General features: G+C 43.2%; 1 protein-coding gene across 3 annotated transcripts; it reads right to left on the bottom strand.

Moving 5' to 3' along the window:
• Positions 1–38,980: 38,980 nt before the first annotated feature.
• Positions 38,981–112,767, bottom strand: LOC311046373 (uncharacterized protein). 3 transcript variants are annotated; one of them, XM_084058632.1, is made up of 4 exons: positions 112,478–112,767; positions 106,182–106,361; positions 99,746–101,764; positions 38,981–40,227 (listed from the first exon to the last, which is right to left on the bottom strand). In XM_084058632.1, exons 1-4 carry the CDS (start codon positions 112,761–112,763, stop codon positions 39,926–39,928), a joined length of 2,787 nt encoding a protein of 928 aa, XP_083914758.1. In that variant the 5' UTR covers positions 112,764–112,767; the 3' UTR covers positions 38,981–39,925. The 3 variants fall into 3 exon arrangements, with proteins under 3 accessions (XP_083914758.1, XP_083914759.1, XP_083914757.1); XM_084058633.1 differs by lacking the exon at positions 38,981–40,227 and having other exon boundaries at positions 99,058–100,828; positions 101,276–101,764; XM_084058631.1 differs by lacking the exon at positions 38,981–40,227 and having other exon boundaries at positions 99,058–101,764.
• Positions 112,768–128,865: the final 16,098 nt, after the last annotated feature.

The following is a 128,865-nucleotide window of genomic DNA, read 5'->3' as shown; positions in this document are numbered from 1 at the left end:
TACCGGAGTAATTATAATGCCCGTTAGCAGGGTCTTGTTTCCTCGCTGAGGACTGACTTCTTCCCTCTATGGTCTGAGCCACGGCTATCTCTTGGCTATATGGTTTCGCTAGGTAGGGGACAGTGGGAATATCGTTCGTTTGGCCTTGGGCGCCCCCACGGCATACAGATCACCTCGCCGAAGGCGAGGCCGACCGCGGGTGGGCCCTCGGGCGGTCCGTTGCAAGACAGTGGGAATCTCGTTCGATTGACCCGGGCGCAGCCACTGCTGAGTTGCGGGACAGCCGGGGCGCTGGGCACGACCCACATAGATACGTAGCTGCTCGCAGGTTCATGTCAAGTTCCCCCACCCCCAACCCCAGCAAGGTAACTTGCCTTGCGGGCGTACTATCGGGAACTCTGGTTTACCCAACTCCTGCGTGCGCCACCTATGTGTTCTACACCCATAGAAGGTACTGTCCCGGCGTGGGTACTTGGCAGTGCCTGCACGCCCAACTCAGACAGGTCTGCAGCGCCTCCTGTTCCGCCGCGCCCAGCTGATGCAGCGCGCCGTGGGGTTGCCGGTCCGCGGAGTAGTCTCCGCCCGAGGCCCCCCGCGAGAGGGGCGGGCGGTTGTCTCCCGGAGGCGTGCACTGCGACGGTCATCGCGGTCCTCCTTTACCACCCAGCCGGTCGAAAGCATGTTACGGTGGATCGGTGGTCCGCGGCCCGGTACGCAGCTGTTTGGTCGGTCGCCGGAGTACGCGACGTGGGCAGGGTTTGAGAAACGGAGTCTCCGGAGCGCGCCTTCGCGCCCCCGCTGCATACGGATCTCCTCGCCGAGCCCCCGGTGATGGGGCTCGAGGCCAGGCCGACAGCGGGGGCCCTCGGGCAGTCCGTGGCAGGACAACTAGGGCAGACGGGGCGTCTCGGTCTCGCTAGGACGGGGTCGGCCGCGGAGGAGTGTGGAGGACAGGCCACCGGGGCCTCTCCGCACGTGGTCCCTCCATGCCTGGTCGGGCCCGCAGGCTGCAAGCAGCGTCCGCCGAAGCACACGAGGTGCCGGCGGGGCCCTTGCAAGAGGCGGGCTTCGTTTGCCATTCGGTCAGTGGGTTCCAGGATCCACCTGGTTCCCGGTGGGGGGGTCACAGTGCAGCGACTAGCGTCCGCCCGACAGGCCCGCCGAGCGGGGTGGCCTGCCTGCGTTCCGTCCCCAGCGTCCGCACGCTGGTTCATAAATTCGTTCTGGGAAAAGTTGCCGAGACTACCGGGAGGGAATTTCAAAGGCGGGGGCCATGGCGGAGGCCAGTTCCTCCTCGGCTCGAGGGACCTCCAGGGCGCCCGCGCCAAGGGCCGCGCCCGACCCGAGGCCTCTCTCTCGGCCGCCGTCGGCCCCAGCCTCGGCGTCCGCACGCCGGTTCCACACATCCGAGATGGCACGAGTTGCCGGTCCGTCCGGGAGAGAATTTCAAAGGAGGGGGCCACGGAAAAGCCCAGGTTCTCCCAGGCCCGCGGAGGAGCTCCAGGGCGCACGGCGCCCCGGCCGTGCCCGACCGGAGGCCTCTCTCTTCCCATACACCCGATGGCCACTGTGGCCTCCAATTTCCTGGTTCTTTCCCCCTTATCGGGAAGGGGGGAAAGGGACCCATGGCCACCACCACCGGCGCCCGGCTCGGCCCGCCCGGGCGGCCCCGAGACGGAGCCTCGTGCCGGGCTTTGCCGCGGCCGAGCTCCATAGGGACGCTCTGGAGCGAGTGGCCGTCTCTACCGAGAGACTTTTTCAAAGGAGGGAGGCAAGGGCGAGCCGGGCGCCTCCAGGGCCCCGGGGTGGGGACGGGGAGGTACGACGCGGAGATCCAGGGGAAGGCGGCCCGCGCCGCCGTCCCCAGACGGAGCCTCGCGTTGGGCACGGCCACGGCCGAGCTCCCCTAGTACCGTGCTGGAGCCAGTGGGCGTCTCTACCGAGAGACTTTTTCAAAGGAGGGAGGCAGGCGCGAGCCGGGCGCCTCCTGGGCAAGGGGCAGGTGACGGGGAGGTACGACACGGAGATCCAGGACAAAGGGGCGCCACGCGGCGCCGAGACTGCCCCGGGACCATGCCCCGGTCTCGGGCATGGTCCCTATAGCTACCCTCTGGCACAAGTGGCCGAGGCTACCGGGAGAGAATTTCAAAGGAGGGGGCCATGGCGGGGCCCAGAGCTCGTTGGGAGCTCTGGACTCTGAAGAAATCCCAGCTTTTTTCCGAAAGCTCCAGGATTCGGGGCATCTCGCCGCCCCGCCGCCACCCCAGGAGGGTGCCTCTTCGTTGGGCATGGTCCCTAGCTATCCTCTGGCACAAGTGGCCGAGGCTACAGGGAGAGAATTTCAAAGGAGGGGGCCATGGCGGGGCCCAGAGCTCCTTGGGAGCTTTGGAGAGTGCGATTTCCGCCTTTTTTGCCGGGTTTTTCGGCCGCCGTTTGCCCCGACGGCCACGCCGGGGGCCGGGGGGGGGGGGGGGGGGGGGGGGGGGGGGGGGGGGGGGGGGGCACCGACGCAAGTCTCCATGGGGTGACTAATCCATTGAAACAAAGTTTTTTTTGGGTGAAGTGTCCCTTTAAGGCTGTTGGAGTGAATAATATGGCTTTGTGTGCATTTTAACAGTTACAGTGTGTTGTGCTAGAGTCTGTGTGCACTCTTTTGGTGGCGGTTTTAGAGCATTTTAGATTTCCCCTCACATCCCGCACTATATCTATAACGATAACTATAACTATATTTTCACCATTGTATGTTTTTTTTATAGTTGGTGTTGGTGACTCTGCCATCCACTTGCCTAAGAACAAAATACATTTAAAACTCATTATTTATAGTTAGTTATAGTGCTCAGTGTGAACGGTCCACAACATGGGTCGGTGACCAGCTTTTCCTGATCATTTTGTCTGAGTTAAAGCAGCATCAACTTCATATGAGCTCCCACTGTTACCATAGCTGTGCTTAGCTACACTGTTCTTCTCAATACTTTAATTTGACCAGCTGATCCAAGCACGTTTTAGTCCTCAGTACTCAGATTTATTTATTTTGTTTTTGTTTCTATCTTTTTTTACTTAAATGATGACGTCACAGGGAACCCTGTAAAAACCCCAAAGGGTCTATTGATAAGGTATCTTATTTTGAAGGACTCTGTAAGCTTTCCTTTCATCAGGTTCCGTTTTCTTTATGGTCATGCTTTTATTTTGAAGCCATGGAAGGAAGTGAATGTGACATATAAGGGGTGACTTGCCTGGCTCGAATTCAGACGGAAGGAAAAGACAACAATGATGTTGCTCTGACATAAGGTTCAATGATGTACGGCTCATTTAGCACCCAGCTAGAACAGGAACAAGGTCATGTGTTTATTGTGTTCTCATGATTCTGTGTAGTTACTTTGGATGTGTTCATATTAACAAAGAGAAGGTGTTTGAAACTATTGCTGTCATGTAAACATTAAGGTTTGAATGAAAGGCTGTAATGGGATGGTAATGATGGATTTCTGGGTTTCATATTGGGATGGCCAAGGTTATATTGTTATGTCAGAAACATTTGATAGTAATGCATTTGCACATGTATGGTAGATAGGCTAACTGAGGCATGTGTTTGTGTGTGTTGTACCGTCCCATTTTGTATGTTATGTTTATATGACCTAATTTTTATGGTTTGTGTTGTAAGAGCTGATTTTATGTAATGTATCTGTCGTATAGTTCTTATGGTGTCTGTCCAGAAAATAAGGTGTTTCTACAACTGAAGGAAAGGAAAACAACTTTATGTTCAAACAAGGTCTAAGGCTGAGCATAAATAAAAACTTCTGGAAACATCAGTACGCTTCACCATTCTCTGGCTTGGGTTCGCTACACATCCCCTGGCCTAGCAGTCCAAGCACACACCACATATAGGCTCTAATGCAGCCTGGTTCGAATTAATAATAACTAGAGGTTTGGGCCTAAATAATAGCCAGAGCTCTGATCAACAGTCTGTGAGAGGTCTTGGAGGCATGTGGAGTGATCATGTGCTTGGGAATCCCGAACGAACTTCGGAGCTTTTGTCAATTACAGTAGTATATATATAAGATAAGATAATAATAATAATAAGAAGAAATAGCATTTTTATCTTTTTTTTGTATCTTCATGACTGAATATCCACCCATATCAATTTCAGAGTCATTAACAGTCATCTAGTTTACTTTCAGAATGATAAAAACTAAATTCAGCACTTATGCAGGAAACCAGGTTCAACTCGGGCTTAGAAGATGACAGTTACATAGTGCAGCTTTAATCAGCAAACATATTTAGTAAATTATAGTTTATTAATTTGCTAGTTTTAACTAAACCTGCACAGGGACTAGCATGACACAGGTGATCACATGACTGACTATAGGCAGTGATGGAAGACATACTCAGCGTTCTTGCTTAACTTTATTTAACAATAATAAAGGTAATAACAATAACATCAATAATGATATCCTTTGCAGATTTTTTGTCACAATACATTTTGCACAAACATGAAATATGTCCTCTTACCCATCCAAACAATTAGTAGCATGATGGTGCAATTAAAAATTTACCCATCTTAACTATTAGGTACTGCATGTTTCATTAAAACATTGTTACATACACTGCTCTTAATGGTTATGATGAGCCACTACAGTGGGTTCCATTGATACAGAGCCCGGGGAGCAGTGTGGGGTTAAATCTCTTTCTCAGAGACACTTCAACACATAAAATTCCTCTGCTTTAGTATCAAGTACTTGTCATTGTCATCCTGGATTAGATTGAATCATCATAAATGTAGCCTACCTGTCTGTGATATCTAAACTCAAATGACTACTTTGGGGGGAAAAAGAGTTGTTCATCTATCAGCTTCTCCCGTTAACACATGCCAGTATGGGGTAAGCCTAACTGTTCAGCCTGATTTATATAAACCTGACACTAAAGATTGTTTCACCCTCTATGAGTCCTCATGTGTCTATTTAGACTACTTAACACCAAAGCCTTTGCCACAAACAAATTCCTGTTTATTTAGATTACCCTTTTCACCAAAGCTTTTGCCACAAACTGTACATTTGAAGGGTTTTTCTCCTGTATGTTTCCTCATGTGTTTATTGAAGGCACTACTATAAATAATGCCTGTACAAAAATCTGTAAAAACTAAGGGGTTTTCCCCTGTATGAGTCATCATGTGTGTTTTGAGATTACTCTTTCCACCAAATCCTTTGCTACGACAATAGAAGAAAAGTTATTAAGATCACTTCTTTGACGAAACCATTTTCCACAAACTGAACAAAGGGCTTTTCCCGTGTATGCGATCTCATGTGTAAGTTCAAAGCACCCTTTTGTTTATTTAAAGCCTTTGCCACAAACTGCACAAGTAAAGGCCTTTCCCCTGTTTGAGTAGTCATGTGTAATGTTAGATGACTCTTTTGAATAATGCCACACACAGCACAGGTAAATGTTGTTTCTTCTCTACGAGTCCTCATGTATGCTTAAACATATCCCTTGGAACTAAAGCTTATCGTTTATTGGCATCAATTTGAAAATACAATTTACCACAAACTGTACAAGAAAGGTTTTTTTTCCACTGTATGAGTCCTCATGTGTTTCTTCAGATTACCTGTTTCAGTTTTTCTCCTATATGTGTCCTCATGTGTCGTTTAAGGGCACCACTATGATTAAAGCCTGTACCACACATTGTACAAACAAAGGGCTTCTCCCCTCATGTCTTTTCAACACGCCCCTATGAATAAAGCCTTTGCCACAAACCTTACGAGTAAAGAGTTTTTCTCCTGTATGTGTCACCATGTGTAGTTTAAGGGAGCCACTTTGATTAAAGCCTGTACCACAAACTGAGCAAAGAAAGGGCTTTTCACCTGTATGAATCCTCAAGTGTTATTTCGACACGCTCCTTTGAATAAAGCCTTTTTCACAAACTTTACAACTAAAGGCCTTTTTCCCCTGTATGAGTCCTCATGCTCGCGTTCAACACACCCCTGTGAATACGGCCTTTTCTCCCGTATGGGTAGTCATGTGTGATTTTAGACGACTCTTTGCATTAAAGACTTTTCCGCAAACTGCACAAGTGAATGATTTTAATTCTTTGTGAGTCCTCAAGTGTACTTTTAACACACTATTGTACCTAAAGCCTGTACCACAAACTGAACAAAGAAAAGGCTTTTCACCTGTATGAGTCCTCATGTGTACGTTTAACGCAGCTCTTTTAATAAAGCCTTTACCACACATTTTACAAGTAAAGGGCTTTTCCCCTGTATGAGTCCTCTTGTGTACATTCAAGTCACCGCTGTGAAAAAAGCATTTGCCACAATCTTTGCAAGTAAGGGGCTTTTCCCCTGTATGAGTCCTAATGTGTACGTTCAAGTCACCGTTGTGAAAAAAGCCTTTGCCACAAACTTCACAAGTAAAGGGCTTTTCCCTTGTATGAGTTCTCATGTGTTCTTTCAACGCACCCTTTTGCATATAGCCCTTTTCACAAACTGTACAAGTAAAGGGCTTTTCCCCTGTATGAGTCCTCATGTGTACTATCAATGCAACCTTTTGAATAAAGCCTTTTTCACAAACTTTACAAGTAAAGGGCTTTTCCCCTGTGTGAGTCCTCATGTGTACTTTCAACGAACCACTTTGAATAAAGCCTTTTCCACAAAATGTACAAGTAAAGGGCTTTTCCCCTGTATGAGTCATCGTGTGGTTTTTCAACGTACCGCTGTGAAAAAAGCATTTGCCACAATCTTTGCAAGTAAGGGGCTTTTCCCCTGTATGAGTCCTAATGTGTACGTTCAAGTCACCGTTGTGAAAAAAGCCTTTGCCACAAACTTCACAAGTAAAGGGCTTTTCCCCTGTATGAGTTCTCATGTGTTCTTTCAATGCACCCTTTTGCATATAGCCCTTTTCACAAACTGTACAAGTAAAGGGCTTTTCCCCTGTATGAGTCCTCATGTGTACTATCAATGCAACCTTTTGAATAAAGCCTTTTTCACAAACTTTACAAGTAAAGGGCTTTTCCCCTGTGTGAGTCCTCATGTGTACTTTCAACGAACCACTTTGAATAAAGCCTTTTCCACAAACTTCACAAGTAAAGGGCTTTCGCCCTGTATGAGTCATCACGTGTTGGTTCAACGCACTCCTGTGAATAAGGCCTTTGCCACAAACTTTACAAGTAAAGGGCTTTTCCCCTGTATGAGACCTCAAGTGTACTTTCAATGCACCCTTTTGAATAAAGCCCTTTTCACAAACTCTACAAGTAAAGGGCTTTTCCCCTGTATGAGTCCTCATGCGTACTTTCAACGCAACCTTTTGAATTATGCCCCTTCCACAAACTCCAGAAGTAAAGGGCTTTTCCCCTGTATGAGTTGTTTTGTGCCTCTCCAGAGTTTGCTTTTCAGTAAACATTTTGCCACACTCTGTACAACTAAACATTTTCTGACTCTTTATGGAGTGAGCTTGTTTTGATGACTTGAGGTCCTGGGACCGCTTCTTGCTCAAAGACAAGCTTTGTCCATCCACATTTTGTGTCTTGTGTGATTTCAGGGTGTTTAAAGCAAACTGGCCTTCCCTGGTCTCCTCCCAGTCATCACTGTCTTCAGTGTCAGATTCAGAACAGTGTGAAGAGTCACTGTCTTCAATGTCAGATTCAGAACAGTGTGAAGAGGGGAGCTGGTCATCACTAGTTGGTTGTGATGCTACACAGTTCTCTACATCAGCTTGTGTTTTCATGTGTACAGTTGAGGTGCTGGCTACAGGCTCTGTCACTCTGATTTCATCATCTTCACTTGTCACTGCTAGTAATGTCAACGTTGACCCATCAGCCTCTTCTGGTCTTTGAAATTGCTGATCCTCTTCCACTCTAATCTGTGGAGGTTCTGGTCCCTCCTGGACCAGACTGGAGCTCCCCTCCTCCTGTTCCTCTTTAATCTGTGGAGGTTCTGGTCCCTCCTGGATCAGACTGGATCTCCCCTCCTCCAGTTCCTCTTTAATTTGTGGAGGTTCTGGTCCCTCCTGGGCCAGACTGGAGCTCCCCTCCTCCTGTTCCTCTTTAATTTGTGGAGGTTGTGGTTCCTCCTGGACCAGATTGCAGGTCCTCTCTTGTTGATAGGCGGAAACCTCCTCTTTATACACAGGGAGGTAAAGGAAGTCTGGGGAAAAGATAAAACAAGAAAAAAAACAATGTTTGAACGTAAGATTTTTTTAATGCCGTGTTTGCTGTTTTATAGCTTCGGTAGTTGCAGGAACTTCAGTTGTAAATAAATTCTCCATTTCCAAATGAGTCTATCCTCATTATCAAAGACCGGGGCTTGACATCAACTTTTTAAGGCAATTATTTAAATGATTGATTGGGTTATTGCACTTATTTAGCAATTACCTTATAATTTAGATTTTAGGTTGTTTTAGGCATGTTCTATCTAACAATCAAGACAATACAGACGAAAAATTAATAAAAAAGTACACGTTATACAATTTTGCTCAACTGCTGATTAGGCTACTACACATAAAATACATACATGCATATCAAAATAAATAAAAGCCACCTATGGCACCTTTTCTCTCCTTCTGACTGCTTGATTTGATTAAAAAAACAACAACATATTTCTAGCTAAACGGTAATAGTCAAGCCATATTTTTTGTTGATCATATGTCCTGCATGGGATACAGGATAGGTGGGCACTAGGGACATCTGGGAAGTAATGTTAAGTTGATGTGAACATGCATGGTACATCATTATCAGACTTAATTTTATCCTTCAACTTCTTGTTTATGCCCCAAAATGACTGTATAAACAGGTTTTGTAGCAATTTGTAGTAATTGTAGAAATATTAGACCTTAATTGTGGAATGGTTTAAGCATGCTCTAATCATGTATACTTTAAAACATTTCCCTTTTTTTTTAATACATTTTGGGAAAAAATGCCAATTTTACATCGAGGTGGACACCAGATTTCCCTACTGAGCACCTATCCTTTTACCTTGCAACCTTGCAGACTCTACACTAGTTTAATGGGTGTCTATTTACCGACGTCAGTGCGGTGGGGAGCTTAGATCCGGTGTACCGGTGGATCATGTTTCCGCTTCGGTTCTGACCGCTAGGGAGCTACCAAGCTAACGATGCCACAACGAGGCGATCTACTGCATAATGCAACGTGCCTGCTCTTGAAATGCTCCCGCAACACATTGTCAAGTCAAGTCAAGTCAATTTCATTTATAGAGCACATTTAAAAACAACCAAAGGCTGACCAAAGTGCTGTACAACAGGGTTAAAATACACACAAAAAAGCATCAAATACATACACAAGCAACTGCAAGCAAAAAATACACAAGACAAAATCAAAACAGGAAGAACAACAATATATACAAAAAAGCAATAATACAAAAATCATAGCAAAAAGGCTAGTAGCATAAAAGAGAAAAAGTGGGAGCACGTGGACAGGTGTCCAACAATTTCTACTATTTACTAATTTACTATTTAAAAGGCCTGGGAGAACAGGTGCGTTTTTAGTCTGTTTTTAAAAATGTCCAAAGAGGGTGCAGCCCTAATGGATGGTGGTAGATTGTTCCATAATCTTGGGGCAGCAGCCGAAAAGGCACGGTCCCCTTTTGATCTCAGGCGGGTGTGTGGGACTTTGAGGAGCCCTTGATCCGCTGATCTTAGTGTTCTAGTGTTGTCGGGGGGAGGAAGCATCTTGGAAATGTAGGGAGGAGCCAATCCATGGTGGGCTTTATAGGCAAATAATGGAATTTTAAAATCTACTCTAAATTTGACTGGAAGCCAGTGAAGGGACGCCAAAATGGGGGTGATGTGGTCCCACCTTCTAGTGCCAGTCAGGAGCCTTGCAGCCGCGTTTTGGACGAGCTGCAGTCTGGAAACGGAGGTATTAGAGACACCTGCATACAGTGAGTTGCAGTAATCTAGGCGGGAGGAGATGAGGGCATGAATTACTTTTTCCAGGTCGGGGTTGATAAGAAGGTTTTTATTTTGCTGATTTGTCTGAGTTGAAAGAAGGCACCTTTAATAACGGCATTGATTTGTTTGTCGAATTTGAGGTCAGAGTCCAGGATTACACCTAAGTTTTTGACATGTGGTTTGCAAGTCAGTGGGCCAAGGGAGGTGGTGATGATGTTTGTTTTGTGAGGGGAGCCAAAGAGAATGATTTCAGTTTTATTGTCGTTGAGCATGAGGAAATTGTCTGACATCCAGGATTTTATGTCTGTGAGGCAGTCTAGCAGGGGATCCAGTGAGTGTGTGTCATTTGGTTTGAGGGGGACATATAACTGTGTGTCATCGGCATAGAGGTGGAAGGAGATGCCGTGTTTCCTCATAATGGAGCCCAGAGGGAGCATATACAATGAAAAGAGGATGGGACCCAGGATTGATCCCTGGGGGACCCCGCAGGAGAGGGGGGCGGAGGAGGATGAGGTGTTGCCAAGCTCAACTATGAAGGACCTTTCTGCCATGTATGATTTGAACCAGTTAAGGGCAGTTCCCTGGATGCCAACCTCGTGTTCGAGGCGCAGGGTTAAAATGTTGTGGTCGACAGTGTCAAATGCGGCGCTCAGGTCGAGCAGCACCAGGATGGCACAGTCGCCTGAGTCTATCGCCCGGAAAAGGTCATTTGTGACCTTTAGTAGTGCAGACTCGGTGCTGTGAAGTGATCGAAACCCAGACTGGAAGACCTCGAAGGATGCGTTGTTATCCAGGTAGGTTTGCAGTTGGGAGAGAACGGCCTTCTCGAGGACCTTGGACAGGAATGGTAGTTTTGAAATGGGTCTAAAGTTGGCTGGGATGGTGGGGTCAAGGCTTGGTTTCTTTATTATGGGTTGGAAAATGGCGTGTTTGAAATAAGACGGGACAATTCCCAAACTGAGGGAGCTGTTAATGATGGACAGGACACTAGGACCCAGGCTGTCGAAAGCCTCTTTAAGGAGGCGAGAGGGAAGAATATCAGATGAGCAGGTTGTGGGTTTCATTTTGGAGACGATGATTGACAGACATGGGAGAGACAGTGGCGTGAACTGACATAAGGTGGCAGTCGGAATGGGAGGGGTGTAGTGGTCAACAGTGGATGGTGAGATGCTGGAGCGAATAGTAGCTACCTTGTCAATAAAAGACTGAAGAAAGTGTTCACAGGTGGATTGGGAAGTATCCGGGTTAGCATTTACTTTTGGGTTGATTATGGTGTTTATTGTATCGAAGAGAACTTTTGGCCTGTGACAGTTTTGTGTGATGAGGTTTGAGTAATAGTTTGCTCTCTAGTCCAGTCATTCTAGGGTTGAGGTTGGACCAAATTGTATTATTTTGTTTCTCAACTGATTTTGACTGGAAATTAGGTCTACTAGCCAGGATAAAAAATCTACCCTGATCTGCTCACTGCTAATACCCTAAATCCAAGATGGCCGCCGTTGTGAGTATTTAATTCCAAAAATTGGCATATCTTCCAAACTAATAGAGCTATGAATGGAAACAAAGTGTCTAATCCTATGTTTTTGAGGTCAGGGAATTGATTAGAAGCATTTTTAATAAGACTGAGATTTTTTTGGTAACTTAACTTACATTTTATTGCCATTTACAGGTGAAATTAAAAAAACTAAATGCAGTAAGTAAAACATAAAGAAAATAAAAGGCACATTGAAAGGCACAGGTGTTTTCAAAGCTTGACTGTCACCTCCTGATTGCATTACACATAACTTAAATCATCTAGAAAACATCTAGAGACATGTAGAGAGATATGTAGAACCTTCACTGCATCATTGGTGCAGGTGATTTCAACACCCAGACAGTCTAATCATCTAGAAGCTCTTCACTGTTCACTTCAACATTGGTGCAGGTGATTCTCTTAAACTGACCACAAGCCAGGGTGCACAGCAGTCCATTCTTGCGACAGGAACAGGTGTTCTTGTCACACTTGCCGTGGCAGTTGCATTTGACTAGCTTCAGCAAGGCTGCTGGAGCAGCATCCCTCTGCATCCTCACTGGCTTGAGATTCTCCACATGTTGGCCTTTGTGGAGCAACCATCCCCACTTGGTTGGATCAAGAATATTGCCTAGCCAGGTTTGTACCTGGTGGTACACTCGGTAACTATGGTACTTGGCTGCATCGCAAGTAGGTGGGAGAGATTCAGGAGGCAGATAGACCAACCTGGACGTCACCTTGCTACTGAACCTGGCTGCTCTTTCAAAGTCAAGGCTATTCCCAGGCTTAGAGTTGTACAGGACTTGGCCTGGCCATGCTTGTTGACATCATCGTGGCTTTGATTTGGCTTCATGAATAAGCTGGCGGGGTCCTTGAGCTGATGGCATTTGCTCATTGCCATGACATTCCCTATGCTGTATTGTAGGGATGTCCGATATTATCGGCCTCCCGATATTATCGGCCGATATTAGCATAAAAATTGATATCGGGAAAATATCGGTATCGGTTTTTGAGAAAAACATTTTTTTTTTTTTTTTTTTGCTTTATAAATAAGTTACAGGAGTTCTTACTGTATATGGTGTGTGTGATATGAAATTTGAGCTTACCCTAATCACAATAATCCCCGCATATATCGGTATCGGTTGATATCGGTATCGGTAATTAAGAGTTGGACAATATCGGTATATCGGTTATCGGTAAAAAAGCCAATATCGGACAACCCTACTGTATTGTCTTGACGTCGTATCACACCCTGTGATGGCATGTAGGAAGAGCAATGATGCAGTAAGGTTAGGGGCTAGATTATCTTGTAGGATCCAGATGTTGAGGATCTTGCTGGCTGTCTGTAGGAAGATGACATGATGGCTGGGACTGAGATGGTGCAGCAGCAGGACCAGCAGGTCGGTGTCGTCCCCAACCACTGCCACTGATCTCCTCTTGGCCATGGTACATGCTGTTGACACAATGTCGTAGTCAGCATCACCAGCACTGTGGTAGAGTTCAACTCCAGCTTTCTCCAGCTCACTGCCAATGAAGTACAGGAACTTCTGCTTATTCCTGGGGTTTGCGAGGAATGCCTTCTTCTTCATGGTCAGCTGCATTTCTGGCTGGTCAACTTCTGCTCCGATGTTGTTTGACCTGGAACGTCTCTGGTGTGCTTCATCCTTTGTAGAGGGACCACTTCCATAACCATCAAATACGACAACAGCATGTCTGTAGTGGCGATGTACATACTGCACATACAAACTGGATAGATTGGCATATGTTGTCTGGTTGGGCCATGGCAGCCGTTGCAAGAGTGCACCACCATCAAGGACGTACACGACATCATCTGGACATTGACTTACTACACAGGATGGTACCTTCTTCACCAGGCCTGTCTGGAGACTGGCCTTGTCTGGCGGACGCATCAGGAGACTGTTGTCAAACAGAGCTGTGGGGTAAGCTGACAACTTGTATGTGAACAAGGTTCTTGTGTCAACAGTCCCTGTTCCTGCCACAACAAGACGCTGGAACAATTGTTTCGGGTCGATCTCCAGGCGTTCTCCTTCAATGGCAATGTAAGTTGAGGCAGCAAGTGTGGTGACCTGATCTCTCTTGCGGAACGTGTGCTCTGCTACCGATTTGCCCTGCATAGATTTCAGTATGGCATGACCAACTGACTCTGCTCTTTCTACATTCACAGACTTGTCAGCTACGACTCCAGATGACAGACTATGCAGTTCCCTCAAATCCCGGGAGAAAGGTTTTCGTTCAGAGAAGTAGTTCAGGATCATCTGCACATCCTTGGCATCTCTGGTCATCCCTGCAGCTGCCCTGTCCTTGTGGACCACTGCTTCCTTGATGTCTTGTAGGCCGGTCACTTCTCTCATGGCCCTGTTGACTTCTCCACAACATGCTGGGGTGGACATCAACCATATCAGACTTGTCGACTGTTCAAACCCCCGACCTCTTGTCAGACCACCAACCGCCTTAATGTTCCTCATGAAGCTTATTCATGAAGCCAAATCAAAGCCACGATGATGTCAACAAGCATGGCCAGGCCGCTCTAGAAGTCCTGTACAACTCTAAGCCTGGGAATAGCCTTGACTTTGAAAGAGCAGCCAGGTTCAGTAGCAAGATGGCGTCCAGGTTGGTCTATCTGCCTCCTGAATCTCTCCCACCTATTTGCGATGCAGCCAAGTACCATAGTTACCGAGTGTACCACCAGGCAGGTGGAGAAATTAAATTACCTTGCTTTCTGATTGCATTGTTAAGTGTGATGCTGCATAAGATGGTACATAGAACTGACTTTGCTTAACTGCACTGATTGAAAATTTAGTTTGCGCATATTACAGTTCTACTTGTACAGTTCTACTAAATTGCTACTGATACTTGTAATAAACCTGCATTAATATTCAATGTATAAGCAAAGTGGCATTTAATATAATGTGTTCACTTCAAGTGTGTTTTCATTGTGTTTGTTTTACTATGAACAAAATAATATCCTTATTGAAAATATGTCACATACCCTTATTGTGTGTGTTTTATGATGGAATTTATGATGGAAAACAGCTATGGGTCTGTGTCATCAGCTAGTTACAGTGCTTTCTTGGTTGCACACATTTCAAAGTTTCACCAAAGCAATTCATATAATTCAAATACAATTAGCTATAAATAAAAGGCCTCAGGTTGGAAGTTCAATCTGGGCTGTCTTTCTCCCTCAGTCCTTCAATAGTTAGGTTCTTGCCTTTCACCAAGGTTGAGGTTCTTGCCTTTCACCAAGGTTGAGGTCTCGGATCTAAAGAATAAAGAGTAAGTGTTCACCTGCTTTCAGCCTGCTGAATTACTAGCTAGTGTTTTACTGTTATAGGGGGAAACCCAGGGAAACAATGTAACGTGATCTACTTTGCTTCATTTTTTACCTGAGAGAGTGTTGCATCTCATCTTCTTATGTAATGATGTCCACCATGTTGACACATCAGCCTCCTCCTCCTGTTCTTCTTTAATCTGTGGAGGTTGTGGTTCCTCCTGGACCAGACTGGGGCTCCTCTCCTCATGTTGTGGAGGTTGTGGTTCCCCCTGGACCAGAATGGGGCTCCTCTCCTCCTCATGTTCAGGGGAAAACTCTTTACACAGAAAGGAAAAAGGGAAGAGGTAGCATCAGCAACTCATAATAAAGTCTTCAATTACATCACATACACTGGCAGTGGCAGAATTGTAGTCCCACATGCACCAGACGTGCAAGCGTAAGCGCAAGGACGTCGCTTCACTTTCACGCTCATGTTAATGAATGCAGTAGTGATGGTCCACTCATGCATGTGAAACACATTAACAAAAATACATACAGTCTCCGCACACAAATTTTCTTCGAAATACATTATGCACTAGAGATGCGCGGATGGCCTCTCACGTCACCCGAATCCGCATGTACAAATTAATTATCCGCCCGTTATCCAACCGCAATAATTATATCATCCAATTTAAATATCCGCACCAACCGTTTTTCCCGTATGTCAAAATATTATTTTCTTGTATTCCCTGTTAGTTTTAGTATTAGTTGTGTGATGCGATCACTAAATGCATTAGTTTAGCCTATGGAATGTCGTGCGTCTTTTTTCTTTTTTTTAAACCGGAGCTGCGCTGAACATACAGAGCGCACTGCTCTGCTGCGCTGAACATACAGACTCTGTGCGGCATCCAACATACATGCAGCATCCAACATACAGAGTGCACTGCTCTGCTGCCAGCGCAGCAGCGGTTTAGAAAAAAGACGAACCGACATTCCATAGTAGTCCGTAGGATAGAGACGATATTTTAGGTGAATCGTTCACTTTTTCATAAAAGCATGAAACTTGGTACACTTCTACAGTTTGGGGCCCTGAACATTTTCAGATATGGAGCCATCGCGAAAACGCCCCCTGGTGGCCATGTTGGCCATTTTACTTTCCGCCATTACCAAATAATGTATTTTGCATCATATCTCCTAAACCAAACATGATAATACAGAATAGGTGATGTCTACACCCATGTTTTGATGGTTAAGGATTACAGTGATACCATAAAACAGAGCTTCTCAAACTGTGGGTTAGGACCCCAAATTGAGTCATAGGAAGGTGGCAGTGGCTACATTAACTGAATCAGATAAAATGTGAATCCTTCCAATTAAGTCTGTTTGTGTTTTTGAAAAGCATAAAACTATTATAATGGTTCTGGCAACGGATATAGGCTATATACTATACTGTATTCTTCCATTTACAAATATGTAAATATTTGTATCATTATCACCGCAATACCTGTTGATGTAATGATAATTAATTTATCTGTATAGCGCTTTTCCAAATCAGGCTACAAAGTGCTTTAAAGAGTAAGATAATAAAAAATCTGCATGATGATCATATCAGATAAAATCAGTATATAAAATGTAATTTAATATCATTTATAAACGCTGAAATTACAATGGAATAACACAGCATTTAATAAGTTGTGATCTATAAGTTCACAATGCATCTTGATGTGACCTGTGAGCTTGCAGATCGGCTGTTTTCACTACAATGACAATTTCCCCAGGATGGGGAACAATTATTTTAGCACTTAGTGACTGCACCTTTCAACAGAATAGATTAGAACAGGGGTGGCAAATTGGTGTTTCGCGGGCCAATTCCGGCCCGCGACGTCGTCAAATCCGGCCCGCGAGGTGATTTGAAAAAACTGCATTTAATACTACCTCTAATCAGGGTTGAGCTCTAGGGGGTACGGGCGGGTACGGCGTACCCTTAGTTCTGAGACTGTGGGGGCTGGGGGCTCGCGCGTGCTCCACATGCACTCACCGTCAGCAATACAATCAAACAATAGCCTCTGAAGGTTCGCGCCATCAGTGGCGAGACATTCTCAATAGCGTCTACCTGGCTGCTTTGCATAACATTAGGCTACTGGAGAAAAGCCATGGACTTGAATTGAATGTGCACTGCAGAGTGTGAGGGGGATTGCTTAGCAGAGCACCCAGTTCTCTGAGACAAGACAAAGACAAGGTGTCTGATTATTTTAACTGCTTATGTGTGGGTGAGTCTATGTAAAGGGATTTTATATAAAACTAAAAGGAAAATAAAATAATTGATTAATTGAAACAAAAATAAAAACAACAAATTAACAATGCAACAAAATAATAAGAAATATAAATACATTAATAATCACATGTTGAATACAGTATTAGTAAGTGGCTATGTGCACATGCCTGCGCACGTGCGCGCGCACGTGACGTCATAAAATACAGTACCCTTAGTTCAAAAATCCACAGCTCACCACTGCCTCTAATGGAAAAAAAACGAGAGAGAAAAAAAAAAAGGCAGAAGAAACGCCAGCGCCCGCCAGTTCCTTACTGAGGCTGCCTGGGGGTTGAATACTGGACAAACTTGTTATGTGAGAACAATGGCCAAGCCGTGAAGCCACAGCCAAGGTCATTAACATACAGAAGACCATCACCATTCAACTCTACCTGAGAGAACGCATCACAAAAGTAGAGAGAGGGCTGCATTCCTCCCCGCACCCCCACCTCCCCCTACTTTGTAACCAGTGTTGCTGTTCTAATCTTGAAAACTAGAATTCACTTGTCAGAGGGTGTGACATTAGTAGGATAACCAGCGATAGTTAAGAGCTTGCGAACGCTTGACTGTGTGTGTGTGTGTGTGTGTGTGTGTGTGTGTGTGTGTGTGTGTGTGTGTGTGTGTGTGTGTGTGTGTGTGTGACAGTTTTAGTCCGTTTTTTGGTGCACAACACAGCCCTGTTTAAGTGAATTGCTTTCACCTGCGGTTGCTGTGCGGAGAGTGCGCAACAGGGCATATCTCCGTCAAGCCAGGGTGACTAACAGGCCCATGAAATTCATATGCAGGCATAGTAGCCAATTAAAATGAAATCTGCAAAAACTGACTCATATATACAGAACCATATATTGGCTATATATTATCGTTGGAAATCTTGTATGTTCTTTTTTTTATTATTATTTAAAACAACTACAAACTACTACTACTAATAATAATAATAACAATAACAGGAGTATTATTAAGTAGTATTACAAATTGAATTGTTTGATTTCAATGTAAATAATTAAAGAAGCTAATCTTCATAAAACATTTTTAAAGTGATATACTGTTATATGTCATAGCAGTGACTGAGATGTAGTGGAATAGAAGTAAAAGTACTGGAAATTGGAAATACTCTAGTAAAGTAAAAATACGTCAAATCTTTACTTAGGGTACAGTACTTGAGTAAATGTAATTAGTTACTTTACACCACTGTTGTTCTATGAATCTAATTATTTAACCACCCACTTCAAATTGAATTGTTCTACTTAAAATGGTTTATTATTATTATTATTACAAATTGCATTGTTTGTTTTTAATGTCAATAATTAAAGTAGCTATTCTTCTTAATACATTTATTTTAAAAAAGTGATATGCATAGTTAGTAGCAGTGTCTGAGTGCGTGAGAGCGCGCATGTGCGCCCGCAACTGGTTCCGGCCCCCATCAAGTCACCATTTGACCAATCCGGCCCTCACCCCAAAATGAGTTTGCCACCCCTGGATTAGAACATGATAAACATCTATGTAAGCACACAAAACAAGTATTATTTTAACATGGACTTGGGACACCCAGCTTAAACCTGGGGCCAGTAAGCAAATTGGTGATGACAATGATGGCTGCCTTGAAAAATAAGGGACCAGTTGTGTCATGCATGCTCTGGGCCCTATCTTTCCTTACCCCTTATCCCTAAATGTATTAGCCAAATTGTACCATTTTGAAAAATATTCACAAAATAGTTCACAAAATAGATCAAATAGCCAATCTACATCGTTGTGAGCTTCTATTTGATCTGCCGGTATTTAAAAATGTTTTTCAAAATAGTAAAAAAGGGGGGAACCTCTAGACCCATCTACTGTACCTTACTAACCTCCATACAGTACCTCCACCTCCCACTCACACATCCCTGCTCCTGGGGTACCAATGCTATCCCCCACCAATCCCTGGGCTCTGTCCGGGGTCAGAGCTTCCCCTCTATGATATACAGTAGCGCACCAGATAATGTATGTTAGCAAGCACATGTAATTTGAAACAAATTATGTCCAAACCTAATTGTACATAATATTAACTTTAATCTCAGAAAATAAGAAAGGATGTTTGAATGTTTGGGAATGTTCCAGGAACATAGCACGCAGTTGCACAGGGCCCTTGGAGAAAGAGTACCCAACAACTGTAATGTTTGGTACAATTTGAACCTTTATTGTGAAGGTCACTATTGCCACTGCTGGAAGCAGGATGCTTTTATGTTGACAAGCACTAGACCGGAAGCCAGATAATGCCGGTACTGTAACCGAGACGGTAATAATAAACAAGAGCTCCCGTGCTAAACTATAACTAGAAGTGTACCTGTGTCCATTATTATACGGATTAGGCTATAGTACATATTGTATATAGTCAACCACAACATGGTGTCAGAGTAAAGAGTAGTTAGTTAGACTACGGACCCGCGTGAAACTTAAAAAAAATAATAAAAAAAAAAAGGCGAGGGAAAATCGAAAATGGAGGCGTTCGGTGTCCCTACCCCGAAGATGGACTGGGATTCATCTAATCTTCCAGATGCCTGGTGGAGATTCAAGCAACATGCTGAACTCATGTTCACAGGCCCGCTCAAAAAGAGAGCAGAAGAGGAGAAATGCAGTTTCCTCTTGTTGTGGATCGGGGACAAAGGACGGGACATCAGCAACACATGGACGCTATCGGAGGCTGAAGCTAAGTTGCTAAAGACATTCTACGATAAATTCTCAGAATACCTCACTCCGAAAGCAAACCCCATATTTGCAAGGTACAAATTCCACGAGAAGACACAGGGAAGCGGTGAGACATTCGAGCACTTTGTGACAGAGCTCAAGCTATTAGTCAAAGACTGTAACTACACTAACAGTGATGAGATGGTCAGGGACCGTATTGTTTTCGCTACCAACTCACCCAGAGTGCGCGAAAAATTACTCAGCCAGGGGCCGGAGCTCACGCTAGAAAAAGCGATCGACATAGCCCGCTCCTATGAGATATCACAAGTGCAGCTAAAGGCTATGGCTAGCGACAGCCATGAAGTGCATGCAATCCACCATCGCAAACCTGGAAAGCCAAGCTTCATGAGAGGTGCTAGCAAGCACTATGAAAGCCCAAAGATGCAGGACAATGCCTGTAGTAAGTGTGGAGGACACCACAATAAATCAGCAGAGTGCCCAGCAAAAGGTAAACAATGTCTGAAGTGCCGAAAATTCAATCACTATGCAAAAGTGTGTAAAACTAAGTCCCACACCCCAGGTAGAGCAGTGCACAGAGATATCCACACAGTTGGAGAAGATTATGAAGATGATAACTCTGAGCTGTTTGTGGACACTGTTACTACAGGGAGGGATGATGAGGAAAGTGCATATGCAGACATAGGATTGGGGCCACAGAACAGAAAGTTGACTTTCAAATTAGATACTGGGGCACAAGCAAGTGTAATACCTGCCAAAGATTTTAATGCGCTAATGTCCAGCACACAATTAATGGCTGCTGACCGTAAGTTAACTGGCTACGGTGGACATGCGTTGGAAGTAAATGGCTACTGCAAAATAGCAGGCAGATACAAAGCCAAGTCAACCACAGAAAAGTTCTACATAGTGAACTGCAAAGGCCCACCCATCTTAGGCTACAAAGCATGCAAAGCCCTGGGACTCATCAAAGTGGTGTATGCAGTCAACAGTGACAAAGAGAGCAGCACCCAGTCAAACCACATACAAAGTGAGTACTCAGATGTTTTCAAAGGCATCGGCACATTCCCAGGCGAGTGCAGTTTCAGAATAGACCCCAGTGTAGCACCAGTTGTCTGCCCACCACGGAGGGTACCATTCGCCCTTAGAGATCGTCTAAAGACAGAATTGGACAACATGGAAAGGGACAGCATAATATGCAAAGTGACTGAGCCTACCCAGTGGGTTAATGCCCTAGTAGTGTGTGAAAAGCCAAAGACACACAAACTTAGAGTATGCCTAGACCCAAGACCCTTAAACAAGGCAATTCTGAGGCCATACTACCCCCTACCCACACTGGAAGATGTGACATCCAAGTTAGCTGGGGCAAAGTACTTTAGCATCCTGGATGCAAGATCAGGGTATTGGGCAATCAAGTTAAGTGAGGAGTCCTCACTGCTCACTACATTCAACACCACATTTGGAAGATATCGTTTCCTCAGGCTGCCCTTTGGCATCGTGTCTGCCCAGGATGAATTCCAGAGGAGGGTGGATGAGACATACGAAGGCCTAAAAGGAGTGGCTGGTATTGTGGACGATATTGTCGTGTTCGGGAAAACAAGGGAGGAACACGACAGCAACCTCCGAGCCATGCTCGACAGAACCAGAAAGCGAGGGATACGACTAAACCCAGAGAAGTGTCGCATCTGTGTTCCTGAGGTGAGCTACTTCGGTCATAAACTCACAGCCAACGGTTTGAAACCAGACCCGCTTAAGGTGAAAGCCATCAGAGACATGCCACCGCCAACAAGTGAGGCAGAGCTTGAAACCGTGTTAGGCATGGTAAATTACCTGGCAAGATTCGCACCCAATCTGGCCGAGGTGTGTGCACCACTCAGACTTCTGCTAAGGCAGGACACAGAGTTCAAATGGGACACAACACATGAGAGTGCGTTTCAGCAGATGAAGGAGATCATCACAGCAGAGCCAGGGCCAGTGTTAGCCTACTTTGATCCTGAAAAGGAAGTGACACTGCAAGTAGATGCGTCAAAAAATGGCCTGGGTGCAACCATCATGCAGGAAGGCAGGCCAGTAGCATATGCATCCAAGCTGCTTAACAGCACAGAGCAAAACTATGCCCAAATTGAGAAGGAGCTATATGCAGTCCTCTATGGGTGTAAGAGGTTCCACGAGTACCTCTATGGGCGAAACATAACTGTGGAATCAGACCACAAACCGCTAGAGACTATTCTCCGCAAACCCTTAGCCCTTGCTCCACCGCGCCTACAGCGCATGATGCTCGCACTGCAAAAATATACCATAACTCTCATCCACAGACCAGGCAAAGAGATCCCGGTGGCCGACACACTGTCAAGAAAATCCCTGGATGAAGAGGACAAGTCTCTATCAGAGGCCATGGAGACACAAGTGCACACTGTCATCAGCACAGCTCCAGTGAGTGTAAACAGGCTAGATGACATTAACAAAGCTACTGCTCAGGATGAGCAGCTCACCGCTCTAAAGCAAGTCATTCGGTCAGGCTGGCCGGAGACAAGAAAACAGTGTCACCCACTCATCAGCGAGTACTGGAACCACCGTGACGAGATCACAGAGGCTGATGGGATCCTTCTGAAGGGTGAGAAAATAATCATTCCACACAAGCTCAGACCCTACATGCTAAAATGCATACACACAGGACATTTTGGAGTAGAAAAGAGCAAACACAGGGCAAGGGACGTAATGTTTTGGCCAGGCATGAGTCAACAGATAGAGGAAACAGTCCTAAAGTGTGACATATGCCAAACACACCGTAGTGCCAACACTAAAGAACCCATGCTCTCACATGACATCCCAGAGACCCCGTGGGAGACTGTAGCAACAGATCTATTCACATGGAACTCTGAGAACTACATTGTCATATGTGACTACCTCAGCAGGTACTTTGAAATAGAACGCCTGCACAACATCACTACAGCCGCTGTCATTCACAAGATGAAGGCAGTGTTTTCAAGACAAGGAATTGCACGTAAAGTCATTTCTGACAACGGGCCATGCTATAACTCACATGAGTTCAAGCTGTTTGCAGAGTCATGGGGCTTCCAGCATGTCACTTCGAGCCCGCATTACCCGCAGTGCAACGGCCTTGCCGAAAAGACTGTTCAAACTGCAAAGCGGATCCTCACCAAGGCCAAAGAGGACAAGAAAGATCCATACCTCAGCCTTCTGGAGTATAGGAACACGCCAGTCGCCAGCCCAGATCCTGATGAGCCGCAGACTGCGTTCCATCCTGCCCACGACAACTCAACAACTTCGACCTCAGGTGACCCCCCAGGCCACTGTACGTGCAAGGAGAGAGAACTGCCAGCAGCGCCAGAAACAACACTACAACAGATCTACCAGACCTCTGTCAACGCTGCACGCCGGAGCGCCCATCCGTTTCCAGCAGGGAGATGGCACATGGAAACCAGCGACAGTCATCCGACCAGCTGAGACCCCACGGAGCTACCACATCCAGACCGGTGATGGACAGTCATACAGGCGCAACCGACGGCATCTGCTAGACAACCACGCACCCATCACACAGCAACCAGAGATCAGCGAGGACGACCCGGTCACTGCACAAGAAGACCCGCCTCACCCTGGTTCTGTCAGTGTACCTGCTCACACTGACCCTTGTCAACGCACAAGGTATGGACGTGTCGTTAAGCCGAGGCAAGTCCTTGACTTATGATTGATTGTAAAGGGTGTAGGCGGATCTCTGCCCTGAAATACATTTAAAAAAAAAAAAAAAAAAAAAAAGAGAGAAAAGTAAAAGAATTGTACAACATACTGTGATTTAATGTGTTTATAAGAAAATAAATAACTGATTTTTGATACTGTACTGTATTCGGATACTTACCTGTCATGAGATGTTCACCAGTTTAATACTGTCATTACAGTGTGATTCCCTGAAGTTGCTGCTAACATTTCACAGGAGTATTTCAGGATTTGTTCATCTGTTGGAAATACTTGTTCGCTAGTATTATTGTTGTTCCAGAAGAAGCACACTTAAATACTGCAGCACTTTCAGTATACTGAAGTTATATTTCTGCACTGAAGTTATTTGCACTGCCAAGGATTTTACAGTATACTGTGACTTGAATATTGTGTAGTTTGTGTGCCTTATTTTTCTGCATGTCATTGATGCACTGCACATCTTATTTCTTGTTAAAGGGAGATGTAATGTTTGGTACAATTTGAACCTTTATTGTGAAGGTCACTATTGCCACTGCTGGAAGCAGGATGCTTTTATGTTGACAAGCACTAGACCGGAAGCCAGATAATGCCGGTACTGTAACCGAGACGGTAATAATAAACAAGAGCTCCCGTGCTAAACTATAACTAGAAGTGTACCTGTGTCCATTATTATACGGATTAGGCTATAGTACATATTGTATATAGTCAACCACAACAACAACCTTTTAAAAAGTTTACTCTATGTGTGTGTTAGAATAGAAAGCCGTGGAACATACAGCAGGACTCTGGGAACATAGGAATGACCCTTTTCAGATATTGTGATTTCCTTTTTTCAACGTCACTGAAAAAGTAAGAGTGGCTTATCATCGGTATTGGCTGAGAATGAGGGTGTCTAGGTCCCTGGATTGCTGAGGTGGAGCAACACCTACCATCATCTCTCAGTACTTAATGCACGTCTTAGTTACCCAAGCCATGCTACTCATACACCGAGGTTCTTTGGGATCTAACCCAGAACCTTGTGATCCAAAGGCGAGTGCTCTACTATATGAGCTACCTGGACACAAACAACGTGATTAAATTGACCATTACCTATTCACCTGAACAGTTTATGATGTTGTACATGATATTATTGTAATCATTGACCATCAAAACATACATGTAGACATCACCTATTCTTTATTATCATGTTTGGTTCAAGAGTTATAATGCAAAATAAATAATTTGGTTATGGCGGAAAGTAAAATGGCCTCCATGGCCACCAGGGGGCGTTTTGCGATGGCTCCATATCTGAAAATGTTCAGGGGCCCAAACTGTACAAGTGTACCAAGTTTCATGCTTTTATGAAAAAGTGAACGATTTTCGTCTCTATCCTCCGGACTATAGGCTAAATCAATGCATTTTGTGATCGCAAAAGAATGCTTAATTATGATTAATGTATTTGTATCACTGTATCCTGGTAGCCTTTAAGATCTGGCAAGTGGGCATTTGAGTGGGCCGCATGACATGATATCTCTTTTAGAACCTGGACCTTTACATAATTGACGGCATACAACCCTACTGTAACACAAATTTGCCAGGTTTGAATCCCGGGTGTTACACATGTATGTGGGGTCTCTTTGTCAGATGTAAGGGAGGATCCAAGGAAAACAGGTTGAGAACCACTGGTATACAACACACGAATGCACCGCCAACGCAAATGCCGTTTCACCGAAATGCAGAAAAAGTAATTAAGTATCAGTGTTTTCGTCTTGGTCGTGACCAATGAGAAGCAGAGTGTATTGTCTGCAAAGCTGGCACTTATGTTAAGGTTCTTATCTATAGACCTGCAAGCCCATATCAACACTGCAAAGTACAAGACAGCTGTTCGAGGTGAGAGCTCTTCTGCACATTAAATTGACCAAATATTTTGTACAACCTGGCCAAGCAGAAGATATGGTTGTTTGAAGAATGGGCCACCTCTCTTTTTCTAAGATACGCTTGTATTTTGTTAAATAGTCAAACAGACGTCAAGAGGCATACTTTAAATCAGTGGTTCTCAAATGTTCAAGGACCCCATAACTCTTGAGAGTAGGGTCTATTTGGTTCCATTTGTACACTCTCAAAGTTACAGACCTTTAAAGGGTCCATTCGGAACCCCCTCAAGGAACCCTGAGGGTCCCTGGATCGAACTTTTAGTCGTCTGGCATCTGACATTTTGTTTTAAAATACAAAATGACATCCTTTTTGGTCATGGGTGGTGTGGCTGACTTGGATTGCAATGATCTTCTCAATCATGAACACCACCTGGACTGATGAGAGGAACCGTGTGGGACTGGTAAGTCTAAAAGCGCTAGTGATTACTAATAGGCCTGTCACAATGATTACATGATCGCCTAATCGCAATTATTTAATATTCAAAAATAGTGGAAATAGCAGCTCTACAAGCTCACAACGTGCCACAATGTGACTTGTGGTGAGCTTATAGATCGGCTATTACCAAAATGAATGTATTCTTAAAAGTTTAAAGTTATTAAATATGTCAGACATTTCTTTGTATATGGGTTATTTTCCATATCTACCCTGTGCAACTTCAAAGCCTGTACTTTGTATTCATATTATGCTCCGGTGTTCAACGACAAAAACACAATTAAATCGTTAATCGCATAGTGACTTTTAATAATATATATGTGCTTATTAAGTGGCTGAGCTACTAGCCTAGTAGTAGCTAAGCCACTAAATAGTCTAGTAACTTGTAGTAGCTATAGATAAGCTATAAGTACCTAGCTACTTTTATTTAACTCGTATTAAAGGTAGTTTAAACCAACCTGCTCTGTGTAGTTTGATGTGTGGCTGTAGCATCACGTCCAGCAGTTTGTTTCGTCTCTCCAGCAGAGTTTCTAGAGTCTCTATCTCTCTCTGAAAGAGGTTGCACATGAACTCTGCAGCCGCACTGAGGCGCTCCAACACACACACTCTTACGCTAATGTGTGTTTGTGTTGTTTTTGTTGTTGTTTTTGTTGTTGTGTGTTTCTCCAAAACACACACTATCTCCTCTCCCACCGACGTCATATGTTCATTTATCTTCAGCCGTACAGACTCCATCTGACGCATTTTTACCTCCTTCCTTAAACTATTGAGACTTGTAGTTTCACAACGATTTTTGTTGCTCACCGCATGTTATGTTTGTATATGTGTAGCTAAACAAAGCCATGTACTTTCTGGTCGGGGGTCAACGTGCTTGACGCATGCGCACTAAACGACCCAGGCACCGTTCTCTTAAAGGGATAGTTCACCCCCAAAATGACTTTCTTTCTATCGTTTAGTATGATCGATCCCCTGATCGTTGCCAAACACAGAGGGTTTCTCTGTATTCCCGCCACATTTTTCATTTTTATTTCGACCGTCCATTCTCTAGTTATTGGCCATTGAATGATTGATTGATTGATTGATTGATTGATTGATTGATTGATTGATTGATGTACTTTATTTAGTAAGACATGAGAACAGTACATGACAGTACATAACAGTACATGGAAGTACAAATTCGCAATACAAGGTCTACTAAACTGGATAGCTCATTAAGCACTTAGCTTGTTTAAGATGAGATCCCCATGCACACAAATCATGATGACATATAAGAGACAGACAGATATACACACTACTGTGCAGAATGTCGTACAATCAGTTTACAGGTTACTGGTATGCAGAGTGAAAAATATGTACAAAATAAGAAAGAGAGAGGGGGGGGGGTAGGGGGTAGGTTAGGACTTGGACAGGGGCCATTTTTGAATTGCAGCCTCCTGAAGGTGTATCTTTAGGGCAGTTTTGAAAGTGAGTAGGGTCTTACACTCCTTTACTCCTTTTGGTAGGGCATTCCACATTTTTGATGAATAGCATGTGAACGAGTTCATTCCCTTTGTTGTGCCAAATCTGGGTTGAACATGATTTGTGGAGCTGCCTCTGGTGTTATGATCATGGACTTGATTAACATTTTGGAAGTATTTTGACAAATACAGGGGGATCCCAATGTTGTGGTGTATCTTGAAGACCAGGCCCATAGCAAGTTGCTGATTGAGGCCAAGAAGTAGCCTTACACGTTTGTTTTGGGATGTTTGGAGCCTTGTTTTTAAGGCCTTGGAGGTGTTGTGATACCATGAAGTGCATGCATAATCATAATGACCTTGTATGAGGGCCCCTACAAGAATCTTCAGAGTATTCTTACTGACTAGACGATCAATCCTCCACAAATAGCGTGTTATTTTGTGGACCTTTTTGATCGTTTTTTTGAGAGGTTTGCCTCCAAGATGGAACCCAGGTAGGTAATTTCCTCCTTTCTTGTGATAACATTTTCACCACTTTGATCATGAAACTCTCAGCCTTGCTAAGGTTAGGGTTGGACCCAAAGAGGATGGATTCAGTTTTACCCAGGTGTAATGAGAGTTTGTTGTCGGAGAGCCAGATGCAGATCTTGTTGAGTTCAGTGCTGAGAGTTTTCTCAACCTGCAGCCTGTCCCTGTCCGAGACCAGCAGAGCCGAGTCATCTGCGAACAGGAACAGTTTGCAGTCGCAAGCTGAAGACATCAGGAACGGTAGAGGTCCTAGTATACTTCCTTGAGGAACACTTTATGTATGTAGCATACACTTTATGTATATATTTATGTATATAGCATGAATATAGCATGTCTCGCCCAAAATGCAGACAAGAACAAGGAAGGCACGATACAGCCATTTCCCCAACTTAGCTAACCAGGAAGTGAATGGTGGAGGAGATCTTGCGACCTCCTGGATCTGTGTGTGACTGAGAATGAAATGGTCACTCATATCTTAGCGAAGAGTGCATCCAGTGTAAACACTAAAAACACAAAAGGGACATCAAAAGACGTCGTTGGGGTCTGGGCTTTGGATTTACAGACGTCAACGTACATCTTTGGCTAGGGTCAGAAAAAGTAATAGAAAAAACTCAAACAAAAAGTATAGCATGACATCACGGGTCCTCTCAAATGTTGGGTGACTGGGTCCCTCACTAGAGGTTTTTGCTTGTTTATGTTAGGGGAAAAGTAGGGATTTTTATTTTAGGGAAAGATTCGGGATAAAATGTGTTAATTTTCCCTATTATGGCGATCAATAGTCTGACGAATGTTCTGGGCCAGTGGTTATAATGGTGTAAAATCCACACATTTCCTTAAATGTGTATTCTGTAATGAACCTAATAATGTAATATGTCTCTCTGAAACCTATCAAATATGTGCTATCATTTGAGTCTAAATTAGAAAAAGAGATCCTTGGAGCACAGGTCTCTGCCAGGTCAGGTAGGTTATTGTGGCCTCCTGGTGGCGCTATAATAGGCCAATGTGAAAAGGGTGCCATTTTGTCTTAGGCTTTTCAGGCAATCAGACACTGCATTCATGATGTAAGGCATTTTTTTCCAAAAAAATGTTTTGCTAAATTAGACCTGCTGGTGGCGCCATAACAGGCCAATGTGAAAAGGGTGGCATTTCTTCCTCGGCCTAGTGGGAATGTGCCGTGCAGAATTTCACGGAAATTGCACGAGTCGTTCCTGATTTGAGGCATTTTGTTCCAAACAGACCTCTCGAGCAAACTTTTGGAAGCAAATGTTAGCTAATTAGGATGGAATATTAAATGTCGAACACATCCGTCTTGATCACATAACTATAGAGATAGTTTTATCGATGTGCGTGATTTTGGGACATAATCTGTAGGAGTAATATCAAAACATTTGTTTTGCACAAGTTGGCCTCCTGGTGGTGCACGAAAAGGAAGATGTGAAAAATGCAGGGCAAAGCTTTTTCTTGGCCTCTAGGGAGTGTGCCGACAAAGTTTCACGCAGTTATACGTAAAAACACAAAACAGCCTGTTATAGCGCCACCATGAGGCTGATTTTATCATTTTCAAGTGGAATTTCTTCCTCGGCCTAGTGGGAATGTGTGTGCAAAATTTCACGTAAAGTGCATGATGCGTTCATGATTTGAGGCATTTTTTTCAAAACGAACCAATCCTGCAAACTTCTGAAGCCAATTTTAGGCAATCAGGACGGATTAGGCCTATGGGAAATCAGACAGATCCGTGTTTGATCACATGATGACTATTATATTTAGAGATACTGTGTACCGATGTGCGTGATTTTGGGACAGAATCTGTAGGAATAATATCAAAACATTTGTTTTGCACAAATCGGCCTCCTGGTGGCGCTATAACAGGCCGATCTGAAAAAGATGGGCCAGACGTTCGGCTTTGACATCCAGGGAGTGTGCGTGCGCAGTTTCGCAGCGACCGGGCAAATGGTGCCGGAGATTAGCTGTTCACAGACAGACGGACGGACAGGGTGCAAAACATAGTCTCTGCCACACCTTTCGGCCTGGTGGAGACAAGAACAATGTTCCTCAGGAAAAAAAGAGGCATATTTGCCCAGGACCCCCCAAAAATGTGTCCGCGACCCACAAATGGGTCCCGACCCATAGTTTGGGAAACAGTGGCCTAGAGGGTTTAATTGGTTAAGAACCTGTATCATAGTCATATCAATGATGTGTGACATCAATTGGTTCCCAAAAAGAAGTAACAAAGTGAGTATCAGCCTTTCATTTAATTTCAAACATTTATTGTAATGGTATGTCATTGTACTTGGTGTAGATGTGGTGTAGACTGTTTCCCAAACAGGGGGTCTCAAGTAAAAATCCCTTTTTTTTGTTTCCTACATAAAAAGAATAAATATATATATATTATTTCAAAGATTTTAATAAGTTGAAACAAATCAAATCTCAACTTTTCATCAATTAAGAACAATGCCAACATTGAATATAAATAACATTTAAATAAAATCAAATACATTTCCAAAAAAAAACAAAATCATTAAAGGACGACTTCACCCATTTTCAACCTATCTTCATAAAATTGGTCCTCACTAATACTCATGATAAAATTATACCATTTTTTTCAACGCAGTCTGTGTGGAGGGTGTGGACAGTCCAGAAACCCGTCTACCAGTGACATCATCGTTAGGCAGATTTTTATTTTATTTCGATTTTTATTAACACGAGAACAATGGCTTCTATTATTGCATTGCAACTTTCCAGGAATACAAAGCCTGCAGTTTCTATTAGCTTGGATTACCCATCGATGATGTCACTGGTAGACAGGTTTCTGAACTGTCCACATACTGTTAGACTGAGAGAACGAGAGCAATCCATGGTCTCGAAGGGCGGATCCAAACCCAGGCGCCCGGAGCAGGCGCGTCCTCCGATTGCTTCACCAATCTATGTCCCCGCCTCCCCCCCCCCTCCCCCCTCCCCCCCCCCCCCGGTCTGTGCACGGAGCAGGCTGACGTCACCAAATTTAGAGCGACGCCCCTCTGCACTCTGAATGGTTAGGAGATAACAAGCTTCAAAGACCATCGTTCCTGCATCGTTCCCCCAGACTTTTTTCTTTTGTAACAAAAAAAATGGCTGGGTTTCCGAGGCTACATACTGTAGACCGGTGGGATTTCTGAAATATGTGATTGTTAGAGGCATTTGGGGGTAAAAGTCGGGAACAAGGCCATTTTACATAATTCAAGGGTGCTGAATCAGAAAAACACTGTTCCCAAGCAAAATTCTTAGTGCTTAACCTCCTAATTTGCATATAAAAATGGCTGCCGATTTTGAAGTATTTCTTAAACAACTCTATAACAAAGCAAGCAAATCTGACAAATAAAGTGTATATATTTATGTTCTGAGGGTCATACAATGTGTGGAAGATATTTGTAATGTAATAAATGTAAATAAATATGCAAATTAGAGGCCACCATTACATAAAATGATGTACCGTAGTACAAACGGTGCAAAAGGTGCATCCCCCTTATTTTGTTCCTAATTATCTGTATTTTTGCCATCCTTAGGACATCTAAAATACATACTTTTTCCCCATGCTAAATGTTTAGTTTTTGACCTTCTAATCTGCATATCTGAATGGCTGCCAAATTGGCAAATTCGCACCTTTATCTTCAATAACTCTGTGGCCAGGCAAGCAAAATTGACAAATGAAGTGTCTACAGTTTCTACAATGTGAGTAAAGAATTTGTAAGTAATATAATATGATAATACAATATAATATAATAATCAGCCTACTCCGAAATATGCAAAATAGCGGCCCCCATAACAGATAACGGTTTAGTACTCTAAAGATACTGTATTGGCCATTGTTGAACGAAAGTCTAGACACTAGACCACATTCATACAAGGAGGTTGATCATCACTCCGTTGCTGACATGCACACATGGCTGTGCATTGTAACCCAGATTTCCGGCATTTGCAACGACGTGTTGTGCATTGCTTATGGCATGCACATGAAATCATTTCTATAGGCTATACTAGCATGGAACAGGTTGGACTAGGCTAGAGTAGGTTGTACTAGGTTGTACTAGACTCTAATACTCTCTATTAGGCTTTACTAGTCCCTTGTCAGCCCTGTAGATACTCAGACCATAGGGACTAACCACTGTGTACACAGGCCATAGCTTGTGTGTGTGCACGAGCAATAGTTTTGCATGAACCTTTGTAGACCATAGTACAGATCTGCCTTGTACAGCCTAATATAGCCTAGTACAGCCTAGCAAAGCCTACTAGAGATTAAAAATCACACCCTGTGTGAAGGTAACGGCGCCTTTGATATGTGTTTATAATGTGTTTATAGCCATGTGTCGCGTGAAGCTTGACCAATCACTTTGTTGACGCACCTGACCAATCAGAACGTTGACGCACACGGACAAAGTCAGGTATAGAGCTGCTAGAGCCGCTAAAAAGCCTATTAGAGACCAGTAGAGTCTAGTACTGTACAGCCTAGTACATCCAAGACTAGTCCAGCCTTTTGGGAGAAGAACAGACTAGGGGAGGGTGGTATAGGCTATACTAGCATGGAACAGGCCGGACTAGGCTAGACTAGGTTGTAATAGGCTGTACTAGACTCTAATAGGCTCTATTAGGCTGTACTAGGCTCTTGTCCGCCCTGTAGATCCTCAACCCATAGAGACTAACCACTGTGTACACGGGCAATAGCTTGTGTGTGCACGAGAAATAGTTTTGCATGAACATTTGTAGGCCAAAGTAAAGTACTGCCTTCTATAGCCTAATAGAGCCCAGTAAAGCCTAGCAAAGGCTGCTAGAGCTGAAAGCAGACCATTAGAGCCCAGCAGAGACTAGTACAGTAAAACCTAGTACACCCAGGTCTAGCCTAGTCCAGCCTGGTGGAAGAACATAATAGGGGAGGGGTACCAGGCTATGCTAGGACTGATAAGGCTGGACTAGGATAGATGAGGCTGTACTAGGCTGTACTAGACTCTAATAGGCTATATTAGGCTGTACTATGCTCTTGTCAGCCCTGTAGATCCTCAACCCATAGGAACTAACCACTGTGTACACGGGCAATAGCTTGTGTGTGCACGAGCAATAGTTTTGCATGAACCTTTGTAGACCATAGTACAGACCTGCCTTGCACAGCCTAATAGAGCCTAGTACAGCCTAGCACAGCCTACAGAGCTTAAAACAGCCTATTATAGACCAGTAGAGTCTAGTATAGTACAACCTAGTACACCCATGACTAGTCCAGCCTTTTGGGAGAACAGAATAGGGGAGGGGGTACAAGGCTATGCTAGGACTGATAAGGCTGGACTAGGATAGATTAGGCTGTACTAGGCTGTACTAGACTATACTAGGCTCTATTAGGATGTGCTAGGCTCTTGTCAGCCCTGTAGATACTCAGACCATTGGGACTAACCACTGTGAACACGGGCAATAGCTTGTGTGTGCACGAGCAATAGTTTTGCATGAACCTTTGTAGACCATAGTACAGATCTGCCTTTTACATCCTAATATAGCATTGTACAGACCAGCACAGCCTATTGGAATTTATAACAGTCTATTAGAGACCAGTAGAGACTACAACATCAAAGCCTAGTACACCCAGGTCTAGCCTAGTCCAGCCTTTTGATGGAACAGACTAGGGGACGGCGATATAGGCTATACTAGCATGGAACAGACTGGACTAGTTAAGACTAGGTTGTACTAGGCTCTATTAGGTTGTACTAGGCTGTGCTAGTCCCTTGCCAGCCCTGTAGATACTCAGACCATTGGGATTAACCACTGTGTACACGGGCAATAGGTTGTGTGTGCACCACCAATAGTTTTGCATGAACATTTGTAGGCCAAAGTAAAGTACTGCCTTCTATAGCCTAATAAAGCCAAGTACAGCCTAGCAGTAATAGGCTGGACTAGGCTGTACTAGGCAGGGCCCATCGGGGTGGGGGGGGGGGACACAAGCCTGTATGGCAATCAACTGAAAAGTTAGGCTACATAGCTTAAACAATTTCAGCCTTTCCCTGTTGGCCGTCTAAGCGCATCTAGGAAGTTTCATATGTTTTCGATGCTGGGAATTGGAGTTATGGCTGTTTAAAGCCCAGCCAATAGGAACACAGAGGGGCGGGGCTTAATACATTTCAGCTAGTCCCTGTTGGCCGTCTAAGTGTACCTATAGCCATCCCCATCCCACTCTATATAGTTGTGTTGAAAGTAGTTTGTGTTCAGTTATCAGTACCAGTTCTGTGGCTCTAACTCATTCTGGGGGTGAGTTATACATGGGGGCAATTTATTTTTTGGTCATCAGGGGCCAAATGTACCAGGATTTTTCCATGATCTAAATATGTATTTTAGATGTCTTAAGGATGGTAAAAATACAGATAAGTAGAAATAAAATAAAATAAGGGGGATGCGGATGGATCACTTTAAGTACGAAACCGTTTTCTGTAATAGTGGCCTCTAATTTGCATATTTATTTACATTATTTACATTTATTTACATATATTACATTATAAATACCTTCCACACATTGTCTGACCCTCAGAATATAAATATATACAATTTATTTGTCAGCCATTTTGATATGCAAATTAGGAGGTTAAGCACTAAGAATTTTGCTTGGGAACAGTGTTTTTCTGATTCAGCACCCTTGAATTATGTAAAATGGCCTTGTTCTGACCTTTTACCCCCAAATGCCTCTAACCTCCTTATAGAAGGCCTTTTTTTCTGAAATCCCACCGGTATAACAGCCCTCCTTTGAGACACAAAGTGAGTAGAAAAAAATGGTACCATTTTATCATAAGCATTAGTGAGGACCAATTATACTGTATGAAGATAGGTTGTCCTTTAAGAAGTAGTGAAAATAGCAGATCTACAAGCTCAAAGGTAACAATTTCAATTATCACACTCCCTGCTCGGCTTCCCTACCCCGGACACGGGCCAATTGTGTTCGTGTAGACGCTCGACAAAGCCGGATGCACCACGGTGGCAGGCATTTTTTAGCCTGGTAAACCCCTCCCTCCGGAAATCTCATTTGTATTTGATTTCAGTAGTGAGTCTGGCATGCAGGCCTGTTTGCCTTTTTTTCTGTGGCCCGGAGCTGGGCGGGATTAGTACCGTTGACTGACAACACCTTCAGCCAATCAGCAGTTTATTTCCCTTCAGCCAATCAACAGTTTGTTCCTCCACCACCAGAGCAACGTGACACAAGGGGACTTTTGAAAGGGCCATGCCGAAAATAGGTTGCTTTGTTCGGATACATGCATATCACTGCCCGCCTCTGCCGGTTCTCTGAATTTTTATTTTTAAATATGCTCTGTCATGATTAATTGACCACATATATGAAGTTAAACAACTAAATGCTATCCGCTATATTTCTTAAAAGTAAATTATGTGCCACAAAAAAGTTTGAGAGCGTTTTGAAGTTTTAAAACAGCGGAGAAAACAGCGGACAGAGTTTTAATGGCGGCGTAACATTTTGGTGGGCTGCACTCGGCTCCATTCGGGTTCACCACCTGATTGGCCAACCTCCGCTGACTCAGGGCCGCTTCTCCCTACACGCACACTACGCAGGTTGCGTGGGGCCCCGCCTACACGCCGATCAAAGAGGCCCCCTCTCCCCCCCCTCCCTTCAGCAGAAAATAACGTGCATTACTGTGTTCACATCAGCGCAGGCTGCGCAGCACACTAAAACCGAAATAAAGTAACAAAAAAATGTACTTTATCCGCGGGAAACCCGAAAACCCCTGTGGATCCCCGATCCAGCAGATAATGATTAGCTTCTTCAGTTTGCATAATAAGAGTTAGTTTCACTGTGTCATTAACTGTGATCTCAGTTTGTACTGGAATGTACTGTTCTTGATTAATCCTGTCTAAGATATTTATATTACATATTGTGATGACACCAGTGTGTCTACATAATGTATTGCTCCGCCATTTCTCAGCCATTTCGTGATTATTCCTGTCTTACCTCACTTTGAAAGAGGCTAAGGGGTATTCAACTAGATTAGGCAGGTGTAAGATAATTTTTCGGGTCTAATTCGGGTCTAATTCGGTTCTATTTGACCAATATAAATCAACCTTTTTTCGGGTCTAATTCGGTCTAATTCAGTTCTGTTTAACGTTCTAAGTTAAGTTCCAATGAAAGATGGCCTTTCAAGAACTAATGAAGGATAAATCATTTGTACTGTTTTAACTTTGATAACATAAAAACGAACATATATTTACATAATTTAACATAAAAACGAACATATATTTACATAATTTATATATATATATATTTTTTTTTTGGAATATGGCCAGGGGCCACAAGGAAGCTCCTCGCAGGCCGCACGTGGCCCGCGGGCCGCCAGTTGAATATCTATGGGCTAAGACTCTTTCAAAGTGACACATGTATTTATAGGCCGTTATACGTCACTAGCCAATCAGATCACACTATTTCACCGTATTGTCACGTGTCACGTGAGGCTTGACCAATGTTAGCTTGGCCGAGGGGGGGGGGGCGGAAAGTGAAAACAAAGTCTCCTGGCGGAGACAATAATATAGAAGAAAAAAAATCACACCCTGTGTGAAGAGAGTGGTGCCTTTGATGAGCCCCGTATTGATGTTGTCATCAATGTTTGTTTATGGACATACATACACCCGGACACACAGACAAAGTCAGATATAGGAGTGGTTGGCACCACTCAAAAAACCCTTCCTAACGACGATGTCACTGGTAGACGGGTTTCTGAAGTGTCCACAGCCCTCCTATGAGACACAGACCGAGTAAAAAAAAGTACACAATTTTATCAGGAGCATTAAGGCCTTTGCACACAGGGTGCGATTAGTCAATCAGTTTTTACCGCATGCGAAAAGACGCACAAATCGAACTGCGATCGATTGAAGAAAAAAAAACGCATCACCGCACGGTAAATTTGGAGCCGGTGTGCATGAGGTCATTGAGAACCATGTGTTAAAAAAAATTGATATTGTCCGTTTTTTCCGTGCGGGAAAATCGCACCCAGGCCTTAAGTGAGGATCAATTATATGAAGATATATGAAGAGAAAATGGGTCAAGTTGTCCTTTAATTTCATGTTGACTAATCTCTCAAATATTTATTGAAGCCTTTTTTTAATGAGAGTCAAACCCTTTAGAGTGTTCCAATGTGCAATGCCAAAATCATTATTAAAATCCCTAATTGCAATTATTTGTTATCATGATCGTGACGATCCTACAGATAAAAACAAGCACGGCCCCCTCACACATTAAGACAATACACACATAGCCACAGGTCTCGAATATATCCCCTCCAAATTTCTAAAAGAGTCACCCGCCTCCATTGCTCCAATCATTACTCACATAATAAACCTCTCCATCAAACTAATGACTTCAAAAAAGCAAGCGTAACCCCTCTGTACAAAAAAGGAAACCAATTAGACCCTGGCAACTACCACCCCATTTCTATTCTTAGCTCCATCTCTAAAGTTAAATTGTCTATGAACAGGTCGATAAGTATCTTGCAGAGAAAAATCTAATTTACAAATTCCAATCTGGTTTCAGGAAAAAACTCTCACTGACACATGCCTTCTCTATTTGAACGACTTTATCAGACGAGAGGTCGACAATGGCAAATTTTGCGGCATGGTCATGCTGGACCTACAGAAGGCCTTTGACACCGTTAATTGCCCAATTATGATCGATAAGCTCAAAGCAATAGGTTTCGATGATACATCGGTGAGCTGGATGAGATCCTAACTGGAAGAGAGGGAACAGGTGGTGGATGTAAACGGCACCCAGTCCCCCCCCCTCCCTCCCAGTGACTTGTGGTGTTCCGCAAGGAAGTATACTAGGACCTTTACCGTTCCTGATATATGTGAACGATATGTTTTCAGGTTGTAACTGCAAACTGTTCCTGTTCGCAGATGACACGGCTCTGCTGGTCTCGGACAGGGACAGGCTGCAGGTTGAGAAAACTCAGCTCTGAACTCGACACAATCCGTATCTGGCTCTCCGACAACAAACTATCATTACACCTTGGTAAAACTGAATCCATCCTCTTTGTGTCCAGTACTAACCTTAGCAAGGCTGAGAGTTTCCCGATCAAAGTGGGTGATGATGTTATCACAAGAAAGGAGGAAATTACCTACCTGGGTTCCATCTTGCGGAGGCAAACCTCTCCGGTGATAAAACGGCCGAAAGAGTGATCAAAAAGGTCAACCAAAGAACACGCTTTTTGTATAGGATTAGCCGTCTAGTCAGTAAGAATACTCTGAAGATTCTTGCAGGGGCCCCCATACAAGGTTATTACGATTATGCATACTCCTCATGGTATTACACCACCACAAAGGCCTTAAAAACAAGGCTCTAAACATCCCAAAACAAACTAGTAAGGCTACTTCTTGGCCTCAATCACAAAACCCATCTAACCCCTGCTCATTTTGCTAGGATTGGATGGCTTAGGGTTGAGAACAGAGTACAGCAACTTACAATGGGCCTGGTCTTCAAGATACACCACAACATTGGGATTCCCCTGTATTTGTCAAAATATTTCCAAACCTTAATGAAGTCCACGATCATAACACCAGAGGCAGCTCCACGAATCATGTTCAACCCAGATTTGGCTCAACAAAGGGAATGAACTCGTACCAAAGGAGTAAAGGAGTGTAAAACCCTACTCACTTTCAAAACTGCCCTGAAGATACACCTTCAGGAGGCTGCAATTCGAACATGGCCCCTGTCAAAGTCTTAACCTACACCCCCCCCCAACCCTCCCTCCTTGAACTATTCTTCTCTTGTACATATGTTTAACTTTTCATATCAGTAACCTGTAAGCTGATTGTAGTGTATGATGTTCTGTATAGTAGCGTGTATATCTGTCTCCTATGTCATCAAGATTTGTTTGCATGGGGATCTCATTTTAAACACGCTTAGTGCTTAATGAGTCTTCCAGTTTAGTAGACCTTGCATTGTGAATTTGTACTTCCATGTACTGTTATTCTTATGTGCTACTAAATAAAGTACATCAATCAAAGTACATCAATCCATGTCCATTGACCACAACCAAGGTCATGTATTCACTACAATTTATTGTAATGTTATTTTCAGAGTTTAAGCTGTAAGACATTACATCATTTTCCTTGTTGACCCCCCCAGGGACACCAACCACGCGACGCGACAAAATCAAATACACAAAAACATAAGTGGAGAATAAAATAAAATAAAAGGGAAATGTGTTTTCAATTAATTTGTAGTCACTATGGTATAGGAAGGGGGTGAGTAATAATAATAAGAATACATTATATTTTTATGCACTTTTCTAATATCTCAAAATCACTTTACAATTACAAAATAAAAACACATTCAATAGGGAAGATGAGTTGAAAGGTTAAAAACTATAGATACAAAGTAGAACAAGGGGATTAGAATTAGGTAGGAAATTAGTCTGAAAAGGTGGATTTTTAGTGTGGTTTTAAACATGGCGAGGGTGAGGGCAGCTTTGATGTGAGCTGGGAATGAGAATCTATATGTGATATCATGTATCAACTAATGTTAGTACTTTTCAAAGATATAACAAATATTGTTAACTCACTGAGTGCCATTAACGTGTTTTTACCGCTATGGCGCTGGGTGCCATTAACGTGTTTGACGTGCTTTTAAATTATTATTTTTTTTTTTTGAAAAACATGTTCAGAACCCAAGATATCACCATCTGAAGATGTGCAGCTCCATCCACTCCTTGTTTAACTTAGTAACTGAAAAAGGCTGTATCTCGCTTCCTAAGCACTTTTTGTGTTCTGTGAAAAAAACTGGCACTTTTCAGAATCAATTCTGAAATAATTCTGGCAATCCTAGCACTCAGTGAGTTAAATTGTCAGCTGTATGAATCTTCATATCCTCAGATGTGCATTTTGACCAAATAATTTGCCACAAACTGAAAGTAACAGGTTGTACCTCCCTCTGTATGAGTCATCATGTGTGGTTTAAGGTGTTGCTTGTCACCAAATGTACCACAAACTGTACAAGTAAAGGGCTTTTTCTCCTGTGTGAGTTCTCATGTATTCTTTCAGAATACCCATTCTACCACAAACTGTACATGTAAAGGGCTTTTCTCCTGTGTGAGTTCTCATGTGTTCTTTCAGAATACCCATTCTACCACAAACTGTACATGTAAAGGGCTTTTCTCCTGTGAGAGTTCTGTTCTTTCAGATGACCCCTTACAACTTTACCACAAACTACAAGTAAAGGGCTTTTCTCATGTATGAGTTATCATGTGTTGTTTCAGAGTACCAATTGTAGAAAAGCCTTTGCCACAAACTTTACAAGTACAGGGTTTTTCTCCTGTATGAGTTATCATGTGTTGTTTCAGATGTCCCTTTCGACCAAAGCCTTTACCACACACCATACAAATACACACCTTTTCGCCAGTATGAACACGAATGTGTTTGTTTAGATTACCCCGGCAACTGAAGCCTTTTCCACAAACTTCACAAGTAAAGGGCCTCTCTCCTGTATGAGTTCTCATGTGTGCTTTCAGACAACTCATTGTACTACAGCCTTTTTCACAAACTGTACAAGTAAAGGGTTTTTCTCCTGTATGAGTCATCATGTGTCTTTTTAGATGACCCCCATCCACACAGCCTATACCACAAACTGTACAAGTACACGGTTTTTCACCAGTGTGAATCCTCATGTGATTTTTTAGATTACTCCTGCTAGTAGAGCCTTTTCCACAAACTTCACAGGTAAAGGGCTTTTCTCCTGTATGAGTTGTCATGTGACCTTTCAGAAGATCCATTGTACCACAGTCTTTGCCACAAACTCTACACAGATGGGGTCTTTCCACTGTATGAGTCACCATATGTAATTTCAGTCCTCCCGTGGAATTTAATACTTTACCACACACTGTACACATAAAGGGCTTTTCTCCTGTATGAATCCTTGTGTGTCTGTTTAAAGTTCTCCTGCCACCAAATCTTTTCCCACAAACTTTACAAGTAAAGGGCATTTCTCCTGTATGAGTTCTCTCATGTTGTTTTAGAGAATCATGGTGACCAAATCTTTTCCCACAAACTTTACAAGTAAAGGGCTTTTCTCCTGTATGAGTTCTCATGTGTGTTTTCAGAGTACCAATTGCAGAAAAGCCTTTGCCACAAACTTCACAAGTACAGGGCTTTTCTCCTGTATGAGTTCTCATGTGTTGTTTCAGATGTCCCTTTCGACCAAAGCCTTTACCACACACCGTACAAATACACAACTTTTCGCCAGTATGAACGCGCATGTGTTTGTTTAGATTACCCCTCCAACTGAAGCCTTTTCCACAAACTTCACAAGTAAAGGGCCTCTCTCCTGTATGAGTTCTCATGTGTTCTTTCAGACAACTCATTGTAATACAGCCTTGTTCACAAACTGTACAAGTAAAGGGTTTTTCTCCTGTATGAATCATCATGTGTCTTTTTAGATGACCCCCATCCACACAGCCTTTGCCACAAACTGTGCACCTAAAACGTATATTCCCTGTGTTCCTTCTTATGGAGTGAGTTTGTTTTGATGTCAGGTCCTGGGACATATTGTTGCTTAAAGACAATCTTTGCCCTTTCACCTTTTGTGTCTTGAGTGATTTCAGTGTGGTTAAAGCTGACTGACCTTCCCTAGTTTCCTCCCAATCATCATCACTGTCTTCAGTGTCAGATTCAGAACAGTGTGAAGAGAGAAGCTTGTCATCACTAGTTGGTTGTGATGTTCCAATGTCCTCTATATCAGCTTGTGTTTTCATGTGTTCAGTTGAGGTGCTGGCTACAGCTTCTGTCTCTCTGTTTTCACCATCATTGTCATCTTGACTTTTCACTCTTAGTAACGTCAACGTTGACCCAGCAGCCTCCTCTGGTCTTTGAAGTAGCTCCTCTTTAATCTGTGGAGGCTCTGGTTTCTCCTGGACCAGACTGTGACTCCTCTCCTGCTGTTCAGTGGAAAACTCCTCTTTACACACAAGGAGGGGCAGGAAGTCTAGGCAAAAGATGAAATGAGAGTAAAGCAACTTTCCAAGTTGTTTGCCTTCCATTGTGTTGCCACTGACTTAACCAGCTGTGAAGTCATTATTTTGCGTCAGGCAGTATCTGGTATTTAAGTCATAGCACGAGCATGCAATCGGCAAATACTATTTCGCGAATCACGATGAACCGATTTAGCTTGTGAATGTTGGGTAACATAAAAACATAATTTGGCATTTATATCTCCGGGACCCCAATTTCTGTTGTAAAATCAATGTTGATTTAACTCAGAGAGTGTACAAATGTGTACACTCTCTAAGTTACAAACCCATGGTCAATTTGGTTCGGAACCAATGGTTCCTAACTATCTATCATTTAGCTGGGGACCTCCTGGAACTCCCTCAAGGACCAATGAGATAGACAGTATAGAGACTATTATGTGCCGGATGGGATCTGTTTTGATGCTGCCTGATCGGAATCGGATCGCAAAAACCTTGATCACAGCACCTCTACCAGATTCCTCAGAGACGCAGCAGTCTCTATTGCCGCCTAGTAGCCCACATTACAAATCTATCCATTAGCCAGTGTCACGTCCCACAAGAACTCAAATTGGCGAGAGTAATCCCTCTGCATAACAAAGGAAGCAAATACCTGACAGGTGAAAGCATGGCTACAAAGGTGGTCAAAAGAGTAAACCAGAGAACCAGATGTATGGGCAGTTTCTCCTCTTTTGTCAACCCTCAGGCCCCTCTCAGGGCTTTCAGACCCTTTTTGACTATGCTTGCACCTCTTGGTACTCCAACACCTCAGTGTCTTTGAAGACTAAGCTTCAAACCTCCCAAAACAAACTGATCCGGCTACTCCTTTTTTTTATCCAAAATGAGTTAATAGCTAAGTTAGACTCTTCACATACTAGAGTATGTCTGACAGAGCTTAAATCGACATGTAAATATGAAATAAATGCATAAACCTGTAGTAAAGTATGAGGTTAGACCTAGCATTTGTTAGCATTGCTAACCAAATCCTCTTTTTCCATCCAAACATCGCGAAATCGCGGTAAAATCCGCTATTTCTATCCGATCGTTTTGAAAGGTATCACTAGTCTGTTTGCTTGTGTCTAATGTAAACCTCAAAGAATTATGTATTAACAATCATATTTTGTTAAAACTGTTGTCTAAATGTGTTTATGTTAGTCATCCTGGTGCACTAGTTCCAGCAGGGGGCAGTGGCGAGCGCTTGCCACTTCCAGCCATACTGATGTTGCCAGATAGTGCCAGATAGGAACAAGCAACCAGGTCACCACCAACCAAGCGTTTTTTGTTTCTTCATTTTTTTCACACAAACAAACATGTGTACACTATTGTGTGTTTCACCTACCTAGTCAAGCTATATACCATTTTAAAGGTACAGGCCTTGTGATTAAAATGATGCAAATCAACGCCAAAGTCCGACATACACAAACACAAGACATGAAAATAGCAGATCTACAAGCTCACAACACGTCGCTCTCCAACGCCTTGTGAGCTTGTAGATCGGCTATTTAGTATTTCTGCACAGTGTAACATTACTGTCCTGTTTAAAAATGAATGAATAAACAAGGTTACTGTAGCAACATTAATGAAACCAAATGGACCCATTTGGGTATTGTTTTCATTTTTAATAGGTACAGTAAGCCAGTAGTGGTAAAATATTTAGGTACTAGCCTATAGCTTGTAGATTTGCTTTTTGGCAAGTTTTGCCACATTGATGTTGTTCAATAATCATTTAGATTCTAAATGATCTGGTTGAGATTCCATTTTTTTTAAATATCACAGACAACTGGTGTCTAAAACCATATTGACAGGAAAATAGCATGGCAAAAACTGTGAAATCAGGCCACGCACCATTTTAAGATGAAGCATGAATCAGGCTTTATGAAACGCAGGAATGGCCTAACAAGTAGGAGCACAAGCTCAAGTTTACAGTATAGTCATATACTGTACGTGTCATCATGCAAAGGGAAATGGGAGTTTGTCTACAATTTAAGCAAGTGCCTTCATGTTTATAATATTATGTTATCTAGTGCACTGATGATGAAGATAATTAACTGTTACATGTCTAGCTCTGTGACTGGCTAGTCCATTGCTAGGCCAACCTGGCGACCAAAATGAATTCTATTCTCAAAATATTCTCTCAGTTTGTGATGTTGCCGCCCCCTCTCACTTTTTGTATTAATAAAGTATAATAAAATAAATGCCACCAACAAAGCATATTTATTTGATAATAACTTTGAACATATGAGTCTGCCTGTTAGCATGGACATCGCTTTGCAGTAGTCACCAGTAAATAAAACAGTACATACCCATCCTGTACAGCTTCAGTACAGGTTGCATTCTTGCATCAGACAGTCCACGTCCCTGGTCCATCTCTCTGTGTTCCTCTGACAACTTTGAGTATCTTTTGGAGGCCATCTCTCTAGATACTGCAGACCTCTCCCTGTGTTGCTCTGTGGAAATCACCAGTAGAAATAACTTTTGGTTATCCTTCAGCAAACCTTAGTTACATACATACAATATAATGAACACGTGCCAGCCAACAATAGTAGTAAGCCTTGCAGAGCCATTTGTCCCATAGGGAAGGAGCCTATCTCCTGTTTCTGTAGTAGATCCCCTACCCCAATGCTCAAGTACACTCCCTGGATATGACCCAGGTACTCAGCATCAAGATTTGGATTGAGGGTAACCCCAATCCAAATCTTGATGCCGAGTGCAAACCAGGAAGGCATTGGGTCACATTTGTATTGTCTTTGGTACAACCCGGCCGGGGATCAAACTACAGTACAACCTTAATCTAAGGGCGGACACTCTAGCCACAAAACCACTGAGCTGGACAACCATCAATTGTGTGTAGCTTTTCTCTTTGGCTGGGAAATTAGGTTGACTAGTTAAAAATGCTGTAGTGTTGCGCGCACATCCTTCCCAGTGCTGGTGCCAGGTTCAAGTAAGATTACTGTAGATATTAAGGGGGACCGCACACAGCCATTTGCTCCATCAGTGCACTTATTTATTAATTAAAACAAGCACATGGATCCACGACACAACGTTTCGGCCATCATTTGGCCATCATCAGGGGAAATTAGGTTGACTAACCAGCAACTCTGCCATGTGAAATAATTAGGAGCCAACTCCTGCTTTAACTCAGATGCCAGATATTAACTGACGCATGGATTCTCAAAAACGGTCCGGACCGTTTATGGCACTCAATGTGTACACATTGAGTGCCAATAGCGTAGTTCTACGCAAACCTAAAGAATTGCGCAGCGTGCCAGTTGTTCGTGGTGTGTGCCCTTCTCCTGTTTGTTTGCAAGTTTGTTCCCTGCTAACATACCAACCATGTAATCAAATCAAACTATTGCAGAGTGCTTTTATCATTATCCAATAATCGATATTTCCCATCCCTAATTGAGACGTATAAAGCTGCAGTCTGCAAAATTTATGTACAACAAGTATCAGTCATGAGTTTGTCCGGTTTTAGAAAACAACTCGCCTCAAATGTTTTTTTGTTGTTGTTTTTTTTACCTGCTAGAGTGTCACATCTCATCTTCCTATGTAGTAATGTCAATGTTGATGTACAAGCCTCTTCGTCCTGTTCCACTTTAATCTGTGGAGGTGGTGGTTCCTCCTGGACCAGACTGGGGCTCCACTCCTCATGTTGTGCTTCCTCCTGGAGGCTCCTTTCCTCATGTTCAGGGGAAACCTCTTTACACACAGACAGAAGGAGGAGAGAAAAGACAGCGTCAACACAACACCTTAAAGTGCTTTTCTCACTGAATGAGATTTATTCTCCTATCTGTTGTTTTGTCACAATCACCAATGTTTGTATATTGTGTCTTTTGTATGACATGCTTCTGGAAGGGGCAAGCCGCCTAGAAGAGGTTGTGTGTGTGCATGCGCGAGGGGCTAATCTCACAAATCAATGTGTGTGCGTGCTCCTAAAGGCACCTAGATGGGTTTTCACATGCGCCAGGGGTGAGGACGGCCGTACACTCGTTATTACACCTAGCACAGTCCAATACGTTTATAAGAGAACGTATAGGCCTATATACCTATTCATTCACTAGATGGCAGTTGCGAGAGTATATAGCACGGGACAGTGTTTCCATGTCCGCTGATTATAAGCGGTTTGTTTTTCTGGAAAGTTGCTTGTAAATATTGGTAGTTGCGGGCTGTGTTTTTTTTTTGGGCTTGTTCATTTGGCCTAGTCGCTTCTTTTGGGCTTGTTTTCATAGCTCCTCGTTTACTTCCTGTTTACATTGAGTGTAATTATGGATTATGGATACCACCCATTGGTAATTTTCGACATAATCGGCCACAGACGGGATTAAAACAATGGACTATTACATTGCACAACTACTCTGTAGGGCGAGTTAACATTTGGGGCACACGGGTAAGCACCGTATAGTTTGCATTTGTGTTACAGGTGACAATCCAGTGGAAAAGTGGGGTGGGGGGGAGCTAAGACTCTCGTAGATTGAAAATGTCAGAATCGATAAAATACATACGAGAGTCTTAATCTAAGGCTAGTCTGGCTAATGAAAACGATGCCAAACTGTGGAAAAGCAAAGACACAGTGAATCTACACACAAGCTACAGGGCAATGTAGTTCAGTTCAGCTAGTAGCTTAGCTACTTGTAGCTATGAAGCTAAGCGAAGTGTAGCTCGTGTTCAACACAATGTAACAATGTGTTTACCAACCTACAGTGGCAACATCAATGTCCAGAGTCCAGAGTTTCTAGTGTCTCTATCTCTCTCTGGAAGAGGTTGCACATGAACTCTGCAGCCACACTGAGGCGCTCAAACACAAACACTCTGACATTAAGCTTCACACAATAAGCATCAGCACCACGCTACTGTTTGTCTAAAACACACAATATCTCATCTCCCACCTTTGTCATGTGTTCATTTATCTACCGCCAAACAGACTCTATTTGACTAATTTCACTTCCTGGTTAACTTATTACTTAAAAATCCTGTATCTCGGCTCCTGTGTACTTTTAATAATGTGTCCCCTGTTTAAACAACAACTTATCTTGTGTTTGACATTATTATAGTATCTTTAATATCACAATCCAAATCAAATCCATAACGTTAACTACTCTTTATGGAGCACAGCAATGTTTTGGTGAACGCCACAGATATCCTGTGATCTGAGGAGGATGACTAGTGCTGTAGGCAGTGACTTTTATGAATCATTATATAAACATGACATGTTCCATGTGTCTCGTGCAGTCGTCTGGTCTCGTCCTCCCAGTGGGGTCATCCCTATGTTTCCCGGGTTCTACGTTCCCCCACTAAAGTTAGGGTTAGGTTAGGGAGTTTGACGTCCCCAGGACGTCAAACTCCCTTAGTCTCGAGCCCTGACTGGCTCGCCTTCTTCATTTACTTAAAATACAAAATATCACCAGATTTCTACAATTTGGGGGGCGTTACACGAGTGTTGCACACGGCGATCCTCATAGAATCTCAAAACCAGATAGGAAAATTGACCGCTACTTCGGTTTTTACACGTTATTTCAAGCTGGCTGAGCTCCACTATGCACTGCTCCGCACTGTGTAACACAGAGTTAGCACTGTGGCTAACAGCTGTTTCCTGATAGCCTACGTCACTAGCACAATTTCACATCTATCGTTGTTCTTAAAGAGACAGATCCTTATTCACCAGATTGATTGATTGATTGATTGATGTACTTTATTTAGTAAGACATGAGAACAACAGTACATGGAAGTACAAATTCACAATACAAGGTCTACTAAACTGGAAGACTCATAAAAGCACAGAGCTTGTTTCAAATGAGTTCCCCATGCACACAAATCATGATGACATATAAGAGACAGACAGATATACACAACTACTATAGAATGTCATACAATCAGTTTACAGGTTACTGGTATGAAGAGTGAGAAATATGTACAAAGGGAGAAGGAGAGAGGGGGGGGGGGGGTAGGGGGGTAGGTTAGGTTAGGACTTAGACAGGGGCCATCAGATCACAGCCATTTGCGGTAAAACAAATAACAAAATAAATCACGCTACCCTGCCACCCATGTGCTCTCTTCTTTTTCGCTCTCTCTCCTTTCCGCATGCACTCTACCCAACGGTAACCAGACATTTCGCCCTAAATCCATTTCGCCCGTGTTTTTGAGCGGACATTTCGCCCACCCCCAGACATTTCGCCCAGACATTTCGCCCACCCCCAGACGTTTTTCCCAGACATTTCGCCCAGACATTTCGCCCGACATTCATTATAAATATATAATCAATCAGTTGTGCGAGATTCATTATAAATGGCTTTATTTAAGAGGGGAATTTTCAGTCGTCCGCGGACTACTTTTTTCGCCGATAAAGTATAGTTTTGGACCATGACGGAGGCGCGCCGACTCAGCAGACCTTGAGGCTGAGGAGTTGCGCCCGAGCACCTCCAGGCGCGAGTGCCCGCAACGACCAGCCGATGGTCTGCAAGTCGACTACGCGCCGTCCGAGTTATGTACCGATAGGGACAGAATCGTAAATATGTTTCGTGGGGACTGCGTTTGCCCCACTGACTGCGTCACACACACACACACACACACACACACACAGCTTTTATCTAACCCTAACCCTCTCTCATTCTCGCACACACACACACACACACACACACACACACACACACACACAGCTTTTATCTAACCCTAACCCTCTCTCATTCTCGCACACAAACGGCCAGCTAGCTTCACTATTATGGGCGAAATGTCTGGGCGAAATGTCCGCGAAAATGGGCGAAATGTATGGGCGAAATGTCCGACTTTTTGGGCGAACTGCGGAAATGGCGAAACGACTGGTATTCTACCCAACAGGTCGAAGTTCAAGCAAAAAGCTTAGAGCCGTGCATTGCGAAACGCGTCAACAGGTTTTGACGTGTGCACTTGATGCCTACAGTGTGGCTGCAGCCGTTGTGAACAATGGGTGCGTTTGATTTCACGGTCGTCTAACGTTTTGCATCTGTCAGGGCATTTAGTCGCGTTATAAAGTGAAAATTATTTTTTACCTGACTCCTCTTTAATCTGTGGAGGTTGTGGTCTCTCCTGGACCAGACTGAGGCTCCTCTCCTCATGTTGTGGAGGTTGTGGTTCCTCCTGGATCAGACCGGGGCTCCTCTCCTCATGTTCAGGGCAAAACTCTTCACACACAAACAGAAGGAGCACATAAGATGTAGCATCAGCACAACAACTGAAAGTGCTTTCTTCGTTGGTCCTACTTATTGATTTGTTTTGACACAATCGCCAGTGTTTTATAGTCTATCTATTCTGGCAGCCTGGCAGGTGGTAAATGGATAGAATTCATAAAAGGACGGTACATGAATTGAATGTATAAATGGAAATTATCCAATAAAAAGGCAAACAAAATCTTTAAACAAACAATATATAATTTTTTTTTTTGCAGATCTACAAGCTCATAGTGCTGCACTCGGTGCCGCGCTATGAGCTATTATCTGCTATTTTTGAATAGCCAAAAAAAAAAAAAAAGACATTCCCGGTTTAAATGGGTTAACTAACTAAAGGAATTACTCAATTATATTTAAAAAAGATAATGTAATAAGACAATCTATTAGTAGCCTAATCCTATTTTGGCCAGGTCATTCTAGACGGAATATTTCAAAGCAATTCAACTTTCAGAACTAGTGACAATAGCAGATCTACAAGCTTGTGTTGCGGCGAGTTGTGAGCTTAAATGGTTAATTGATTTGTTGACATGATTAATCAATTTTGTTTGTTTACATTATATATATAAAAATGTAGTGGTGTGGCTTTTGTCAAGCTACCAGCTACATGGTGGAAGAAATCACTTAGATACATCTACAAAATGATGAAAGTAGTCAAGCTACTCACAAGCTAGTAGCTTAGCTCAGTGGTTCGGGGACCCCGAGGGGTCCTGAGGGGGATGGGTGTTCCAGGGGGTCCCCAGCAAAATGAGGAACAGTTTAACCACCATACGCACTATTTCAAAAATAACTTAAGTGCTTGTCGCTGCACAATGCGTTGTGAGCTTGTATATGGCTATTAAAAATAAGAGCGTTATCTGAAATAATTGCGATTATCTCAAATAATTGCGATTAGACGATTATGTAATAATTGTGACAGGCCTATCTGTGCCATCTGCACAAATGCATGTGCACACCTGCATGTTGAGGTCATTACAATAGCGTCCCCCCCAGTTAAAAAAATATATATATAAATCACACCAGTGTTGCCATGTCTGCTTATTATAAGCAGCTTTAGGCTTGTTTTTCTATAAAGTTGCTTGTAAATGTTGGTAGTTTGCGGGTTGCTTATTTTGGGCTTGCTTCCTAATGTTGTTTAAACCAGTGGTTTTCAAACATTTTCAAGTCGAGGACCCCCAAAATAATATGCATTTGATTTGTCTGCAGGCTGAAACATATTTTGTGCCAGGGACCTGCAGATTTGTGTCGTTAAAATATTCCAATTTTGGGGTCCTTGTTGTTTGAACAACCTAATACCAGTGGTGGAAAGTAACTAAGTACATTTACTCAAGTGCTGTACTTCAGTTCAATTATGAGGTATTCGTACTTTACTTGAGTATTTCCAATTTCCAATACTTTTACTTCTACTCCACTACAATACATCTCAGAGGGAAATATTGTACTTTAACTCCACTACAATTATTTGAAAACTTTAGTCACTAGTTACTTTGCAGATACATTAATGAATTAATTAATTCATATATTATAAAACATACATTAACCACTTTAGTCCCATTGTATACCGAGGCTAATTGAAAACAGCCGATCTACAAGCTCACAACGCGTTGTGAGCTTGTAGATCTGCTATTTGTGAGCTCTGCTATTTTCAAACATTTCAGTAGGCTACTTTTATTTACTTCTCCTACTTAAGTATATTTTGACGCCAATACTTTCGTACTTTTACTCAAATAACATTTTGAACCCAGGCTTTTTACGTGAAATAGAGTATTTTTATATTGTGGTATTGCTACTTTTACTTAAGTCAAATATCCGAGTATTGAGTAACATATTAGTATGTATTACAAACAAACCGTCCATCATGTTGTAGTGTTCGTTGCTCCTCCAGAGCTTCTAGTTTTTCAAGAGACGTTTTTCTCCGTGGCTGCTGCTCTTTGTTCCATCATCTTGCTTCCGTTTCCGGTCGGGGGTCAACGTGCTTGACGCATGCGCACTAAACGACCCAGGCGCCGTTCCCTTAAAGGGATAGTTCACCATAGATATATAAAGGCTAGATGACTCAAGGGGGCGGCGCAAGCGTAGCTCAACCGCGGCCATCTTGCGACAGCCATTCATAACATTATGTCTACGGTGTATGTACTATTGAAATGACCATAGCGTGCTCAATTTTCATCCAATTTTCAAACGGTTTGGTGTGTTGTAAACACCAAAGATGTAGTTATGATACTGCATACTTATAATTATAGGCTAATCATGGATTTTATATGAAAATAACATTAAGTATGCAGTATCATAACTACATCTTTGGTGACACCAAATCGTTTGAAAATCGGATGAAAATTAAGCACGCTATGGTTATTTCAATAGTACATGTAGCCTACCATAGACATAATGTTATGAATGAGCGAGCTGACTGTCGCAAGATGGCCGATGATGTGGCAACGTCGTACTCCATTGGCCAGCAGTGCAGGTGAGTCATCTAGTGTTTATATATATCTATGTAGTTCACCCCCAAAAATACTTTTTTTCTACAGAGACACACAGGAAATACAAATTTCATGCCCACTTTTGAGACAGCGCCTCCACTCGAGGTCCGTTAGAACGATGTACTGCAGCTGCCAATCCATTCCCTATGAGAGGATATGAGAGTTAGCCAACTTTTAAAATGATCCTACATTAACTGGAGACGATATTGATTTAAATAAAAATATGTTTCCAAATGTATGGGGTGTCTTTGTCAACATATCTTCTTGTTTTCTCAATAGATGGTGTGTTTCACATTTAATTTGCCAGTCGGATGGATTACCCATATGTTAACTGAGTGGAGCGGAGCTGACAGACAGACAACCTGTCGCTCTTCCGTGACGTGACTGACGTTACAAGCGGCGCCGGTTTTGAATAGACAATATAGGCTCTATGCACAGCAGCCATATTGGGAATGAATTGGGCCCCTTCCTTATTTCCTTCACAGGTGTTACCAATGATACTAATTAAGGCTCTGTTCCATTTAGTGTGGCATGGTTGTCTTATTTTCAAGGACCCCCATAACTCTGAGAGTGTACAATTGGAACCAAATGGACCCGTAAGGGTCATTAGTAACACCTGAAGGAAGTGAAGGAAGTAAGAATTAAGCCCAATTTCTTTCCAATATGGCTGCTGTGCATAGAGCCTATTCTCTGCGTATATGGTGTGAACATGCTGGCGTATATAAATTCTCTACCTGGCGCGGAGCTCCGACGGTACAAAGAAAATGTAAAACTAGTTGTTTTAGCGTGTTGTCCATACAACTTGCCTAAATGGAGCTGGGGAAATGACCCAACTAAATGGCCAGAAGTGACATCCAGACATCGTCAACTATCTAGTGGATTCTCCAGGTCTGTAGTAATAGCCTATTGGAAGACTGCCATAGATCAAATATAATAAGTGCTGACCTTGCCACGGATGTTCACTCACCATTCGGAACCTGTGAGCCCTGTATTAGTCCGTACTTCTCAATTAATAAGTGTTTTAATCCAGTCTGTGCCTGAACCCTGTTGAAATTCCTTGTATGCATTGAGTGTAATACCGGCTTTCACCTGATGCGCTCCGCTAGTACACTCATTACGGAATACAGGGGACTTCTGACACAGACGGGATTAAAACACATATGTATTGAGAAATACGGATTAATACAGTGCACATAGGTTCCGAATGGTGAGTGAACATCCGTGGCTACAAGGTTGGAACTTTATATTTTGCATTTGTCCATGTGCGGAGAAGTACAGGCTTTAGAGGCGGATTTTCAGTGTATTAGGGAGATTGAGACCAATACTGTCATGTGATGAATGTATTTTAGTAGAAAAAGATACATACTAGGCACTGTGCATGTATATTCACATATCATGTTCCACCCCTTGTGGAGTTCACAAACCTCTTCTGAATGGTTTCAGGGGTCTATATGACCCACACAATGAAGAACCACAGATCCCTGGAAGCTCACATCTTCTTCACTAGTGGATGGGTGCAGCCAATCCTTCATTTCCAACCAGAGGGATTGAAACCATAATTTTTAAGGCCACGGCTAAGCCTTCCTGGAGGGTATCTGAGGCATATCATAATGCCTGGGTTGCTGTCAGCATGGATGGACCCCTGTGAACCCCTATGCCCAAGGACTTTGTAGCCACAAAACAAAACCTCAGGAAAGGTGTATGTTTCTCACAAATGCCAAGGCCATTCCAATCTGAGAGTGGCGAAAGCAAGCTTTCACATTTGTCAAACACAACCCTACCTAGGTGTGTATGTTTCTGAGGATGTTAAAGGTCATTCCAATCTCAGAGTGGAGAAAGCAGGTTTTCACATTTGTCAATAACAACCTTACCTAGGTGTGTCCTGTGATGCCTATGTCCACTGTAACTGTTGCGGGAAAGGTGTGCTGGAGGTGAAATGCCTGTACAACTGGGGACATGACACAAAGCTGACACTAAATGACTGGGTACTAGATCAAAAGGGACATCTGTCTAGTCCATTGTCTTTGAAGGCCAAGCATTCCTTTTATACACAGGTAAAAGCTGCTTTAATAGTGTCCATGGTCAGTGGTGATTTATTGGTTTTACAAATGAATCATACAAATAGTAAATGTAGCCTACAGTATGTGTTTATGTAAACACTGTCATCAGAAGGACAACTAATAATGCATTTGAATTATTTTCTTTTCACACAAAGACCCAGATGCAGATGTTTGTCTGTCAGACAAAATATTGTGATTTTGTCACCTGGACTCCATATATGGCTGTGATATTCCGTATTAAGAAAGATGATGTGTTCCTTACAATGGTGTTGAGCAGATTCCCATTTTGGGAAACACATCTACCATGAGCTTAGGACAAGATCCCGGGAGACACAGGTGAAGGAAAAAGGTATCACCAACTAGAATTAATTTAACGTGTAATCTAATTTTGAAAAACACTGCTAAATATGACTTTTCCACCAACAAGTGATAAATGTAAAAACCAACACGCATGCACTTCAAAGGAAACCTTTATTATTGAGCAGAATGTTTCCCAAATTTCAGTTTAGCTGTGTGTGTTTGGTGTGTAAGAGATAATAAATAAATAATCTGCTACATATTTTCTTCATAGGAGAAAGCACTCAGGCAGTGAAGCTGACACAGGTATTTAGATGTCTTACATCATTTAGTAACCTGGTAGTAGCAACGGAAATATGTAAACCTCAACTCAAACTACTTTGACCTTCTCCTTAAAGGCATTGTAGGGAACATTAAGCCTAAATTTAAAAAATATGTATATATATATTTTTTGCATTTTCTCCCCTCTATCAGCCACTATATAATGATGCTGGGGTGTTTTCCTTCATTGAAACACAGTCCTCTGTCTGAAATCCGTATTTTCCCTTCTGTTTATGTTCATGTTGTTTATGTCCGGGTCGTAAATTAACGCACGCATGTGCGTGTCCGTGCGCGTCCGTGCCCGTATCAACTTTTTACTTTCGGTTTTAAAACGCTCTCAAACTTCTTTTTTGAGGCACATAATTTACTTTTAAAAAATCGTTTGGATAGAATTTAGTTGTTTAGCTTCATATATGTGGTCAATTTATCATGAAAGAGCCTATTTAAAAATATAAATTCAGAGAACCGTAGGGTCGGGCATTTCCGCGAATTGTATCCGCATAAGGCAACCTATTTTGGGCATGACTCATTTAAAAAGTCCCCCCTGCGTCACCCCCTGGTGGTCGGGGAAAAGAACTGCTGGAGGGGCGGTGTTTGACAACAGTTTTTTTCTTTGATTATGTCTGAACTCCCTACAATGCCTTTAACATGAATACACCACACTCTCAATCATGTGTTCACTAGAGCCGCATAAACATGGACAATCGTATCAAGCATGGTGACTTGTCCCTCCTTCTCCTCTTTCAGGGTCTTCACAAGGCAAAGTGAAAGGGGGCCATCAAGGATCCTGAACCGGCCTTTCAGGACACCAATCACCCATTCTGTTGAGATGAGAGATGAGAGAGAAGATGCCCACATTATTATAATTTAAGTACAGCAAAAGACTGTTTTTTTCCCCCCAGACGGGATCAGAGAAGATGCCCACATTATTATGATTTAAGTACAACAAAATACTTTTTCCCCCCCGACGGGATCAGAGATGCCCACATTATTATAATTTAAGTACAGCAACCGACGGGATCACCACCTTATCGTGGTGGGGTGCGCGTCTCCATGACCCCTAGAGCTATGGCGGCAGGAGTATTGTACTCCTGGCAGGGTCACCCACGCCGAACAGGTCGAAGGGTAGAGACCAGACAAAGAGTGATCCCACTAGCCCTCCAGGTTGGGGGTTGGGCTGTGGGCTGATAACCCGCTCCTGGAAAAAAACACATTATTACAGAAACCAGAAGCAGAGCAAAGTCACGGTAGTGGGGTAGGTAGTGGGTAGGTAAAAGACTTTTACGTTATTGCATTTTTCAGTTTCTTTAAAAGTTCTGCCGACAAACAATTTTTCCTTTGAATAACGTTTGGAGCATATAGGCCTTTTACCTACCAATGTGGATCCTGACATTTGACTTGACTCTTGACTCTTCCACTTCTTTGCCAGGTCGTTGCTTAGGGCCCTGAGTGAAGGAAGGGGTTAGCAGATGTGCTCCCAGCACAGCAAAGTCATCAAGCAGCAGGAAGCCTCTGTCAGCCAAGATCTGGGGGGGAGACGAGCAATGGTTCATAGGCTTTGTGCATAACTGTAGCCCCACGGCTCTTGAAGGTGGCATACTAGTTTTCTATTCAGGGTCATTTTCCACATGGCTTATTCGATTGGCTCGATAGCAGATTTGAACTTGAAACACATGGAACCTTCATGTGTTTCCAGTTCAGATTGCCGGGATTCCAATAATATATATTGACACATATATTACAGTTATGCACAGAGACAATATAGCATTCCAGATTCCAGATGATATGACTCTACCTGATCCCCATGGTGATGATAGTTGGAGGAAAGAAAGCCACACTCTCTCACAATGTTCACATCTGAACCGCTGGACTGCACGCAATGAAATACTTTACCGTTGTGCTCGTTTTATAGCTTGAGTAGAATTGGGCTCTGTTAAAGTAAAATTGTTAGATTACCTCAATTAGTTTCTAGAACAAGTAATACAATCATGCTAACACTTTACATAAAGGTTGGGTCTATAATGCATCATAATTAAATTATAAAGCATTAGAATGCATTTATAAGGCTGAAGCCGTATAACTGCATTATAATACATTATAAATACGTCTTATAAGTGCATTATGATGCATTGACCTGACCTTTATGTAAAGTGTTACCAAAATCATATTTAATATCCAACAGATCAATATTGAGTGAATGAATCCCACTCAGTTGTAGCCTGGGACCAGACGAATCTGGGAGTGCAAAAAAAATTGCACTCTGCGATTTAGGTCTGGCACCGCTCCATAGAGAATCCATTTCCTGCTCCAGAAGGCATGGGTGACCAATCAGGGCCCGGTATTCGAATATGGGAGACTGTAATTGGTAGTTGGTTGTAGGTCTAACCAATTGCGTCGAGGGCCATTGTTTTGATCCCGCCCCTTGGGGGAAAAAAACGTCCTCATGGAAGCACCAGACTCATATCCACGCAGTGATATAATCTGGCTACGCGAGGCTAACTCAGTTGGGACACAAACACTAGCTTCTATTATGTCCCACACACCCTAACTAGTACAACTACCTACCCAGTTTTAAGATTTGTGGGTGATTCAATGCGGATTTCAAAGCAGTCCACAATACAGGAGAGCTTTGGAAACAGAGCTTTCAATAGCTGGGGGTGTTGTGCTGTGAATACACTCCCTGTCTGGCCAGGGTATTAGAAACCTGATTTTGGAATACAGCAGGTTGATCCATCTAGTAAACATGTCTCGAATGGTTGTCCTCCCCATGTTCAGTACATGGCTGAGCAGCGATGTGGACGGATGTAGTCTCAGTTTAAGAGGGACAATGAAGAGCTGGTCCTCTTGGGGAAGTTTACTCTTGCTGGCCTCAACAAACGGCATCAGAAAGGAACTCAGCGACTGAAAACGACTCCAGCTCAGTTCTGTTAGTTTTCTGCAGCGTACATCGTCTCCCTCCACACTCTCTGCCTTTAAATGACATTTTTTAGAGAAAAAAAATGAAAAAAAATGCCTTTCTCTAAATTTTTAGTGCATTGACCTGAATACAGCTTTCAAGTGAATTCCCAGAACACAAATTAGTCTAGATGTAAAGAGGAGTCCACGCGCATAGGATGGACCCTTGCGCACACAATCCTTATGTATTTGTGTGTATATTTGAAGATTCTGCCAGTTAACAGGCTGAAATAATGTCCCATGGAGTTAATTTGTAACCCTTTCTTACACATATCCTGACCCCAAACCTGACATTCAAAACAATGAAATGAAATACTTAAGCCTAACTGCTGAGCCTAAAAAACACACACACACACACACACACACACACACACACACACACACACACACACACACGCATGCGCGCACTCACTCACACACACACACACACACACACACACACACACACACACACACACACACACACACACACACACACACACACACACACAGAGAGAGAGACACGACTACATCCGTGATTTGTATTATGTCATATGACGGTCACTCACTGAAAATAGCTGATCTACAGTCACATTACACCGTCGCACAGCAGAGTAAAGTTAATCCCAGGAAGTGCAACAGAATCTCATCAGGAAGTTTTAAAGCATCTTTTAGTCCAGGGGCCAAGCCATATTTTGGTACCACCTAAGGTGACCGTAAAGTTTTTGTATTTTTGTCTTCCTACATGTCTCTAGTTTATATTTTGGTATGATAACCCTTCCAATCTTGTAGCTTAATGGCAGTTATCACTTCGGTCTAGGGTGGTCATAGCTGAATGGGTAGAGAGTCCCCCTGGAAATTGCACACCCCATGAAGCCTTGAATACATGGATATATTTAGTTTTTTGTCGCAATAATCTGATGCCCGGGGTAGGAGACACAAAGATTCTACTTTGTGTCTCCTACCGGATACATTAGCCGGTAGGTAGTGATAACTGCCATTAAGCTACAAGATTGGAAGGGTTATCATACCAAAATATATACTAAAGACATGTAGGAAGACAAAAATACAAAAACTTTACGGTCACCTTAGGTGGTACCAATTTGTGAAAATATCAGTGTTGGCCCCTGGACTATTTGGTGTATACAGTACTGTTGTGTTGACCAGTTATTGATGGATATGTGTGGATACTCCCACACAACAGACATGGACAAGCCAATTGCTTCTATTTCAGTTTCCTAGTTTGACACTGTAGTATCTTGAATATTATTCAGTGTATTCAAATTTCAAGACCATTAATAAAGGCACACACCAACATCTCGTTCTGTGTCTCTCTCCGTTCCTGAGATATGACCAGTGGTGTGTTCTACACTGTTCAGTATACACTGTATAAACCTACATTTCTAACCACAATAATTCATTCTGTGACTGCACGCGTATGTGTGTGTGTGCATGTGCGCGAGCGGATAATATGGTATACCGTGAAAAAACCTAGACTACAGCACTGGATATGACCGATGTAATATTGAATGTGACCATGATTGTGACCTTGAGCCATTTTTCTAGGGCAGCACAGAGATAATTTCCGCCATGTTCCATGCAAATCTTCTACTCTGTTCTGGAGTTTTTCTCTTCTCAATCTGGGAACCCATCGCCAAATAAAAAAGGAAAAACAGCAGCCTCTGCTGTTTTTTTTTTTTCACTTAGCTCTGGGGGGAGCAAAATGGAGCACCCGTGTGCAAGGAAACCGGGGTTTTGGTCTGCCTTCAGCCTTTCACATCCGGTGGTGTGACTATGTTTTCATTCCCACTAACAATATTTCTACACAGAACACTAACACCACTTCTCCCAGAGAACATGGATCGTTTTGGTTATAAGCCCACTTGTTTCTATGATGAAAGAGCAAGTTGTTGGATGTAGTCACAGTCTAAATGGTCACAACATACATGTTTGTCTGCTAAATACTTTGGACGTCCGTAGACATCAGAAGCCAGTTGTGAAAGTCAAGAAAGTAATCCATGCAAGTTTAACGTCAGCAAACTAGATTGCAGGTTTCTGTTACTACAGGATATTGCTATTTTCCTTACCTCAGTATAAAAAAATAAGAGAACGCATGTTGTAGGCTACTCTTTCTCTTTTCTAATTGAGCAAACAGAGATTGAACCCCTCAAGCCACTCAGTGCCATAGTACGATACAGCCCGAACAAAAAAAAATACAAGTTTGATTTCCCAGGAGGCTTAACTGCACTACAATACTTACACCATAATTGCAACAACCACCGATCTTGTGAAATATGAAAACAGGTCCACCAAATATTGTAAACTTTCCGCCAATAATCATATTATTTGAGACACATCCGAGTTTTTGCCGATTCAAACAAGGAATCACGTGACGTTGATCCCCTTCCCCTATTCGCTCATACTAGGACATGACGTATGTGTAGGCAGAAGGGTCAATATATAATTGCGGGACTTTTGAAGTCCATGGGCTATAACTTGCATGCATTTTTATTAAAAGTAAAAAAAAAAAGCTTTTTATGTTCATTATAATCATGTCTTTACAAATACCATCATTATTCACTATGGAAACAGTCACTTATTAATACAAAATGGCTGGATATGACTAAAATGTCAACTAAATAACCGTCCCAATTTAATAACAACCACCTTCTAATTAGTTAAACAACACTAAAATGAGCTTAATCAAAAAATGTTTTGATCATTTTATCTTTATAAAGCTAAGATAATCATGGCAGATTTTTTTTCTTTCTAAATATATCAATTATTGTATGGAAAATAACACATTTTATCTGTGTCCGAGAAATCACTGTCAACTAAGTTACCCATTACAAAAACACCTCTCAAGGAGGTGTGTCAGTTCCAAATCACATGACCTGCTCCACATGACCTCATTAACTCCTGAGAAACAAGACTGGCAAGACTCCAAGGTATGTTCTTTCTCCTCTTTATACTTATTTAACATTATGTAGTGTGTGAGTCAAGTGTGGATTTATCGCATGTCAACAGTGTTACTACATTATTGTTATAAATAACTTTCAATTTCAATTTAACTCAATTGTATATCTAATATTTAGAAGAATCTTTCTGTAAAAATGCCATGTGGTGCTGGGTGAAAGGCTGCCATGTTGATTTTAGACCTGAAAACAGCTAATATGTCAACTATGTTACCTGTCAACTATGTTACCCTGTAAAGGTAACTTAGTGGACTAAGAGTAACATAGTTGACAACATTGTTGATTCTTATAGTTTTCCGGAGTTAATTTACTATTCTAACTGTACAGTAAATAAAAACACTGTTTCCCATGAATATTAAAAGATAAACTTGTTTTTTCAGAAAAAAATGCCACGATTATCAGCGGCAGAAAAGCAGCGTCGGTACCGCGAACGGCGAGATGCCGACCCTGCAAAAAGGGAGGCATATCTTAAAAAAGGCAGGCAGAATTGGAAGAGAATGAAAACAGAAGGAAAAGTGAAGACTGTGAGTGATATGAGTGAGAGAGAGAAGAGACTTAAGAGAAAGTTCTGGAGGAGAGCCCAGCAGGAAAGCAGAGGCAAAAAAAAACGGGCCTCTGTTATCGCCAACATCACCCCACCCATGAGTCCTGATGATGAACAACCACCTGTTCCACAACCAGGAACATCAAGGTTAGAAGGCTATGTAGAAAGTACCTGAAACAGAACAATGACTCATGAAACATTAATTAGATTAAAATACAAAATTACATGGTGACAATTCATTATTTTAAACAGGAAATGTGAAAGCTGCAATATTGCAATATTAAAAGTATTTAAATAATGTGTTTATTTCATTTCAGACAGAGGCTTCAAGGAAGAAGGGCGAAAGGGAGGCGATATCAAAAAATGTACATTGAGAATGAGAAACTGAAGGAAAAGCTTAAAGCTCAAAGAAAAACTTCAGAAAAATACAGGAAGCGATACGAGCGGTTGCTGTGCAGTGTCGACTCTCCTAAAAAAAACACAAGAAGGATGCTTGGAAGAAGTCCTGTCAGTACGGAAGTGCGGAGAACTCTTGTGTATCACCACGCACTGCTGAAAAGCCTCAAACAAAAATTCCATGGTACTACACAAGAGAAGACCAAGCAACTCATATCCAAAATTGTATCTGGAAAAATACTAGAAAAGTACAAGCTCCAGAAAACTATTCAAGAGACGCTGGGTGTCTCAGCCAAACGATTCCGCAAGAATCTGAAGTCCAATCTGGAAGTAACCTGTTTTGCCAGGAAGAAATACAACGCCACACATTCCAAACTGCATGACAGTGCTGTTGCCTTTTTCATCAGAGATGATGTAAGCCGTTCAACAGCAGGCAAAAAACAGACCATAACAAGGGGAAAGTGCAAAAAGCAGAAGCGTTTCATGAATGACACAATGAAAAATCTCCATCGGAAATTTCTGCTGGAAAATCCTTCTAGCAAACTATCGTACACGCTCTTCTGCCGGATGCGCCCATACTGGGTAATCCATCCAACCATTGCAGACAGAGAAACATGTCTCTGCAAAGTGCATGAAAATTTGGCATTTACTGTAGAGAAACTTCACACACTTAAACTCCTGAAGACTACAGAGTTGGAGACTCTAGCAGCGGAAACCTGTTGTGATCCAACATTAAAGCCTTGCATGTATGCAGAGTGCAAGAACTGCAAAGAACAAGACTATCAGATTCAGCCTGACTATGACAGTCAAACACAAGTTTCTTGTGTGCAGTGGACAACAGACACTGTACTCAGAGAGAGGAAAAGTGAAGAGAGCAAGGAAAAGGTGCCGGTGAAAATTGTGGTGAAGAAGGAGATGGAGAGTTCTCTGGAGGTTCTGATTGAATCCTTTCAGGTGCAATTAAAAAATTTCAAAAGGCATTTGTTCAATATAAACACACAGTACAACTACAACCGGGAAATGAAAAGGAACATGACCAGTAATGAATGTCTCATCCACATTGATTTCTCCGAGAACTATTCCTGTAAATTTCACAAAGAGATCCAAGCTGTCCATTTTGCCTCTTCACACCAACAAGCAACCCTACACACAGGGGTTCTGTATGTTGGTGGAAGTGAAGAAGAGCACTTGTGTTTCACCACAGTTTCGCCATGCAAAGAAAAGGGTCCACCTGCCATTTGGGCACACCTCTCCCCAGTCCTGGACCACCTTAAGGAAAAGTACCCATCTGTATCGGTTATTCACTTCTTCAGTGATGGGCCATGCTCACAATACAGACAGAAGGGCAACTTTTACATGCTGAGTACAGAACTGTACAAGCAAGGATTCACTGCTGGCACTTGGAACTTTTTTGAGGCCAGTCACGGAAAGGGTGCCCCTGATGGTGTAGGTGCTGTTCTGAAGAGAACAGCTGATAGATTGGTCTGCCAAGGTGAAGACATATCCACCGCTAAGCACCTATTCAATGCATTGGTAAATGCCAATACAGCTGTCAAGCTGTTCTACGTCGAAGAGGCTGCAGTGGAGAAAGCCATAAAGGAAATGCCAGAAGGACTCCCTGCTGTACCCGGCACTATGCGCATTCACCAAGTAATAACACAAACACCAGGGAAACTGACATACCGTGATGTGAGCTGCCTGTGCTCCACCAAGCAGATTCTGCAATGTCAGTGTTACCAACCTCAGACCTTCGACTTCAAAGTAAACTCTGCTACTCCTGCATTGCACCAAGAACAACCAGACCTTGAAATACAATGGGACAGAGATGACCTTGTTGGTCAGTGGTGTATCACCAGATATGACAATCATGTTTACCCCGGAACCATTCTTGAATTGAATGAGACACATGTGCATGTCAAGTGCATGCACAGAGTGGGACAGAATCGTTACTTTTGGCCATTGCGAGATGATGTACTGTGGTATCCGTTTGAGGATGTGCTCAGGTTAATTCCTGCCCCCCAGCATGTGACAGCACGTCATGTTGAAATAAAAAGAGAGGTATGGGAAGATATCTCAAAAACATATCTTAGTGGCTAAGGAGGGGAGAAGAGAAAGAGAAAGACACACACACACACACACACACACACACACACACACACACACACACACACACACACACACACACACACACACACACACACTTCTCAGGTGGATAAAGGGACTTCATCAACAAGCACAATTGCCCATGTTCCTGGGTGGGAAGTCAGTTAGTTTGTTTTCAAATGTGTGCTGAGGATGCAATTGTTTGCACTTATTAATTGTAATGCACTTTTGTTGCACTCACTATTTTAGTTTGTTTTCGACACACACACACACACACACACACACACACACACACACACACACACACACACACACACACACACACACACACACACACACACACACACACACACACACACACACACACACACTTCTCAGGTGGATAAAGGGACTTCATCAACAAGCACAATTGCCCATGTTCCTGGGTGGGAAGTCAGTTAGTTTGTTTTCAAATGTGTGCTGAGGATGCAATTGTTTGCACTTATTAATTGTAATGCACTTTTGTTGCACTCACTATTTTAGTTTGTTTTCGACACACACACACACACACACACACACACACACACACACACACACACACACACACACACACACACACACACACACACACACACACACACACACTTCCATGGATAAAGGGACTTCATCAACAAACACAATTGCCCATGTTCCTGGGTGGGAAGTCACTTAGTTTGTTTTCAAATGTGTGCTGAGGATGCAATTGTTCGCACTTATTAATTGTAATGCACTTTTGTTGCACTCACTATTTTAGTTTGTTTTCGACACACACACACACACACACACACACACACACACACACACACACACACACACACACACACACACACACACACACACACACACACACACACACACACTTCCATGGATAAAGGGACTTCATCAACAAACACAATTGCCCATGTTCCTGGGTGGGAAGTCATTTAGTTTGTTTTCAAATGTGTGCTGAGGATGCAATTGTTTGCACTTATTAATTGTAATGCACTTTTGTTGCACTCACTATTTTAGTTTGTTTTCAAAATGCTGATCCATTGCATCACGCTTATTTTGTTTTTTACTCAATGTTGTTGTTGTTTTTTTCAGGTTAGGATCACTGTTTAATTTTACAATGTGTGTTCTGTTTTAATCTGTTGTAATAAACTTGCAAGTGATCCATGTTAACTCGTCTGTATCATTTAATTATGTCACAATTATATCAAATGGTCTTAATTAAATACGCTAAGAGGTGGAATATGCAGTTTGCTAACATAAAATAATAATTAAGAATTAATTTTGTTCATGATTCATTATACTTTTTCATGTCCAGTCAACTCTGTTACTTTTGTCAACTATGATACCTTGCTGTCAACTAAGTTACCGTTAGGTTTTGTTTTTAAATATATATTTAATTGTTCCCTAAACTCTAAGTAAATAACTTAGAAACTTAGTAGCAGTGATATATATAGCTCAGTATAATTTAATCTAAAAAATTACCATGAATTTCAGGAGTTTTGGAAGAAAACATCTAGACCGTTGACTACATTCTGTGAAATTAAGGGGTTTAATTCAAAAAAAGGTACATTTTCTTTATTAATTGGGAATTATAATTGAAAATGTAGGTAAGCGGACACATATTCTTCCAAGAACAATGATTTGTTTAAATATCTGACATTTATCCAAAGTTAAAACTTTACAGTTTTTGTCCGTAACATAGTTGACCAAATAATGAGTTAACATCTCTGTTTTTTAAATAAATATCTTAAATCAGTTATGCCTGAGCTGGGCAATTACTGAAAACATAATCTCTCAGTAATACTCTGTAAGGAAAAATAATAATATATTGGAAAAACATATATATTTTTTCAGAAATTTTAAAACTCAAAAAGTCCCGCAATTATATATTGACCCAGAAGACTATTCCGGGTGGGCCATAGTCCTATAGGTGCTTGGTTCCACGTGGGGGAGTAGGCTTGTCTCTGGAGTTTTGCATGTATATGTTTGCTGTGCCTGCATGCTCAAGGCTGTTTGAGTGAATAATATGGTCTTGTGTGCATTTTAACAGTTACAGTGTGCTGTGCTAGATTGAGTGTGTGTGCTCTTTTGGTGGTGGTGAAACCCTTTTAGATTTCCCCTCACATCCCGCATATAACGATAACTACTGTATAACTATATCTTCACCATTGTATTTTTCTATAGTTTGTGTGAACTCTGCCATCCACTTGACTAAGAACAATTTTTAAAACTCATTCTTTATAGTGCTCTGAGTGAACGGCCCAAAACATGGGTCGCTGACCAGCTTTTCCTGAACGTTTTGTCTGAGTAAATGCAGCATCAACTTTATATGAGCTCCCACTGTTACCAAAGCTGTGCTTAGCTACACTGTTCTTCTCAATACTTGAATTTGACCAGCTGATCAAAGCACGTTTTAGTCCTCGTTACCAGATTTCTCTGTTCTTTTCTTTTTCTCTTTACTTAAAGGATGACGTCACAGGCTAGTGCACCCGCTGGCCCAGCGGTCCAATCACATACCACATATAAGCTCTAATGCAGCCTGGTTCGAATTCCGATCCTGACAACCATTGCGGCGTGTTACTCCCTGTCTCTCTGTCCCTGTTTCCTGTCTATCTCCACTGTATCAATAAAGGGATAAAAGCCCCCAAAATATCCTCAAAAAATAAAAAAAGTTCATATGATTGGCCCTCATTAATGCTCATGATAATATGGGACCATTTTTGTCTACTCGGTCTGTGTCTCAGAGGAGGGCTGTGGGCAGTTTAAAAACGTGCCTACCAGTGACATCATCAATGGGGAATACAAGCTAATAGGAACGGCAGGCTTTCTATTCCTAGAAAGTTAGCATGCTATAACGGAAGCCAATGTTCTGGCATCTTGATTGAAAAAGAAGGGTGAAAAAAAACATGCCTGACGCTGATGTCACTGGTAGGCAGTTTTCTGAACTGTCCAAAGAGTCCTGAATAAGAGGAGATTTGTCATAGTCACCAAACTAAATTAATTCCGAGCTGCCTTTGTCTGTCACATAATCCTACATTAAGTAAAGAAATACATTTTGGTCTGGGGGTCTGTAGATGGCACCAATTATCAGAGGTTTAGCTTTGGGATAAATTACCTTTATCCAAATAGATTCAGTGGAGTTGTTGCCTATGTCTGAGAGTAAATCTAAGTTAATGTTGGATCGCACATAGATACACACCCCTTCTCCATGCCTATGTCATATCTTTCTTGATGACTGAATATCCAACCATATCAATTTCAGAGTCATAAACAGAATCATCACGTTCACTTTCAGAATGGTAAAAAACAAAAAAATCAGCACTTGCAGGAAACCAGGTTCAACTCCGAGGTAGAAGATGACAGTTACATAGTGCAGCGTTAATCAGCAAATATATTTAGTAAATTATAGTTTATTAATGTTCTAGTTTTAACTAAACCTGCACAGGGACTAGCATGACACAGGTGATCACATGACTGACTATAGGCAGTGATGGAAGACGTACTCAGCTTTCTTACTTAACTTTATTTAATATTATAAAGGTAATAACAATAACATCACTAATAATAATGGTCCCCAGTCCTTTGCTGATTTTTTACAATACATTTGCAAATACATGAAATATGTCCTCTTACCCATCCAAACAATTGGTAGCATGAGGGTGCCATTAATACATTTACCCATCCTAACTATTAGGAACAGCGGGTGTTATGATGAGCCAGGGGAGTAGTTTGGGGTTAAATATCTTTCTCAGAGACACTTCAACACATAAGATTACTCTGCTTTAGTATCAAGGACTTGTCATTTTCATCCTGGACTACTTTGAATCATCATAAATGTAGCCTACTGTGATATCTCAACTCAGATGGCTTCTTTGAAATTAAAATAAATTGTTCATCTATCAGCTTCTCACATGCCAGTATGGGGTAAGCCTAAATGTTAAGCCTGATTTAAATAAACCTGAAACTAAGGATTATTTCACCCTGTGTGAGTCCTCATGTGTTTGTTTAGGCTATACTTAACACCAAACTCTTTGCCACAAATTTCACAAGCAATGGGGTTTTCCCCTGTTTGAGTCCTCCTATGTTTATTTAGAACACCCTTTCCACCAAAGCCTTTTTCACAGACTAGACAAGAAAAGTTTTAATTTGTTTTATTTTTTCTGTGATTTTGTAACCCTTTTTTTTCACCCGGTGCCAATTTTCTAAGTGATCCTGGGCACTACACTCCCCCCACCAGCCTAGGGAGCCCAGGGCCGAGCTCATGCCTCCTTCAATGCTTGAGAGCCAACTGACCTTCTTGTCAACTGACAGGGGAGAGTTTCCCTGGTTGGATGTAGCGCGTGGAAGGAACATGTTATTCCAACCAGTTCCCTTCCCCTCCATCAGGCGTCCCGGCTGACCAGGGGGAGGCAGTATAGTGACCAGGATTACTACATTTATCTTTTGTGAGTGTATTAACCATAGACATATACATCCTCTCGCTCTGAGGCGTCTGTATGGCGGGTGCGCTTCCGCTTCCGGGGGGGCAAGCTGGAAACTTCCGCGTGCGTCATAGAAGGGGCCGTTTGGTAGGCCAATCAGAGGCAGGTGGGGAAGGGACTAGATTCTGACAAGTCCTGGAAAAGACGTGCTGTGATTGGCCAGTAGTCAACACGCTGTGATTGGCCAGTGCCCGTGCCCCCCGGAAATATGGCGGCCACCATACGAAACAGGTCGCTCCAACGAACTGCAGAGTCCAATGAGGTATCTAGGTTTCTATATGTATGGTATTAACTACCCAAGAAGACACGGGGAGAACATGCAAACTCCACACAGAGTAGGCCTTTTCACCAACCACACCTAGGGTATGGGGCGCTGATGACGCGGAGGAGAAGACACGCCCCCCAGCGCCCACAGCGGGAATCAAAACCCTTCGACAGCTGTGCCGAAATAAACATTTTATGGTCTTGTATACACCCTCATGTTTATTTTAAGAACATTGTTTACACTAAAGACTTTTTCACACACTGCACACGTGAAGTGTTTTTTCCCCAGTATAAGCCCTCATGTGCATATTAACTCTTTCACTGCCAGACTTATTTCTGGCTGTGTTTGACCACTGCCAGCGATGTTTCAATTTTCCAACCTTTTGAAGTCGTCACAGAATATTTCTCTCCAGTATGATCGATCCCCTGATGGTTGCTGATCAAAGAGGGTTTCACTGTGCTTCCGCAGGGAAAAAAATAAATCATTGCAACCTCCCGTTTGCTTTTATACGCCTTTGAAAATAACATGTCTCGGACAAAAATGCATAGTAAAAAAAAGTACTCAGGAACAGAGATACAGGATTTATAAGATCACCCTTTTGACAAATCCGTTTTCCACAAAATGAACAAAAAGGGCTTTTCCTCCATATGAGACCTCATGTGTACGTTCAAAACACCTCTTTGATTAAAGCCTTTGCCACAAACTGCACAGGTAAAGGCCTTTACGCCTATATGAGTAGTGATGTGTAGTTTAATGACTCTTGAATAAAGCCTTTTCCACAAACTGTACAGGTAAATGTCTTTTCTTCTTTATGAGTCCTCATGTGTACTTTCACATATCCCTTGGAACCAAAGCTTCTGCCACAAATTACAAGTATTATTTTGTTCTACTGAATGTTTCATCACGTATCGTTTAAGAGCACCACTTTGAACATAGCATTTATCACATACTGTACTCCACTAGCCTCACGTATGAGCCCTCATGTGTGTATTTAGACCACTTGATGTCCAAAACATTTGCCACAAACTTTACAGACAAAGGGTTTTTACCCTGTATGAGTCCTCATGTGTTTGTTCATCGAACCCCTTTGAATAAAGCCTTTGCCACAAACCTTACAAGTAAAGGGCTTTTCCTCTGTATGAGTAGTGATGTGTACTGTTAGTTGACTCTTTTGAATAAAGCCTCTGTCACAAACTTCACAGACAAAGGGTTTTTCCCCCGTATGAATCCTCATGTGTTTCTTCAGATTACCCGTTTCACAAAATCCTTTGCCACAAACTGTACATGTGAAGGGTTTTTCTCCTGTATGTGTCATCATGTGTCGTTTAAGGGAACCACTGTGCTTAAAGCCTGTACCACACACTGTACAAACTAAAGGCTTTCCCCCCATATGTGTAATCATGTGTGATTTTAGAAGTGCGTTTACACTAAAGCCTTTACCACAAATTGAACAAAGAAAGGGCTTTTCACCTGTATGAGAACTCGTATGTCTGTTCAAAACACCCCTTTGAATGAAGCCTTTGCCACAAACTTTACAGGTAAAGGGCTTTTCCCCTGCATGAGTCCCCATGTGACTGTTCAACGTACTCCTATGAATAAAGCCTCTGCCACAAACTTTACAGACAAAAGATTTTTCCCCCGTATGATTCTTCATGTGTTTCTTCAGATTGCCTGTTTCACGAAAGCCTTTGCCACAAACTGTACATGTGAAGGGTTTTTCTCCGGTATGTGTCATCATGTGTCGTTTAAGGGAACCACTGCGCTTAAAGCCTGTACCACAAACTGTACAAACTAAATGCTTTCCCCCCGTATGTGTAATCATGTGTGATTTTAGAAGTGCGTTTTCACTAAAGCCTTTACCACAAATTGAACAAAGAAAGGGCTTTTCACCTGTATGAGAACTCGTATGTCTGTTCAAAACACCCCTTTGATAAAAGCCTTTGCCACAAACTGCACAGGTAAAGGATTTTTCTCTTGTATGGGTAGACATGTGTGATTTTAGGAGACATTTTGCATTAAAGACTTTTCCACAAACTGCACAAGTGAATGGTTTAACTTCTTTGTGAGTCCTCATGTGTACTTCCACGCACCTCTTTGAACTACAGTTTTTATCACAAACTTTGCGGACAAGGGGTTTTTCCCTAGTATGAGTCTGCATGTGTTTCTTCAGACTATCTGTTCTACCAAAGCTTTTGCCACAAACTGTACACGTGAAGGGTGTTTCTCCTGTATGCGTACTCGTGTGTGTGTTCAATATACTCTTTTGAGAAAAGCCTCTGCCACAAACTTCACATACAAAGGGTTTTTCCCCCGTATGAGTCCTCATGTGTTTCTTCAGATTACCCGTTTCACCAAAGCCTTTGCCACAAACTGTACATGTGAAAGGTTTTTCTTCAGTATGTGTCTTCATGTGTCGTTTGAGGGGAACAGTATGATTAAAGCATTTGCCACACACTTTACACGTAAAGGGCTTTTCTCCTGTATGAGCCCTCATGTGCGTATTTAGACCATCCGTTCGTCCAAAACATTTGCCACAAACTTTACAGACAAAGGGTTTTTCCCCCGTATGTGTCCTCATGTGGTTGTTCATCGTACCCCTTTGAATAAATCCTTTGCCACAAACTTTACAAGTAAAGGGCTTTTCCCCTGTATGAGTCACCATGTGTATGTTCAACGTACTCCTATGAATAAAGCCTCTGCCACAAACTTTACAGACACAGGATTTTTCCCCCGTATGATTCCTCATGTGTTTCTTCAGATTACCTGTTTCACGAAAGCCTTTACCACAAACTGTACATGTGAAGGGTTTTTCTCCTGTATGTGTCATCATGTGTCGTTTAAGGGAACCACTATAATTAAAGCGTTTACCACAAACTATACAAGTAAAGGGCTTTTCCCCTGTATGAGTCCTCATGTGTATGTCCAAAGCAGCCCTTTGAATAAAGCCCTTTTCACAAACTCCACAAGTAAAGGGCTTTTCCCATGTATGAGTTGTTTTGTGCCTCTCCAGATTTAGCTTTTCAGTAAACATTTTGCCACACTTTGTACAACTAAACATTTTCTTCACTGTCTGACTCTCTATGGAGTGAGATTGATTTGATGATTTCCGGTTCTGGGACAGCTTGCTGCTCAAAGACAATTTTTGTCCATCCACATTTTGTGTCTTGCGTGATTTCATGGTCTTTAAAGCCAACTGGCCTTCCCTGGTCTCCTCCCAGTCATCACCATCTTCAGTGTGAGATCCAAAACAGCATGAAGAGTCACTGTCTTCAGTGTTAGATTCAGAACAGTGTGAAGAGAGGAGCTGGTCATCACTAGTTGGTTGTGATGTTCCACAGTCCTCTACATCAGCTTGTGTTTTCACGTGTGCAGTTGAGGTGCTGGCTACAGGCTCTGTCACTCTGATTTCATCATCTTCACTTGTCACAGCTAGTAACGTCAACGTTGACCCATCAGCCTCTTCTGGTCTTTGAAATAGTTCCCCTTGTTCTTCTTTAATCTGTGGAGGTTGTGGTCCCTCCTGGACCAGACTGAAGCTTCTCTCCTGTTGTTCCCCATTAATCTGTGGAGGTTGTGGTTGCTCCTGGACCACACTGCAGCTCCTCTCCTGTTGTTTAGCGGAAACCTCTTTACACACAGGGAGGTGCAGAAAGTCTGGGGAAAAGATAAAACAAGAGAAAGACATAAAGTTTGAACTTCAACATTTCATGCAGTGTTTGCTCTGTTTTATAGCTTCGGTAGTTGCAGGAACTTCAGTTGTAAATAAATTCTCCATTTCCAAACCATGAGTGTATCCTCATTATCAAAGACATTTGTCGGGGCTTGACATCAACTTTTCAAGGCACTCGTCAAGGACATTTACTTTTCAAGGCACTCGTCAAGGACATTTACCATTCACTTGTCACTTACCGGGATAAAAAAGGAGTAATTTTACATTTATTGTCTCCGCCAGGCCGAAAGGCATGGCGAGAGAGTATGTTTTCCACCCCGTCCGTCCGTCCGTCCGTCCGTGCGTGCGTGCGTGCGTGCGTGCGTGCGTGCGTGCGTGCGTGCGTGTTACCAGCTAATCTCCGGCACCGTTGGCCCGGTCGCTCCGAAACTGTGCACACACACTCCCTGGATGCCAATTCAGAACCTCTGAATGGGCCTGTTATAGCGCCACCAGGAGGCCGATTTGTGCGAAACCCATTTTTTCCCATTACTCCTACAGCTTTTAACTAAACGTCATGCAAATCGGTACACAGTATCTCTATAGTCATGTGATCAACCTGGATCTGTTAAATTTCCCATATTCCATCCTCATTGGCTAAGGTTTGCTTCCAAAATTTGCAGGATTGGTCCGGTTTGAACAAAATGCGTCAAATCATGAACGCAGCTTGCCATTTCCATAAAATTGCACACACACATTCCCATTAGGCCGAGGAAAAAATGCCACTTGAACATTTTCAAATCAGCCTCATGGTGGCGATATAACTGGCCGATTTGCATTTTCAACTATAACTGCACCGATCTGTGTGAAACTTTGCACGCACACTCCCTAGAGGCCAAGGAAAAACATCTGGACTGCATTTTTCACATCTGCTTTTTACAGCGCCACCAGGAGGCCGACTTATGTAAAATACATTTTTGGAGATTATTCCTTCAGATTCTGCCCAAAAACACGCAAATTGTTACACCGCATCTCCATAGTCATGTGATTCTGATGGATCTGCTCAAGACTTTTGCTTTAAGCGCGGCCGTTCTGGAATTTTCCTGAATTTCCCAGTGGCCAGCACGTTCCTGTTTCTATTCCAAATCATAACCAGTGAGATCCATTCTATAGCATACGTTTGTTGTTTGCACTTAGCACTCATTAGCATGCTCTGTAGCATCAAGTATTGCCAAACAGCGCTCCACTACTGCTTTCTTTTGAACCGAAATGGTCACGGAGGCACTGCTTTTGCCAAATGCCCACTTTAATGCTCTTTTGTAAGCTTCTGAGCTTACAAACCTTGAGCTTAAACACCTGGAGCAAATTAATTAACGAGTGACTCGCATTCAGCAGCGCAGACGACAGAGATACACACTTGCCAGCTGAAGCAATGAGGGGGGGGGGAGACATGCGAGGTGGGTGGGGCTATTAGCCTATGACGGCACACTGACTGCAACTAACGATTAATTCCATAATCGATTAATCGGACAATTATTTATACGATTCATTTAGATTAGATGTCTTTATTATCCACAAAATTGTTTTTCTCAGGTCAATGCATACATTCAACAAGACAATACATAAATAAACACCACAATTAAAACACCTAGCAAAGTACTTAAATTCTAAATTCTATATTTGTCCTGAGAACAGTGAAAGCATTTTTTTCAAATGGATTTTGGCATATGTCTTTAAGTAGGCCTACATGTACTCAAGAACTGTACTGTAGTACAATTTTGAGGTATTTGCACTTTGAGTTTTTCCGATTTCTAATACTTTTACTTCACTATATCTCAGAGGCAAATATTGTTCTTTTACTCCACTACAATTATTTGAAAACTGTAGTTACTTTGTAGATTTCGATTATTATTACAAAACATACAGTAAGCCCTATATCGGCCATTTGAAAATAGCAGATCTACAAGTGCAACGCATTGTGAGCTTGTAGATCTGCTATTTTCCACCACTGGAGGCTGGTAGAGTGTGTTGTTACTGTTGTTTTATAGTAGTTTAATTAATTATTAATAAAAATCATGTGACCCGCACCGCATCGACCCCCCCCCCCCCCCCCAGGCACCATATCTGAAGCATAACCTGAAGCAGCTGCTGAGATTATGAGTTGGGTCTCTAGCAATCTTTCCTGCTTTCTTCACTGTCCTCTGGTCGTAGAGATGCTGAAGGGTAGAGCACTGTACCCCACAGAGCTTAGACCCCAACCAAGGTGGTCACCCTCCGCAGCTTAGCCTTGTTGGCCTGTGAGAGCCCCCCATACCAAGCCAGGAAAGAGAAGGTAAGGAGGCTTTCTATATGACAGGTGTAGAAGCTGCGGACGATGGGAGGGGCCACATCCATGCGTCTAAGCCTCCGTAGGAGGTAGGTCCGCTGCTGACACTTTGCAAAGATGGCCTGTGTGTTGTCATTAAAGGTCAACCCATTGTCAATAGTGGTCCCGAGGTATTTGTAGCTGCTAACCGCTCCACTACCTCACCACCAAGTGTCAGCTGTGGAATCGGGTCGAGGTCATCCTTCCTCCGGTGGCTTATGAGGAGCTTCTTTGTCTTCCTCACGTTCAACCGGAGGTAGTGCTTCTCACACCACTGGTGCAGCTTCTGTGCTTCCTCCTCAAAGTGAGCAGGGCTGTTTGAGGTGTTGACCAAAGCAGTGTCGTCTGCAAACTTCACGGCCATGCTCGCACTGTCCGAGCCCCTCAGGTTGTTGGTATACAGTGAGAAAAGGAGTGGGGAAATCACTGTCCCCTGGGGGGCACCGGTAGATGTGGTCATGACAGAAGATGAGGAGTTGTTGACCTTAACAAACTGCTCCCTTTTGAAGTCCATTATCCAGAGGATCATATGAGGGTCCACCTGGAGATCTTTCAGCTTGGTGCAGAGAATGTGGGGCTGCATGCAGTTGAAAGTCGAGGAAAAGTCCACAAAAAGGATCCTAGCACATGCATGTGGTGTCTCCAGTTGACTGTAGGTGGCATTTAGTACAGTTATCACTGCATCCTCCACTGATCGGTTTGGCCTATAGGCAAATTGCAATCGATCGAGCGTGTAGCTTACTTGTGTGAGAATGCGTGGTAGCACTAGTCTCTCCAAGAACTTTACCAGGACAGATGTCAGGGCCACAGGTCGGTAGTCGTTCAGCTCCACAGGATGGTTAGTCTTGGGAATAGGTGGTATCTCTGAACGTTTCCACAGTGTAGGGATGGTGGTTAAAGAGTTGACAGAGAACACTGGACAGCTCCTCTGTACACTCCTTCACCACCCTCCCTTTAATGAGCTCAGGCCCTGGGGCCTTGGATGGATTAATACTCCTCAGGACCTTCCTCACCTCCTCCTCTGTGATGAAGACTGGTTGACTCCGCCTCTCCTTGATCTCATGCAGGAGTTCGTTCCTCAGCCTTTCTGATGCTGCACCAAAGTTGTGGGCGTCAAACCGACAGTAAAAGGACTTCAGTTCGGTGACAAATGCTGCCTCCTATACTTCCCTCCTTTCCGTGGTGGTTTTAGCTGGGGTTTTCCCTGTGAGGACATTGAGTCTTTGCCAGGCCTGCCTCAGGTTGCGAGTGTGGAACATGGCCTCCACTCGATCCTTATAGCGTCCTTTAGCCTGGACTACCTCCTTTTTTATTACTGCAGCTCTCCCCTCAACTCTGTTCCCAGCTAACCTGGGGGAAAAAATGGAAAAAAATGGAAGAAGCTTGCGAAACACATTTTGTTTCACAGCCTACTTCCATCTGAGACTCCGGTAGCAGAATCGATGCCAGACGGCGTTTCATTTTTTCAAGCTACTTGGCTTGTGATTGGATGATCCCGCCCCTAGCAGGCGCTGATTGGTTCGTAGACGCAGAGACCGGACAGCTTAACTCCCTGAGAGATTCCAGATCAGGGTGTATGTACTGTGAAACTCAATACCGCGAGTCAGGTTAGTTCCCAGCAGCAAAGGTTCTGTTCTTAGCCTCCACTGCCTTTTTCAGTTCAGCTGTGAACCACGGCTTGTTGTTTGGGTAGTGCTTAACAGTCTTTGTTGGAATAAGCATTCTCTCACATCATTTTATATATGTGAGGTTACTGCTGTGACAGACTGTTCGAGGGAGTGGCCCTGAGTGAAAACCTGCCAGTCTGTGCAGGCGAAGCAACCCTGCAGGCTCTGTACGGCCTCACTGGACCACACCTGCACTGTTTTCTGTTTCACCTTCTCCTGCTTTAGCTTTTGTTTGTATGTGGGCAGCAGCTGAATAGCACAGTGATCTGAGGTGCCCACAGCTGATTTCTGTATGGATCTATAGGCCCCTGTGACATTACTATAACACAAGTCCATGTCAGTATGAGACATGCTGCTCATACTGTATGTAGGCAGCACATTGTCCAGTGATAACTGTACTAAGTACCACCTACAGTTAAAATCCCCCAAGATAATCTCTGGCGCACCAGGGGAGGCCATTTCTAGCTTCTCAATACATCGATAGACTGTTTGAGCAGCCCTAGTGGCATTAGCATATGGAGGAATATAAACGCCTGTTACAATCACTTGTCCATATTCTCTGGGTAGATAAAATGGGTGCAGGGAAATTGACAACAGTTCAAGCTCACCTGTGCATATTCTGTCTTTAACATGCACCGAAGAGCACCAGCGTTCATTTATATAGAAACATACTCCCCCTCCTGATTCTTTCACTGTGCTGTTCAGGTCTCTGTCCGCCCATATTGGGCCTGTAAAACCGTGTAGCTGGAGAGTGTCATTGTTTGACTCCTCAGTTAGCCAGCTCTCTGTAAAGCAAAGAATGCATGCATCCCTGTATTCTTTAAAGTATCGGATGTTGATGTTTAGAGCATCCATCTTGCTGCATAATGATCTAACATTGGCGAGGATAATCGTCGGGAGCGGTAGCTTTGTTTTGCGTCTCTGGAGTTTCCTCCGTAATCCACCCCGCTTGCCTCTCTTTCTTCTCCGTTCGCTAGACGCGTCCTTGAGCCCGCGGAACGGCTCTCTGCGGCCTCGGAGCGGCTCTCACCACCCGCGGAGCGGTTCTTTCCACCCGCAGAGTGACTCTCTCCGCCGGGTCCGCCCACAAAGCAGCTCTTTCCACCCGCAACCCACAAAGCAGCTCTTTCCACCCGCAAGACATTTCTTCTCGTCGTTGACGTTGCTGTCCAAGCCGGCCTTGCTTTCTGATCACCGATGGTAATGTATCCAAGTCGATATTCCCCTCACTGTGTTGTTTAATCTCGAGGAGTTGCTCTCTGGTGTAGGAGATGCTTTGCTGTTCACTCATTTCCTCATTCGGGCGTTCAGCCCCTGTGAGAAAACGTAGTCCATTCATTTTGTAGTCCAATACGCCTCTTTGAGGATCGAAGCACTTAAACTAACAAACAGCTAGAAACAATAAACAGTACGCTAACTAACAAACACACGCTCTGACCGTCGCAAGTCGCCAGCACCGCAGTGCCCCTGTAATACTACACTATTATCGGATTATTGCACTTAATTAGCAATTACCTTATAATTTATATTTTTGGTTGTTTTAGGCATGCTAACAATAAATACAATACAGACAAATAATGAATCAAAAAGTACATATAATAACATTTTGCTCAGCTGCTGATTAAGCTACTAATGTGAATTTACACAATTCCTGGGAGCAATTATATGCACTGTGCAACTAAAGCACATGTATGTAATCCAGGTCCCTAAACATATATTAACGAAGAGTTAATACACAGAAAAATAACTTGAAGTTTCTTGTGTTCCCCTGTTACATGTGATATTGCGAACAATTATTGTACTCATAAAATACATAAATACATATCAAAATAAATAAAAGCCACCTATGGTACCTTTTCTCTTCTTCCGACTGCTTGATTTGATTAAAAAAAACTATTATATTTTAGGCTAAAGGGCAACAGTACTCTTAAATTCAAATGTTTCATTACATTTTTTTTAAAGATTATTCAAGCCATATTTTTTGTTGGTCATATAATCCTGCATGGGATACAGGATAGCCGATAGGTGACGTAAAATTGGCTATTTTGTCCAAAATGTGAAAAATCACACCCTGTGTGAAGGAAGCGGTGCCTTTGGGGCGGGGCTTAACTCATTTCAGTTCGTCCCTATTGGTGGTCTGAGTCCACTTACCAAATGTGTACTTGGTAGCATGCTGCAAAGTGGAATAATGGCTGTTTAAAGCCCAGCCAGTGGGCAGACAGAGGGGGTGGGGCTTAAGTAATAACAGTTCGTCCCTATTGGTGCTTTTAGTCCATGTGCAAAATTTGTACTCCCTAGCATGCTGCGAACTTGAGTTATGGCTGTTTGAAGGGCAGCCAATGGGAAGACAGAGGGGGCGGGGCATCAGCAATTCATGCTCGTCCCTATTGGTGGTTTAAGTCCACATACCAAATTTGGACTTGGTGGCATGCTGCAAACTGGAGTTATAGCTGTTTGAAATCCCGTGCTGAAACGGACGGACAAACATAACATACGCTGGGGGTCCCTGGACCCCTCTTTGCTAACTTCAGCAATTCATGCTCGTCCCTATTGGTGGTCTAAGTCCACATACCATATTTGGACTTGGTGGCATGCTGCAAACTGGAGTTATAGCTGTGTAAAATCCCGTGCTCATCATCCTGAGCTGATACGGACGGACGTACGGACATACGGACAAAGTCGAGCTTAGAGCGGTTGGCACCGCTAAAAATATAGATATTAGAAAACTGTCTTAAGTAATGTTAAGTATACTTGATGTGAACATGCATGGAACATCATTATCAGACTTAATTGTATCCTTCAACTTCTTGTTTATGCCACAAAACGAGTGGATATACAGGTTTTATAGACATTTGTAGTATTGTTGAATTATTAGACCTTTATTGTCGAATGTTTAAGCATGTTCTTATCATGAATACTTTAAAACATTTTCCCATTATTTATTTTTTTACATTTTGGAAAATAATGCCAATTTTACATCGAGGTGGACAGGTGCTAGATTTCCCTAGTGCCCACCTATCCTGTTACCTTGCAACCTTGCAGACCCTAAAATAGTTTAATGGGTGTCTATTTACCGACGTCGGTGCGGTGGAGAGCTTGGATCCGGTGTGCCGGTGGATCACGTTTTTGCTTCCGTTGTGACCGCTAGGGAGCTAACAAGCTAACGAGGCCACAACGAGGTGATCTACTGCATAATGCAACGTGCCTGCTCTTGAAATGCTCCCATATTACATTGTGGACTTAATCCCATGCCAAGCAAGTGCACAGTAATTATTTTCTTTATGACGTGGGTGAAACGCTCTCAGTAAATTGCATGGGGGCGGCCATTGTTGTTTTCATTTTTGCTTTGCGGCCGTTATTGCGCATGTGTCAGATTGTAAGGGAGGTGAGAAGGTTCATTCCATAGCTTTAGCAACGGCTAGCCTGCGACTATAGCTTTACAAAACACTTTTAACTAAAAAAGAAAACAGCCAAGATTGGTAAAAAATAAGAAGAAAACGTCGATTAAAATTGATAATCAAATTTTATCGATTCATCAATTTGTTGTTGCAGCCTTACAGTGTATGCGTCTCACAACCGCTCTCAACTCACGTGGGCGAGATGGAGGAGCATACCGATATATCGATGTTGGGGAAAACTCATATCGAAATAGTTTCAAATGTTCAGAATTGATACTTATCTAAATAATCTATAATTTTGACAGCACTAGTTCCAAATGTGATGGAACCGATTCACGTTCCTCAATGTTGGGATCCGGAACCAACCTGAGTGGCAGACATGACACATGTGCGAGGTGTGGTGGTAAGCAGGTTGTGCTCCAGGAGAGCTCCTGGCGGACGGTAACATTTACATTACATACTACAGTAACGCCAGCTCCAACAATCAGTGACATTGCTGCTATATTGTAAATGGTAAACGGTGCATGTATATAGCGCTTTTAACCAAAGCGCTTTACAATACATAGATTGTGCATTACATTCACCCATTCACCCATTCACACACAGATTCATACACCGATGGCGGAGGAAACCATGCAAGGCACCAACCTGCCCATCGGGAGCAATTAGGGGTTCAGTGTCTTGCTCAAGGACACTTCGACACTAACTCTGGGTATTGTTAAGGTATTGTTACTTTGGGAAACTAACTGTTGAGCTCTATAATGAATTGAGGTGGAGAAAGAATAATGTTGACTGACACTTAATATAATTTCACTGCAAGACGAGTATGTTGATTTAGTTTTTTTCTCAGTTGACATCTATAAGCAAAATAACCTTGCTTTCTAATGGCATTGTTAAGTGTGTTGCTGTATAAGATGGTATATAGAACTGGACTTTGCACTGACTGAGAATTTTGTTTGCGCACATTACAAATCTACTTGTACAGTTCTACTAAATTGCTACTAAACCTGCATTAATATTCAATATATAAGCAAAGTGGCATTTAATATAATGTGTTCACTTCAAGTGTGTTTTCATTTTGATTATTTTACTATGAACAACATAATATCCTTATTGAAAATAGGTCACATACCCTTATTTTTTGTGTTGGTCACTTATGATGCAAAACAGCTATGGGTCTGTGTCATAAGCTAGTTACAGTGTTTTCTTTTCTAGGTTGCACACATTTTAAAGTTTCACCAAAGCAATTCATATAATTCAAATACAAGTAGCTTAAATAAAAGGCCTCAGGTTGGAAGTTCAATCTGGGCTGTCTTTTTCCCTCAGTCCTTCAATAGTTCGTTTTTTTTCAAGGTTCAGGTCTGGGATCTAAAGAATAAAGAGTAAGTGTTCACCTGCTTTCAGCCTGCTGAATTACTAGCCAGCGTTTTACTGTTATATGGGGAAACCCGGGGAAACAATGTAACGTGATCTACGTTGTTTAATTTTTTACCTGAGAGAGTGTTGCACCTCATCTTCTTATGTGGTGATGTCCATGTTGACACACCAGCCTCCTCCTGTTCCTCTTTAATCTGTGGAGGTCGTGGTTCCTCCTGGACCAGACTGGGGCTCCTCTTCTCCTCATGTTCAGAGGAAACCTCTTTACACAGAAAGAAAGAGCAAAGAGGTAGCATCAGCAACTCATAATAAAGTCTTAAATTACATCACATACACTGGCAGTGGTAGAATTTTAGTCCCACATGCACCAGACGTGCAAGCGTAAGCGCACAGACATCACTTCACTTTCACACTCATGTTAATGAATGCAGTAGTGATGGTCTACTCATGCATGTGAAACACATAGAAAAAAATATAAAAAATACATGCAGTTTCCGCAGGCCACACACATATTTTCTTCGAAATACATTATGCACAATAACTGCATCATACCACCCGATTTAAGTTTTTTTTTTTTTTTTTACTTATGATTAATGTATTTGTATCACTGTATCCTGGTAGCCTTTATGATCTGGCAAGTGGGCATTTGAGTGGGCTACATGACATGGACATGATATCTCTTTAAGAACCTGGACCTTTAGTAAGTCATTTACATAATTGACGGCATGCAACCCTGCTGTAACACAAATTTGCCTGGTTTGAATCCCGGGCGTTACACACATGTGGGGTCTCAGCTTTGTCAGATGTAAGGGGGGATCCGAGTAAAACAGGTTGCAAACCACTGGTATACAACACACGAATGCACCGCAAATGCCATTTCACCAAAATACAGAAAACGTATCAGTGTTTTCGTCTAGGTCGTGACAATGGGAAGCATAGTGTAGTGTCTGCAAAGCTGGCACTTATGTGTTAAGGCAAGCCCATATCAACACTGCAAAGTACAAGACAGCTGTTCGAGGTGAGAGTTCTTCTGCAAATTAAATAGACCAAATATCTTATACATCCTGGTCAAGCAGAAGATATGGTTGTTTGAAGAATGGGCTACCTCTATTTTTCTAAGATAAGCTTCAGAGAGATATTATTTCATGTTGTTACAAAGCTAAATAGTCAAACAGAAGTCAAGAGGCATACTTTAAATAAGTGGTTCTCAAATGTTCAAGGACCCCCATAACTCTTGAGAGTGTCCATTCGGTTCAATGTGTACACTCTCAGAGTTACAGACCTTTAAAGGGTCCATTTGGAACCCTCTCAAGGAACCCTGAGGGTCCCTGGGTCCCACTTTTAGTCGTCTGGCGTATGAAATGTTGTTTTAAAATACAAAATGCCTATCCTTTTTGTCATGGGTGGCAATGATCGTCTCAATCATGAACAATACCTGGACTGATGAGAGGAACCGTGTGGGCCTGGTAAGTCTAAAAGCGCTAGTGATTACTAGTAGGCCTGTCATAATTATTACATAATCACAGCCTAATCACAATTATTTCAGATAATTGCTATTATGTTCGCAGGAGGAACTGGAAACTCAAAATCTATGGTTTTCACGCGTTACAAAACACAATACAGATTTCATAAATGATGTGAAACAATGGCTTGTTGGTCTTGCAATGCCAATGCATCAAATAAGTACTGCTGATAAATCCATTCCTGCAAAAGCAGATACTGAAACTATTGCAACTGAATAGGAAGGTCTACCTGTTGGGCAGCAGGAGGACACTGAAGAGGCACTTGTTGGGCAGCAGGAGGAAATGCCACACACTAATGCTCAACAGCACTCTTCCCAGTCACATAAGGCAACATCTGCAACATTTGACCTACAGGAAACAATTCAACTGTGGAGAGTGTGTCAAGTGGAGAGTGTGTCAAATGTAGCAAGAAAACAAAAGGATCTAATAAGTACAGCATCAGCACGTTTGAAAGCTGAGGCAGAAATGGCTGCTCTCATTGTTCAGCAAAGAATGATCCAGGAGAGACATGACCTGGAGGTACAAATGGAGCAGCTAAGAAGACAAAATGAGCAGCTAAGGAGGCAAAGGAGCAGCTGGAGCTGGATACAAACATGGCTTCTAATGTAGCAAAAATGAAGATGCTAGGTTCAAGTAGATCTGGTGTGTATATGAAATCTAAAATGACAGATGGAATGATGTCATATTTTGAGAAGGGACAGCAGGCAGCTGTTTTTACACCACATTCACAACCCACACAGGGACAGGTCCACTCACAGCCCAGTGTTATCAGGCAGGCACCAGCACCAACTGTAACAACCACAGGTGGCGCTGTGGCTCCGGTACATTCACTGACAGCAAACACAACAACAGAGAGAGCTGTTGGGGCATCAGTGCCAGTGGTCACTGCCACCGAGGGATCTGTGGCTCTGGCCGTCCGGTCTCGCACTGCAGCACCCTTGGCAAGCTAGATGGGCACCAGAGGTCCAATTGAACAAGACAACAATAATATATATTCTGTCATGGAGAAACAAAATGAAATCACAGCTTTACTTGTCTTCTAATTTGTTGATCATCATTAAGAAGTTGCCCTACCGACTAAGAGATACATGGAGAACTGTGGTATGTGATTTTCAGGAGAACCACGACCGAAGAGCAAGCTTCAAGGACATTGTTGTTTTTCTTGAAAAACAAGTCAAGATTATAACGGATCCCATTGTTGGTGATATCAAAGACACTCCAGTCAGTAAAGACACAAGAAGGTCTAGGTCACTACCGCTTCCCAGAACAAAAGTAAGTATCTTTGCATCCACTGTGACGGCTGCAAAAGAAAAAGGAACCAAGGAAAAGGAAAGTCAGTTTACTGTGAAGAGCTGTTTATTCTGTGAAGGTGGACATGCTCTCGAACTGTGTCCACAGTTGGAAAGAAGGACACATAATAAGAAATTCCAAAATTCTAAAAGAAAATGGAATATGTTTTGGCTGTGTGTGCAAAGGACACATCAGTAGAGCCATATGACATCCGTGTTAACGGAATTGCGGACGGAATTGACCAATAAAAATGGAATTGGAATAAAACGCGGAATATTGCAGAATTTGCCCTAATCTGGGCTGAAATTCTGTTTTCGGGAGAAAATGGAACATTATAGTGCAAAGCAAACATGCCGGGGGAGGGGGACACTACAGCTGTTGCAACGTGTACGTCACTTCCACAATGTTCTAAAACACAACAACAACAACACAACCATGTCCAAGCGAGCGGCTCCCTCCCCTCTAGCGTCTTCAAAAAAGTTACGAAACTCCACGCTAAGCGCTAAATACAGAGCAGATCAGTACACTGACTTTTATGCCTCAGGGGATAAGCTTTTTTGTAAATGCTGTCAACATACCGGGGACTGGACTCGCAAAAACACGTGCGACGATCACATAGCCTCCAAAAGCCATGTAAGGAACAAAGAAAAACACTGTGCTTCTCAAAGCACACCAGCTCTGCAAACGACCATAACAGCAAGTACCTCATCAGCAGACGGAAGGCGAGAGTTTGTTCAAGACTTTGTGGCTGTTTGTGGCGAGTCTGACATCCCTTTGAACAAGCTGAAGAAGCTTTCTAGTGAAACACTGCAAGCAGGGAGGAGCGCTGCCCGAGAACAAAACGACCCTTCATCAAACACATCTACCCTGTGTGTTTGACCAACATATAAGTGCTGTTTTGGAGAAACTGCGTGGGAAGAAGTTGACGGTGGTTGTTGATGAGACAACCGATACCAGGGACTGCAGCGTTCTAAACATCGTCATTGGTGAGCTACTTAACAGCCTATTAACATAGCGTTTAAATAGCCTACATTCTTTTTTTTTTTTTTTTTTTATATAATTTTTATCCCACGATTTTGTAACCCACATTTTTTCACCCAGTGCCAATTGCCTATGTAATCCTGGGCACTACCTACCCTCTGCCAGCCTAGGGAGAGCCCAAGCTGAAGCTCATGCCTCCTTCAATGCATGAGGAGCAAGCAGGCCGCTTCTTATCACCCGACAGGGGGGAGTTTCCCTGGTTGGACATAGCGCGTGGAAGGAACACGTTATTCCAACCAGTTCCCTTCTCCTCCATCAGGCGCCCCGGCTGACCAGGGGGAGGCAGTATAGTGACCAGGATTACTACATGTTTTTGTGAGGGTATTAACTACCCTAGGAGACACGGGGAGAACATGCAAACTCCACACAGAGTAGGCCCTTTCACCAACCCCACCTAGGGTATGGGCGCCGATGACGTGGAGGAGAGAACACGCCCCCAGCGCCCACAGCGTCCCTGGCGGGAATCGAACCCAGGACCTTCTAGCTGTGAGGCGACAGCGCTACCGACTGCGCCACCGTGCCCCCTAGCCTACATTCTTTTACATGCTGCAGTGTGCATTGTTCACATGCAAAGTGTGATAATGATGATCAGTGATCACAATAGATACAACTTGAGGGCTAATCACTGTCACTACTGTGATTAAATAGCCAAACAGTACATAGCAAGTTAGCAACATAGGACTATAATGGTAAATCAAATTATAACTTCTTGCTAAATCTGGTGCACCCATCTCTTTGTTTAATGCAAATAATGTACAATATAGGTGCACATTAATGATATAAAGTAAACTAAAGGTGCATAAATGATGCATTACTAATTTACTATCCTATAATACATTTCTAAACCCAAAACCCCCAAAAAAAACCTGCCACTGTGTGGGACTAAACACAAAAACAACATATCAATGTCACTAACAAGACACGCCACAACGTGCAGAATTACTACGCGCAGTCTGTAGGCCACTTCATACTGCTCAGCACACATCTGCCCCATCGCAGCATAATTAATTGCGGCCAACACAAACTCACAACATTACAGTCGGCCATGTTGTTCCTTAGCGTCATCGCCGACCACCGCCCAACGAGACCCAAGTGAGGTCAGACAACACACTCCATATTTGGGCATAGCTCCATTGGGAACATCTCCTATTATGGCTTTATATATTATAGAGACCAACAAACACAAAGCACCGCGCAGCGGATAGGGGGTCGGGGCGCGCAGCGCCCCGACCCTCTAGTATTATCACAATAGAATAGATATAGCTAGGCTACATTGTCATATCAGTAGTACCTAGCTGTATCTATTGTTTACACTTGAAATGTGAGTGACGTTTTTGTTTTATCACAATATTATTTGTCTTAAACATAATTATGCTTTGCTTGTGTTATCTTTCATTGCAGGTGTTCAAAACCAGTACTATCTGGTGGGTGTGATTTTCATGGAGCGATGCAACCACTCAACAGTTTCCCAAGCCATCATACACTCTTTCCACAGCAATAATCTGGACCTGAATGATGTCTGGGCAGTGGTCACAGATAATGCCGCCTACTGTCTGAAGGCATACCGGTAGGCTACTGGACAAGGAGTTTGTGTGTGTGTGTGTGTGTGTGTGTGTGTGTGTGTGTGTAATTCACTTTTTACCCCTTGCCACTGACCTTTGCCCCATTTTTGCCCCTTGAATTACACTACATTACATTACAGTCATTTAGCAGACGCTTTTATCCAAAGCGACTTACAATAAGTGTATTCAACATAGGTAGGGAACGAAAACTACTAATCATCAGAAGTCTTAAGTGCATTTCCTGCAAAAACAAGCAACCAAGAGTATACCTAGCGCTAAGGTAAAAGTGCAATATATCAGCTACCTACTTTCTTAAACAGATGAGACAAAATAGCAAAATCAAATGAGCAGGGAGCTAAAACAAATAAATAAGTGTATCGACTAAACAAGATCCAATAAAACAATACAAAAATAAAACAAGAGTTCGTACAACTAGTTAACAACAAGTAGGCCAGGCAAAGAGGAAGGGTAGTGTTTCCTGAAGAGGTGGGTTTTCAGCCTGCGGCGAAAGATGGGCAGTGACTCTGCTGTCCTGACATCAGTGGGAAGTTCATTCCACCACTGTGGGGCCAGAACGGAAAAAAAGTTGTGACCGTGTCGATCGACCAGAAGGACCCTTGAGCGACGAGGCAATCAGTCGCCCCGAGGTGGCAGACCGAAGTGGTCGAGCAGGGGTGTAGGCATTGACCATAGCCTAGAGGTAAGAAGGAGCTGTTCCTTTCACTGCCCTATAGGCTAGCACCAGGGTTTTAAACTGAATGCGAGCCGCTACGGGGAGCCAGTGCAGAGAACGGAGAAGGATAGTTGTGTGGGAGAATTTGGGGCGGTTGAACACCAGACGAGCCGCAGCTTTCTGAACAAGCTCCAGAGGTCTGATGGCTGATGCCGGAGCACCAGCAAGGACACCTCATTCAGATGCTATCAATGCATTGAATGGGACATTATCACCTTTTATTAGACCATTGAATGGGCGAAGTAGGCGACCTACTTACCTACCCGCGATTTATCAGACCATTCATTGGGTGTTATCAAGACATACTGACCTACCAACGGAGATGACTTAAATAGTTCCGTTTTGGTTTTGGTTGTTTTGGTTTCGGATCATGACGGGAGGCGCGCAGTCTCAGGCGAGCTGCGACGCTCGCCTGAGCCTACTCAGCGCCGTTGGAGTTATGTACCGATAGGCACAGAATCGTAAATATTGTTGTGGGGACTGCTCCGCCTCCAAAGTACGTCAGTAGCTCCTGATTACGCCCAATGAATGGTCTGACAAATCGCGGGCAGGTCCGTGTATCGCCTACTCGTCACCTACTCGCCCATTCAATGGTCTGATAAAACGTGATAATCTCCCATTCAATGCATTGATAGCATTCAAAACCGATGGCAAGGAGGGAGTTGCAGTAGTCACTACACTCACTACACAATCTATGATTGTGTAATTATAATTTGTTGCATAATAATTAGGGGCCGGTATTGTAGGAGCCAAAATGTATATTTTCCTTGTTATCTTATTTTTGCCCACACTTTGGTTTGATGTCCCACTTCCCACAGTAATTGACTGATTAGCTCCTGCTGTGTGTCTGTTCATTGCCTTTAGTTTATCTCAGGTGTGTGTCTCAGGCTGCTGGGCACTACGTGAGAGATTGGGGGTGAGCTAGGCTCAATATTTTCTGTTGACCGTTTTATACGCTTACATTTGGAGTTTTTGTCTTAAGTTTCATTTACCTAATCTTCAGTACAACATTTTTGGACCTTATTATTTTGTACTAATAAATCACCTTAACAGCAATATGTTTTCTGTTGTTATGTAATAATAATTAAAATCTACAAAGCAACAAGTGACTAAAGTTTTCAAATCATTATAGTGGATTAAAAGTACAATATTTGCCTCCGAGATGAAGTGGAGTAGATGTAAAAGTACTGAAAACTGGAAATGCTCTAGTAAAGAAAAAAACAATACCTCAAAATTTACAATACAGTACTTGAGTAAAAACGTACTTTGATTGATTGATTAATTGAATGAATACTTTTTATAGAAGTTTGCAGACAAAAGCACATGCAAGGACAGTTCAAATACAAGGTAAACTAAATAGGATCTAAAAAGCCTATGGCTTGTTTCAATTGGGGTCCTTTCTTTGTACTCAATTCATAGTGAAGATACCAGCTTTGCCTTTCAGATCGTATACACCTATATATTGTTCTGTCCCAACATTAAACTATGGTTGCATACAGTAGTGTGCAGTAAACATGTATTTAAAATGCAGCTCAACCCACCTGTTCTGTGTAGTGTGATGTGTGGCTGTAAAATGTCGTCCAGCAGTTTGTTTCGTCTCTCCAGCAGAGTTTCTAGTGTCTCTATCTCTCTCTGGAAGAGGTTGAACATCAACTCTGCAGCCAAACTGAGACGCTCGCTGACAAACACTCTGACATTAAGCTTCACACAAACATCACGCTGTTTTTCCAAAACACACAATATCTCCTCTCCCACCGACGTCATGTGTTCATTTATAGACAGCCATAGATACTCTCTTTGACACATTTTACCTCCTTTTGCAGACATATTTCACCCCTTTGTTTCTCACCACCATGTAAGCTAAGAGCTGTGTTCCGTCAGCAACGATAAGGTGGCAACAATAAGACTTCCGGTGGACGATCTCTTCAGAATAAGAGTACCCTCTAGAGCAAAAAGGAGCCATTGAAAAACGGTTAATTTGCACATTAAAACTATAAATTAAGCATTTAAACGACATATTATGTTTCTATACAACACATATTATGTTTCTGTGTAACAAAAAGGGATTTAAAACATTAATAATTTATATAAATGGATAAATGCTGTTCAAAGGAGTGCATAGCCTATACAAATTGGACACTGCACAGGAGACGGCTCCGCGAGGCAACACTTTGAACATACGCACGCGTTCAGGGAGACCTCCTCTACAATACCACACTCTCCGCTAAGCGGGAGAGGTGTAAAAAAAAGTGTGGCGGGCCGTCCAGTGAGGTCAGAGGTCAGAAAAGTGCCACTTTTAGACAATAGTGGGCGCTGCACAGGAGACGGCTCCGCGAGGCAACACTTTGGACATACGCACACGTTCAGGGAGACCTCCTCTACAATACCACACTCTCCGCTAAGCGGGAGAGGTGTAAAAAAAAGTGTGGCGGGCCGTCCAGTGAGGTCAGAGGTCAGAAAAGTGCCACTTTTAGACAATAGTGGGCGCTGCACAGGAGACGGCTCCGCGAGGCAACACTTTGAACATACGCACGCGTTCAGGGAGACCTCCTCTACAATACCACACTCTCCGCTAAGCGGGAGAGGTGTATGTCCAAAGTGTTGCCTCGCGGAGCCGTCTCCTGTGCAGCGCCCACTATTGTCTGAAAGCGGCAATTTTTGGCACTTTTCTGACCTCTGACCTCACTGGACGGTCCGCCACACTTTTTCTTACACCTCTCGGGCTTATCCGAGAGTGTGGTATTGTAGAGGAGGTCTCCCTGAACGCGTGCGTATGTTCAAAGTGTTGCCTCGCGGAGCCGTCTCCTGTGCAGCGCCCACTATTGTCTGAAAGCGGCACTTTTTGGCACTTTTCTGACCTCTGACCTCCCTGGACGGCCCGCCACATTTTGTTTGAGCCCCGTCCGGCTTAGCGGAGAGTGTGGTGTCGTAGAGGAGGTCTCCCTGAACGCGTGCGTGTATTCAAAGTGTTGCCTCGCGGAGCCGTCTCCTGTGCAGCGCCCACTATTGTCTAAAAGTGGCACTTTTCTGACCTCTGACCTTACTGGACGGCCCGCCACTTTTTATTTCACACCCGTCCGGCTTAGGGGCACTTTTCTGACCTCTGGCCGCACTGGGCGGCCCACCATTTTTTTTTCTATCAAGTTCAGGGGCGCTCAGTTATGGAACAGCACATACACTACAAATCTACCAATATGTCTTTAATCTTTTCTTTTTATACTGTGTCCATGTTGTATGTATGTCGTTAAATAATATACGTTTTAAATGTATTTTTCTGATTACATTCTTATTTGTATTGTATTTTATTTTTTAAATAGGTGAGATCAACTTAATAAACCCTATACTTTTTTTGTATTTATCTTACCTGCACTGCATCTACTATTATTATTTGTAGCATATTCATTGTTGCTTTTATCATTGTTCTTTTGCTCCTGCAAATAAACAATATTGTATCATAATAATTTTCAAAAAGAAAATACATATATCTAACACACACAAATGAACACAATATCCAAGTGCAAAACAGGATCAGAAACTGTGCACATTTAATGGGGATCAATAGCCAATTTAAATCTGGAACAACCTCACTTAGAAGTGCTATAGTAGGCCTACATTGGTTCTCAAAGTGGGGTCCGGGGACCCCCAGGGGTCTTTGGGATGGTTCCAGGGGGTCCCCAGTGTCATGTATTGGTTAGCCAGGTCACATGACCAGGAACAGGTAACTGAAATGTATAGGGACACACAATATGATGTAACCTGTTGTTATGATTGAGACCGGTGTTTGTGAGGAGCGGTCATTAAATAAACGAACCAAAAGACACGAAGCTTTCTTTGTACAATGATTCAATTCAGGCTGCACTAACTTCAAGTAATAAGTTAGGCACACAACAATGGCGACAAGGATTATTGTGAATGTTTGAAGACTACGTTGAACGTTAAAAGGAGTTAAACGATCAACATGGAAAAGTCGGGAATTCAACCGTTTGCATGCTACACGGATCCAGCAACACTCGGACCAAGATGGGCACGATGGCTCACTTCGTTTGAATTATTTGCAGATGGAAAAGGACTAATAGTTGATGCTGATGCCACGGCTGTGGTGAAGCAGAGGAGAAGAGCTCTACTGTTACACCTGGCAGGACCAGACGTCCAGGATGTATTTTCAACTCTACCGGACACCGGGGAGGCGAAGGACTACGCAGAGGCAGTCACAGCGCTGAACAAGTACTTTGTGCCCCAAGTCAACGCAGCGTTTGCCCGCCAGACGTTTCACAAATTGTGCCAAGAACCAGGTGAGACTGTGCAACAGTTTGCTACACGCCTGAGACGGACTGCGAGGGACTGTGCTTTTCAAGCCGACAATGACAATCAGATAAGGGACGCTATCCTGAATAAGTGTACATCACTATATGTGCGCAGGAAATTACTGGAGGAAGGTCATACATTGACACTTGCCCGCACATTGGAATTATCCTCACAATGTGAGAGAATTGAGGAACAGATGGCAGCCATGTCTCTGACTGAAGACAGGGGGGACACTGAGACTGTGCATCGCGTCATGCAAAAAGGAGGGAAATACTCAGCATCGAGAGGGAAACCACCGGAAAGAGAAGAAGGCGCCACATCGGAGAGGAAATGTTTCAGGTGTGGATATGCTGATCACATGGCAAAGGATCCTAAATGCCCCGCACGAGGACAGACATGTCACAAATGCAATGGGAAGGATCATTACTCCAAGATGTGCCGCACAAGAGGATCAAATAAGCAAAATGTCAACACTGTGGAGGTAGAACATGACAAAGAGTTTGCATTTAATGTAAAAGAGGATGACATGTCAGACAAACTTACATTTTGTGTGGGGGGAGTAAATGTAGAAATGTTGGTTGACTCAGGCGCTAAGAGCAATGTGATGGGAGCAAATGTATGGGAAAAACTGAAGGCAGAAAAGATAAAATGCTATTCTTATGTGCCAAAAGAGCAGAGGAATTTGTACCCATACTCATCCAGTGAACCACTGCCAATTAAGGGAATATTTGAATGTGAAATCACCATTGGTAACAGGTCTGAACAGGCAGAATTCATTGTGATTAAGGGTAATGGTGAACCACTACTGGGGAAAAAGACAGCCACGAAATTAGGAGTGTTGAAAATAGGTGAAAATGTCTCTGTGATTACAGACATCAAAGACACACTCAGGCAGCAGTATCCAGATGTGTTTAAGGGTGTAGGAAAATTAAACACCAAACAGGTTAGCCTGTACATAGACCCACAGGTCAAGCCTGTGGCACAGCCACTTAGACGCATACCATACAATCTCAGGGAGGCTGTAGAGAATAAAATAAAGGAATTAATTGATCTAGACATAGTGGAAAGTGTCGAAGGCCCCACCCCTTGGGTAAACCCAGTGGTGATAATTCCAAAACCTGACAAAGATATCAGGATGTGTCTAGATATGAGAAGGGCCAATGAAGCAATTGTAAGGGAACGGTACCCTATTCCTACTGTGGATGAAATTTTGCAAGGCATGAATGGCTCAGCTATATTTAGCAAGCTAGACCTTAAATGGGGCTACCATCAGTTGGAACTGACCCCAGAGTCAAGAGAAATAACCACTTTTGCAGTGCATAATGGAGTGTACAGGTACAAAAGGTTGATTTTTGGTGTCTCATCAGCCAGTGAGCAATACCAGCATGAGATAGCCAATGCATTAACTGGCATTGAAGGTGTTGAGAACATCTCAGATGATGTGATAGTGCACGCACGAGACCAGGAAACACATGACAGGAGTTTACATGCTGTAATGAAGAGGCTCTCAGATTGTGGGTTAACACTAAACCCAGAAAAGTGTCAATTCAACATGGACAGGTTGATTTTCATGGGGATACTTTTGTCACAGAAAGGCATAGGACCAACAGAGGAGAGGGTTAGGGCTATAGTAGAGGCCAGAGAACCCGAGAATGCCTCAGAGGTCAGAAGTTTTTTGGGTCTCGTAGGATTCAGTTCCAGATTTATTTCAGGTTTTGCAACACTGTCAGAGCCGTTACGACGCCTGACCAGAAAGGATGTGCCATTTGAGTTTGGGACAGAACAGAAAAAAGCATTTCAAATTTTAAAGGATGAGCTAGCCAAAACTGTTACACTAGCCTACTTTGACAAGGAAGCACCAACCAAGGTGATAGCAGATGCCAGTCCTGTAGGTGTAGGGGCAGTGCTAGTGCAAAAACAGCAGGGGGAGATGGTACCTGTGTGCTATGTGAGTCGCAGCTTGACAGACTGTGAGCGTAGGTACTCTCAGACAGAGCGTGAAGCTTTAGCTCTAGTATGGGCTTGTGAGAGACTGCATCCTTATGTGTATGGTAGGAGGTTTGATTTAGTCACTGACCATAAGCCATTAGAGGTCATATATGGTCCTCGATCCAAACCATGTGCACGCATAGAGAGATGGGTTCTCAGATTACAGCCCTATGATTTCAGAGTTGTATATGTACCTGGGAAACAAAACATAGCAGACCCATTGTCACGGCTGCTGGGGAGCACAGCAAAAAGGGAGGTACACAGACATGACTCAGAAGAGTATGTTAGATTTGTAGCAGTGAGTGCTACACCCAAAGCACTTACTACACGAGAGATAGAAGAAGCCTCTGCTACTGACCCAGAATTAATTGAGGTACGCGATGCAATAACAAGTGGATGCTTTGATAATTGTAAACCATATGCACCGATTGTTAATGAGTTGTGTGTAATAGGATACATAGTGCTACGAGGAACACGCATAGTGCTACCACAGAGGCTGCAAGCACGAGCACTCACACTAGCTCATGAAGGACATTTGGGAATAGTGGGAACCAAACAGCATCTCAGAACCAAGGTTTGGTGGCCTGGCATGGAGAAGGCAGCCGAGAAATACTGTAAGGCATGTCATGGATGTCAAATTGTAGCCAGACCTGACCCACCAGAACCGTTGAGATCTACAAGCCTACCAGATGGTCCCTGGCAAGATGTTGCCATAGATCTGCTAGGACCACTGCCAACTAATCACTCCATACTTGTGGTGGTAGATTACTACAGTCGCTACTATGAGTATGACATTATGACTTCCACAACTGCAGAGAAGGTCATTGACAGTCTGGAATCCATTTTTAGCAGACATGGGCTTCCGGTTTCCTGCAGATCGGACCAAGGACCCCAGTTCAAGTCTGAATTATTCAAGGAGTACTGTGAAACAAATGGAATCACACACGTGAAGACAACTCCGAAATGGGCTCAAGCAAATGGAGAAGTTGAACGTCAGAATTCATCACTGATGAAAAGAATAAGGATTGCTCAAGCAGAAGGACTAGACTGGAAACGTGAACTGAGAAAGTATGTGACTGTGTACCGGAGCATAGAACATGCTACTACTGGAAAGAGCCCTGCTGAGCTACTCTTTAACCGGAAGATGAGGGGAAAGTTGCCAGATCTCTGTGGATCATACACAGCATCACTGGAAGTACGTGATAGAGATGCAGAGCAAAAAGGAAAAGCAAAGCTATATGCGGATGAACGACGGGGAGCTCAGTACTCGAAGGTGGACATTGGAGACACCGTGCTCATACAGCAGGACAAGGTGGACAAGTTCACCACACCATTCAACGCAACACCACACAAAGTTGTGAGCAAGACAGGGAATCAGGTTGTGGTTGAATCACCAACAGGAGCAAGATACCAGAGAAACACCACACATGTGAAAAGATATGTGACCAACAGGCCTACGGGGGCACACGACACACCGGAGGAGACACAGTGGACTGAGGACAGTGCACTTGACGTGGACACACATGCACAGACTAATGTCACTCACACACCACAACACACTCAGATGTCAGAGGTGCCAAAGGCCAGACCTCAAAGGGTGACAAAGCCACCTGAAAGGCTCAGTGACTTTGTGCTGACCTGAGCTGAATTGCACTGTGCAAAAAAAAAAAAAAAAAAAAGTGTATTGTGCATTGTTTGAAAAAAAAAAAAGTATTATGCATTGTTTGATTTTTGTTGTATTTGGTTCTAAGGGTCAGTACAGAGGTTGTTCAAGGTACAAGTTTATTTCCAAGGAAAAGGGGGATGTCATGTATTGGTTAGCCAGGTCACATGACCAGGAACAGGTAACTGAAATGTATAGGGACACACAATATGATGTAACCTGTTGTTATGATTGAGACCGGTGTTTGTGAGGAGCGGTCATTAAATAAACGAACCAAAAGACACGAAGCTTTCTTTGTACAATGATTCAATTCAGGCTGCACTAACTTCAAGTAATAAGTTAGGCACACAACACCCAGCAAAAGTAGTTAACCACTTTATCCATTTATAAGTTCGCTTTTTTAAATATAGCAGATCTACAAGCTCGCAGCGCGTCACTTCGTGCCGTGCTGCAAGCTTGTAGATCTGCTATTTTTCAACATTTTTGAAAAATCTTGAAATTCTTTGGAACTTTTTCATTTGCAACACAAATCTTCTCTTCTGGGGGTCCCTGGCACAAGATATTTATATTTCAAATATAATACAAATAATAATACGATACAATAATATAATACAAATATATATCAATTTGGGGGTACTTGACATGAAAAAGTTTGAGAACCACTGCTCTAGTTTAAGCCATTTAAAAGACATACATCATAAATGTATTTTTTCAATAAATGTGTGTCTTTAAAAAAAAACTGGCAATTAGAAGTGTTCTAGTATGCGCCATTTAAAAGACACACATCATAAATGTATTTTTAAAATAGATTTGTGTCTTTTAAAAAACATTACAATTTCGTGATCTTATTTTGAAGGCAACTGGAAACCTCATTGTTGCCAGCTCAAAAACCGGATGTCCTATCGTTGCTGACGGAACGGAGCTTAAGCTAAGCAAACAAAGCAAGTACTCGTTACTTCCGGGTCAATGTGTGTCCTGTCCTGTCGCGCGTGCGCGATAAAGGATCCAGACACTGACACACTGTTGTGTCAATGCATTCCGCCCCCTGGTGGAGGAGGTGTGTAACTGTCACACACAGTCAGTGTGTGAATGTGTTTGTTATAGAGCAATTATTTGTTTACCAACATTGAGACACACAGGTGATTGTTTCATACAATCAATAGGCTCTATGCACAACAGCCATATTATCACTTCCTTCACAGCTGTTACCAATGACACTAATGAAGGCTCTGTTCCATTTAGTGTAGCGCAGTGGTTCTCAAACTTTTACATTTCAAGGACCCCCATAACTCTGAGTGTACAAATGGAACCAAATGGACCCGGGAGGATCCATTTGGTTCCATTTGTACAATCTCAGAGTTACACCCTCTCAAGGAACCATGAGGGTCCCTGGACCACACTTTGAGACACACTAGTATTTCTAGTGAGCCAACATGCACAATATCAGCACCCTGACACTGTTTGACCAGAATGGAACAGAGCCTTCATTAGAGTTACAACCTCTCAAGGAACCATGAGGGTCCCTGGACCACACTTTGAGACACACTAGTATTTCTAGTGAGCCAACATGCACAATATCAGCACCCTGACTCTGTTTGACCAGAATGGAACAGAGCCTTCATTAGTATCATTGGTAACAGCTGTGAAGGAAGTAAGAAGAGGCCCATTTTTTCTCCAAAATGGCTGCTGTGCATAGAGCCTATTCCCACCACATTGTTTGGGGTGTGCTGGTTTCAGTTCATTCAACCTCCTCTTGCGTGTTGGCTAGTGAGGCGCGTCCTAGTAGCGAGACATGACAGAATGGGTTTTATTTGGTGCCGGCCTGCGCGCGCATACTGCTTCTTATCAGTGTGACGTCGTCTATTAAGGGATCTAGCAGGGGTCTTCAACATGGGTCTGGGACCCCTAGGGGGTCCCCAGCGTTTTTTACATAAACCACTTTGTTGAGGGGAACATTTGCCGGAAATAGCAGATCTACAAGCTCACAACACCTTGCGTGTTGTGAGCTTGTAGGTGGGCCATTTTCGGGAAAGAAGGTTTGGTGCAGGGGGGAAAAAGAGACCAATTACAAGTTTTGTAAGTATTGAGGGTTTAAGTGGTTTTAAACTACACAATAACATGAATCCAACACAGCTCTACACAAGTCTATGAAGCTACGTATGGAATCTATGAAAATGTTTAATCAGGAACACGATTTTTTTTCCCAATAGGCCTTTGTAGTAGGGGTCCCGGCTTCATCTGTCTCTCAGCTAAGGGGTCCTTGGTCTGAACAAGTTTTTTCTAAAAAATATCCTTTGTAAAGTTTCCTTCTTTTTACTACTGTATATGAGTGTCTGGTGGTTAGTTTGTGCCATCCACTGTTTTTTTTGTTTTTACAGTAATCATTTTCACTCTTCCTTACACATAGTTAATTTGTGCTGCGCTGTTAGTGTTGCCAGATTTAGCGAGAGAAATAAGCAACCAGGTCTATGAAAACAAGCCCAAAAGAAGCGACTAGGGCACATGAGCACTTTAAACCTACATACATCAGCTATATGAATATAGCCGAATGTGAAGGTTGTAGATCTGCCATTTTTGCCTCAGCAGAGGGAGTGAATTCCATGCTGGAGAGATGTGTATTGTTATAATTATTATATGGTGTGTGTGTGTGTGTGTGTGTGTGTGTGTGTGTGTGTGTGTGTGTGTGTGTGTGTGTGTGTGTGTGTGTGTGTGTTTTGTGCTGCTGCTGTGTGTGCACACACACACACACACACACACACACACACACACACACACACACACACAAATGAACGCTTACGCGTTTTGGCTATGAGTCTTCCTCAGAGCATTCATATCACATAGATTCAACTCACTTTATACAAAGTCAAATCTCACTTTATACAAAAGTCAATCACCAAGGTCCAAACACTTGTATGCAAGAACACAGGCAATTTGAGGCATATATCATAAAGTAACACATCAAATAAACAGTGCAGGGGCATCAAGGATAGTCTTAACCCAAAAAGCATTTAAAGCTATAATCGTCGTTAAGTCCATTGGGTGTCATAGTGTTGAGTGTGTATATCCACTGCATTTCTCTCTGGGCCAGTTTCTTTAGAATATCACCCCCTCTGATAGGCATCACAATTTTCTCAATCCTACAGAATTTTAATGAAGAAGGTGAACCATGATTTGCTTCAGCATGTTTTGCAATTGCATAATCATATTTCCTGTACGGATTACAGTTTTGTGCTCTGATATTCTTTGTTTGAGGGGTCGTTTAGTTTGTCCTACGTATACTAGACCCAGTGGTGGCTTATCCAACAGGCACCAACCTTGGGGGGGGGGGGCACCAAACGGCGTGAGAAAAAAAAAAAACGGCTTAGAACACCGAAATGTAGAAGCAGGGCTGCTGAAGGAGCACTACAACATTGAAACGTGTTCCTCCTTTTTCGACGCGCAGCCCCCCCCCCCTGTTGACAAAACGCTCCTGGAGGGCACCGAACCGGGTCCAAGCACCGGGCACCACAGAGGGTTAATCCGCCCCTGGGACATAACAGCATGTAAATCACACGTGTCGATTTGCAATTGATAAATTCAGGATAAATAGGAATCTTCCTTCCAGTGTGGGGATGATCAATCTGGAAACCCATCGCCAAATGAAAAGGAAAACAGCGCCCTCGGCTGTTTTTTGAACGGTGTAGCCGCTCCTATAAGTGGGTTTGGGATCTTTCCGTCGTGAAAATTTGTCTTTCGCTGTACTGTGATTGGCTGACTCTATTCAGACCCTAAAATCACACTGGGTGTGATTTTTGGGGCGGTGTAGCCGCCCCCTATAAGTGAGTTTTGGACACCGACCAAAAGATTTGTATACCCCCTAACCCTTCCATTGTTAATGCAAATCGATACTTTTGCAAAGTCAGCCAATCACATTACAGCTAGTGTCATCACCACTAACTGTAATGTTATTGGCTGACTTTGCAAATTCAGGACTGTGATTGGCTAGCGAAACACATGACACATGTGAAGCCCTATGAATAGCAGTATGGACTTTAAAAAAAGTAATTTATCCTTTTTTTTAAAGTGAGTCATGTTGTGATGACCACACACCGCGAATTTACTTATTCACTTAGATAGAAGAGATCATAGCGGGAGGTGTTATTGGCACATTGTATGGCTTTCTGAATAGAATAGTAAGAATAGCCCACACAAATTGTGTTACACACATTATATATCTGTCTACTTAATATTTTGAGTATGATGGCATATTATTATAAATACCTCAAATTAATAACATGTATGTATTAATCATTTTATATCAAATGGAAAATAATTATACATGCCTAATAACAAAATATTATCCAAACAAGTTATCAAACTAAGAAATGATGCCATCTGTCTCTCTGGCACAAATCAAATATGTGCTGTGATAATGTGACGGTTCAAACAACACACATATGTCAACACACAGTGAACAGCTACAGAAACCAGTTGTTGGCACTTTATTGCACCCATTTACTAATGCTCATATTATTCTACAAGTAACCTATGAGCTGCTGGTAATAATACAAGATAGAAATCAATATATAAATCAGAGAAAAAAGCAAAACAATAATTAAAACTCACAAGCAATTATTAGTCAAAAGAAAATAATGAAAACAGAGAAGCAAATTGCATTCATTGTCAAGATTATACAGTCAGATTAAAATAATATAATGAAATCAACAGATGGAAATTACATTCATTGTCAAGTTTATACTATCAGATTACGTGATTCCACTGCTTAACCTCAGGCTCTATACTAGTGTGTTTTCCGTTAACTGTTATTGTGGGGAAAGTGTCCACTGAAAATAGCCGATTGACAAGCTCACAACGTGTCGATGTGACTTTCTTTGTGTCTTTGCAGATGATACTTGCGGGTAAAGCATTTGCCACAAACTGTACACCTAAAGGGTTTATCCCCTAGATGAGTCTTCATGTGTAGTTTCAGATGAAACAATAGACTACATCCTTCGGCACAAATTAAACATCCTTTGCCACAAACTGTACAAACAAATGGGGTTTCCCCAGTATGAGTTTGCATGTGTTTTTTCAGATCAGACATTTCCCTACATTCTAGGCCACAAACTGTACAAGTAAAGGGCTTTTCCTCTGTATGAGTCCTCATGTGTTTTTTTAGAGTGCGCATTTCACGACAGCCTCTGCCACAAACTGTGCAAGTAATGGGTTTTTTATCCGAATGAACCATCATGTGGGTTTTTAACGTACTACTTTGACTAAAGCTTTTGCCACAAACTCTACAAGTATACGGCTTTTCCCCTGTATGTACTCTCATGTGTGCTTTTAGGTCATTACAGCCTTTGCCACAAACTCTACAAGTAAATGTTTTTTCCCCTGTATGAGTTTGCATATGTACTTTTAGATGACTCGTTGTACTACAACCTTTGCCACATACTGTACAAGTACAGGGCTTTTCTCCTGTGTGAGTCCTCATGTGTCTATTTAGATCAGTTAGGTGAATAAAGCAATTGCCACAAACTGCACAAGTCAAGGGCTTTTCCCCTGTGTGAATCATAGTATGCTTCTTCAAATTTCCCATTTGACTAAACATTTTGCCACAAACTGCACAAGTAAATGGCTTTTCCCCTGTATGAATCCTCATGTGTAATTTTAGAACATCCATTCGGGCACAGCCTTTGCCACAAACTATACAGGTAAAGGGTTTTTCCCCTGTATGGGTCCTCATGTGTGCATCTAGATGACCCTTTTGTCTGCAACTTTTACCACAAACTGAACACAAATAGCTTTTCTTCCCTGTGTGACTCGTGGAGTGAGTTTGTTTTGATGATGCCCTGTGCTCCCACTCATTACCGTCAGTATCAGATTCAGAATAGTGTGAAGAGAGGAGCTGATCATCACTAGTTAGCTGTGATGAACGGAAGTCCTTTGTATGAGCTTGTGTTTTCATGTGTTCAGCTGAGGTGCTGGCTACAGGGTCTGTCTCTCCGTTTTCACCGTCTACACTAGTCAGCTGTGATGTTGCACGATCCTCTACATCAGCTTGAGTTTTTATGTGTTCAGTTGAGGTGCTGGCCACAGGCTTTGTATCTCCGTTTTCACAAATTAAGGGCATTCCCCCTGTGTGAATCATAGTATGCATCTTCATATTTCCCAATAGACTGAACATTTTACCACAAACTGTACAAGTAAATGGCTTTTCCCCTGTATGAATCCTCATGTGTAATTTTAGAACATCCTTTCGGGCACAGCCTTTGCCACAAACTTTACAAGTAAAGGGCCTTTCTCCTGTATGGGTCCTCATGTGTGCTTCTAGATGACTCTTTTGACGGCAGCTTTTACCACAAACTGAACAAGTATAGCTTCTCTTCCCTGTGTGACTCGTTGAGGATTGAGTTTGTTTTGATGATTCCCCGGGCTTCCACTTATCACTGTCAGTATCAGATTCAGAACAGTGTGGAGAGAGGAGCTGATCCTCACTAGTCAGCTGTGATGTTCCACGATCCTCTACATCAGCTTGTGTTTTTATGCGTTCAGTTGAGGTGCTGGCCACAGGCTCTGTATCTCCGTTTTCACAAATCAAGGGCTTTCCCCCTGTGTGAATCATTGTATGCTTCTTCATATTTCCCAATAGACGGAACATTTTACCACAAACTGTACAAGTAAATGGCTTTTCCCCTGTATGAATCCTCATGTGTAATTTTAGAACATCCTTTCGGACACAGCCTTTGCCACAAACTTTACAAGTAAAGGGCCTTTCTCCTGTATGGGTCCTCATGTGTGCTTCTAGATGACCCTTTTGACGGCAGCTTTTACCACAAACTGAACAAGTATAGCTTCTCTTCCCTGTGTGACTCGTTGAGGAGTCAGTTTGTTTTGATGATTCCCTGGGCTTCCACTCATCACTGTCAGTATCAGATTCAGAACAGTGTGAAGAGAGGAGCTGATCATCACTAGTTGGCTGTGATGTACGAAAGTTCTTTGTTTGAGCTCGTGTTTTCATGTGTTCAGTTGAGGTGCTGGCTACAGGCTTTGTGTCTCTGTTTTCATTGTCTTCACTAGTTGGCTGTGATGTTCCACAGTCCTCTACATCTTGCGTGTCCATTTGTTCAGTTGAGGTGCTGGCTACAGGCTCTGTCTCTCCGTTTTCATCGTCTTCACTAGATGGCTGTGATGTTCCACAGTCCTCTACATCAGCTTGCGTGTTCATGTGATCAGTTGAGGTGCTGGCTACAGGCTCTTTCTCTCCGTTTTCATCGTCTTCACTTACAATGTCTAGCAATGTCATCGTCGGTCCATCAGCCTCCACTGGTCTTTGAAGTAGCTCCTCCTGTTCCTGTTCCTCTTTGATCTGTGGAGGCTCTGGTTTCTCCTGGACCAGACTGGGCCTCCTCTCCAGCTGTTCGGGGGAAACATCTTTGCACACAGAACGGTGCAGGAAGTCTAGATGAAAGATACAACGAGAGAAAACCATTAAATGTATAGTTACATAATATATCTCTGCTGTCCGAACGGAACCAGCTCCAAAATGTTAATTTTTCAGGAAATGAAAAAAAAGTGGAGTTAGGAGGTTTTGTTCATCATTGATAAGAACAGCTAAATGGACCTCCAAGCTCACAATGACGTTGGAGGTCAAACAGGGGGTGGGGCCTGGAGTCAGCAAAACCAGTTAACTCTGGTGGACTTCGCTGGTTTAGCAGAAAATGTGATCCAATGGAGTTAGCTGGTTTTGTCAGAAGCGCTTTTTAATGCTTTTCATTGGTTCAATGTTTTTTTTTTTTACCAACACACAGACGTAAAGGGTGCTCAATGGCCACTGATTTTTGGAAAAAATGCAAAAGCGTCAAAAGTGTTCTGCCGGACAGCAACAATATGAAATATTATATTTTTTCCATGCAGTGTTTTCATAGCTGTGCAGTTCAAGGAAGTTGTAAATGTACTGTAAGTAAATGCTCCATGTCAAAACCTTAATTCTATCCTAATTCATCAAAGGCACTTATGTGTGGAAGTTGAAAACATTCTCAGTTTTGTAATGTAATTAAGCATGTAAAGCATTGTCACCCAAAATGTCAAATTATATTATATAGTGGGTGAGTGAATTATCTACGGTGTATAACATGTTATGTAATTTCTTTGATTGACCAGCTACGGAGGGAGCTATGGGAGTCTTTGAGGCGGTGCCTCTCGTGGCTCGAGTCCGCTTCAGACGGCACGTCTCTTACGTCTCAGCTCCTACAAATACAATATTAGCCCCCTGTATGCCTGCCTTCCACTTCAATTTTGTAAAGTATACATTTCCATCACGGCTATCGCTGCTGTCGGGCAGAAACCAGCTAACTCTAAAATGTTCATTTTTCAGGAAATGAAACCTCAAAACAGGTTTTGTCTCCATCCCCCTTTGGTGGAGTCAGCTGATTTAGCAGAAAGTTTGAGGATCCAATGGAGATAGCTGGTTTTGTCAGAATTTCTTTTTAATACTTTTCATTGGTTCAGTATAGTTTTAACCAACACACGTAAAAGACGTAAAGGGTGTTCAACAGCCCTGATGTATGAAAACAAATTTAAAGGAGAAAACTTGAGTTGTCTGGTTTCTGCCCGACAGCAACGCTATGCCAAACTATAGCCTGCATACATACATGTATATTCTTGTGATATGGATCTTTCTGGGTCTGAAATAAAGATTGAATTGAATACATATTCATTCTGAATCACTTGATTTGTACTTCATTACGTATCTCATGTCGAGAGTGGCGGATCTGCAAGCCATGTCAGTGTCACTTATTAGTCAAAAGAATATAATTAAATCAACAGAGAAGCAACGCGTTGTGAACCTGTCGATTGGCTATTTAAACGGAAAAGACACTAGTATAGACCAATTATTTGTTTACTAACATTGAGCCTGGACGCACAGGTGATTGTTTCACGCAATCAATTCCCAACCTGTTTCGGGGTGCACTGGTTTCAGCACACCCCAACCCCCTCTTGTGTGTGTTGGCTAGTGAGACGCGTCCTAACGAGACCTGATATAATGGGTTTCGTTGCGCGCATACTGGCTGCACGCAGCCAGTATGACGTCGTCTGTTAAGGGGTCTATAGAGCCTGTGGTTAAGCAGTGGAATCACATAATCTGACAGTATAAACTTTACAATAAATTCAATTTGCTTCCCTGTTGATTTCATTATATTCTTTTGAGTAATAAGTGACACTGGCATGGCACGCAATGAAGTATTAATCAGGTGTTAGTCAAAGTTTTACTTTCTCTGTATCAATAGAGACCAAAACTCTGTTTATGTATGATACATGACCAGAGCTGTGAAATCAAGGCATTTATCCAGCAGCTCCTTGGACGCCATTCTAAACCATGAGGGCATCTCACTCAGGAAACCTTCTTCCTGACCCTCAAAGTCTGTTTGTCTGCAACAAATCCTATGTTGATAAGAGAGGCATATTTGCCATTCTTCTGAGAAAAGCTTCAGCAGAATCTTCACCCTCGAAAGAGAATCATGTTTGAGAGAAGGTGCTTCAGTGTGGTGAAAATATTGTCTGCCAGGAAAGGCTTACAGGGTGTTCCACTAGCCTACACAATGTCCAGCTGGGTCAAAAAAAAGTAGCCAGCCGAGTGTGTGCGCACCTGCATGCAGGTTTTTTTTATGACTCTATTGTTAACATTACATCCAGGGCAAATGCATTTTGATTTTATCAAATTTGAAAGGTGGAAAATTATATTAAGTAAACAAAATGTGAATATGAACGTACTGTATTTTTTTATCATTTTGTATAAAGTGGTTACATGTCGGCTTTCCGACATGTCGCCTTTCCGACGGTTACTAACCCTATACCTAACCCTAACCGCACGCGGAAGCCACGTAGTCGGAGTAGTGGGATGTCGGAATGGAAGGCGGTTACCATATAAAGTGACCAATAACTGTGTTCTTAAAGAAATAAGACAAGACTCCTGAGATGGATGTGGTGCCGTTTTCCTTTTCTGTGGTGTATTCTGTACATGTTGTCCCTAACAATTTCTTTGTTCAAAAATAAAAATTCTACTTTAATCATACATACGTGTTGTGATCTTGTATTGTGATCGTGTTGTGATCTGCTATTTTCAAAATAATCTTGAAAACGGTTGGAATATTTTTTGAAACATTTTAACAACACACATCTTGCATGGCGGTCCCTGGCACAAAATATTTTCAGATGGAGGTCAGTGGTCAAATACATTAATTAATTAATTAATTACATTAATTTAGGGGTCCTTGACATGAAAAAGTTTGAGAACCACCACTGGTATATCTAATCAAAAAAAAGCAATTTATTATGACTTCCTATAGCAAGCATACCAGAGAAACAAGCATACTACATCTTAGAAAGTGCTGGGAACATTTTTTCCATCTTTTTGTTTTTTGAACGTGAATCAATCATGGCTAAAATGTTCCCGAGTCAAAAGTGACAAAAATAAAATAAAATAAATTATTTTAAAGTGAGTCAGCTATGTAAAACAGACATCATATTATTGTCTGCTTTCATTATTTTAAAGGCAAAACAATTACCTTATGTCACTGCTAAGTGAACAGCTATTCACCCGTTTCCTAGGCTGTGTGTTTTCCACTTCCTGTCGATTTGATCCAATGAAATCCAATGAAACTGGTCAGATGACCAATGATATCCAATGAAATCGACAGGAAGTGGAAAACACACAGCCTAGGAAACAGGTGAATAGAGCACCGAAGTCTGACATCACTGCCGCCAGAGGGCGCTGTCCCCTTGGGTTGTAGCTTTATATTTTGTGTTGGAAACCCCCATAGGGCAATCTTAGATCACGTCATATAAGAACTGTGGTCCAAAAATAAACACATCACCCCGGCGATTCTGTCAGGGGGGTGGCTCTGCATCGTTTATGATATTCATTCCTATTTGATATAGCCTGTTTCTAGAGAGAATTGAATGAATTCTGCCTTAACCCTTTAAGACCTGAAGCCGATTCTACATGTCTCCTAAATCCCAACAGTTTCTGAAAAACATATGTTTCTATATCAGTGGTGCTCAATCTTTTTCATGTCAAGGACCCCCAAAATGATATGTATTTGGCCGCGGACCCCCATCAAAATATTTTGTTCCAGGGACCCCCCAGAAGCAGAGATTTGAGTTAAAAATATTCGCTTTAAATATATATATATATTCAAAGATTTGCACACATTTTCACTTTTTTTCAAAAATAGCAGATCTACAAGCTCGTAGCGCGGCACTCGGTGCCGCGCTATGAGCTTGTATATCTGCTATTTTTTAATAGCAAAAGTGTAAAATAAAGCTTTTTAGCTCAAATAAAAAAATGACACTTTTCCAGGTCTCTTAATGGGTTAAAAGCCATGGGACTTCATGGGAAATGTAGTCTTTGGGTCGTTTGACTCGTTTCTAGCGTTTAATGTGTTACTCTTTGGGTAAATTTGTACATAAAATAAAATGTGTTTATTTTTCAAACACAGTTCTTATATGAGGCGATCTAAAATTCCCCAATGGGGATTTCAACACAAAAAAATAAAGCTGGGGACCAGCGCCCTCTAGTGGTAGTGACGTCAGGACTTCGGTGCTCTATACTAAACCACTTTAGGTGGTTGTATACTCTCTTAAGGGTTTTAACATGTTATGTGTATATAAGTGTTGTCCCTAACTGCTTCCATGGAATACTTTTGTCTGAGCTCGTTGTCTGGATACCTTTTTTAACATGGAAACATCGCAAGCCCAGTTTACAAGGAGTGCAATGGACGTCGCATCAAGTAGGATTCACTGTAAATTGTCATTCTGAAGGTTTCTTGAATTTTGACGGAGCAGGATCATCTATGCATTTTACATTCACACTCACGTGTCGGGATATTGGGGATAACAATGAAGGCATTCTGACAAGGCAGTGTGACGGGTTCCTCTTTAATCTGTGGAGGTTGTTGTTCCTCCTGGACCAGACTGGGGCTCCTCTCCTCGTGTTGTGGAGTTTGTGGTTCCTCCTGGACCAAACTGGGGTTCCTCTCCTGTTCACGGGAAACCTCTTTACACACAGACAGGAGGAGAGAAGAGGTAACATTAGCACAACTCATATACTGTATATAAATTAGGATAACGGAACAGGGAGCGCCCGTTTCTCAGGGCCCCCCGAGGGAGACAAACGGGCCCCCTGGCCGCCGGGGCGAAGCATATGCCCGCGACCGGCGTGGTAATTGCCGGGTCCAGTTGGCCCGGTGGCCTCCCGTTCTCCCAGGCGTTGTCCCTTCCTATTCTGCACGCCTCCCCCCTCCCCCCCTTTGTTTTCCTTTGAGTTACCAGTTCTGTGGGAAGCTGCTGGAGATGATTGGCTGGCCAAAGAAAAGGGAACAAGCTGCTCCATATCTGCAGCTGATGGGGACAATTGCACTGCACCGCAGTCTCTCTGCGACATGGGGAGGGCAGGGGTTATGTGTTTGATTACGGGGCCAGAGCTCAGCTCTGGACCTGTTTTGTTATTGGCAGTATTATGTCACTTCTTCTTCTGCCACTTTTCGCAGTTCTGGCTGAACCGTGCAGTCGCTTTTTACGAAACTCGGCCATATGGTAGATGGTCATGAAAAACGATCAAGAAATAATTCTCACAATCTTTCGTCCAAAGGTGGCGCTATAGCACTCAATTGAAAATGGCAACTTTGAACAGGTACAACTCATGCCCTGTTTGACCTAGCCATGAAACTTGGATACACATATGCGTCTCCTCATGCTGAACAACTTTCACCCTCTGACTTTTGACCTCTGACCTTTAGATCTCCCACCATTTTGAATTATATGAAAAACAGTCATTGGCTCCTAACTTCTGCATTTTTTCACTTATGGAACATTCGTTGGAAAAGTTTGTAGGCAGAGGTCCAAAGTTCAAGTGTTAAACGTTTCGTGCAGATTGCTCAAAAATCCCAGGAGGAGATAGATTTTAACTATTACAGTTTTACAGGGTCATTCCAAATATCACTGAAACCAATCTTACTCCAATTGGCTAAAAGGGGGCGCTATAGCAATTTTTTGAAAAGGCAGACTTTAAACAGGCATAAGTCATGCCTCGTTTGGCCGAAAGTCGTGAAACTTCCTTACACATGTGCTTTGACTCATGAGGAACACACGTATCGATTTGACCATTAAGCTCCGCCCTTAGATTTTCCGCAATTTTGAGCAGTTTGAAAAATACTTGTTTTTGCCAGTTCTGGCTTAACCGTGCATACGCTTTTTACGAAACTCGGCCATATGGTAGATGCTCATGAAAAACTACCAAGAAATAATTCTCACACTCATTCGTCAAAGGGTGGCGCTATAGCACTCAATTGAAAGTGCCAACTTTGAACAGGTACAACTCATGCCCTGTTTGACCTACAACCATGAAACTTCGATACACACATGCGTCTCTTCATGCCCGACAACTTTCGTGGTCTGACTTTTGACCTCTGACCTTTAGATCGCCCACCATTTTGAATTATATGAAAAACAGCCATTGGCTCATAACTTCTGCATTTTTTCACTTATGGAAAATCCGCCGCTTTTGTTTTGTCGGCAAAGGTCCTAAGTTCATGTGTAAAATGTTTTGTGCAGATTACTCAAAAATCCCAGGAGGAAATAGATTTTAACTATTGCAGTTTTATGAAAATTATTCATCTGCCCCTAACACATACATGCAAGACTCATATTTCTTTGAAACGTTGCAGTAATGTAGAGAGTCATTCCAAATATCACTGAAACCAATCTCACTCCAATTGGCCAAAGGGGGGCGCTATAGCAATTTTTTTTAAATGCAAACTTTAAACAGGCAAAAGTCATGCCTCGTTTGGCCGAAAGTCGTGAAACTTGCTTACACTTGTGCCTTGACTCATGAGGAACACATCTATCGCTTTGACCAGTAAGCTCCGCCCTTAGATTGTCCGCAAGTTTGAGCAGTTTGAAAAACACTTAAACCCAGGATTTTTCAGCTATTTGCGTGAAACTGTATCATCTGTGTGCTCTCCTTTTTCACAGTTACTTGTCTTTTGGGTCAATGGCGTCTCCCTTAAATGAATGCCTCACAATCTCAAGGTCGCCAGTTCAAGCCTCACTTGATGCAGACTTAATTTAAGTTGAATTGCAAACAACATGACTGTATCAATGAATACATGTGCAAATGGTAAAGATAACCTGAAATGCTTATTTGAGAGTACGTCTTTTCAACGTATGACATACTTCATTCTGAAAATAGCTGATCTACAATCTCACAACTTTTCATGGTTTGTGAGCTTGTAGATCGGCTACTTTCACTAGTTTTGGTTCTGAGGAGATGTACAATTTCTTCATTGGTAAATGGTTTGTGAACGAGTGATCTTAGTGTTAGTGAAACAGGGGCTTGGTTCATGAAAGAAGGCAAGAGTTTATGATCTTCAACAGACAATATCAGCCTGGACAAAGCTATAGCACTATAGGTAGTGTTGCAGCCTATTAGTCTGAAGGTTGAGAGTTCGAATCCTGTTAATGGCAGTAGGTTGAGATGTCCAATCAAACCATTATGTTTCCATCTCTCTCTCTCTCATCAATCTATTGTTTCCATGTCACTCTCTCTCTCTTCAATCTATTCCGTTTCCATGTCTCTCTCTCTCTCTCTATTCACTGGCCCCGTATTATCGCTGCTTGCAGCTATATTTTTGTTATTAGGTTTCGGACAAATGTGTTTTATTGCATTAGTTAACTCATTTTCTGCCAATAACGCATATATGCGTTCTATAGAATCCATCACTTGCCTGCCAATAACGCATATATGCATTTTTAGAAAGAAAAAAAAGAAAAACAAAATATTATTATTATTTATTTATTTTTTACATTTTTTTTTTATTTGACCCAAAGACCAAGGAGATATGATTTTTCGAAGATCTAGACTCCTATCCACTTCCTTGTTAACTTAAAACTTAAAAATTCTGTATCTCGGCTCCCGAGTACTTTTTTTAATTTCAATGAAAAATCTCTGGCAGACAACTGCAAAAAAATCTGAAATAACTCAGGCAGGTTAAGTGTGTTGAATGGTTTTTGGTTGTAGTTATTTGAATGGGTTTAGGTTGTAGTTATGTAGTGTTTAAATTGTAGTCTCTGTCTTGCCCCTTCTTTGGTTAGTAGTGGTCTCGCCCACTATATATGTTCCCCTCATGTGTCATTCTGATTAGATCAGTTGTGCTGTTCAGTTCAATTGTTTAAGTTGATGATTTATTTGAAACAAAAAAGGAAAAGACAAAGGAAATATTATTTTAAACCAACACAAAGTCTCCCTGTGCCTCTTCTTCCGACCAACTTGGTCTCTGACAAAATGCTATGAGGATTTTCCCATTTGAGGGTGCCATAATATGTATAACATATGTTATACAGAATGTGATGATATCTGAGAAAATTGTATCTTGTCCTGTCCTGAATATTGACTCGACTGTTTGGCGTCTGTGTGCTTGGTGTGCTAAGTGTACAGACTTAGGCCCCGTTTAGACGGTCTCTAGAGAAAACGGCAACAAAATAAAAAGATGTGGCGGCAACAAAACAGGGTTTCGCGGGGTTTAAAATGCGAAAAAGTTTAACCCCCTCCCAGAGTAGAAACCTTTGAAGAGGCTCTGCTTAGCGTCTCCATGTAGACGGGCATAACGGGAAAACCGTTAAAAATACGCTATTTATTACGTAACAGGCATGCACCAGTAGGAAACAAACAACAACATACATGTCGGACCTTTGAGTCACGCTCTCATTGAACTGTCAGGAGCTCAATTTCAACCTATACCGAATCCTCACAGATGATATTGCTCAGCAAAGAAGGCGCATTAATTACTTGCACCAAATCATTGATGTACCGATACGTCGGCGGTGGGGAACCTTTGGACGAGACCCGGGAGGACAAGCCAATGGTGGGACAACTTTGTGAATGGCATTATTGACGACCGTGCATGGATAGAAAACTTTCGTATGTCCGAAGACTCTCTTGTCGCCCTGAGCGAAGAACTTTGCCCTTACATCAAGGGCGACTTACGATCATGAGAGCACCCGTTGAGAGTATTGAAAAAGGTAGCTGTCACGCTATATTATTTAAGGGATGAGGGACGGCAACGAAAAATTGCTAATGCCTTCGGCATATCACGATTGTCTATTTTTGATGTTCAAAAATACAATAAATTGCTCTTCTTCTTCTTCATTAAGGTGAACAGTATGTGTATTATCAAAGCTTATACTATGATAGTGTCATAAAATGAAGAGAAAGATAAAATAATTGCGCTAGACAATATATTCGTCAATCGCAATTATTTGTATGACAATTAATCGTCTCCAGAAATTCATAATCATGACAGCCCTACAACTGACAGGTGCCACCCCAGCCCGTAGGTGTACATGCAATGACCAATATCACCCTCCCCGTCCGGCAACACATTTCCTTCCCCAAACAGGAGCCAATTGTGCATAGACGCCCGAAAAAGCCGGTTGCACCTTGTGGATTCGAACCCACAACCTCCGTGGTGGAAGGCTGGTACTTTACCTACCGTATTTGTTTTCTTTAATGTTTTGGCCGGATGTTTACTCAAACCATCTCCGAAGACAAATAGTTGCATTTATAAAAAATATATTGTTAGAGAGTGGCTCAGGAGGTAGAGCGGACACTTGGTAAACGACCTATTCCAGGAACACTTCCTATTCCAGGAACGTCAACAGACTGGTCCAGGCTCTTATTTTTGAGCAAAAATAAAAAATAAAAGCCTGGAGATCGAGGCTAGTGTCCTTGAGCAAGACACTGACACTCGGGTTACGAGCTCAGCCCTTTCCCTCCTGCCCGCTTTGAAGCCAGAAATGTATTCCGCAGGCTGATAAACCACAACTAGCGCATATGATCATGCAAGTGATGCAATCCTAGATTCTGTACCAGAAACAGAGCATTGCGTTCTTGATGGAGGTTCACTCCTTCACCGAATACCATGAAAGCACGGAGAAAGCTATGGTGAAACTGCACTTGCATATGCAGACTTCACCATCCAGCATTATGGCTCAGCTACGACCATTGTGTTCGATATGAGGACGGGACATCAATTAAAGACAAGACACATCAAGGAAGAGGAAACAATATTCATCCCATTGTCAACTTCACTGCTGAGACAGAGTTCTCAGGTAAGAAGGAGGAGTTCCTGTCAAGAGATATGAATATACAGAGACTGATCCGAATGATAAGTGATGAAATGAAAGAAAGGGATAGCACTGTGGTCAATGCACCTGGATTATGCTTACACCACTACGGTGATTGGAGAAGATGCCCAGAACAACATACTACCAGCATTGAAAACCCTTTTGTATCAATTTGTTTGGGGTTAAACTTTTATATATATTGACTCACCTAGTCAGACATTTAGGCTAAAAGGATTACACATTGTTTCCATTATGGTCCTATGCATTCAATGAATCAACAAACACATAACACAAAAACACCTACATAAATACCAATATAAAACACTATATGTACCATCTATGATATATGTACCATCTATGATGTCACTGGTAGGTAGGTATGTGGGTTTCTGAGCCGAACACAGCCCTCCTCTGAGACACAGACCAAGTAGACAAAAATGGAACCATATTATAATGAGCATGTTGGGGACCAACTATATGACGATAGGTTGAATCGTCCTATTTATAGGTTATTTGAAAATAGCTGATCTACAAGCCAACTGTAGTCTGTTGCCATGCGTTATGAGCATAGAGTTGCGAGCTTGTAGATCTGCTATTTATTTATGTTTTAGCAAAAAATGCTCTTGTGGGACATAGGCCACTGCAGAATGCCAATGAGTGCTTTTACTTTCTGTACTTTAAGTATATGTTGACGCCAATACCGTTGCACCTTTACTCAAGTAAATGTCTTATAATGGAATTTTAGAAGTCATGTAACGAGAGTATTTCTACATTGTGGTATTGATATTTGTATATCATTTATCATAAATTACATACACAATTATGTGATTGACTTCCATCACTGCATAACAGATGCAGTCGCAAAACGGTCGCCAGTTAATCTGGATTCTGGTCACTAGACAAAGCATTCAGCTAGTAGCTTAGCTTCTAGCTGAGCTCCTGTTGTTTAACTTAATGTAAACATGTGATTTAAAATGCAGCTCAACCCACCTGTTCTGTGTAGTGTGATGTGTGGCTGTAAAATGTCGTCCAGCAGTTTGTTTCGTCTCTCCAGCAGAGTTTCTAGTGTCTCTATCTCTCTCTGGAAGAGGTTGAACATCAACTCTGCAGCCAAACTGAGACGCTCGCTGACAAACACTCTGACATTAAGCTTCACACAAACATTACGCTGTTTTTCCAAAACACACAATATCTCCTCTCCCACCAACGTCATGTGTTCATTTATAGACAGCCGTACAGACTCTATTAGACTCATTTTACCTCCATTAGCAGACATTTTCACCGCTTTGTTACTCACGCGCGCATTTGATATGAGATTTGCATGAAAACAACACCCAGCAACGTACTTAGTTACTTCCGGGTCAAAAATCCGTTGCGCATGCGCAATGAACGATCCAGACACTGTTGCCTTAATGCATTTTGCCCCCTGGCGGAGGACGTGTGTAACTGTTATAGATAGACAGACAGACAGGTCCGTGTGCGGTCCCCACATATATATTTTTAGGGGGGTCCCCAGATGACAGTATGAGTGACAATTTAAGGACGTTTAAGACCTTTTTAATACTAAAAAAAAAAAAGAAGAAATTATAAAAGACCCATTACTACACAAAAGTAATCAACAAACTATACAATAAAAACTGGTCAAACATTGGCCAAATTGTCAAATAATATAAGAAAGATACTAAACTCATACTCATACCTACGTCGCACCGCCGATCCGACTGATATGGAGTTATATGCCCTGAGCAAGGGCATGCTGCTATGCCCATATATGGAGATATCTGTATGTCTTTGTCCCTTTTATGCACATATATGGAGATATCTGTATCTGTCAGTCCTTGTCCCTTTTACGCCCATATGAAGATCCTTGATGTCATCAGTATATGCCTATATGGGCATATATGGAGTTGACTGATTTGTTTGCGCCTGATGCCAAGGCACTCAACCGATGATGGCCATGCTTGATCTTTATTAGTCCAGACATCAAGCAGGCGGTCTTAATGGACATTATTCACGCCCACAAAGTGTATAAATCCACATGACCACAAAATATCCAAGAAAGGAGTACCTGTCTACCTTTTTGTCTCCGCCAGGCCGAAGGCATGGTGGAGAGTATGTTTTCACTTTGTCCGTCCGTGTGTGTGTGTCCGTCCGTCTGTGAACACCTAACATTGGTCAAGCTTCACGTGACATCACAATATGTAATATAAATAGGTAAGAGAGAATTAATCAGGAACAGTACTTTCTGGCGGAGACCTGTGCTCCGAGGAGCACATTTTAGTTCCTATTGTTTCTATGCACTCATTTGACCCGGCAACATCATAACGGATGATCGATAAGTAACGGGTGACGACAAAAGAAAAACAGAAACATGCAGACATGCAAGCACACTGTACCCTTGTACTGGTCTATCTGTCTGTCTGTCTGTCTGTCTGTCTGTGCCCATATATGGAGATCTCTGTATCTGTCTGTCCATTCTATGCCGAGTTGCCGTTGCCGACTCAACCATGTTGTCTGTGCCTCTCAACCAGGTTGCTCAATGCAATGCCATTTAACATTTTGAACGGGTGGGCGGTGCCAGGCGTGACGTCACCACATTGTTTGACCCTCGAATCTGGAAGCGCTTTTCCTGTTTAAATATTTTTATGAGACAAAAAGGTAGACAATACACCACGAGCATGCCGAGACATAGGGCACAGCATAACCCAACATAACAATACAATAAAGACATAAAGAACAAGAGAAAAATACACATCATAAAAGACTTTCACACCAAATAGGCCTACAGTATATGATAATCATCACAATATTGCTGCCAACAATCTCTCCCATATAGAGCTCAGCCATTTGTATCCATCCTCTGCCTCCCAATTAGTATGGCAACTAACTGACATCCTCCGTCACCCCGATACACAAGACATTTAGCCACTCATCCCCAATATATGGCGTTAATGGCATCCATGCTTCTACAAATTCGGACAAGGTACCCTGTAGAACATAATGAGAATCTCTCCAATGGCATTAAGCGTAACACTTTTTCAAACCATAGTAGGACACTTAGAGGACTGTCATCAATCCATTTATTAACACATTGACTGCCAGAGGTAAAACCCCAGCCATAGCTCCCTGTGCCAGCCATTTTTGAGCTTTCTGGCCAGTCTATCTAGGCCCACAGAACATTTTGTGCTAGGCCTATGAACACATGGAATACCTCAAAACAAAGATCAGAATCTCTACTTTCGCCAGGAAAAAAAGTGAGTTCCTAGCATGTTCGGTTCTTTAGCTATTGGCAGTTGAATATAGCTTGGTTTCACCAAAATCAGCTATCTGGATCTAGAAGCTGAGATAATGAGGCTTTTGTGAAACATTCTCTCTCAGGCAGAACAGTGATTAGACCCTTATATTTTCACCTTCAGTGACACATTACTGACATCAGACATCTGCACAGTTGTTGTTTTCAAACTAACAACACTGAGAAAGTGCTTTTGAATATACTTTTATATAGCTTTTTCACATCAACGTTTATCAACGTGTGTCTTGTTGATAAACAAATCTCAAGCTCATTTCAACGTTTTTCTTTTCAAAGTTATAAGATCAAAAGAAGTGTGTGTGTGTGTGTGTGTGTGTGTGTGTGTGTGTGTGTGTGTGTGTGTGTGTGTGTGTGTGTGTGTGTGTGTGTGTGTGTGTGTGTCAAGACTTGGCATTATCTGTGCCAATTGTTTGAGTTTGTTTTACACACCATTATAATTTCACACACACACACACACACACACACACACACACACACACACACACACACACACACACACACACACACACACACACACACACACACACACACACACACACAGGGAGAGATTTTGCACTGTCCCCCTCTGGTGGTCAAAATAAATCCCTACATTGTGACACATCCATCCATCCAATACAGACATATTGATGACCCCTGATAGAAACCATATAGACATATAGACTGTATGCAAGGTAAGTGAGGAGGAATTATTTTCTGTGAATGCCATGCAGACAAGCACTGAGATCCAGATAGCATCTATGACATAAACCAATCAAATCAGAAATCAAATCAGTTTGACTTTTTAGAGTGAAACAGTACGTCCTAAAAGTGAGTTCCTAGCATGTTCTGTTCTTTAGCTATTGGCAGTTGAATATAGCTTGGTTTCACCAAAATCAGCTATCTGGATCAAAAAGCTGAGATAATGAGGCTTTTGTGAAACTCTCTCTCTCAGGCAGAACAGTGATTAGACCCTTATATTTTCACCTTCAGTGACACATTACTGACATCAGACATCTGCACAGTTGTTGTTTTCAAACTAACAACACAGAGAAAGTGCTTTGAATATACTTTTATATAGGACACATCCATCCATCCAATACAGACATATTGATGACCCCTGATAGAAACCATATAGACATATAGACTGTATGCAAGGTAAGTGAGGAGGAATTATTTTCTGTGAATGCCATGCAGACAAGCACTGAGATCCAGATAGCATCTATGACATAAACCAATCAAATCAGAAAATGTTTGACTTTTTATAGCGTGAAACAGTTATATACAGCCTTATTTTGATCACGACACCCAATTACTGAATGTGAGTCCCCCATAACTCACAGTAATGGTCAAATAGGGTGTATGTATGTATATATTCTATGTCCAGGTTTTCTTCAGATTAGGATACTGATTTCACTGGTTCCATTTGTACACACAAGAGTTACATAACTGCTAGTTTGCAATTGTACATCTATGATATAAAACCAACAGTCTACAGAAAAAGTTTGAAACGACTCAGGCAGACACATTTGAACACTCTTTATATGGCTTTCACATATATATATTTGCCTTTTTACAAGTACAACTTTTTCAAGTACAAGTACCTTTCAAATACAAAATGGAGTACAAAATGACACAATATATCATCATTGTGTGTTTTGCCTGGCCAGCACATCAATGTCTCCTCAGATCCTTCAGGGCGGAGGTGGTCCCCGTGAGGGTTCTGAGGACGTGAGGGCATAGATGTCTTTCACCGACAAAGATGGCTTCACGTACTCAGATCCCCCGGGGCAGTGTGTTGGCTGTCTCAGAGCATAATAAATCATAAATCAAAGTCAAAATAAATACAAAATGAAAATAAAACAAAAGTGCATTTTAGCATAATCGAAATGAGGCAGAGATGGCTAAAACAAACAAATACAATCAAAATGATTCAATAATACTTCTCCATATTGTGGTAATCATGGTAGCATTCACTAGCATGGAGGGGTACCAAACAGCTTTTGCACTGTAGCCTCGTCTCACTCCGCTTTCCCCTCCTGGTACAAACTCTGCACCATTTCGTTGGGCCCTTTTTTTTGGCGGTGCGGGGGATATTGACAAGCACATGGACATTCATATCGCCACTCAATCGGTCACGAGGTTCGCGACTTCTTGGTGCATAAGGACGCCGGGGGGCAGGGGGGGGCGGAGAGGGCGGGGGACGGCGGGGGCGGGCAGGATGAGGCTGCTGCTGGTGAGGTTGCTGCTGACAGGCGGCCGGGGGGGGGCCAGGCGGGTCTGCTGGGACATCTTGTGGAGGGACATAATCTGCTTCCACTGGGGCATATCTCACAGCGGTCCAGGCCTTGACAACACTGAGGATGAAGTCATACATGCATTTACAGTCGCCACCTGGATTCCTTGCTTTGTAGAGTACGAATGCATTATACATGCTGATTTGGAGTAGGTACACCACAAACTTGTTGCTCCACTTGGCTGTCTTTCGGATGAAGGGGTAGTAGCTTAGGTTTTGATCAAGCCGGTCCACTGCATTCATGCTCTTATTGTATTCAAGGACACAAACTGGCTTCTCCTGTGGCACTTTGTCTCTGTGGTGTTTCTGTCTCACCATCTTGGTCGCCATCTCATCCTTGTGCCGAGTTGTGATCAATCGAACGATGCGTTTGTCTCGCCAAGCCAATAACATCACTTTGCCATTGTGGAGCATCTTTCTCTCTCCCACTCTCAGGCTGGACACCGTCACATCCCTCATGGCTTGTGGTTCACCTCTTTTTAGCCTCATAGTACCACAGGCATGTGTGTTGTTATCAAGGAGGAGTTCATACAGCCCCACTGAGTTATAGTAATTGTCCATAAACAAAGAAAACCTGTACCCTGTAAGACCCTGCAACAGAAAAGTGACTGTGTCTGGTAGGGAAGAGTACTGTCCAGCATATGGCTTCATGCTGTAACAGTACCCCGTTCCAGAATCACACAGAATGTATGACTTTATTCCGTACTTGGTGGGCTTCTGTGGGTTGTACACTCTGAAGGATAGGCGTCCCCTCCACAGAAGCATCCCCTCATCGATGCTGATGTTGCGACTTGGAACAAACATCTCCTTGAATTTTTCTGTGAGGTAGAGCAAAACCGGGTTGATTTTGCACAGCCTGTCCGGGACAAAGACTTCACCAGCAGCCTCGGCGGCAGCAGCGGCGGCTGCAGCAGCAGCAGCATCAGCCTCATTGTTTGTGAAATGTATAAACCGCCAGATAATCTGGAACCTGTTGCGCGACATGTTTTGGCCAAAGAACGGTGTAAGCACAGGGTCATCAGTCGACCAATAGTACTGTAGTTCAGGCTTTCGCACAAGGCCAGTCAGGAACAACAGGGCGAAAAAGTTTTTCAGTTCTCCCACTGTAACGGCTTTCCATTCATTCACTCTGCTATGTGGATGCTGTGCCACTTCCTCCTCACTCCTGGCCGCGATGAACGCTGCAGCATAGATGTTGCTTTCCTGAACGATCATCTCTAGCAGCTCATCAGTCACGAACAGCGCCAGAAAGTCAACAGGAAGTGTAGACTGTATTTCAGCCGCAGCATTGCGTGGACCCGGACTAGCAGTGAATGGTATGTCCGTCCTAGGTTCCCAATCTGTGTCCTTCCAGACAGCCGGGGGCTTTCCACCACGTTCTGTGAATTACAGAAATACACAATTACCATAAAATACATATTTTTTTATTTGTGTGGCAGTGTTGATTTATATGAAAATATGACTAAAACTAAATGGAATTGTATTCAACAGACTATGACTAAAACTGAATCAAAATGTGCTGTCAGAATCATGTGTGGTACAGCTGTGAAAACGCTCTTACTTCTTTTACGGCTGACAGGTGGTACTGCGGTTGAACGCGATGGACCTGCTTCCTCCTCCAAATCCATCATGTCTGAAATCACAGTAAAACATAAAATAGTTTGGTAAATAAGATGTACATTTATTTTCACTACCAGCATGTGTCATGCTGGTGGTGCATTACTTTGTGGAACTTAGAATGAATGACATTTATCATTGCAGAGTGGGGTTTTAGCAATTTTGTAAATCTGAATGCAATAATATTATATAAAACAAATAAGTACAAAATGGCACAACATATCATTGTGTGTGTGTGTGTGTGTGTGTGTGTGTGTGTGTGTGTGTGTGTGTGTGTGTGTGTGTGTGTGTGTGTGTGTGTGTGTGTGTGTGTGACAGACATTACTGGCAGAAATAACACACTATGTGTGACACTACATTATGTGTGACTAAAACTAAATGGAATTTTATTCAACAGACTATGACTGAATCAAAATGTGCTGTCAAAATCATGTGTGGTACAGCTGTGATAAACAGAAAACGGTCTTACCTCTTTCACGGCGGACAGGTGGTACAGTTGAACGCGATGGACCTGCTTCCTCCTCCAAATCCATCATGTCTGAAATCACAGTAAAACATAAAATATTTTGCTAAATAAGATGTACATTTATTTTTACTACCAGCATGTGTCACGCAGGTGGTGCATTACTTTGTGGAACTTAGAATGAATGACATTTATCATAGCAGATTGGGGTTTTAGACATTTTCTATTACTGTGGCAAAGCTGAATGCAATAATAGTATATACATCAAATAAGTACAAAATGGCACAACATATCATTGTGTGTGTGACATTACTGGCAGAAATAAGTAAGAACGATGCCAGCTATGATGTAAAAGCAATACTGAATGTCAGTCCCCCTGTCCCCCATAAACTCTTGAGTGTGTGCAAATGGAACCAAATGGACCATTTGGTTCCATTTGTACACATTGTACATAGCAGATCTACAAGATCACAACATGTCGCGATGCGACGCACACTCAAGAGTTTATGGGGGACTGACATTCTAAGTCAAACATTTTCAAGATTTGATTGCTTTTACATCATAGCTGGCATCGTTCTTACTTATTTCTGCCAGTAATGTCACACACACAAGACAAGTGTCTTGTCTACCTAAGTAGTCCTACAAGTCTTACCTTTCCTACAACTAGCAGACTGTGTGTGATGAGATGACGACTCCATTGCATCATCAGACGCATATTCGTCGTCTGAAAGTAAACAAGATCAAACACTGTTGATGTTGTGGACATAAGGTGACCTTAGTCCCCTTTGATGAATTGTATTATGATGGTGGGGGCCTCGCTGCACCTGGCCTCCACCCCAAAAACTAAAGCCATCAAAGGGATTTGAAAATCATTGTTGACATGTCCTCATGTCGACCCACAACACTACAAAAGTCTTTGTTGACATGGCCTCATGTCGACCCACAACAAAATCAAAACATTTGTTGTCATGACATGACATGACCTCTTCCCTTTGAAGTATGCCACCCCCCCCCCCCCCCAAAAAAAACCCAGATCTACAAGTCAACAAATTCATAGGCTACATCGTCAACATATTCAAATAAATCACATGCATATAAATAGATACAGAATAAAATAAATACATATTTTATAACTGGCTGACCCAGAGTGCAATATCCTAGAAATCCACACCGGGCTTCTACATTGTCCATATATAAATAAGGTGTTACACACACCTCCAGTTGTTAGAGGCCCAGTCAAACAATTTGTCTAAAAAGGATGAAACCATTCATAGGTATTCAATTCATCAAAATATAAAATGGCACCATTCAATGATCATAACAAGATAAAAGCACTACGTTGTGATGCGATTGAATGGTTTGGTGCCATTTTATATGTTGATATAAGTAAGTAGTGCCCCACAGACTTTATACAAATATGAGGTAAAACATAGCCGATTTACAATCTCACAACGCGTCGCAGCGCGAGGCGTTGTGAGCTTGTAGATCTGCTATTTTCAGAGTACAACCAAAAGGTAAAATATGATAAAAAAAAAAATATATATATATATATATATATATTCTTACCACTGGTAAACGGATCCAGACATCTTTTCCTTGGGCTTGGCTCGCTTGGCTCCCAGCTGCCAGAACAATCCGAATCGGAGCTCTCTTCACCGTCAGTAGTGTCTGGTTCTGGGCGATATGACACGGTCCTCGGAGTCGGTCTTTTGCTACGACGCAATCGGTGCCCGGGATCGGGGTCTGGTACCGGTGGGTTCGTGTCCTCCTCAGGCTCAGATACCTCCGCAGGTGGTGGGGGAGGTGGTGGGGGGGTGGTTGCTTCTTAGGCCTCCGTGGTCGTCGCCGCCCGCGCCGGGGGACGGTCGAAGACACCGATGTCTCCTCAGATCCCTGGGGAGCAGTCTTCGCCTCCTCGGATCCCTCCAATGGCGGAGGTGGTCGCGGCGGAGGTGGTCGCCACGAGGGTTCTGCTGACGTGAAGACATAGGTATCTTTCACCGATAGAGATGGCTTCACGTCAACAGATCCCTCGGGGGTAGTGAGAGACGCCGCCTGCTTCACCTCCTTGGAGCCCCCAGCTAGTGGCGAAGGTGGTCGCGGGGGAGCGGTGAAAGACGCCACCGCCGACGGCTTCTTCTCAGGTCGTGGTGGTTCCTCCACAGGTCGTGATGGTGGTCCCGGTGGTGATGGGGGTCCCGGGGGAGCAGTGAAGGACATTGTCTCCAAAATAGTTCTTTGGGTCGGGTCTCTCCGAGGCCATTTGGCCTTGCTTTTTCTTCGCATCTCGCCTAAAAACTATACTCCCGAGTCCGACTCCCACCTATAAATATGTACACCTAACTCTCACCTATATATCTATGTACTACTATACTATATAAACGTCTTACTCTCACCTATATATATATATCTTGCACCTCTCCTAACTTTACCAAACTAACTAACTAACTAACGATCGCTTGCTCTTTCTCTGTCTCTCAGTCGCTGTCTCTCGCTCTCTCTCACTCTATTTCTCTGTCCGTCCGTCTCTGCTCACTGTTTGTTTAGAATGCCACAGGGACTGTGGTTCTGCACCCGGATTTGTTGTGTTTTGCTCAGATCATGTGACTTTTGCGATCATGTGACTTTTATTTTGTCGTAGAAGCTTAATATTAATACACAGGTTGTGGAAGATTGCAATCTACCGTATACCAATGAAAAGACCTAATATCGAGTTAATTCGATCTAGGCACGCAAGCGATGGGATGCTAATATCGAATTAATTCGATCTTGGCAGTCAATGTGTTAAGGATTATCAACCGAGCAGCATAGAGCAAAGCTCTTACTAGATGTTGATGTCCTTTTGTTAATGTGATATTGTAACAGGTTTTTGGGTAGAGTTGTTACCACTCTAGGTTCGGACTCCCGTTCACACCAATATACAGAGTGAATGACACGACACAGTATATATGTATACAAATATAGACCTTTTATTATAAAACTAAACAGACAATTTATGCAAGGGTACCCTTTTCAATACAATACATCAATGGATCAACATTTAAAATAGCAAGTAACTGCAATTCATATAACATGCAACTACGAATCATATAACTGGGGAAGGAAGCAAGTCAGTGGATTAGGTGGGTTAGAGATACCGAGTTTGAATCAGTCCGGTCCAGTCCTTTGGTGAATCCGATCCGGTTTTTGTGGGCCGCCACAACCGTGACTAGACGGCCAGTATAACTCTGTTCAGTCCGCGAAATCCAGTCCGGGGTTTCCGCGTTGCCGCTCACCGGCGTCCTGCAGAGAGCTCCGCTGTAGGAGGAGAACGGTACAATGAATAACAGCCCTCTTGGCAACCGGCACTTTCAAACTATGATAACACACGCTGGCGTGATCACTTTCCTTTAACAGGAGTATTTAGAAACACATCAATAAATCTCTGCCACTGCTGCTCTGCCGTCGTCACCCGTCTGGCTCCAGCGCCTCGACACAAGGAAACAGGAGGACTCGAATTAGTCTCCACAATCACTCATACAGAGCCTTAATATATACGCCAGAGAGGGAAATAGCTACTTTCCTTTATCTGGACATTAGAGAGCGTTGACACTGCAGAGATCGGGTCCTCAGCGATGTGGAGAGAGGAGGCGAGTCAACGTTGCGGAGATCCGACCCACGGTGTGGTGAGGAGAAGAGGTCTGGTCCACGGGCGCAGCATGGAGAGAAGAGGAGATCTTGCCTACAGCATGTAGGGAGAAGAGGAGGTCTGGTGTGGCGTGACCCGACGGCAACAGCGGCAGCAGGCAACTGTTTGGGTGGCGAGAGAGAGCCCGAAGTAGGAACCTGGTGTCCCTTTTATATGGGCGTGGAGTTTTACTGGCGAATGAATGCCTTGATATCAGTCTGATGCACACGCCTCTGTCACAGCACCTGACAGGTGAACAATACTGTGGCATACAAGTTCATTGTCCATCACGTCAAATATAACACAGAAATCAATAAAAACACAGCAAGCATAATCAAAATCACAGCAAACTATAAAACTCACAATATAAAGTAAACCATAGTCAGGCTGCTTAACCATTGGCCCTGTGCATTCTGTGACAAACTAAATGGCATTATTCACTCTATGACACACCTCCCCCCTTTATCAGTTGTCGTCCCGACAACTCTAATGGCCATACCTAGCTGGAGGCCTACCCCTAGTGGGTCTCTGTGACCTTCGCAGAGGTTCTCCGTTTCCTTGCTCCTGTCCATCAACTGGGGCTATAGGTGGGACAGCTTGGTCAACTTCTCTTGGACCTGCAGATGCTGTGGGCACAAAAGTCAAAGGTAACAATATTGGCCTAAAATGATGTACATTTGGATCAGGGGGGCCGATTGTTTCAGTCTCTGGGGCTTGTTGTACCACTTCAGGGGGATTGAAGGGGCATGGTCGAAGGTGGTTCCGGTGGATTGTCCTAACGGGTCCTTCCTTTCCTTCCGGCCTGATCTGAAAGACTGGCACACCAGGGCGTGGTTGGTCAAGGACAACATAGGGTTGGGGCTGCCAGTGGGGTGCCAGCTTGCCTTGCTCTCTGCGACGGAAGTTGCGTAAGAGCACTCGCTCTCCAGGCAACAAGGGCAGGTGTTTTGCTCTCTCATCATACCTGTCCTTGTCCCTCATCCGGTTTTCTCTTGTCTTAACTGCCACCTGTTTGTAGACTTTCTGCAGCATCTGGTTATGTTGGTGAACCCAGCCTTCTAAGTCGTGTCTTTGGGTCAGTGGAGGCGCTCCTACGGCCGTTTCCACAGGCAGACGAGCGTGTCGACCAAACATGACATAGTGTGGGGTCAATCCGGTGGTCTCGTGGGTGGTGTTGTTGTACATCTGGAGCAGAGTAGGCAGGTGATCTGGCCAGCGTACTTGGTCTGCCTGGCTCAGTGTTCCTAGGAGAGACAGAAGAGTCTTGTTAAACCTTTCACAGGCCCCGTTTCCCTGAGGCCTGTAGGGTGTAGTTCGGATCTTGGAGCATCCATAGAGGTTGCACAGCTGTGCTACCAGGTTGGACTCGAACCCTGCTCCCTGGTCAGACAGGATCCGTTCCGGGCATCCCCACGCCTGGATGAGGTGGCGCCAGAGGACACGGGTCGTGGTGGCTGCCGTCTGGTCCTTCGTAGGAATGGCCCACCCGTACTTGGAGAATAAGTCTGTTATGACCAACAGATAAGGGTAAGTGTCGCCATGCCGGCCAAGAGATAAGTAGTCGATTGAAACTGTTTCCATGGGGTAAGAGGTGAAGATGGGCACCAAGGGCGCCCTTACTTCTGGGCCTCGTTTCTGTTGGATACAACTGGCACACTGGGACGTCCATTCCTGCACGTCAGTGGTCATCCCTGGCCAGTAGAAGGTCTTCCGCAACAAGGCTTCAATCTTGGCCACACCCATGTGGCCTGAGTTGTGGTACTTCTCCCACAGGTCCTTGGTCTTGCTTGTGGGTACTATGATTTGAGAGAGGTTCAATCCAGTGTTGCGCTCCTGCGCTCTCCTCTTCAACACACCTCCATGGATGTGTAGCCGGCTCCATTCTCGCAAGAGGCGTCTTACCACAGGCAGGCTGTCCTTCCTTTCCTCTGCTCCTGGGAGGTGTTCTCCTGCGACCCACCCCTTCACTTGGGCCAGGGTTTGGTCTCCTTCCTGCCAGTTCCTCCACTGGTCTTCGGTTTCGGGGGTCACCTCCATTTCCACTGCTCCTGCCGCAGCTTGGATGAATCCAGTCTCCTGTGGTAACCTGGACAAGATATCAGCGTTACGGTTGGCAGTACCTGGGCGGTATTTCAATTCAAAATTTCAAAGTCAAAATTTGCCAGCTGGGCTGCCCAGCGCTGTTCAATGGCCCCTAGGCGTGCTGTGTCTAAGTGTACGAGGGGGTTGTTGTCGGTAAAGGCCAGGAACTTATTGCCCCACAAGTAGTCCTTAAACTTTTCCGTAACAGCCCACTTGAGGGCCAAAAACTCTAGTTTAAAGGAACTATAGTTTTGGTCATTTCTCTCTGTTGGAATCAAGCTTCTGCTGGCATAAGCAACTACCCTTTCTTTGCCATCCTGCACTTGTGATAACACAGCCCCCAAACCCCCTAGGCTAGCATCAGTGTAGAGGTTAAAAGGCTTTGAGAAGTCTGCATAGGCTAAGACTGGAGCACTCACCAGAGCAGTCTTCAGAGCGTCGAACGCCATCTGGCAGTCAGGAGTCCAGTCAATGCTTCTCTTCTTTTGCAAACTGGCTGTGCCTACTAGGAGGGCGTTGAGGGGTGCGGCTACCTTGGAGAAGCCCTTAATGAATCTTCTATAATATCCCACGAACCCTAGAAATGAGCGTACCTGACTGACAGTTGAAGGGGTAGCCCAGTCCTTTATGACAGCAGTCTTTCCAGGGTCAGTGGAGATCCCATCACTGGAGATGACATGGCCAAGGTAGGTGACCTTCCTCTGGAACAGGTGGCATTTCCTGGGTTGCAGCTTCAGGCCATGGGCTACCAACTTTTTGAAAACCTGCTCCAGGTGTTCGATGTGGGTGTCGAAATCCGGGGAATAGACTATGACATCGTCCAAGTAGATTAGGAGAGACTCATTGACCTGCCCGCCCAGGCACCGCTGCATCAGTCGTTGGAAAGTTGCAGGCGCGTTGCATAGGCCAAAAGGCATCCTCTGGAACTCGTAGAGGCCCATGGGGGTGGTGAATGCAGTCTTCTCCCGGTCCTTCGGGTCCACGTCCACCTGCCAGAATCCACTGGCAAGGTCGAGAGTGGAGTACCAGGCCGCTTGTTTTAGACAGGTGAGGGACTCTTCTATCCTGGGTAGAGGGTAGGCGTCTTTGTGGGTGAGGGCATTAAGCTTCCTGTAGTCCACGCAGAAGCGCCAAGACCCATCCTTCTTCTTCACAAGGACAATTGGCGCCGCCCAAGGGCTGGAGCTTTCCTTGATGACATCAGTGTCCAACATGTTTTGGAGGAGCCCTCTCAGCTCTGGATACAGGCTTGGTGGGATCGGCCTGTAGCGCTCCCTGCTGGGTGGTGCTGTGCCTGTGGGGATCGAATGGAGGACTGCATCAGTCTGTCCGAAATCCTCTTCTCCTGCTGCAAAGGCGCACTTCCATCGTTGCAACAGAGAGTCCATCTTCTGCTGCTGCTCTGCAGACAGCCCTTCGCCTTCCAGCAGGTGGACTGGATGCTGGTCTTCTGTGGTGACCTGGTTCACCTGGACATCAACTTCGACTACACCAGGGTCTGAAGTCTTCAACACCAGGTCCTTCTCCCCTCGCACCTGGCTTGCATCGACCTGAAAGACGTTAGCGAGGGGGCGCCGTTGGGGTATTAAGATGGGGTATGGATTCACGTTGCGTATCCTTATGGGGAGGCGTCCCTTCACCACCCAGGCAACGGACCGGGCCACCTGCCATTCGTCATCTCTCTCTGGGCCCTCCACCAGAGCGCAGTTGGACCTGGTCCTGGTCCCATACAGGTGTGTCCACAACACCATCTCAGTGTTGGGAGGGACGTAGACTGGATCTTGGCGGGTTAACCGGGCAACTCCAACCTGTCCATCTGATGGTTCAGCCTGCGACACCTTCTGGCAGACAGCGAAGGCACGTTCCCACTCTTTTCTGGCTTGTGAGGACATGGTAGCACCAAACGCAGTCAGCCCCGGGTGGACTCCCTGGAACAGTTCTTTCCAGAAGTGTGAGATCACGTTCATTCCTAGAATTCCCTTCTCGGCATTCAGGCACTCGTCTTTGACTATGATGACCCCCTTTCCAGACACAGTGACCCCTCCCACTGTGAAATCCAAGATGGCGTATCCGGTATAGGGGATTCGTAGGCCATTGGCAGCTTTCAGGGTCAGCCAGTACAGATCCTGTGGGTCCCCTGTCTGTTCCCCACTGAGCCATTTCTGAAAGAAAGTTTCACTGAACAAAGTTACTTGAGAGCCTGTGTCGAGCAAGCAGGGCAACTTAACCCCTGCGACAACTATTTCTACCCCTGGACATGTACCAATCATAGCGTTCTCATCTGCTCGGTTCCCTTGACTCCCCTCCCCAACCACTTGGCTCCCAGTGGCTGGGGCTATTAGTTTAAATGCCTCCTCTCCTGTGGACAGCGCCTCTGGATGTGGCCTGGCTGTCCACAGCCTTTGCAGATGGGCTGGCCCTGTTGGTCCCATTCGAATGGCTGGTGTCGCCTGGGGGAGGGTGAATAACGGCCTTCCTGAACTCTCCCTCTTGTAGACGGGCGTCTGTGCTCATCTGGGGCATTATGTGGGGAAAGTTGGCGTTTAATTTCCTCTTTCAGTGTTTCAGTGAGAACAGATATTTGGTCTTTCATTTCCTTCCTAAGTTCAGCTCTTACAGTTTCTCTCCATTCATCTAGGTTAGGGGTTACTGGGGTCTGTCGCGGCGGAGGCACTGAGACACGTGCTGCGCATGCAGACTCCATCCTCTGTTCAGCCTCCAATGCTCTGGCTTCACTACAAACTTCACTGAAGGATAATGTAGGGTTTCTACGCACCTGTCGTTGGAGTTCCTGTTGTACTGTGCTAGGCCTCAAACCCAGGACAAGCTGGTCTCGTATTGTCATCTCATCTTGAGCTGAGCCAGTTGGTTCGTGCTCTCGCCATATGGAGAATAGCTCCCGGAGCCGGAGAATGTAGCCGGCAGCGGTTTCTCCTTCCTGTTGGTGACACTTAAAGAATTGTGCCCGGAGCTGGGCTACTGGTGTTGTCTGTCCATATAGTTGCTTTAGCTCTTGTAGGATGGCTGCACTGGTTGCACGCCTGTTTGGGTCTAATAGTCTTATCTCTCTTTTTGCTTCACCTTCAAGTGCTCCAAAAATAAAATCAATTTTCTGTTCCTCATTTAACCCTTGTGCCCGCAGCATAGCCCGAACCTGCCCATTCCATTCTGAAAACCTCATTTTACTTTGATCACCATTACATTTTGGGATCCATGGGACCCCCATAAACCATGGCATCATCATTGCATTTATCAATGGCTGGCTTGCATTAACATTTTCTGCCCTGGCCCCATTTTCCAGTGGTACATTAAGGCCTACACCTTCAATGTGCATTTCATTTTCGTCTGTCATTCTGCTCTGTATGGTGTGAAAAAGGAGTCCTGCCGCGACTAGGCCACTTATGTAACAGGTTTTTGGGTAGAGTTGTTACCACTCTAGGTTCGGACTCCCGTTCACACCAATATACAGAGTGAATGACACGACACAGTATATATGTATAAAAATATAGACCTTTTATTACCAGTAAGACTCCCTAATCGGGAGATAAGCGACCGTAGGTCACATGTATACAGAAGAGGGCTGTAACGGCGATTGGTTCCTAGTTGTGTGGGCAATGTATAGTTTTGTTTGGTGGTCTAAGAAATGTGGTGGCAGGCATGTTGATGACATGAGTGTAGACATACTGTGTAGTGTGTAGCAATTTGCGTGTTTTTAGGGGCAAAACTGTAGGAGTAGTGGGCAAAAATGTGTTGTGAAAAGCGGCCTGAAGGTGTCCGCGTTGCCTTGGCGGACGAATAGGTACCGGCCGCGGCTCTCCCGGACGCTCCTAGCCCGAGTTACGGCATTTTATGTGAGCTGCAGTGGCAGGGGGTCCTCCACTGGGGGCGCCACCACTTTTGCATCCGTTCTGGAGCACCAGGAGTGGGTGGTCCCCGGGAATGCCCCGTGAGCAGCCCCGTTGGGGTG

Source organism: Gymnoscopelus microlampas (assembly GCF_963454915.1).
Source record: "Gymnoscopelus microlampas genome assembly, chromosome: 5".
NCBI lineage: Eukaryota > Metazoa > Chordata > Actinopteri > Myctophiformes > Myctophidae > Gymnoscopelus > Gymnoscopelus microlampas.
Note: the sequence above shows the minus strand (reverse complement) of the source record. Positions and strands in the feature narration are given on the sequence as shown.

Bases quoted from the DNA above. Each gene is read 5' to 3' on its own strand.
- LOC311046373 (XM_084058631.1), bottom strand. From the start codon at position 112,763: ATGTCTGCTAATGGAGGTAAAATGAGTCTAATAGAGTCTGTACGGCTG. The intron at 106,362-112,477 runs GTGGGTTGAGCT...CTGTGTGTAAAG, and splicing joins CATCACACTACACAGAACAG to AGGTTTCCCGTGAACAGGAG. The intron at 101,765-106,181 runs GTGAGTGTGAAT...TCTTTCATCTAG, and splicing joins TATCCCCAATATCCCGACAC to ACTTCCTGCACCGTTCTGTG.